Below are 134,913 nucleotides of genomic sequence, written 5' to 3'. Positions count from 1 at the left end.
GATGTTGGGGGGGCACCAGGACCAGCAGCCTCTGCGGGAGGAACAGAGTCTGAGCGGAGGGCCAGGTCAGGCAGTCAGCCCAGAGTCAGGCCCTCTCCGTCAGCTCTCCGGCGGTGGGTGGGGCCTCACCCCGGCACGGGCCAAGGCTCTGGATGGAGATGTCCAAGCCCTGGCGGCAGGCAATGGTCCTCAGCTGGCACTCGTTGCCGTAGGTCACTCCGTCCGACCCACAGACCTGGGCACAGGGCAAGGTTGCTGGGGGGGGGGCCCCTCCCCACCCCACTACCCTCCACATGCCCCAGCCCTCACCTTGGTAGCATTGGCCTCCGGACAGGTGGATGTTGGGCACACGCAGTGTGCGGAGCCAGCCTCCTCCACGCAGGATGCCCCAAACTCACAGCGCATCTCAGCACACGTCTCAGGCACCAAGGAATCTGGGGCACACACGGAAGACCCTGCTGGCTCCGGAGGCCTCACTCCTATGACGGCCCCACCCCTGGCATGGGGAGCCAAGGTCAGCGCCAGGCTTGGCTCTCACCTGTTTCACAGCCTCCGGGGCCCAGGGCGTGGCCTTCTGGACACTGCCCGCACTTGGGCCCGGCCACCCCGGGCTTACATGAGCACAGCCCAGTCATCTGCTCACAGTCGTCCCGCACCGCGCCCCGGGGGTCACAGCTGCAGGCTGGGAGGCAGGGGGAAGAACCTGAGCTCTGCGCCTGGCTTCCCCACGGGCTCCAGGGCCCGGCCCAGTTCCTGCCTGGTGTGGGTCAGGCCAGGGTCTGAGCAGGTGAGACAAGGAGCACAGTGACAAGATGGACAGGTGAGAGTGCTCGGCTGGGGACTGACCATGGCCCCTGTCACTCACGGGTGCAGCCGCTCCGGCCATCAGTGACAATGCCACGGAAGTTCCAGAAGCCAGGCTCACAGCGGTCACACTTGAGGCCCCCGACACCTGGGCGGCAGGAGCACTGACCCGTGGCTGGGTCACAGGTTCCACTGTAGGAGCCGTGTGGGTTGCAATGGCAGGAGCCTGCAAGGCCAGGGCAGGATAGGGTCACTGCAGCCACACGGCCCCACCGGGCTGGGGCTGGGGCTGGGCCTGAGTACTCACTGGGGCAGCCGGCCAGGCCCACACCCCGGGCCGCAGTGATGTTGTCCTGGCAGCAGCCGTAGGGGGTCTGGGTGCAGTGCGGGGGGGCTGCAGGTGGCAGCGGGGCCAAGGTGGGGCCTGCAGGGAGGGGCGACACGCAGTGCCACATGTCCACCTTGGGCCTGGCCACTGCACCACAACCTCCCCTGGCTGTCGGGACCTGGTACCTGGAGCTTGGGTCACAGGTGAGGACCCCACACCACTTACAAAAACACATCTGTTCACGTAGTACTGAAAACATGCAGAACACCCAAAGATCGTGAACACGCTGCCACGTACATACACGAACAACCAGAACCCAGTGTGCTTGGTTAGTATGTTTTTACAAGCTGGCACACACACATACAAAACACACGTAGACACATTTACCCACGTTCCTCCCAAACCGCACACGTCAAACACACCCACAGATACACGTGTGCGTGCACGCATAAGTCCACATACCCACACGAGCACCCGTGCACACATGGAAGTAGAGTAAATGTGGCGTATCTACTGGACCACCACCCGGGTCCCCCCAGAAGAAAGACCGTCCAGAGGGTAGGCCTCGCTAGTGCACGAAGCCCGGTCCGGGGCACCACAGGCTGGTGCGTCGCGCACCCCTGCTGCTTGGAGGCACTCGTACCCACAGGCTGCAACCGCATGGACATGCACCGCACTCCTTGAACCCCACGTGCTCCATGCCCCCCACGGCACACACGAACCCCCGTGAAGAAGAGACGTGCACACATAGGCTGCACACCTGTGCACACAGGCACACAACGGCAGCCATGCACAGGCCCACTCACCACGGCAGGCTCCCTGAGCTGTGACATACAGTTCTCGCCGCGACTCACACCTGGCCTTCTTCAGCTCACACTCGGTGCCATAGGTGACCCCATCCGAGCCACACACCTGGAGGGGCGGTGTCAGTGTGGGTGGCCACAGCCACTTCCTTGCCGCCGGCCCAGAGCCGGGGGGAGGCGGGGGGGGGGGAGGGCGGGGGGCTCACCGGGCTCCGCAGGACGCCATGGCAGCTGAAGTCACAGACGCATGGCCCATCCTCCGAGTCCTCGTCCCAGACACCGTCGCGCTGCCGGCACAGCTCCTGCTCACACTCACCGTCCTCTCCAGAGCCGGAACCCCCAGAGCCGCACTCAGCTGAGGGGAGGGGGCTGGGTCACTTGCGGGGTCCTGTGCGAGGCTGGCGCGCAGCAGCCCAGGCCGGCCGGCCCCAAGCCTACCCTGCTCACAGGGCCCCGCCCGGGCTTCCTGGATGTGTGTCTGCCGCCGGCAGGCTGCCTCCCGGAGGTGACATGCACTGTCGTAGGTGACACCGTCGCTGCCGCACACGGGGCCGGGTGGGGGCTGCTCACACCGGGGACACACACAACGCCCAGCCGAGCACACTGCCCCGAAGGCGCACACCGCGTCTCCGCAGGCCTCTGGAGGGCGGAGCGAGGCAGGGGTCAGGGCAGCCCCAGCCGAGGGAGGCGCAGGACCCCACCTGCCCCGCCCCACAGCCCCACTCACGGCAGTGCCCGGCTGAGACCACGTGCAGGCTGATCTGCTGTGTGCAGGCGTGGACATGCAGCTCACACTCGCTGGCATACGTGTGCCCGTCAGAACCACACACGGGCTGAGCCGAGGCCACGCACTCGGAGGGGCACACGCAGCGCCCACTCTCGGCCTCACACAGAGCTCCAAAGCGGCACTGCCCGCAGCGGTCTGCGGAAGAGGCTCCATCAACACGGCAATCAGGACTCGCCACCCCCTAGCAAGACTCACTTGCCCACCACTGACCACAGGGTCCTCTGCGGGCCACCCGGATCTCCCGTCCAAGGGCGCAGGCCGTGGCCTCCAGCTCGCACGCGCTGCCGTACGTGACACCGTCACTACCACACACAGGATCATAGATGCCCGAACACGCCTGCCGGCACACACACTCCGCTTCCCCGTTCTTCACAGCACATGACGCCCCAAACGGGCACTGCACCCCGAGGCACGGGGACAGGGGCTGGTCTGGGGAGAACAGGGGCACTCAGTGGGCTCTTCCTGCTCCCCCAGGCTCACGCACAAAGCCCCCAGCTCCACGCAGCAGACCCTCTCCCAGGGTGGGGGCAGCGGAGGGAAAGTGGACGGGGAGAAGAGCCGAATGCTCAGGACACAGCAGAGAAAGGGACAGACACACGACGCACGCAGACAGGGACACAGACCCAAACAGCCTCAGCCCCCTGCCTGAGTGCGGGGAGGGGCTGCCCCCACGACACAGGAACTTCCTGGCTGCCCACAGTGGGCTGAGGGAGGGCCAGGCTTCTGCAGCCATCCAGGCCACTGACCACTGGCCACCAGCAGCCCTGGGACACCCGTACGTGTAGGGGGGGCTCTCTCCCCATGGGGGGGAGGAGTCGTGGCCCGTGGTCACACCCAGGGCCACCAAGGGGAGGAGGTGTCTGTCCACTTGCTCTGAGGACTGCAAGGCCAGGCAGCAGCGAGCCACCCCCGCCCCCCGCTGTGCCGGAGGCAGACCTCGGGCCGTGGGCTCCTGGCGGCAGGCGCGGTACCTCATCCTGCCAGCAGGTCAGGCTGGAAGACACAAGAGGCGGAGCAGAGAGGGAAGGAAGGACAGAGGAGAGAATACAGACGCACAGAGAGCGTGGAAGGACAGACCGACTGACGGACACAGAGTGGGGGGCTGGCAGAGCCACTGCACGCCCCATCCTCGTACTGAGCCTGACTGAGACTTTGCCTCTGTGGGGGCCCTGGCGTCCCCAGAGTGGGGGGCCTGGGGGCCTGGAGGGTGACGGGGCAAGATGGCCTCACGCGGGCACCGGGGAGCCTGCACAAGGACCCCCGTCTCTGCCAGGCCCCCCCGGTGCTGCAGGCACCCCCCTAACAGAACCCACTGCCCCAGAGCCTGCGGATGCACAGCAGCCCTGCGGCACCCCCGGGAGCAGTATGAGTCGGGATGGAGATGGTAAGTGATGACAGGCAGCAGGGGCGATGCAGGGCTGGCCCACGGCCAGCACGGGCCCCCCTCCGGTGCTCACCACACGGGCCCTGGTGCTTGGCGGGGATGGCATGCTGCTGCTGACACTCAGCCTGGCGGCGCCAGCAGTCACTGTCATACGTGTGCCCGTCGAGCGCGCACACGGGTCGGTAAGCCCCGTCACAGACGACGCGGTCACAGGAGCAGCGGGCACGGCCTCGGCGGGACAGGCACACGGCACCGAACCTGCACACGTCTGCACACTGGTCTGGGAGGGCGAAGCAAGGAAATCAGACAGCCCGGGGAGCCCCGCCAGCCCCCACCTCGGGGCGTGCAGGGCATCCACGAGCACACGAGGTGGCCGAGTGGGCGCCGGGGAGGAGCGCAGAACAGTGTGGGCACAGGCAGGCCTGGAGCTCACACCGCGTGGCCGGGCTGGGCCTCCCCCAGGAGCCACCCACCTTGAGGCTGGCACCGGCCAGAGCGCACTTTCTGGAGGAGAAGGCCACGGGCAGCGCCCGTGCGGCCCATTATGCAGTCATTGTCATAGGTGACCCCGTCATCCCCACACACGGGTGCGTGCCGAGGGGGACAGCTCTCAGGCCGCAGGAGCATCTCGGGGCGCCGCGTGCGTGGGTTCACGCGGCAAACACGGCTCAGGTCACCACGGGCACCCTGGCAGGGGTCTGGAAGCCGGAGGGCAGAGGTCAGGCCGCGGGGCCAGGCGGGCACGCACACGCAGAGGCCGTGCTATGGGCAGGGGGCAGGGCTTACCACAAGGGCCATCGAACTTCTTGAAGACGTTCTCCTGGCGGGCGCATGCGTGGCGCAGAAGCTGGCACTCGCTGGGGTAGTCCGCCCCGTCGCTGCCGCACACGGGGCCCTCGGGGGGCCCCTGGCAGGTGGCTGGGCACAGGCACGTGGCTGTGTGCCCGTCTGCTGAGCGCACACAGGTGCTGCCGAAGCTGCACGTCACGTTGGAGCAGGGGTCCCGGGACCCTGGGGGGGCAGACTGGGGTCACGAAGCCGTCCCCCCGCCCTCCGGGTGCCCGCCTGTACCCGCACTCACCGCAGGGCCCACGGCTGAGTAGGCGGATGCGGCGCTGCCGGCTACACTGCGCCCGTCGCAGCTCACACTCGCTGCTGTAGGTGGAGGCGTCGGAACCGCACACGGGGGCCACCAGGGCGGGGCAGGCGCTCTTCCTGCACACGCAGGAGGCTCGGCCAGAGCCCTCTGCGCTGGGCTGGCACACGGCGCCGAAGCCACACAGCATTCCTCGGCATGCTGGGGGTGCGCCAGGAGAAGGGAAGGTCAGGGCCTAGCCCGCTCGCCCCCCGGGCCGCGGGTCCCTGTGTCCACACAGCTGCCGAGACCTCGAGAGGCACTCACCGTGTTCGTCCACTAACCCCAGGGACACCTCCACCCGCGCCGCGCACGTCCACACATTCTGTGCTGGGCACTCGCAGGAACATGTGTGTGTCCGCAGAGGCCGCGTCCACACGCACCTGCACATGCCGACAGGGCCTGGCCCCTTCCCCTCTCAAACCCCACCAGCCCCAGCACTTTTCCTCATGGCAGAAGCTTCTCAGCTGTGGAGGGGGTCGTCTCCCAGATGTTGCACCAGCACCAGGGAGTCATGAGCCACCTCAGTGGGAGCCCCCCACACAGAGCAAGAAACCAACCCTCAGGCCAACTCTATCGCAGGGAATCTGCCCCACCTTGCTTAGGGGCCCACCCTCTCCTCAAATCAGAATCCAAGTCCCTCATCCGACCCCCGACCTACCCCCCAGAGCCCTGGCCCTGGCCCCTTCCTGGGAGCTGCTCCAGGGCCCATCACCAGCCCCACCCCCGCCAGATGGGTGGGAGGTCTGTGGATCCAGGTCACATGCTCCACCTCTGGCTCTGGGCCCCCCCCATGTTCCTCTTTTCTTCCCACATCTCTTCTACGTGGGCCCTGACTCTTGGGCTTTTCTCTGCCTGGCCCCCTCGCCTCCTGCACCTCCCCCAGGTCCCTCAGCGGTGGCTTTCCTGATGTGGCCTTCTTGAACGTTCCTGGTCCTCCAGCCCTCCCAGGTCTCCCCAGGTGAAAGCTGATGGGGCATCTCTCTCTGAGGCCCCTCAGGCTCTCACACGCCTCCACCTCCCCACCTCTCCTCCGGGGCCCCCACCTCAGTAAATGCCCTCACCTCCCCACACCTCCTCCGCAGTCCTGCTGCCCCACCTCACACTCAAGAGCGACCTCCTCTGGGCGGCTGAGCACAGGGGCTCCACAGACCCGTCGTTTTCCTCTTCAAACATTTTAGTTTCTAACTCTGCAGTTAAAAACTGCCGTGTGCCCAGCACATCCCAAGGAAGTGGCTGCTCCTGACCCCCACTGGTGAGGGACCACAGTCCTGCGGACTGGAGAAACGCGGAAGGCTCTCAGACATTTAAACCCAGAGCTGTCAGGGATAGCCCCTCCTGAAGAGAGGCAGGCTGACCCCTTAGGACCCCCACCAGGACTGCCCACCCACAGGTGCGTGGGCCCATTACAGGCTGCAGCTGTCTACATCCAATACATGTTTAATTGGGTCTAATTATCATTCATAAGTTATGGTGGAGAGGGCGGGGTGGCTCCCCCCATTGCCTCCCAGCAGGCTCAGGAAGTGCGGTGGGAGGGAGAAAGCACCTCCATTCGGGCGAGGGCAGGGCCACAGCAACGGCCCACCTCAGGCTCCTTCAGGTCTGACTGGCCATCCCCACCCCCACCCCACACAGGTTGAGTGAACAGGGGCCTAAGGCAAGGGTGGGGCCAGTTTGGACACCCCGGCCTGAAGTCCCTGCCACCAAGGCTCCTGCCTTCCTCCTCCCGAGCTCCCCTGTGTCCCTGCTCCTGCAGATCCCAGAGCCAGGCTACCGTCAGCTCTGCGTTCACCTGCCCGGTGACCGTGGGCAAGTTATCGCCCCGTCCTGCTGCAGTACCTCTTTCTGTGAGCGAGGACGGTGGGACCTGCTTCCCAGGGTTACTGTGGGGCTAAATGGGCCAATATCCGCAGAGGCTTGCAGGGTGCCCAGCATGCAGCTCTGGGTGGAGTGTCAGCTGCTCCCGTAAATGACACAGGAACAAGAACTGTCATTACGTTGGCCTCTCTCTGTCCTGGCTCAAACCAAACTCAAAGCCTGTCCACCGTGAGGCCTCTTCGTTCTCTGTCTCCCTCCATCTCCCTCTACTCTCCCCTTAGCACTTTCTTCTCATCTTCCTTGCCCAAGGCTCCTGGGACCCCCAGGCCAAATTCACAGGCACTTGCTGATATCCAGCTGACTCCTCAATTTGGCTTCAACTAGAGCTGCTGACCAAGGTCCCTCCCAGAGTCCTGACCCCATGGCCAAATACTTGGTCTTTCATTACACCTCAGGCTCCTGGGCTCGTGGCAGAGTGTCTGTGCCCTCGGATTCAGGCCACTCTCCTTCTGCTCACCTCTGTCCAGCCAGACCCCTCGGACAAAGACATCTACTCCTGGATGACTAGCATGTTCCTTGCCCACCAAGACCTGCACTCTGCCTCCACAGCCCAGGGTTCTGCTTTGTCCCCCCCAAGACAGTAACTAGGGAAGGACGGTGATGATGACGATGGACAGCTAACCTGTGATAAGCGAGCCTGGAGCACTGGGTCAGGTGTATGGAAGGTGGACTGCAAGGGGAGGGGCTGGGGGCAGGAGACCAGGAGCATCTTGGGGACAGGTTCCTTGGGACTAGCTGTTGGACTGAAGGTGGCTGAGGGCAGAGGAGAGGTCAGGGTGCCTCTGGAGGCCATCAAGCTGAGGCCCCCATGTTGACTCCCAAGTCAGACAGGTGGGTCCAGGTCCAAGCCCTTCCACCTCCTACCACTTTGCGGAGCCTGCACCCCTGTCAGAGTGGCAGTTCCCAAGGGGCAGTCTCCTGGCTCTAAAGTGGGGGAAGATCTTGTGGCTCCCAGGGCAGCTACAGCATTTGGTGACGCGACGTAGGCAAAGCAGAAGCTTGGAGTACATGGTGTTCATCCCCTGTCCAGGCTGAAATGGGTTCCTTGCCCAGAGCCACGCTCAGGCTGTGAGGTCAGGGGAGGGCTGCTCCCGTGCACAGTCTTGTTGCCCGCTTCACAACCGCCTGTCTACATGTGTGCTCTCTGCTCCCCCAGGACTAGAGAATCACCGAGGCTCAAGACGAGTTTCTTGACTGGACATAAAACATGCACAAGTACGCAGGCACGCACAGGCATGCAAGCACATGCCCGGCATGTGCCAGGCACCACTAGTCCCACACCTGTATCAGCCCTTAAGCATTATGTACACTGCCCCTCATAAATGCAGGGAGAGCACCCATATGCCCACAAGCCACGCGCTCTGCCACACTTGCCCAGCTCTGACTCCTATGGGAGGCCTTCTCCGGCCACTCAGCTCCCTGCACAGTCTTGCTCCCCGCGTGCCCAGGGGCCCCCTCACAATGTGCCATGCTGGAGGCAGCGGTGGTTTTTATAGCCACCAGCTGGCGTGGGTATATTTAACTCCCCTCCTGGTCTCAGCTGAGCTGGGGGATGGAATGGATGCCCCAAGCCCTGCCGGTGGCCACAAACACACAGTGTGTATGCCTACGAGGGATGACGACAGCCATGGATCTGTCCCCCAGCGTGCAGTAGGATCAGAATGTGGGTGTGGGGGCCCACACGTGCAGCTGCAGGGAAGACTGGTATGTATGTAAAGCAAAGGAGATGCTCCAGGCTTTTAGGCTTCAGGAGAGGAGGCTGAGGACAGTCTTTAAATCCAGACAGCCTCAGGCCTCTTGCCCACAGCCTGTGGGAGACTCAGTCTGGTCTCCAGCCCCCAGCCCACTATAGGCCCGATCCCATATGTGGATAGCCTTCCATAAGTGACTTCTATGAACTTGGGCAGGTACCCACCCAGCAGGGGGCCTAGGTACTGAGCACAAAGTTGGAAGCTCTCACTGTCCTGGCCCAAGGAGAGAACCCCAAGCTGCCCTTTCCTGTGGCACTAACAGCTTCATCCCCTCCCCCATCACATTAGCTTAATTATAGTGGCCCACAGACCAGAAGGTCCCTCAGGGAAGCCAGGCCCCAGCCCACAAAGTGGGTCACGAAGGCCAACCCCAGGCTGTTCGGTCCAGAGACAGGCTCTCCAATCCCTCCTCAGTCATTGGTCCTTCATGACCCCCCACCCCTCGCACATATTGTCTGACGATCTTACAACTTGCAGGCCCCAGGACTTAGTCCCAATTTTTCGGCCAAGAAGGCCAAGGCCCAGAGAAGTTGGAGCCATGCTTGTGTGCAATGGCCCATGGCCAACACAGGGTCAGGCCCAGGCCCAAGGACCCCACCTGCCCTCTGCTTGTCCACCACTGTGGACATCCCAGGAAGGACCCAGGCTCTGTCATTCAGCCTCCTCTCTGTTCCAGATACCCCTAATATGCCTGGTGTGCACACCCCAAGAATGGCTCCTGACCCCCAAGAGTGCCACTGCCCCTCCAGGCACAGTCTCCCAAGTACAGCCTGTCACCACCTGAGGCCCCCCACTCAACTCACCATCCGGAGGCGTGGGGGGTGCTGGTGTGAAGTGGGTCCCAGGTTTGTCTGGAAAAAAAAACACAACAAATATCTGAGTTAGTCCTCTCTGAGCAGGCCTTTCCATAGTCTGTCCCTTTGCCCAGTCTGGAGGGGCTACCTCTGCCCTCCCACACCTGCCCTCTCTACCAGTGCCCAAGCCCATCCCTTCCTTGGCCCCACTTGGAGCCCTGAGGACTGGCCAAAGCCTGTCGGTAGCCAAAGCAGAGCCCTTGCTTTTCTCTGCCCTTCCAGCTGTATGGTCATGGCCTGACACCTGTCAGGCGGGGCCCTAACAGCAAGGGTGTGGGCAGCCACCTATTCCCTAGATGAGCCCCGCCCCAGGCCCTGCCAAAGCCCCCACTTCCAGTGTAGTCAGCTGCTCCCTTCCTCCCCAGCTCCCAGAGAAAGTTGTCTCTGCAGCTCAGGATGAGGGTCAGCCCCATAGGAGCCCAAGGATAAGCTTTGAGGGGCGGAGGGATCCAGAGAATGGCCCACCCTGTCCCCAGATGCAGGTGGCCCATCCGAGCCACACCTCAGCTGGTAGCTTCTATGTGACCCTGCCTGTCCCCCAGTCCGTGGTGGCTGAGGCAGGGGAACTCAGACAGCAGGAGGGTCACATGAGCCTGGCTGAGGCCCGCAACCACGTACAGTTGTTGAGGAAAAGCAGCACGGCGAATCCCAGCGTGGAAGTGGCCAGCAGGATCAGGCAGACGTTGCAGGGGATCATAAAATATCGCACCAGCAGGGAGACCCCGCGCTGCTGCCGGGGGTCCCTCTCCAGAGGTAGCGGAGGCATGGCCCTGGGTTCCTCAGTCCCCACTCTCAGGGTGTGGGGATTCCTCAAGGGGTGCCCTTGGGCCTCTTCGGGGCAACTCCTCCCATTCTGGGACCCCTGGGGCAGCTGACAGCAGCTATGTTCTCAAAGTTCAGTGCCAGTCACTGCCCGGAGAGCACCAGGACCCCACCGCAGCCCCCGAGGCTCATAACGGGAGGTGTGCAGAATTCTCAGAAGGAAGAGGAGGAGAGACTACGGGCCAGCCAGCGGCCACCCCTCGTGTCCACAACCCGGTAGTCGTAGGTGCCAGTAGCTCTCCGCGGGGCTCCGGAGCCCCCGTTCCCGGCCGCCCGGCTACCCTGGAGGGGCCGGTCCGAGGGGCACTCGCGGCGAGGAGAGGCGCGGCGGGGTGCCGGGCGCGGAGGGTCTCCAGTCCCCAGCAGAGGCGGGAGCGGCAGCGAGCAGGAGGAGCGCGCGCGCGCGTCGGAAGGGAGAGAAGAAAGAGCCGGCCCTCGGAGGGCCGCGCCTCGGCTCCCGCCTCTGGGCGAGCAGCGCCAGCTCGTGTCGCCCTCGCCAGGGCTGAGGCGGTGAGTGAGGGGCGAGGGGCGCCGCGGAAGGAGGGCGGGGAGCAGAGACAAAGGAAGACGCCTCCGGGGACCCCGGTGTCCGCGGGGAGTCGGGGCTCGCGGCGCAGAGGACCGGGCGGAAGAAGACGGTGGCACAAAAGGGAACGCAGGGGCAAACGGGGGCAGCAGCAGGGGTGGGGGCGCTGGGGTGGCGGGCGGGGGGTGAGGTGGGAGCCGGGGCTGGGAAAGGAACAGGGGTCGTGGGGCGGGTGGGCGCGGGGGGAGGGAGGGGAGTGGAGGCAGGTGCTGGGGCGGGGTGGGGGGCTAGGAACGGGGCGGGCGGAGGGAGAAGGGGTGGGGCGGGGTCAGGGGCTGGGCGGGTCCCCTACCGCGCCCACCCGGCGGAGCTGGGCCGGACAGAGTGTGTCCGCGGCCGAGGACGCGGCGGAGGGCCGGAGGGTCATCCTGATTCCCCGCAGCGGGGCTCGGGCCCGTCTGCAGGACTCCATTCTAGGCTGCGGTGTGCGTGTGCTTGTGTGTGCGTGTCACCGTGTGTGCCTCTGCTGGCCCCGCCCTGGCAGTGTGCTTGTGGGGGGAAGGGTCCCCCAGGTACACACACAGGTGGTGAGCGGGCTGGGTCCAACACGGAGGGCGGAGGCGGAGAGACAGGCCCACCCCCACCTAGGAATTGATGGCAACACCTCAAACCACCCGCGTACTTCCCACCTCCCCTTGGGACGGTGAGAAGAACATGCAAATGAGTTCCTTGTAAAGAAGCGTTATGTAAATAGTCGCGGTACCCCCGGCACGGTCCCGCGAGCCTGGAGCGCCCCCAAGAGGCCACCAGGGAGCGTCGGGGCCGTGACGTCACAGCCGGGCCGGCCGGAGCCAGGCCTCTCCACATCCGCCCGCTGAGGACGCCCCTTCCCTATAGCTCCTGCCAGCTTCGGGGTAGGGCGGGGGTCGCGCACCGTCCGCATCATCCACACCGGTCACGTCGCGGTCCCCTCGGTGGCCATCTCTATGACTAACACCTTCACTTCCCTGCACCCCCATCCCTCCACCGCCCACAGACCTTTGGGAGGAACCCCTGAGCGCCTACCGCCACACCCACCACGTCTGGCAGCTTCCAGCCTGGACCTGGTCACAGGCCTTCGAGGCCCTGCAGGGACCTCTGCCTGTCCCTCTTGGAGTCGGCCAGCCCCTTCTGGAGAGACAGGGAGGGAAGCCTGGCGTCCAAGGCACAGGGGATCCCTCTTCTCCTTGGGATCAGGGCCCACGCAGCCCCGTCCCAGGACTGCTGACCCACTCCCGCCCCCGCTGAAAAGAGGTTAATTGCCCCGCTGCCGCCACCCCCAGACACGCTCAGTCATACCCGACACACAATCCCACACTCAGCAGACACACGGCCGTCCGCTCGGACTCCGCGCACTCAGGCCTCCGGACGACTATCTGCGCGCGCGTGGTCAGCAGGTCCCCCTCTCAGCCAAACTGCTATTACCGCCAGAGCCACCCTGGTCGCTCGGAGGTCCCCTCCCAGTCCACCTGGGGAAAGAAGCACTGACCACACCCCCTTCCTGCAGTCCCTCCCTCAGGTCTGTGCGGCGGCTCTGCGCTGGCACAAGCCCCTCCTGGTGCCGACCCTCCACTCATCCACAGTGACGGCACCTCAGGGCACCGACAGACACCTCAGCTCCACTCCCACCAAGCCTCCGGCTGGACTCTCCCTGAGGTCCCTCCACCGTATGCTGTATTCAGCTATGTCACAAACATGGCCCTAGAGCTCCCCCTCCTCTGGTCAGGTAGGTGCCTCCACACTCCCCCCACACCCTTCTGCCCGCCCCCCCCACTTCCTCTGCCAGCCAGCCAGGGTCCAGTTCTAGGAGGCCCATCTCCTTTGACTCCTTTCCATTCTGTGGCCAGGCACAGTAGGGCCACATCCCACTCAGGGCCAGCCCTGTCAGCGTCCCATCACCCACAGCGGAGGTCTTCAAACCTCTTAGAGCCCGGAACCTGAGGTTCTAATGAAACCCAATGAAACTTTGCAGGAAAAACCCATAAACGACGTGGTTCCCTCACCTCACACTGCGATGGACCCAGAGCAGCAGTCCACCCAACCACCGGGACACCCTGGCCCCTGGTCAGCCTCACCTTCTCAGGGGTGCCTCCCATCCTCTACCTCACCTCACTGGACCTTGCCCACACCATACAGATAGTGCCAGCAGCTCCCCAGAGCGCCACCCTGGACTGGGAGCACCCAGGGCAGGGTCTGACATTTTATCTTCTTGGGGCAGGGCTTGGCTCAGAGCCCAGAGACCGAGTGGTGAACCCAGGCGGTTCACACATTTTCCCATTTACTTGTCCCTGCCGTCGCCCAGGATCCACATCCCTTGGCTCAGAGAGGGCCCCATGGACAGTCCCAGGGGTCAAACCCCAGGCAATGCTCACATGCCCACACACATGGGCCCTGTCTGCCACTGCCACAGCGTCACGGGTAGGCTCCGCAGGAGGAGCGGGATAAAGGAACCACCAGGTCCAGGCTGGAAGTGGCCAGACGTGGTGGGTGTGGGAGGGGTATGCTCAGGGACCAGTGGGAGTCTGATCCCTGGGTGGGGTGGGGTGGGGGCTGGCAAAGGATCGTCTCTGTGGGCAAACGGGCTTGCCTTCAGATGCTCCTACGGAAGGGAAGACTGGCCCACCGGCTGACACGGGGGTGGGGCTTAGGGCCTGGCTTGGAGGAGGGGAACCCACAGGCAGCCTGTCCTTCCTGGCCCCAGTCAGCGTCTGAGCCCCCGACAGGGGCTCCAGGCCTTCAGAGAGACAAAGGGCCATTGAGGCCCCAGGCCCAGCAGGGGGAGGGGAACACAGGCTACCAGAGCTATTTTGGGATCTTCAGACTCAAAATCATTCGGCCCTGACCAGCCCATGCAGGCCGCATGCCCTAGGAAGGAACAGAGGATATTCTGAGCCAGAAATTAGCCCCTCTGCTCTCAGGGCTCACACTCAGCAACATGTGACTACACAGACGCACACACGCACATTCGGCGTTCCAGGTGTTCCGACGCAGACACCCAAGTTTGCACTGGCACTGGGTGTTACACAGTCCTTCCTCACTCACTGGCATGAATGCACACTGGGCACCACACACACTCTCACCTTCAGGCCTCATCACACACACGCACTCACCTCACACACCTTGTCCCTCACCCACACAGCACACGTTGGGTTTGCCCCCACGTACACCCATGTGCACACATGAAGGCTCTGGTTGGGTACCTCCAAGTACTTCTTTGGGCCTGAGAAGGAAGGTGGAGAAGATGGGGTATCCAGCCCACCAGCAACCTGATGGCCTCTTTCTGGAGCAGATGACCCCTTCCTCACTCTGGAGGGACCTGGGCCCAGCTACCCAAGAAAGGATGGGGTGGAGGTGGGGTGGCACCACCTTCCCCTCGGCATGGTCACAGTGCACGTGCCCACACACACCTCTAGTGCTGGGGCCTCCCCTGGCCAGAGCCACCTCCACTCTGTCTGTCCCCCCAGTCTCTGGGGATCTTGAGGCGCACACCATGAGGCTAGAAAACGCAGCTGCCCTGGCGTGGGTCAGTCAAGCGTAGGCTACCTAGCTGGCCCAGAGTCACAGGCTGCCCTGGTGGGGGAGGGGAAGAGGACCAGACAGAGCAGCCCCCACCCCCCATCCCCAGGCTCCTGGTGTCTGTTCTCTAGCTGCAGCCATTCCCTCTCTCTGGGCCTCAGCAGACAATGGGCATTTCACAGCGGGATGTTGCTGCTGGCCCAGGGCCAGCCACCGGAAAGGAGGCCACATCAGGCCCAAGCCTCCAGTTCTCACCTCAGGTGAGGCCAGGAGGTAGCCACGTTTGACTGTAGGCTGTGTGCCTGGCCAGCAGGCAAGGCCCATACTTCTGCCTGTTAGTCCACGCTGCAGGGTGGTGGGATTTAATGACCGTTGTGAGGAGCGGCTCAGCAAGGCTGGATGCTTGGATGCCAGGGCCCTGACCACCGGCCTGCACACCTGTCCCTCACTCCTTACCTATCTCACTGGTGCCCAGGGGTCCCTCCAGCCCTGTCTCACTACCCTGTCTGAGCTCCTCCATTGGGCAGGCTAAGTGGGTCCTCAGTCAGATACACTGTCTGCCCACAGGGAGGTTACACAGAGACCTGGGTGATGAGGAGACAGGGGGGCGCAGATCAGTAGAAAGAGCTTCCAGACAGACACAACTACAAAGTCCCAGGGGACCGCAGGAGGCCAGGTGATGCCAGCGTGGTGAGGCCTGAAGGTGACAGGGGTTAGGAGTAAGAGATGAGGAGCCAGGGGATGCAGATCCTCAGGCCTGGGGAGCCCTGGGGGAGGGAGCCCAGTTTAGGGCCTGGACACCTGCCAGGACGCCGGCTGTAGCCACCAGGGGGAGCCATCTGAACAGAGGAGGAGGAGAGTGGGTGCCTGGAGGCAGAAGCCAGGGTGGAGTGGGGCTGATCCATACCCTCTGTCCCTCTTCTCCAGGACAGCCCCAACTCCACCTCATTCTCCATCCGGCCCTGCCCATCTCCAGGAGGAAGAGAGAGCTGGGAGAGCCAGGGAGGCACCGAGGTGCGGGCAGTGCCTGGAGAATCAGGACACGCTGTGTTACTGCTGAGGGCCTGGCTGTGTGGAGCTGGGCCCCTTGGGGAGGCAATGAGGGATGCACACGCTGGCACCGAGGTCTGAATGGGGTGCTCGATGCAGGTGATGATGACTGGGTGAGTGTCGGCAGACAGACGCTCGCTGGGACTTGGAGGGGCGGAGGTTCGGAAAACAAAGGGGCAGAGAGACAGAAACCCAGAGAGGAGATAGCTGCCGACAGAAAACGGGGGGGGGGGGGGGGGGGCAGCCCCGTAGTCTGTAGGGGGAGCTTCTCCCCAGGGGAAGAGCAACAGGACTAGCACAGAGGGTGCTGTCACCAGGTGGGAAGGCAGAGGGTCCCAGGGTGAGGGTCAGCCTGCTCTCTCAGCCAGCGGATGATGGCAACTTTTTCTGGTTTTCCAGCTCATTGTCTGCACCATGGGGAGAGCATCTTTCTCCCACCGCTCAGCCAAGCTCAGGGGGCACCTGCTGTTCCCTGTACCCATCAGACCTTGTGTGGTCTTTTCTGCCCAGAACACCCCTCCCCCTTTGCCTTCACCCCTGAACACATGGTTCACACCTGGCTTCCTTGAGAAGCCCATCCAGGACCCCGGCAGGCCTCTGGGCAGGTGACCCTGCTTCTGGTGAGGATCTGGCGCTGGGCTGTGAATGGATGTGTGGCTGAGGAAGGAGCCACTGGATGAAGCAATGAATGGAACTAGCCTCACCGCCTCCCCCTCCGGGAAGAGAAGTTGGGCACACAAGCTCTCTTCTCCGGCAGGCTGGGGCAGGCCACAGTCTGGGCCAGATGTTTGTGCTTTTATTTCTCCCAGATGTGCACGGGAGCCTCCTATCTACAAAGAGAGGGGCAGGTGCCTCCAGCAGCCACACCAGGCTGCCTGCTTCTCCCAGGGCAGGAGTGGGGTGACTGAGAGGAAGCTACTAAGGAGAGGAGCAGGGAAGGCTCAGACCCACCTCTCCAGAGCTGCCCAGCATGACTCCCTAACTGCCCTGCCACTCCCAGAGCCCTCTGTCAGACTCAGGGTCCCACAGGCACATGCTGGGATCGTGAACCTGAGTGGCCCCTAGGGACTCTGTCCTGTCACCACAGCCCTTTCATCTCAGTGCTGAGAGACCACTGTGGTCACTCCCAGAGGCAGAGCCTGCAGGAGGAGGTGCTCAGCCCTCTGCCAGGCCCAGGGTGGGCAACAGGCAGGAAATGGGATAACCCATAGCGAGCAGAGGCCAGGACCCCGTTGTCAGAGCCCCTGCAGGGCTCCTGTCCCAGGCCAAGCCCAGGGAAACAAGGGTAGCAGAAAGCACAGGCCACCGGCTGGGGCTCTGACCAGAACTGTCATGTGCACAGATCAGTACATCTGAGGTCACAGGCACCCACGCACACATGCGTACAGACATGTGCACACATGTGTGCAGGCCACACAGCCGGAAGCAGCTGGCTGCTTGTGAGGACAGAAAGCGCCCCCTCTCCTGAGCCTCCACTCCATGGGGGGAGGGGAAGGGAGTGGGACTAGGAGGGGCCATCTTCTCCTTCCCAGGTCCAGCTGGAAGCAGCCCCTGGCAGGGGGTCTTCCTCAGAGGAAGTTCTCAGGATCTGCTCTGGGGGGAGAGAGGCCCCTTTGAGGGGAGCTTCTCTCCCCACGGAATGCCCCACCAGAGGCCTAGGTCACCCCCTCTCCAGATCCTAACCACAGCCTAGGGCTTGAACATGACCCCCTCCTAAGCCCCAGTAGAGAACCATGGGGGGCACATTACCCTCCTTGACCGAAGGGTGTCACTATCATTAGGGTAACTGCCACCGGGGTGCTGCGTCGTTTCTCAGCCCCCTTTACCTTATCAGTGAGCACTTCCAGTGGACGCTTTCTGGGACTCGGGGGTGTACAGTACCATGTGGGTTACTGTGGTGATTGCACCTAGAGCCCTAGCCCGGCCCCAGCCAGGCCGCAGGGGCCTGAGTGGGGAGCCTTGATTCCCTGTCCCAGTGGCTAGGGCCAGGAGGGCAGAGAGGAAAGGGGGTCCCTTCTCTACCCTACCCCCCGGTCTCCGAGCAAGGGTAGAACTTGCTGGGCGCGGGGGAGACAGGGTGCAACTGGCCTGGGTCCCACAGACAGAGGCAAAGCGTTGGGGCGGCGGTGGGGGGGGGAAGGAGGCCTGTTTCTGCAGCTGTTTCCCACCCTCCTGTGGTGATGGGCGGCAGGCTTTGATTCTCATGGGGTTGGGGGGGACTAACCCTTCAGGAAGAAAGCAACACAGCCTCGATGGAGGAGGCTGTGCTAGACCCTTGGCCCCGAGGCCTGGGTGCCTGTCTCACTAACTTCCCTGGGACAGCCCCATCCCGTCACCCTTGCCCCCCGCCTGTGAGGACTGGCAGGGCGGGGGCAGCTCGTGTTGAGCAGGTGGTCTCCCATATCATCTGTGCAGCATGGTCCCAGCACCCACAGAGGGGCTGCAAGGGCAGAGCCAGCCCCACCAGGACGTGTTCTGCCCAGCACAGCTGGGGGTGGCCAGCGAAGACAGAGGGAGGACAGGTCCAAAACAACCTTTCTTTCCATTTCCAGTCTGCAGGGGCTGGGGAGCGAGGGGGTGGGTGGGGTCTGGAAAAAGCCGAGAGCTGTTTCTACTAGCTTAGCCCTGCCCAAATGGAAGACATTCCCAGGGAAGTGACAAGAGAGCAAGCCCTTTGGTTTCGGCTAGCAAAGCCCCCCACCCTGGGGCTGCCCCAGCAAATGCACACCAAAATCAAAGCCAAAGCCAGCAGGTGCCCTGGAAGCACCTGCCAGCCAGCCAAGGACTCCCGGGTGGGGACAGGCCAGCACAGTGGGGGGTCATGCCCCACCTGGGCAGACTCCCTCCCCCAGCGAAGGGAAGGAGAGAGAGTGGGGCAGGCAACCTCGAGTCTGGGCCTGCCTTCTCTCAGCCCTCCTGGCTGACCTGCCTGGGGGAGGGGCCCAGGAGGACATTGGGTGGGGTCTGCAAAGGGGTGGGGTGAGAACCCACAGTCTGGAAGAGGGCAGAAGAGGGAACAGGGAGAAGCTACCTACCTCCCACTTTGGCAGGGAGGCATGTGGGGGGAGTAGGGCAGTAGGGCAGGAATGGGGGGAGTACAGAAGCTAAGTGCCAGGCAACAGAGGGAAGAGCCCAGAAACCTCCCTGGACATCTTCCTGCCCCCACACTATGGGGAGCTGGTCCCTGTCTGGGGGTGTCTGCCACCCATAGCCAGCTCCAAGGCCTGTAGGGTCTGAAAGAAGTCAAGCGGCTCAGGACCTCTTGTCTCTCCATCCTGACCTGCAGCACTGCCCCCCTTCAGGTCCTAGACAGCTGGCCTGGCAGGGAGGCAGGGAGGGAACTTGCTAGAATCGGGCCTGCCAGGACCCCCTCCAGGGCTGGGCAGGGCTGGCATGGGCCAGTGCCAGACTCACTCTGACCCCGTCCCTGTGCCAGGCCCCAGTTGAGGGCAGACAACACTTCCTTTCTCTGCTTCTGGCTCCTAGTGCGGAGGGAAGGGCCCCAGGCCTTCAGCCAGGCCCATGTCCCTTCTGGGGGCTCCAGGAGAAGCCCTAGGACCAGTCTTCATGAGGGGAGGGTGGGGAGGGTGGTGGGAGCGTGGGGGCTGAGGGCTGGAGGAAATGCCCGCTCAGCTGCCAGCCTGGGCAGGCTCACAGTGCGTGGGCAGCTGGTACTGGAAGAGGCCAGGCTACTTCCCTGACGAAGCAGGGGGTGGGGGTCTCCTTCTGGCAGAGGCTGCCCCAGAGCAGCAGGCCTCCCTCACCCAAAGGTGGCGCAGAGGGAGGGACACATACCTGTCTCAGTTATGCCAGGAATGTGGTTCCCCAGGAGGAGGAGGGGGAGGGGGAGGAGGGGGAGGAAGAAGCGGGGAGGGGGAGAAGGGGGAGGAAGGAGGGGGGAGGGGGAGGAGGGCCTGAGGACCAGAGGAGGAGGAGGCTTCCTGAGGGCTGGAGGTTGGGGAAGGAAGACCCTGTAGGCCCTCGGGGGAGGGACTGCCTTTGCGGCCCAGCAGCAGGTGTCCCTTCAGGACACTGCAGGGAGCAGTGCCTAGGCAGGGATGAGGAGGGAGCAGACCAGGGGTGTACCCCAGGAGGTAGACCTGGGAGAACATGCCCCCCACCTTGGCTGCTCTGGGCCTTTTAGGAATGGGGGGGCCTGGGGAGGGAAGTGTGCTAGGGACAGGGATTTCCTGCACACAGTGGGACCTGGTGGGCTCCGAGTGACGTGGGCTGCCCAGGCTTCCCTCAGCCCTGTGGGGCTTGGACAACTATGGAGCCCCTGGGAACAGAATGGGGTCAGAGTCAGATGGGGAAGAGTCAGCTTAGCTCAAGCACTGTCCATCTGTTCCCCTCACTAGGGTGAGGCCTTGGCTCCCAGAGAGCCTAGGATGGAGTCCTGGGGTGGGGTCTGAGGTCCTTATCTCCTGCAGAATAGGAGGAAGCCACCCTCCCACCCTCACCCAGCTTGGGAAGGTGGGCACAGAATTATTCCTTCCCCAAGCTTGGTCCGAGCTCCAGGGGGATCTTGTGCCTCAGGTCTCAGGGAGCCTCAAGTGGGAGGCACCCCCCTCACCCTGGGCCTTGGGGATGCCTCAACCCTGTCCTAGAACCCAGCCCTCCCAGCCCACCCCCCATGGCACCCTGGTTTGCTTTCAAAGTAGAGATCTATGTCACCCAGCTCAACACTTCCAGGCACCTCACAGTGGAGCCTGACCTCCTCCCTTCCCTTTGGGGAGGGAAGCACCCTCCCCAAAAGGTGTTTCCCCTCCACCTGGCTCCACCTGCAAGGCCCCAAGCCGGTCATGGCTAATGCCTTTCTCTGCATCCCCTCTCCCCAAGACCACCCTCCCCAGCAGGCCCAGCCCAGGACCGGCCAATGCCTCAGCCCCTCCATTGCTGTACGCTGGCCTGTATGTCTAGCACCACCCTACCTCCCCTTGGAGCTCAGGTCCTAGCCTCGTAGCTGAGTGCTGGCTGCCCAGGGCACACAGTAGGTCAGGTCTCACCCAGTCCTGGCTGGGGGGGCTCTCCCTGGGTACCCTCCTTTCTGGCTGTTCCTGTGCCCAGCCTGGCATATCCAGAGCCAGGGGCTGGCATGGGTAGAACAGGCTTTGGCAAGATGCCAAACCTTGTTCTGTCCAGGGTGGCCCTCCCACCACATGCCCTCTGACCCCACGGAAGGCCACAGTTACTGAGTCACAGACCCTCAGGCTGGACCTGCCCAGCTGTAGAGTTGATAATTCATTCTATCTTATAGGGACAGGGGACTTTCTGTACCCTGACTCCTCTTCTCCAGCTTCTCCTTAGACCCCCCCAACTCATCCCCAAAACTTGGCAGCACCATCCCACAGCCTGCCCCATCGCCATGCCACCCTCCCATCTTTCCCAAGACCTGTCCAGAGCAGGGCCAGGGTCTCAAGTCCTTGCTCGGCGTGAGGGCTAGGCTGGGACCCCTCATCTGAGGCACTGCAGGGAAGGGACCTGCTGGCATCTCTGTGCAGCCCCAGGAACAGATAACAATAGGCTGGGCAGAATGACACAGGGCTCCCCGTTTCAGCTCCTGCCCCTACTCCTGCACAGTCCCTCTCAGACCACCATCCAGGATCCCACAAAAACAAAGCCAGCATCACAGCCCAGGCTAGATAGAAGGTGGGACTTCCCTGCTGGCCAAAAGGAGACAGAGGAACAGAGCTGTCTTCCAGAGGAAGGAAGTCACAGACCCTTCCCACTGCCCTGCGGAGGAAATGTTCTTTCCACTCCCCCCCCAACCACCCCCCTCCAATGCATCCCTTCCCAGGCAGCCATGAGGGGACAGGATGTGGGGGCGAGGGGCAGTTCCTACATTCTCCCTGCCACATTCCCCAGCAAAGGATCTCAGCCCCCAACTGGGACTCTCCTGGGGCAAAGGGGGGGGGGGGCGGCAGGGAAGCCATGGTCATGTGATTCCAGCTCACCTCACAGAGGCTGGGCTGGGGGAGGGGTGCTCTTGGGCCATCCAGAATAGACATGTGCTGTGTGGACAACAGACAACTCAGTTAGGGAATTCCATACCCACCCCACAAAACTCCCCCTTTCCAGAAATGACAGGCCTCTTGGAACACATAAGGGGGCATCCCCTCCTCCAATCCCTATGCCCCACTCTGAGGGGTTTGCTCAACATCTGGGACCCGTCCAGACAGATGTTTGGGCTTCTGCAGGAATATAAACAGCTGGTGTTCATTCACCTGGTCCCTGCCTCGCACTCAGAAAAGGACCCTCCAGGAAGGGGTGTGGAGCCAGCGGGGGGCGGGGTGGGGGGCAAGCAGAAGAGTGGGAAGCCTGTCCCTTTGCAGGACTGGGACTTGCTTGGCTCCAAGACAGCAGGCAGTGGCGTTGTGGGGTGGGGTGGGGGTGGATATAGTGGGAATTCCTGCTAATGTCAGAGAGTGGAGCTGACCTTGAGATGGCCGGACACAACTGGGAGACCAGGGAGATAGGAAGGAGATCAGACCACCACAAGACACACGTGCTCTAGCCTACAGTGACCTCTCCTCTGCTCCCCAGGGCACGATGGAGCTCCTCCAAGCCTGCCCACTCCAGTCACCCTCTTCCCCTGGTGAGTCCCTAAATACCTTCTACACAGTGCTCCACTTCCTCCAGATTCCGCAGGGTGATGCGCATGAGGCTGGAATTGAGCATCAGCTCATTTTTATGGGCCGGCCACAGGTATGGGGGTGCAGGGTTCACAAAGAAGATCCTGGTGTCCCCAGTGGACACCTGGTTGTCACAGATGAGGGGGTCTCCAAAGCCGCCAATCACCACCTTGTTGCCACCGTCAAGCAGGCTCTCTTGGGTCACCATGTCTTTGCCCTTCAAGTACCGCCAGACTCGAACCTGGGGTGGACATGGTGGGGGGGGGGGGGGACAGATGTCAGTGGTCCTCTTTCCACTGGGGAGATGAGGCCAAAGAGTCCAGGGACAGGCACCAGACTGGTCACCTGGGCATTTTCTTCTCTTCCCACCTCAGTTGCTCACGTCGGATGCCCAGAGTAGACTCAAACCCCGGGGCAGAGATGTATGGAGATCTTTGGGTCAGCCCCCCAGAAGGAGGCTGCAGGGAAGCACACACACGTGATTCATGCCACTGCCTGTGTGTGTCACACAGAAGAACATGCAGCCTGTGAACACACACCCGCCCATCCCTGGGGTCTAACTGACCCCAGCCACCTCCATTAATGTCCATCTCAGCTCAGGCTGGATATGGGAAGGGGATCCACCTGGTCTAGGTTCCTGCTTTCCATGTCCCTGTTTTCCCCATCTACCCACCCACTAAGAGCCAGGGGCACCTAACACGGACAATGGAGTTTCAGGGCAATGGGCTCTGAGTTTAGGGCTCTGGGTCAGCTTGGCTCCTTGCAGCCCTGTGGGTGGGCTAAGACACTCCCCCCCGCCACCCCAAGAGGTGAAAGACCCCTCCTTCTGCCAGGCTCCTACAGTGAATGTAGTCAAGGCAGACCTGGAACCACAAAATCAAGTTTGGGCAGCACAGGGCGGCCCCACCCTTCACACTCTCACTCCTGGGGCCCTGAGGGTACCTGCTCTGACAAACCAAGCCCTGAGACACCCACAGCTAGGGTAGGGGGTGGGGGGGCAGGAGGGTTGTGGGAGCTGCAGGCTATCCTGGGATGTCCATGGAGACATATGCCCAGGGGACCTGAGCCCACACACTCTCTGAGAAGAAACCCCTTTCTTCAGGAGCTGCGGGGAGCTGAGACTTCTGGAATGGATGATCAAAGACAATGGTGGCCTCCTCACCTGCCAGGTCCCTGCTGGGAGCCTTGGGACTGCAGCTTCTGTAGGGACCCCCTCCACCTTCCAGTGGCCCAGTTGGGGGGTAAGCCTTGTCCAACCTTATCCCTCCCAACCCCAGACACATAGTAGGCTCTAGAAGGATGATAACCAGCAGGGAGAGGGCTGGGCCGCTTTCATCGCCTCCCCCCACCCCAGCCACACCCAGGAGCAGCGGGGAGGAAGTCGGGAAAATCCTGCAGGGACTTGGCAAAGTGCCCTGGCGTGGTGGAGGGGAGGGGGCTGGGCTGGGGATCCCAGCTGTAGCCTGCACAGGCCAATCTGAAAGAAGCTGCCACCCCTCCCCATCTCCATGGAGAAGGAATGATCCGATTTCTGGTCAGGGAGGTGGTTTTAGGGGCCAGAGGGGGAACGGGCCCAGGTCCCCTGAGTCCTCCCGAGGAACATACTGTGGGAAAAAACAAAACAAAACAAACAAACCACCAAACCTATCCCAGGGGGGCTCCAACAACCAACTGAGGGAGCGGCTGGGCTAGCCCCCTCTCCTGTGGCCAGGGGGATCCAGTTCTCCCAGGAGCGGGATGGGGCACCTGTCCCTGCACCCCTCCACATCTGAGGCTGAGCAACGGTCCCGCCCACTTCTCTGCTCCTGCCTCCCGCACCGAGTCACTGCAGCAGCCGCCCCAGGATCCCTGGGCTTGGGAGATTAGATGTGCACCCCACTCTCTCTCCTGACCACCCCCTCTTGCCCTAGTAAAGGCCTCTGGGAAGGGGTGACAGCACTGACCATAGGCCGAATCCCCACTTTCACTCCAAGCAGAAGGCGTCACCTCCTCTCATCCCCATTCTTTTCTTTAACTACTGGGGAGGGGTGCGGTAGCCATTCAGTTTCCCTGGGGGGCGGTGCACTTGTTTGCAATAAGGTAGCGGGCCTGGGGTGGGGGTGGGGGCAGACATGATCGAGTCTCCCGGGCCTGGGCACCGCGAGGTGGGACTGCAGCGGTACCGCAGGAACTTTCCTTCTGGCACTCGCGAGTTTTCCGGGACTCGGAGCCCCACCCGGGGGCTCGGCGGTCGCCAAGGGAGCGGGAGCGGGAGCTGCAGAGCGTCTGGTGCCCGTTCCCACGGCCTGGGGCGGGGGTCTCAGTGGGGCGGCCAGTTACTCCAAGGGAGGGCCTCCGGGCTAGGCGTCCAGGATGGCGGGGGAAGAGACCCCCCAGCCCAGGCTTTCAGGAGGGTTTTTTTGGGGGGGGAGGGTTTCAGGGTCCCGGCGGGGGCCCACCTTGCACGAGTACGTGTGCTGCACCGGGTCCACGTTGAGAATCTCCTCCACGGTGCCGGTGAGCACCACATTCGCCTCCTCCTCCCGCCGCTCCAGCGCGCGTTCCGGGCACGTCCCGTCGGCGCTGGGCAGGGCGCGCCCGGCCACCACCAGGAGCAGCAGTAGCGGCTGCAGCGGCGCCGAGCCGGACGGCCGCAGGCTGGCCATGGCGCGGGCCGAGGACGGCGGAAGGCGGCCAGAGCAAGCGCGCGGGCCTGGCCGCGCCGGGAACGGGACTAGACAGGACGGGACGCAGCTCCCGGGAGGCGGTGGGAGCGCGGGCGGCGCGGGGGCGGGACGCGGGGCAGCCCCGCCCCCTCCCCGCCTCCCCACCTCCCCCCAACCCAGCTCCCCAGCCTGCGCCGGTCCCCGGCCCGCCCGGCGCCCTGCGACCCGCGCCGGCCGCGAACAAAGCGTCGGGACAGCGGCGCCGGGCGGAGGCCGGGCTGGTGGGAGGGAGGGGGCCGGACTGGGTCGGGCCAAGGTGGGTGGTGGGACTTGCCAGGGCGGAGGGCGGACCGGGGCGGAGGGCGGACCGAGCAGGGGGGTGGGCGGGCCCGGGGGGGTGCTCTCTCTTATGCGGCGCACCCCCACGGGCTCCCCTCCCCCTCCCGCGCGGACGTCTCTCCCCCACCCCACCCCATCCCCCCCCCCCCCCCCGCCCAGGAAATGCGGCTGCAATCGGGTTAATGCATAATCTGGAGGCGACGTGACGGGACTTCCAAGGGGTTCCAGGCTATGCCGTGGCCAGAGCTGCGGGAGCTTCCTGGCCGCGGGAAGGGGCTGCCAAATCCTGGGACCCCGCCGTCCCTCGAGCCCTGCAGGGCTGCGCCCCTCCCCTGGCGGGAAGAACCTGATGGGGAGCTACAACCTCTCTTAGGAAACTGGGGACGGAAACTCGCCCGGGCCCGGGACCCCCAGCCAGTTCAGGCGAGTAGGCGGCCCCTGCAGGCCGCGCCCCCGGCTGGCTAGGACCAATGTGGGCTGGGGACTGTGGTGATTGGTCAGAACGGAGCGCAGGCCCGCCCACCTCCCGTTCCCGGGTCAGCTCTGGCCACACTGCAGAGTGGAGGGCTCCCTCTGCAGTCCAGCTGAGACAGTATCGGGTTCGCGGTGCACGGCCAGCCACGCCCCCTCCTCAGCCCCCAGGTGGGCGCAACTCCAGCCAGCCGGTCTAGGTACCGGGGCGGGGAGGGGGGGCAGAACTGAGATTCAGAGGGTACAAATTAGAGCCTAGCTTAGCTGAAGATTGAGGGGAAGGGAGAGGAGACCCCTTCTGTCCCTCCAGGGCCGGGTCTGCGGCACACCCCCTCACTCCAAGCCAGCCACAGATCTCTGAAGCAATGGAGGGTGAGTGGTAGTAGAGGCCCTTCTGGAGGAGGACCCTACCTCCCCTCCAAGGTGAGGTGCCCTCACTTGCTAATTTGTAGCATGACAAAGTAGTGAGGGTGGGGACCCGGGAAATGAAGCTGGAACCAGGGGAGCACCCCTCCCACACACATACACACAGCTGCCTGTCTACACCTATTGGTCACAAACAAGCCAGACCTAGAAGTCCCTTGGCCTAGATACAGACCCCCACAGACCAGAAATGCGCTTCTGGGTCTCCAGCCAAATTACCCTGAACAGCCTGAAAGCTGAAGTCTGAGTGTCCCCAGAGTCATGGACTTTAGCCCAAAGAAGTGTATGTTCTGTGTCTCCCATCTTCCCCCGCCCCCGCCCCACCCACCACCTGCATCTTGCCTGTGTCCAACACTGACTCCATCTGGCTCCCATGGAGCTCTTGGGAAATTGGTATAGAAAGAAGCATTCTATGTGAAAGCAGTTGTAGATTTTGCCAAATTAGGTGCCCCCATCTGGGACAAGCTCTTCCACATGGACTGGAGGCACCCCTTATTCCTGGAGGACCCTCTCCTGCTGGCCGTGGCCTCTCCATTACGTGAAGCCCTGAAGGCAGGTGTGTCTGTTGGAGAATAGTCTCCATTCAGCAGCTTGCCCCATGGTGATGTGGGGGGGGGCAGCCACCAGGGGCCCTGCCCCCGCCCCTCCCTAGACCAATGCAGACTGGACAGGGCAGGCTGGTGGGTCCTGGAGAGCCAAGAGGCCCCAAGGCCCTAACTGGTGTGGAGGAACCTACCTCACAGCCCGCCCACTCAGGTCCTGGCGCCTCTCCCTCCCCCCACTTCCAGGGGTGCTGGTCCCAGCAGGGACCTGACACACCTTCCCCTCCCTGTACTGTCTGCTGACCCAGATGTGGGGGTTGGGAACCAGTTGTGCAGAGGCTGACTGGGGCTCAGTCTGGATGGAGCTAGGGGTGGGCTCCAGCAGAGGTGCCTCTTTTCTTTCTCTAGAAGTTAATTTCCCAAAGGTGTGGGGACATCTTCAATATGTCCAAGGGGTGGGTGGGAGTGGATCACTATTTTCATCTCACTAGACTTGTCCCCTAACTTGGCAACCCCAGCCTAGCGACCACCCAGTGACCCTGGGTCTCCTTATCCCACTTCCTCCTCTGTCCCTCCCCCAGCCTCATCAGCAGGGATGCAGAAGCGAGGGGTGCTGGGGGAAGGACCAAACGTAAGGTGCCATTTAATTTTGTGCCAACTTTTATTACCTGCACTTGATCAGGGACTCGGGCGGGTGGCCCTCAGTGCTGCCCTCCTGGTCCTGCCCACTCCCCACCCCCGCCCCCCCGCAGGCGTAAATTCATGAACACAGTGCACTGGGGTGTGAGGCCATAGTCCCCCAGCTGCTGCTGGTCGTCCATGGGCTTCCCCTGGAAACTCAGCCAGAACAGGTCAGCCTGCACATGCTCCTGCCGGCACACCTGCTGCTTGAGCTCAGCCACGGTCTGCGTCAGCTGGACCTCGTAGGCGGTGTTGCGACCCTTGTCGTTTCTCACCAGGATGGTCAGGGGCTTGTCACAGCTCTGCACCACCAGCAGGACCGTGCTGCCAGGACACACGCCCTGGCTGTCAAGGGGGACCTCGTCCTTCAGCACTTTGCCAGCAGGGTAGGTAGACAGGCGCTGCCGGAACGCAGGCACGCCGGTTTTCTGGGCTATCTGATGCTTCAGCTCCAGGGCCAGCATGGAGCTCCTCAGGGGTACCAGGAACTCCTCACCCCCCAGCATCTTCACCTTCAGGGTCCCCGCCTGTGGGCATCACACAGACTCAGAACTCGGCATCAGTCCTGGGAATGCTGCTCTTTCCTCCCCACCCTCCAGGAAAGGGACCCCAGGGGTTGGAGGCAAGCAGGGAGCGTTTCCAGAAGAAAGGCCAGCCACCCACAACCATCACCTCACCTCCCCTAACCCACCAAGATGCCCCTCTGTGCCAATGCCAAGGGGATCTCAGGGTTAACACTGGGCAGAACATGCTTTCCAAGATCCAGACCCCAACCTGACATCGGAAGGAGACCTGTCCCTCCCCTCATGCTTAGGGACCTGGGGGAGCTCCGAGCAACTCCACTTGCCCGGCACACAGTGGGTGTTCCACCCCTGGATGACCCCCGCAGTGAAGTAGGAAAATAGACTGGTACAGAGCCCACCTGCCCCCCACCTATCAAACACCCCTCACCATGACTGTGGTCTCTGGCGCCGGATCCTCCACAGGCACAGACGAGTGGGCTGCCTCTCAGCTTCCAGCTCTTCTCCTGCTGGGCCCTTTTATGAACCTGAGCCGAGCACGTCAGGGGGAGTGTCTGGGGAGAGAGCCTCACCAGTGGTTGAATTCAGCTTCAGTTTCAGTTTCCTTTTCCCAATGTGTGCCCCAGTGGGTAGTAGAAACAAAACAGAATGACAAGGATAAGAGCTGGGACTATCCACCCGCCCAGGGACTCAGGACAACACCCTGCCCCAGAAACCCCCTAAATGTCCAGCACTTCAGGTTCTTTACAAGATTCATGGAAGTCATAATAAAATGAACTAACGATTGGAAGCTTTCACTTTCCATTTACCAATTTGCAAAATTAGTAAGCTTGGAAAACATTGCCTCAATTAATTCAGAAATAACAAAATAGTGACAATCCAAACGACCCAGAGATAATCACCTTTGGTTTAAGACGGTATTTATTCAGGTGGTGGTTGTTGTTTTCTTAAATGAAAGAGATGTATCTCTTATTTTCTATTAAAATGAACTCATGCCCACTATCCAGAAAGTGAAAAGACTATTCTCAAAATGGAAGAAAATATTTGCAAATCATATGTCAGATAAGGGTCTAGTGTCCATAACATATAAAGAACCCTTAGAACTCAACCATTAAAAGATAAACAATTCAATTTAAAATTGGGCAAATGGGGACACCTAGATAGCGTGGTCGTTAGGCAGCCAACTTTTGGTTTCAGCTAAGGTTGTGAGATCAAGCCCCATGTTGGGCTCTGCGCTCAGTCTGGGGTCTTCTTGGGTTTCTCTCTCCCTCTCCCCTGTTCTCTCTCTCTCTCAAATAAATAAATCTTTTTTAAAAATTGGGCAAATGTTTGAATAGATATTTCTCCGTAGAAAATACATAAATGGCCAAAACCTCATGAAAAGATGCTCAACATCATTAGTCATTAGGGAAATGTCATTAGGGAAACTTAAATCAAAATCACAATGAGATACCATGTCACACCCATTATTATAGCATGACTATAATTATAATATATTAGTATAATATAATAATAAAATAATTAAAAAAGACAATAACAAGTGTTGAGGATGTACAGAAATTGGAACCCTCATGCTTTGCTGATCAGACGTAATGTGTGTAAAATGGTGCAGCCACTGTGGAAAACAGTGTAGTCACTCCTCAAAAAGTTAAACAGGATTTTCATATGACCCAGCAGTTCCACTCCTAGGTATATACCCAAAAGAATTGAACACAGGTTATCAAACAAATTCTTGTACCCAAATATGCATAACAGCACTACTTACAATAGACAAGAGGGAGAAACTGTAGGAACAACCAGATCCATCAACAGATGGATGCATAAACAAAATATGATACACCCTCACGATGGAATATTATTGAGCCATAGAAAGGAATGAAATACTGATACTTGCTACAACATGAATGAACCTTGAAAACACTATGCTAAGTGAAAGAAGCCAGACACAAAAGGCCACACATATTACATGATTCTATTTATATAAAATATCCACAACAGGCAAATCCACAGAACCCAGTAGTGGTTGCCTGGTGTTGGTGCGGAGAGGGAATGGGGAGTGATTGCTTTATGGATATGAGGTTTCCTTTGAGGGTGATAAAACATTTCAAAACTAGACAGAAGTAATGGTTGCACAATGTTGTAAATATACTAACTGACCCTGAATTATATACTTTAAAATGGTTAAATTTTTGTTATATTGATTTTATCTCAATAAAAATAAAGCCAAAAAAATTTAACTCAACCTACTCTCACCATGTTGTAAACTTCTTCATTCAAAACAGTATAACAGTATATCATAAACATTTTTCCATATTAATAGATACTTCTATGCAAGTTTTTTTTTTTAATGGCTGCATATGTTCCCCATAGCATAGTGAATCCGTTATAGTATAGAGTGGAATTTAGTTAATCAATCCCATATTGTTAAATATTTAGGTTGTTCCCAATTTTTTGCTATTACAAATAGCACATAACAGGCATACATTAGCTAAAAATAAATAAATAAAATTTAAATAAATAAGAAAGTAAATAAATAATTTTTGAAATAAAAAAGTAAAAGGGTGGAAAAATAAATTTTTGAATATGAATCTTGGCCATTTCACTTCCCCACCCCCCAAAACTATTTCGTAGGGCTCCAAAATTGTGAACACACAAAAAACAGAGGGGTTTAAATTTCCTTCTTTTTATTATTTTAAGTGTATATCTTGACTCATTCCTTGTATAAATAATATTGCCATTATAAAAAGAAAACCACAAATGTTTATTGAAATAAAGAATACAGAATGTGAAAACCACCCCCCCAATCTCCCCCAGATGGCCATTATTAAACATGGTATTGCTGTCTTCTGATTTCTTAATACTGACATATGGTACTAGAATTTTCATTTTCTTTTAGTTACTTCATCCCATGCCACCAGTTGTCTTCCTGCTTTTGACAGGAGGAACTAAATGCAAACACATTAAGGAAGCAAGCTGACAGAACCTGTCTCAGTTTCCTGGAACTGTCATAACAAATTACCAAAAACTGGAGACTTGAAACCTTGGCAAGAGGTCTGAAATCCAGGGGGACTAAATGACCAGTATTGTCAGCCTGGTTAAAAATAATCTGATTTTGGGCGCCTGGGTGGCTCAGTTGGTTAAGCGACTGCCTTTGGCTCAGGTCATGATCCTGGAGTCCCAGGATCGAGTCCCACATCGGGCTCCCTGCTCAGCGGGGAGTCTGCTTCTCCCTCTGACCCTCCCCCCTCTCATGTGCTCTCTCTCTCTCTCTCTCATTCTCGCTCTCTCAGATAAATAAATAAAATCTTTAAAAAAAAAAGTTTAAAAAAAATAATCTGATTTTATCTGGCTTGCAGAAGATGGGAATCATCTGAAGTACAAGGATACAAGAAATTTGAAAGTAGACGGATGGAAAGAAACATACCATGTGACTATTAACTCAAATGAAACAAATACGGCCATATTAACAATTCTATCAACATGTCAACAAAGAAATTTTATAGGCAAAATGTTACAGAGACACAAAATGTCATGTAACAATAAAAAGTTGAGTTCACTGGTAAAATAAAATAATTTTAAACTTGTATGCACCTAATAATATGGCCACAAAATATATAAGTTCTAGTCACAAATATTAATATTCTATTTATGAAATGATAACAGCCACTTATAAAGGGACCTTTGGTTAATATTTTATATCATTTACAAACTAACTTAAACTTCCTTAAACCTTTAAAACAGCATCTGTAACATTTAATATACTTGATTTTTATTTTTAAGCCATTCAACCATCTAATAACTGCAACAGCAAAAAACCTTTCCAAGAATGTCCACAGTCCTTACCACTTACACTGCACAGAGGTACTAGTCTCACAGCCCAATTCTTCTATTGGATGCAAATCTATCCCTTTTACCTTTCAACAAGACACAACGGCATCTCTGCTCTCACTCAAATCTGATTCCTTTCCCCCACCTTTCCACCTGGCCAATCACAGCTCCTGAGACCATCATACTGGATGACATCTGAGGTCACCCTGGGCCACTGTGGAATGATGGGGGTGGGCTGCCCCTGCAGACCTCCTGATGGACAGATGTTGGAGGCCACAGGCACACCATGACTTGCTGAGAAAGTAGCACAGAGCTTGTAGGTCACTGTGGCTGACCAGAAAAAGTGTCGTCAGAGACCCTGGAAGGGGGGTGGGCAAATTTCTTAAGGAAGATTTGTTGTTGAAGCGTAATCAGCTGTAAATATCTGCTGGCTGGGCTCATTAAATTGGCAGGCCCCTCCTTTCCATGTTCTCTGAGGGAGAAGTGTCACTCTGTTCTTCCACCCAGCACTAGGAAAGCTGAGCACCCCCGACCTGGGCCACAGTCTCACTGTCCTGGACCCCATCCCTCCTCATGCCAGAACCCCACCACCCACTTGGTGAGCACATCCCTCTTCCAGCCACAGCCCCTTGTAATGGGTGTCTAGGGAATGCAGGACTCAGTGAAGACCAGAAATGCAAATGAGCCTGCTGTCCCCACACTGACCAGCCGGCTTAGAGGGCCATTCAAACAGCCCCGTGTCTGGTTCTCCCCAAAACAGATTCTGGGCTGGGGGGCTTGACCCTCAGGGGAGTCAGGAGGTAGTCTGCAGGTGAGAAAGAAAGATTCCCCTTGCTGCAGGGATGGCTTATAGGGAGGGAGAGAAGTAGAAGGCAGACCTGAGATGTGGAGGGCTATTCTAACCTGGGGGAGGCAGTGAGTTGGAGCTGTGGTATGGGAGGAGCAAGATGGGGGGCACTCATCTTAGTTCAAACCCACAGCATCTGGTGAGGGCAAGAAAGGAGCACAGCTGGACTCTGGCCTGCATGGCCCCTGTGCTAGGGCTGCCAGTGGCTCAAGGGCCAGGCCTGCCCTATAATCCTATGTGGTCACCATGTGTTAGGGACAAGTCTTCTGAGTTCAGGTCCATGTGAGAACAAGGCCTGGAGTCTTCAGTGTGGAGACCCAGGGCCAGTTGTGCTGGAAGAGTATCCCTAACCAGGCTCCCTAAAGTCCCTTGCTACTAAATGGCACTTTCATCCTTTCATTCCAGACCCAGCAGGGAAGCTGCAGACACCTGACACACCCAAGGCTAATGGTGGAGGACACAAAACAGAGAAAACCCGATGGGATGCATCTGCAGGCCCCACTTGCTCTGCCCACCCACTGAGGGGAGAAAAAGAGGTGCGGCGGGGAAGAGAAGGAAAGATGAGCTCCCTCATCCTCCCTTTCTGCAGGGTTCACCCCAGGACAGAAAGCCCTCACAACCCCATGAAGTCCAGAGCCCCTGCCTTGAGCCATACCCCAATCTCCCACCTCACCAGCTTGGGATCTGGGCCTTGGGGCCCAAGTGGGAAGGGGGAGACTCAGGGAAGGTTGGGGGAGAGGCTTCCACTGCCAGATGGAGGGGAAGAAGCCACCAGTCCCCCGTGTTAAGAAAACTATCCTAAACTTGGAAATCAGGCACAGGAGCCTTCCTATCCTTGAAGGTCTCCCTGGAGGTGCCTTTGCTGATATTCTTGAAGTTACAGGTTAATGTGGTGTAGACATCTGTCCTACGAGACATAGAGACTTCTATCCTGGAGAAACATGATCTTGCTGCCCCATGTGATGTCTGCCAGTTTGGTACCTGACCTGTATTCCTTCCTCAAGGCCTCTTAGAACCTGTTGGTGTCCCCATTGGTGAGCTAAAGAAACACTTGACATGTGCTCACTCTGTATTTGTATGGAAGTCATGTTTTGTTTTGTTTTGTTTTTGCCTTGAAAATCATATTTTGACATCAGATATTGGAAGATATGCCTCCATTGCTTGGATGTTGGTGGGATGCTATCACCACTGATTTTGGGAAAAGATGGCATCATTTTCTGGAGGTTGGGGAGATGCCATCTCTGTTATTCATTTGGTCAACATGTCTTTACAGAGTACACGCTATGTGCCAGGTGCTCCTCCTGGACAAACTGGAATTCACATTCTAATGTGGTAGACAGACGTCGCAGGGTATGAGTTGGAACAGAAGGCATGTGTTGCAGAGTGTCTGGCTGGCTCAGTCAGTACAGCGTGCAACTCCCGACCTTGGGGTTGTAGGTTTGAGCCCCATGTTGGGCGTAGAGATTACTTAAAAATAAAATCTAAAAAAAAAAAAAAAAAAAAAAAAAAAAGCATGTGCTGCCAGTATGAAGAAGAAAGAGCAGGAAAGGGGGATGTAAGTCCTGAAGAGTCCCAGGCAGAGACACAGGTCCTGCAAGAGGCCTGAGGCAGGAGTGTGTCTGCTCATGTGGAGGGTAGTGAGGCTGGAGAGTGGACGCGGAGAAGCAGGGTGTGTGGATGGCCACTGAACACACTCTGCTTTCCCGGAGGAGGGGCCTGACCTGATTCGGCTCCGGCCTAACAAGATCATCAGGACGCCTGTGTAAAGTAAAAGACCTCAGGTCCGGAAGGGAGCTGGAGACCAATCAGGAGCTTCTCTGAAAACTCAGGGCAAAGGTGGTGGTGGCATGGAGTCAGTGTCAAGGGGAGCGAGGGGTCAGCAGTAGGTGTTTGGAGATATCAGGGAGTTAGAGCTGCAGGAGGCCCGATGGGCCAAGGTGGAGCATGGACTCCAAGTGTCAAGGGTGGTGGCTGAATGCTGGTCTGAGAATTCCAAGAAAGGTCAGATGTAGAGGAGGCAAGGAGCCTCAGTCAGGCCCAACACCAGGGAGAGACTGCCCCAGTTGTCTGAACAGAAAAGTTAGTGTAAAAACTTGTTCCCTAGGTATCAGAGGACTGAACATCATGGGAGAACATGGGGATACTGCTGAGTCAGTGGTGGTGGGAGGTGAGGCTGGGGCTATGGAGGGTGGAGCCTGACCTCCCCACCTGTGTCCCTGTGGTCAGGACCTCCTGGTGGTGGGAATGGGGGTGTGTGTGCCAGGGCGGGTGTGAAACTGAGAGCAACAGTCAAAACCAAACACCACGGGACACTATCAGGAACTTGGTTATGGACACATTGCACCTGAAATGCCTATTAGACTTAAAATCAGGTAAGGGATATGGCCTGGGGTTCATGAATAAGTCCAGGCTGGGGATACCAACTGGGGCGTCAGGGAATGGGCACAGACAGAAAGGGTGAGGAGTCATGGAGAAATGCACGAGGAGGGTAATTGGGTTGACACGTGTAAGAAGCCAGTGAGGGCTGTGTAGCCACCCTAGTCACTACTAGATCAGCCACAGGACATCCTGGTGACATTGCTGATTGTGGTCTCCATAGTCTTGGGGCAGACTGACAGAGAGTTCAAGAGGGAGGAGAGGGGCTCGGTTGACATGGTAGGTGCTTGTTCCAGGAGCTTTGCCACAGGGAAGCCACGGGAGGTGGAGAGTCAAGTGGGCCCTGAGAAGTTGATGTCGTGCCGTGCTTTTCTAACATGAGCGGTATAATGGGCATGGACTCACAGGGAGAGGAGCTGAGGATGCAGAGAGAGGGGAGGGTGCTAGGTACCTGCCTAGTGCAGGGAGCAGCTGTGCATGCAGAGCACAGGGGCTCAACCAGGGGACAATATGATTTGCAGGCCTCAACTCCACACCAGATGAGAGCAGGACAAAGAACCACCGTGGGCTCGAGGAGAGGGACCAAAAGTGTGCTAGAGTTGCTCAGGAGCACAGTGGGGAGTGGCCGGGAAATGTGAAATGCCTGGGCAGCCTCAGGGCCACCTAAGGCCCATGGTCCAGAGTGTAAAGCAAGGACAATCAGTGGCTCGGCGCATCTCTGGCCACACGCAGCTCCAGGGTGCCAGAGGGTTCACGTGACTGACAGAGAAGCATGACCAGGGCATCTTATTCTTGAATCTGGCTGGCCTTTTTTCAGCTGATGAAATGCGGCAGAAGCTTCACTGTGTCAGTTCTGGAGCCCAGGCCTCAGGAGACCCCGAGTGTCTACTTCACCCTTCTGAAATGTTAGCCAAGCCATATGAGGAAGCTGGTCCAGCTTGTGCAGGACGGGGCTACGTGGCAGAGAGCCAGAAGTCCAGTGACCACAACTCTAGCGTCCATACGTGGTGGCACTTCCAACCTCGAAGCCCAGCTGACCCAGCTGATAGCAGGTGCAGGTGAGTGAGGCCCTGGGGAAGCCAGCAGCACCACCCGGATCCACCAGCTGTGCAAAGGGACCGGCAGGGGGTCGTCAAGCCACGGAGATAGCTGGGATTTAACACAGGATACGGTTTGGCCAAGTGAATATGATGAAGCGAGAGCAGGGTTAGGGAGCAGGCACAATGGCTGGCCAGATAAGTTTCTCCTGATGCAGACGGGGGAAAAGACGCCAGAGGATGACGAAGCACCAACCTCGGTCTTATCCAAGGACTGCTGATCTCAGCAGGGCTGAAGAGGAGTGGAAGACGTGAGCTTCGGGGCTGGGAGGTTGTCAGGGAACGTGAGCCTTGAGGTTAGGCCACGGAGGGGTTGCAGTTGTGAGAAGCACCTTGGCCAAGGGAGTGAGTGGCCAAGTGGAGAGGTGAAAGCACTGCTGCAGGGGAGGGGTCCAGAAGGTTGGAGAATCATCTTTGTGGATTTTGAAATCACCAGGAACCATGGCAGGAGTGGTTGGGGAAAGTGACGGAATCAGGAGTAAAACACATGGGAAATGAGACAAGGCCCCCTGGCGCCGAGACAGCTTCAACAAGGGAAGGTGTGATACCAGGTTGAAAGCTGGGGCTTTTGTGGCAGAGAAGAGACTGGTCTGGAAGTTCCAAAGAGGAAGGACAAGGAAGCTCACTTTTCCCCAGGTGCAGTGGTCTAAGAACAGTGAACAGCAGTACCCACCGGAGCCATCCTATGCAGACAGGGATTGGGAGGAGATTCTGTCATTTCCCAAGTTGGAGAGATATGACTGCCCAAATATGGAGAGGTGTCACCACTCAGATTTTGGAGAGAGATACTAACAACGCCCAGACCGTGGGAAAGATGCTGTCACTCAGCATGTGCTGGGTGGGGAGGGAATGCTCTCCCTGCCCACTACTCAGGTAGCTGAGGGAAGTTGTGTCGGGTCCATAGCCTATAAGGGTGGAAGACACCTTCTTGGCCATGGAGGATGAGGACTGTCCTGGAACCTAAAACCTCAGCATCAGCAAGCTGTGCTCCTGGCCTCTACCTGGGTCCTGGGCATTTGATTACCTCGTCGCTATCTTGCATCCTGGTTTCCATCAGCCCTGGCCTTTGTCATTTGCTGGATTCCAGCAAACACCGATGAAAGACTCAGCCCCCAGCTGCCACTTTGCAGGAGAGAACCTACACCAGTTCTAGCCTGGTCTCTTGACAGCTCTGGTCCCAGCTGCCTGAGTCGATGGGCTGATGCCTCTTGGCAGGAGAGGTGGGAGCAGACTCTAAGAAGGGTGCATGGGGGGACGGGGCAGGTGGTGGTCTATGGTGTCTCTGATGTACTGGAATCCATGTGCCAGAGGAATGTGGGGGCTAGGGTGTAAATGCAGTTGACATCCCCATGTCAGAGGTTGGGGGGTGGGGTGTGCACAAACAGCACTTCACAAGCCCTCAAGGACATGGGTTGCATGTTGTCATGCTGTTTCATTGGCCAGATGTGAGACCTCCACCCCCACAAGGCTAGAGCCCCATGTCTGGCCTAGAAGATACCTCTGTCTTTCCTCACAAACTCCCCCACTGACTTTCCTGCTTTGCTCCCCCCCCCCCCCCGCCATGGCCATCAGTGGACCCTGCTGATGCCCCCTGGACCATCAGCCTTCTGGGGCTTGGCCCACTTGGGTCTGGGTCCAGGAAGACAGACAGGCCTTTGATGGCTCCCAAGAAGCATCTCATCAGATGGAAAGCCATGGTTCAAAGCCACTGAGCATTTGTAAATGCTAAAGAAAATAAGGAAAGGGGCGCCTGGGTGGCTCAGTCGGCTAAGTGTCTGCCTTCGGCTCAGGTCATGATCCCGGGGTCCTGGGATTGAGCCCCACATCGGGCTCCCTGCTCCGCAGAAAGCCTGCTTCTCCCTCCCCCACTCCCCCTGCTTGTGTTCCCTCTCTCGCTGTGTCTCTCTCTGTCAAATAAATAAATAAAATCTTGGGGGGAAAAAAGAGAATAAGGAAAAAGGACAGGGAAGAAGGGGCGGGTGGGAGGAAAAGCCCACTGTCCCTGGGGCCAGGGCTTGGTCCCGCCCAGCTATTGCAGTTACTACTGCTATGTAACAAATGGCATAGTAAAGAGCTGCCCTACTCTGGGAATCCAGAACCGGAACGAGCAGGGGCAGCTGGGAAGATGTGAAATGAGTGGCGACAGCAACTTCAGGTTAGGGTCATTTGGAGGTGTTTCACTAACGTGCGGAGCAGCTGAGACTCCTGGGCCGCTGGCTGCAACGCCCACACAAGGCCTTTCCCCGGGGCCTCTCCTTGTGGCCTGTCCCTGGGGCCAGTTTGTGCTTCCTTACAGAGACAGTTTGAGGGACAAGGGCCCAGAGGGACATGACCATACAGACTGTGGGGGGGTAGCCCTGTGGGAAAGACACAGGGGGCGTGTAGGTGATTACAGTATTGGGAAAGCACACCTTGCTCCGGCCCTGGAGGGCTCCTCGCTGGGACCGAGGCTGGGAAGGCCAAGACACGGGCTGCTGGGGACCCTGGATGGGGAGCATCCTTCCCCTTCCGACAGGCCTCTGAGGATGAGCCTGGGGGGTACTCGAAGTGTGGAGAGCGCCATGGAGCCTATGATGACGCTGAGTACAGCCGTCTCCTCCCTGCCTCAGTCTCCCCTCCGTTCAGTTCTCTACCACCCGCCTCCCTGAGGCAGTAACAACAAGGTAGCTGACATGTACCCAGTTCTCACTACGTGCTGGGTACCTTCAGAATAATCTCATTTATCTTCCCAATATTCCTGCGATAAATAGATGACCCATTTTACAGGTGCGGAAGCAGGTAGAGGAAGGTAAGTCAACTCATCTAACAACTAGTGAGGGAAAGGGTAGCAAGAACGTCGCTCCTCGGGCCTCTCCTTCCAGTCTGAACTGCCTGCCTGACCTCCGCGCAAGGCTGAGGGCCGCCCAGAGCCCAGCCACACCGGCCAGCTCCCAAGAGGAGGAAGAGTCTCCAGTGGCCACTGGGGGCGCTCGCGGGCTTCTGTCCTCTGCAATCTCCGCGACCTCCTGGATAGCGGGACTGGTTCCAGCCGCCCCTGCACTGGACCAATCGGCGCTCCCAGGGCTCTTTGTGCTAGCAGTGGCCCCTCCTCAGACTCCTTCCTGACCCCACCTGCTTTCCAAGGCCCCTCCACTCCCCCGCGCGCTCCTCTAGGCGGGAAAGGGGAAAAATGGTTAGCCTTATCTAGGTGCCTGTGCAGAAGCGATTGTGTGGTGGGGAGGACCTGAGTTGCCCCCTGCCCCGCCCCGGCGCCCGAGGCAGACGGGGGTGGGGGCGGTGCATCGGTGGAGGGCAGGCGGGGACTTCGCTTGACACTAGACTAGAATCAGCCTCAGAAAGGAAAAAAGGCCTCTGGATGGGGGCCAGAGTGGGACCCGGAAATGGGTGTTGGGACAGGGGCCAGCCATGGACACCCACTATGTAGACCCACAGCAGTTGAGCTGACCCATCGAGGCTCGCCATTCGGCTCACTTCATTGCTCGGAAAAGCCCCCCAAGGCTCTCCCAGACCACTCCTGGGGCCAGAAGCCTCCAGGTCCCTGTGCCTCTGCCTGCCCCTTCCCCACCTCCCTCTGCTCCTGTGGCCCCTTTGCCACCCTGGGGATGCCATTCCCTCCCCCTGGGCCTTGCAAAGCTGCTTTCTCCCCCAGAAGGTCCCACCGCAGAGAAGACTTCTGGACACCCCGTCAAAAGAAGGGTTTCCTCTCCTCCAGCAGCCCACCCATTTCTATCATTTATAACGGAGTGATTATTTTTGCTTGCCATCTCCCCCAGCACCTGATTAGAAGCCCCGGGAGGGGCTTCCCCAGCCCCAGCAGCTGGCCAGGCCCACAGTGGGCCTCGGGAAATGTCTATGGGATGGATACCACTCTGCTGCCAGGCCACAGTGGACTGGGGACCCCGAGTACTCAAAAGACTATGGCCCTGTGACATAATTCAAAATGAAAGCAATATCGAACAGGAAAATAATATAGTCCTGTATCTCCCGCTGTGCCACTTCAAAATAAACAGATTTTAACAATGGCTGCTCTTTTTTTGTGAGCCCTACTTTGCTGGTGCTTAGCCTGCTATTGTGTAATCTAGAAGAGTGTGACATCCCCAGCCCCATGACATCACCTCATCTGGCTTGAGTCATCACTGCCCTTCACCCTGAGACGTCACCTCCGATTATCTGGTGGCATTGCAAGCCTGGCCAGTGATACCCTTACATTCTGTTGCGTGACATCTTTCTGCCTGATCCATGACATCGCTCTACCTGTCCTGCAGTGTCACCCTCATCGTTCTATGCCATAATTTAATTGTCCTGTGACGCCACCCTGCCTGCCTCAAGACTTCAGCCAGCTGACCTCTGTCCTGCCCAGAGGCTGGTGTTCCACGTTCACTGTGTAATAGGCCTTGAGTAGGTGTGCAGGTGGTGGGGGTCCTGGGAGGCTGAGCATGCGGCCGGTCAGATGAGGCTGTGCAGAGACCCCTGGCCCCGAGCGGGGACCCGCGATTACTGAGAAAAACCGAAGAGGCACGTGGGCCAAGCCTCGCCCACTCCTCAGGGGCGCCTGACCCAATTCCCCCTTGCGACTTCTCCTTTCAGATTTCCCGCGCCGCCCGCCGCGAACTCTGCGTCCCATCTCCACCCCGAGCCCCGTTGGGTCTGAATGGGAGCCTCGCGCCCGGCCGGGGAGATGCGCTGCCCGGGGCAGTCCAAAGAGGCTCCGTTCCGGCGCAGAGCTCGGGACGCGGCCGCAGAGGAGGGGGCCCGGCGATTTTCCCGCTTCGTCCCGTCGTAGCTAGAGGCGGGCGCGGGCAGGGCGCCTCTGCTTGCCTTTGTCGCGGGCCGGGTTGGTGGGCAGGGAGCCTAGGCGTGACTGACATTTGGCGGCGGCGGCAGCCGGGAGTGGGCTGCCCAGCGCAGGGCCCGGGGCGGGGTGGGGGGGGGAAACGGGCGGGTGGAGCGCAGCCTCTCATTGGCTGGCGAGAGTGTGGGAAAGAATGCCGAGCGGGGTTCACACACCCTGCGGCCGCGCTGCCTTAAATAGCCGAGCGGCTGGCAACTCTTCGCGCGGGCCTGCAGCCTGGGACCCGATTGAGAAGAACAGGGGACGCCACGCGCCCGCCAGCTCCCGGCGGCGCACTCCGCCCGGCTCCGGAGGCGCGGGGGCGCACCATGCCTGCAGACACCCCAGGGAAGCCGAGAGCCTCGCCGCTGGCAGGAGCACCGGCCAGCGCCAGCAGAACCCCGAATAAGCCCCGAAGCGCGGCGGAGCACCGAAAGGTGGGGACCGGGCGGGGCGTGGGTTGGGAGGCGTGGGGTGGGACAGACGGATGCGGGACTCAGCCACAGCCCGACCCACAGTCCTCCAAACCCGTCATGGAGAAGCGGCGCCGAGCGCGCATCAACGAAAGCCTCGCGCAGCTCAAGACCCTCATCCTGGACGCCTTCAGGAAGGATGTAAGTCGGGGTCGGGAGGTGAGGTCGAGGGGTGGAGGTGCGGAACTCGGAAGTCTTGGCGCGCTATTGGGTTGCAAGCCTCCCACACCCGCCCTACCCCCAGAGTTCCCGCCATTCGAAGCTGGAAAAAGCAGACATCCTGGAGATGACCGTCAGGCACCTGCAGAGTCTGCGGCGTGTGCAGGTGACAGGTGAGGCGCGGGCAGCAGCGGCGTGGGGGTGGGGTGGGGTGACCGGGAGGCGCACAAGACCACCGCGGTGGGAACCGACCGCCTGTCCCCTGCCGCACCCGCAGCCGCGCTCAGCGCTGACCCCGCCGTCCTGGGCAAGTACCGCGCCGGCTTCAATGAGTGTCTAGCGGAGGTGAATCGCTTCTTGGCCGGCTGCGAGGGCGTCCCGGCCGACGTGCGTTCTCGCCTGCTTGGCCACCTGGCCGCCTGCCTGGGCCAGCTGGGGCCCTCGCGCCGCCCGGCTCCATCGTCCCCCGCTGCGGAGGCCCGGGCGCCCGAAGTCTACGCCGGTTGCCCGCCGCTCCTGGCATTCGACCACCCCTTACCCCTGCTGCGCCCTGGGTCTGCCTTCGCGCTGCGGCTCCCTCCAGGCCTGACTGGGGCGCCCCCCAACGCCCCTAGGGCGGGACTGCAGAACCGGGGCGCGCCCTGGAGGCCGTGGCTGCGGTGAGGCCTCGACCCTCAGACTGTAACAGAGGCTGCACCCCGTTCTAGGGCCGTGGCCTTTGCTGAGTGTACCAGAGAATATTTGTTTCCAGAGGCCACGTCGAGAGAGTTTTGATATTTTTTTGTCTTTGTGAAGACTCTAGTCTGGCGTTTCTTTCAGCCCTTAGTTCTGGGGTGGGGGGTGGGGGAGTCTGCTGGTTGCTTTGTGCTGGACTTCTGGGGTAGGACTGCGGGTGGCCCTTCCCCACGCTCTGTACTCCGTGCCGGCCGTTCCTCTAGCCCAGGGCTTGGTCGGTGTACCTGCATCTGTGCAGGAGCCAGCCACCCTCCTGGAAGTGTGGGCGATGTGAGAAGCCACTCAGGAAAGTGACAGTCATCACATTTTCCACAATGTATCCCAATGTTGGAAACCAGTCCGGCGGCATCACTGGGCAAGGATTTTTGTTTGTGTTTAAAGGTACCTTATCCCTCTCCTGTGGACCTTGGAAGGTGAAGACATTGTCACACTCTTGTCCTGGGCCACTGGGCATGGCGAGAGGTGATTGTGCCCTGCGGTTTCAGTTCTGGCTTGGTCCACTTCCTACTTTATTCTCATGGTTCAACACAAAGCTGCCTGGGCTGAGCCTGCCCCAGGCCAGTGTCTGGTCAGGAGACGAGTGCCAGCAGGAGAGGGTGACTGAGTCCTGAGGACAGGGAACTGGGGCAAGACTGGCCAAGAGCACTTAGTGCCAAGGTTTGGGCGGGGGGTAACTCTCCTACCAGAGTCCAGTCCTGCTGTGTGCCCTGGAGGGGAGGTCTCCCCCCTGGTGGGGAAAGACTGGAGGGTGGTCCTGCCCATGCCTCTGTTCTGAGCACCTGCTGTGTGGCAGCCCTACAGTCCTGGGCAGTAATGCTGAGCAGCATTGGACATCAGCCCTGGAGTCACCATCCTGCGGTGTCCCAGGTCTCCCTGAGCTACTGCTGGGCACTGGGCTCCAGTTGCAATGAGGGGGTGATCTGAGTCATACAAGCTGAGACTGGAGTGTCTCATCCTGAGCCCATCTGAGGCTGAGCCAAGACTCATTTCCCAACTGCAGCTGAGTTCATCAGATGGTTGTCAGCCACCTGCCTGGCCAGGGCCCATCAAGGAGAAAGAGGGTGAGTCACTGCTAGAGGTTAGCCTGCTTCTCCTCCAGTGGCTTCCATGGCTGTGTCACAAGCAGGATTCACCTGGGCTCTCCTGCACTCAGCCACGCTTACCCAGCAGGGACCTCCAGATCCCCACCAAGCAAGTCACCTCTTGCCCTCTGGTTTCTTTGCCCATCTCCCCAAGACTGAAGGGCCTGGGTCAGTGGTCCTAGATGGTGGCAGCCACATGGGCCAGGTACTCTATCCTTGGACATAGACACACTCTGTGATCCTGGCCCTGGGGGAGCCCAGGGGAGCTCTGAAGGAAGGTTTTCTTTCTTCAGAGCTGTGGCATCAGCAGGACTGTGGGGGAGGAATAATTGATCACTCCTGGGAAGCCCTCTTGGGCAGGAGACTAGCACAAGGTCTACTGCTGAAGCTAGAAGTTCAGCTTGGTTGGGAAAGGGGAGCTGCTCAGGGCTTCAGGGCAGAAGCTGGGAGAAGGGGTGGTGCTTTGGGATGTGAGGCCTGGGGGATGGGTAGGGGGGTGGTTAGGGTCTGCACAAAGCTGGAGCCCACACATCTGCAGGAAAAAGAGGGACCTTCCTACTTGTGTGGCTAAAGGAGAAAGGGCCGCCTGGGGAAAGCACCTGGAACTTGGGCCATGATGCTCTCCCTCCTCCCATGAGAGGGCAGTGATAGCTAGACCAGATCTCTGGGCTCCCCTTCCCTCTCTGCCCTACTTCCTGTCCTTTCCACCCCCAACTCCCATGCCACATTTACTTCTTATTTCCGGTAATCTCAACACTGTTGCCAGAGGGAGCTTTGGAGTGAGGACCCATCAAGGACCTCTCAGGCCCTGTGGGGGACCACACACAGTTCCAAAGACAGGCAAGCTCCTCCTGCTCTCTGTCCCTTTGAACTCAACCTCCCTGCTGAAATTCTTTCCCCACTTTCCCACTGGAGGCAGCCACCCCGGGCTCCGTGGGCTCCAGAGGCTAAGGCCATGCTGTCACTCACTTTGTCCCCAGCACCTGCTCGGAACAGTTGGATTCATACTGACCTGAATAACTGAACGAAAGACGGAGTCAGGAGGTTTGGGAAGGGTTTTTGAAGTATAGTTGATATACAGCGTTATATTAATTTCAGGTGCACAACACACTGATTCGACAATTGCATACCTTTGTGCTCACCATAAGAGTAGTCGCCATCTGTCAGGGTACAGAATTATTGTGGGATTATTGACCATATTCCCTATTCTGTGCTTTTCATCTTTGTGACTTATTTATTATATACGTGGAAGTTTGTACCCCCTAATCCCCTTTGCCTCTTTCACCCATCCCCCATCCACCTTTCCTCTGAGAACCACCAGTTTGTTCTCTGTATTTAGGAGTTATTTTTTTTTTAAGGTTTTATTTTTAAGTAATCTCTACACCCAGGATGGGACTCGAACTCACAACCCCGAGATCAAGCGTTGCATGCTCCACCAACTAAGTCAGCCAGGCGCCCCAAGAGTATTTTTTGTTTGTTTGCTTATCTTGTTTTATAGTTCCACGTGCAAGGGAAACATATGGTATTTATTTTTTTCTGTCTGGGTTATTTCACTTAGCATAATACCTTCTAGGTCTATCCATGTTGTCATAAATGGCAAGATTCTATTGTTTTTTGTGGCTGAGAGGGGTGTCATTTTTTTTTTAAGATTTTATTTTATTTGAGAGAGAGCTCGCACGTGTGTGTGTGTGTGTGTGTGTGTGTGAGAGAGAGAGAGAGAGAGAGAGAGAGAGCGAGAGAGAGAGAGAGAGAGAGAGCGAGGCGGGCCAGAGGGACAAGCAGACTCCTGACTCAGGGCTCGCGGGGTGGGGGTCGGGGCTCCATCCCAGGACGCCGAGATCATGAACTGAGCTAAAGTCAGATGCTTAACCGCTCAACCACCTGAGCCACCACAGGCGCCCCTGGCTGAGAAGGGTGTCGTTCTCACTTAGATTAGGGAGGTCTGAGGAAGCACAGCTCAGGCTGAAGCTGGCCTCCTACCCAGGCTGCCCCTTTTCAGCAGCTGAGGGCACCTGGGTCTTAAGAACAGCATCCTCCGTGTCTGGGTGGCTCAGATGGCTAATAGTCTTGGGTTCAGCGCTGGTCATGATCCCAGAGTCCCGGTATCGAGTCCCTCAACCCGCTCCCTGCTCAGTGAGGAACCTGCTTCTTTCCCTCCCTCTTCTGTTCCCTCTGCTTGTGCTCTCTTGCTCTGTCAAATAAATAAAATCTTAAAACAAGCAAACAAACAGCATCTTTGTCTCCAGCTGTGGAAGGAACACCACCTCCCCCTACACCCAGTCCAGTGGACCCCTCAAGTGCTTTCCTACAGACCTCAGTGGGGAGAGTTCTGGCCTAAACGTGGAGTAACTCCCTCACACCAGGGGTTCTCCTTCCTACCCTCCCCACTCTTCCACCCCTTTCCTGCTCCTCCCCTCTCCTTCACTACCCCAAGATGGGCTCCTGGTTACTTCCCTGTCCCTGATCTCCTAGCCACCCACCCAGCTATTTTTATCTTGGCTTTTGTCTTGCAGACACTTCCTGCTGAATAATAGATGAAGCACCTTCTCCTGTCAAGGCTATGTGGTGGGGGTGGGGGAGGGATCGGGACCTCCTCCTGGGGAGGAGGCTAGAAGGCCTCCTGGTCATTTACCCTCCCCCGGGAGGTGGAGTGTCATTCAGTATCTGGGGTCTCCTTCCAGCCCAGTTCCTGGCAAAGACCAAGAGCCAATAAATGTTTGCTAAATTCATGTGCATGGTCAGCAGAACTGCCTGCTTCTGTGGGTGTGGGATCCCTGTGTGTCTGTGTCCCATCTGCTTGTGGGGCCAGGGCTTAGGGACTGAACAATGACAGTAAATCATGGGTGTTAGAAATTTGGAGAAAGAATCCATCCCTATGGTGACAGAAGTCGGCCCATGAAACTGCGGTCAATTGGAAATTCAGAGTGGGGGGAGGGCTGGGCTGTTTGGAGCCCTGGTTTGTGAGAGGTGAGGCCTTAGCTCCCCAACCAAAGCTCCAGTGGCACCTGATGATCTCCAGGCCTCCGCAACCTCCTCCCGTCACCTGGCAAGCCTTCCAGAGCAGGAAGCCGAACCTAAAGGGTCCCACAGCTGTGCCTCGTTGCTCTGTCTCTGCTCCCTAGAGCCCTGGGGACTATTTCCATCCTGGGACGTGCCATGGTCAAGGAGACAGGCCCTGGGGTCGACAGCTTCTTAGAAGGCCACCAGTGACCCCCTTCTGGTTTGCAGCTTTGTAAATGTGCTGAGGTTGGCTCTCATGACCGATTGGGCCCTGTGGAAGTGATGTGATGTCTCTTTAGTGTTGGTTTGCAAGTACGGCTTGCTGTGTCTCTGTCTCTCTGTCACATCATTCACTCTGGGAGAGGCCAGCTGTCTTTACTATGGAGAGGCCAACAGAGTGTGGACCTGAGGGAGAGTGAGTTTAGAAGTAGATTCTCCAACTCCTTGAGGCTTCAGATGAGATCCCAGCCCCTGTCAACATCTTGACAGCAACTTCAGGAGAGATCCTGAGCCAGAACCACCCAGGTGAGCAGCTCCTGGATTTCTATCTCTGAGAAACTGTGAGATAAGCAACGGTTTGTCATTTTAAGCTGCTAAACTTTAGGTTAATTTGTTAGGCAGCAATAAATAATAAGTTGTAAAATAACAACAACAATATAAGTTGTAAAACTTAAATAACGATAGCAATAAACAACTAATACACCCATGGGTCACCGGTTGCCCCCACCTGCCTTCCTGACAGTGGAATTGTGGAAGAGGTTAGGTGGGGGTGAGGACTGGACTCTTGGTGAGAGTAACCCCAGAAATAGTCCCTGCACCTATTGTCATAAGCAGAGAGTGGATTGGCCTGACTTTGACCTGGAAGCAGTTTCCTAGCAAGCCCCAACTGGATGGGTGCAGGGACAGGCCCAGGGCCCTGCCATGGTGCTGACGAGCCACAGTCCAGGTCCACCCCTGAGGGATCCAGCAGAGCTGGGGGTCATTTCTGTGGCAGTAACTGATAGGACACCCCGGATCAGGGCACGGGGTTGGGGAGTCACAGGCTCCAGGTTTCCAACGAGGACAGGTGTGAGATGCTTCCTGCTGAGAGCCATAGTACCACCACTGCGGGTGGGCCTGGCCTCAGCTGGCCCTGGCACTGTGAAACTCCTGGGCCACACTGCCCTGCTCCTGGGTGGGGTGCATCAACTCTTTCTGCAGCCTGGTAACCATGGTTACCAAAAAGTACCTGTCTGCTGCTGCCTCAAATGTGTCTCCTCCTGGTGTCCCACCTGACCCTGACACCCACCTGGTAGCTTTGGGCTTACCTCCTGGGCCTCCTCTGTGAGTGAGGAGTCCCAATGCCTGTGTGGGGGAGAAAGGAGCTCAGCAAAGAGTAGAAGGTCAGTGTCGGAAGGCTGAAGCCCCGTGCTCGGCCCTCATCAACCCCTGACCCTACTGTAAGGGAGGTGCACACACCTGAACCAGCAGGAACATCCCACCCCCTGCCCTCTCATCCTTACCCACATAGTGGGCCGGGAGAGGGGAACCTTTCTGCAGCTGCTTGTCCCAACCAGACAGAGGCTGGTGGAAAAGAGGGCTTCTCCAGCTCTACACCTCCCCTCACTTTGGGTGCCCCCAGCACCCCTTGCCCTGTTGAACACAGTGAGGGAGAGGTCAGCAGCCCCTGGGGGTAGGGAGGCGGCACTGTCCACCCCCAGCTCTCACTCTCCCCTCCCAGCTTACGAGCTGACCACTGCTTTTGTCAAATACACCCAGAGGCCTGGGGGCTGACTGGGCTCCTGACCCTCCCCTCTCATTGTTCCTGCGGTGCCATGGACCTCAGCTCCCCTAGCAGCCCAGGGTCAGGAAGGTGTTCTGTAAGCTCCAGCTGAGCTTCTTTCTCCACATTCAGAGCTGGTCTCTGAATGAAATGCTGGGTAGAACCGGCCATCATCCGGTGGTGTGAACAAGCAATTTCCTCCTCTCCTGTTCAGCTTTAGGAAAAGAGAAAAAGCTCCGTGAATGTGTCTCTAGGGATTTGGTTTGCAAAATTAAGAGGTATGAGTCACCACCCAGAATCTGAACTGACCAGTCTGCCCACTTAGAGCTGGCAATCTTTGGTCAGACTTTTCCTGAGCAGAGACCAGGTGCTCTAGACGGATCGACTCTCCCTCCCATTCATATGTGGAAACCTACCCCCCAAGGTGATGGCATTAGGAAATGGGGCCTTTTGGAGGTGATTAGGTCACATGGGTAGTGCCCTCAGTAATGGGATGGGATTGATGTCTTTATAAAAGGGACACGGGCATGTGAACTTGCACTCACTCTCTACCAGGTAACAAGACTGAGAGGGTGGCGATCCACAAGCTGGAAGAGGGCCCTCACCAAAATCAGACCCTGCTGGCACCCTGATCTCGGACTTCCTCCAGAACTGTGAGAAATGTGTTTCTGTTGTTGATAAGCCACCCAGTCTATGGTATTTTGTTATAGTAACCCCAAAGGACTAAACTACCAGAGCTTACTGTTACCAAGTAGATTGGTGGCAGGAGGCTGTTGTTGACTTTCCAGAAGTCACAGGGGCAAATACCTGCCCCTCTGGAGGGCAGAAACTAAGCTTCAGGTGTCTAGGCTGATCCTCCCGTGTGTATGTGGCTGATCCCTGGCACTAGGGTACACAGGGGACCCTCCCCAGTTGGACATATGGGGACCCTCCCTGGTGTACAGGCACAGAGGGCTGGGAGGGTGGAGCCTGAGGACCAGTGGGCTTCCTCAAATGAACCCCCCCCCCCACCGTGAGCCTCATTCTCAGCCTCAAATTTGACCTCTTGCCCAAATGCAGCGAGGCAGCGTCTTCCTGGGTGGGGAGACCTACACGCCCAGCATGAAGCCCAGAATCCTGGGCCACCCCAGCCTGGAACTTGGGAGGGTTGTGTGGAGTGAATGAGATGGTGCTGGAATGTTCCAGTCCCCAAGAAGTGCTTAGAGCTGGCAGCTGTAACTACAGGGCCTGTGGCTGCAACTGTGAGTGCACGTGTGACCAGGCTGTGGGTTTCTTGGCTGCCATCCACTGGAGTCTGGGTGCACGGTCCCCTCAGGCTTGCGATGTGGCATCAGGGGAAGTTTGGAGAAGGGAACGGGGAGTGAAGCAGTTACCAGCTATTCCCAGAGCAGCACCTGCCTCTGGGCTTCCAGGAATTGTGCCACTTAGAAATCAGCTCCACCTGGGCAGATAATTGAGGAGGACAAATATGCAGAGCCAGAGACACACAATCCCATGGTCAGAGATAGAGACTGAGTTGGACACAGATCGAGAACCTCCTCAGGGGCAGCCAGGGCCTTTCCCAAAAAGACATACAGACTCAGACCTTCTCTCCCATGTCTCTGAACTTCCTTCAGTTTGCTCTGTGTTTGGGAAGGCCGCAGACATACATCCTACATCCACAATCTCAATCTCTGTGTAGGGCTCCTGTGTTGGGCACCCCCTCAAGGTCTTGTCAGCACAGGAGTGGTTCAGGGAAGGCTTCATGCACAGACTGGGATTGAATTTTATTTCTGCTGTCACTTAGTTGTGTGACCTTGGACAAATCACAAAATCTCAAACGTAAAATAGGATTAGGAATACTACTTATCTCTGGTGCTGTGTGGTTGAAGGAATTAAATAAAATAAATAACCTGCATAGAGAAAATTTCTTCCACCACAGATGGAGTGGCAGGGACCAGATTTATCCTCCTGCTTAAAACAACTAAAAAACTGGACAAAATATATGAAATAGCAGGCTTGAAAGACAGTGGCCCCTGAGAAGTGGGAAAGAAATGAAGTGAACCCTGTATTGCCCTAGCTGACTGCCAGAAGATGGTGTCCAGGCCTCGACTGCAGGGAGGGGGAAGCCAGGCAGGTTAGCAGACTTCCATGGGCAGTGGTGGAGAACCAGCGCAGCTAGGGTCAGCAAGAAAAGAGGTGCCAGAGAAAGAACTATGGAGAGTTGCAGAGGGTCTCCCTCAAGGCTGATTAGAACATGCTGGGAGAAACTCCTCGAGGCTAGGAAAAGAACCACCAGCAAAAATTAGAAAAATCCTTTGAGTTCACACAGGGTCACCTCTAGCCACATTGAAAAAGCCCATAATTCATAGGGCACATGGTAGAGTATTCAGAAGGACCTGTCCCAGTAGTAAGGGATAATTAGCCTTGCAGTAAGTACTGTTCTGGTGTTGCCTAACAAAGCTTATGAACAAGACCCCAAAGGATCAAACTGTCTCCAAGTAACTCAACTGTGCCCCAGAACAAAGCCCAAGAATATTTATAGGAACAGAGAAATATCCAGCACCCAACATATTAAAATTCATGATGTCTGGCAGCCAGTAAAAAATTACCAGGAATACAAAGAAGCAGGGAAAATATGACTCATAATAGGAGAAAAATCAATCAATTGGAAGGAACCCTAGAAGTGTCACAAATAATAGAATTAGTAGACAAGGACATTAAAACGGTTGTGATAGTCACACTTCATGTGTTCAAGAAGCTAAAATACTGCAACCATAACAATAAAAACTATTCAAATTGAAACAGATTTAAAAACTGGAAAAGAAGGAAAGACAAAAGAGCATTAGTTAGCTGTGGGACAACTTGAAGTGGCCTAGTATACATGTAATTGGAGTCCCAGAAGGCTCAGGTCATGATCCCAGGGGAGCCTGCTTCTCCTTCTCCCTCTGCCTGCCACTCCCCCTGCCTATGCTCTCTCTCTGTCAAATAAATAAAAAACATCTTAAAAAAAAAAACTTTGAAGAAAACTACATCAAGGAACCACAGAATCAAATTGCTACAATACAGGGATAAAACAATGGTGTCTGTTCTTGCCACTTCTGTCCAGCAGTGTAGGGAGTTCTAGTTAGGCCAATTAGGTAAGGGAATGAAATAAAAGTCACTGAGATTGGAAAGGAAGAAGTAAAACTGTCTATGTTCAAATGACATGACCTTATATATAAAGAATCCCAAGAAATCCACTAAAAAAACTATTAAAACTAATAAATGGATTAAGCAAGGATTCAGGGTACAAGATTGATATTTAAAAAATCAATAAATGAAAAGATATCCCATGTTCATGGATCAGAAGATTAAATATCGTTAAGATGTTAATACTTCCCAAATTGATCTTTAGGTTCAATGCAATCTCTATTGGAATTCCAGCTAAGATTTTTGCAGAAACTGACAAGCTGCCTCTAAAATTCTTATGGAGGGGTGCCTGGGTGGCTCAGTTGGTTAAGCGACTGCCTTTGACTCTGGTCATGACCCCAGGGTCCTGGGATCAAGACCCACATCAGGCTTCCTGCTCCACGGGGAGCCTGCTTCTCCCTCTCCCTCTGCTGCTCCCCCTGCTTGTGCTCTCTCTCTATATATCAAATAAATAAATAAAATCTTTAAAAAATTTCATATGGAAATCCAAGCAACTCAGAATATCCAAAACAGTCTTGAAAAAGAAGAGCAAAGCTGGAGGACTCAAACTTCCTGATTTCAAAACTCCTTGCAAAGCTATAGTAATCAAGACAGTGTGGTACTAGTATGAGGTTGAGGTTAGACATAGTGACTGGTGGAATAGAATTGAGAGTTCAAAAATAGGCCCTCATATTTACAGTCAATTGATTTTCAACAAGAATGCCAGGACAGTCCAATGGGGGAAAGAATAGGCATTTCAACAAATGTTGGGACATCTGATTATCCACATCTTTCCTCACACCATCCACAAAAATTAACTCAAGATAGATGCTACACATAAATGGAAGAGCTAAAATGTTTGGGGCTCCTGGGTGGCTCAGTCGGTTAAGCGTCTGCCTTTGGCTCAGGTCATGATCCCAGCGTCCTGGGATGGAGCCCCATGTCGGGCTCCCTGCTCAGTGGGGGGGGGTCTGCTTCTCCCTCTCCTTCTGCCTCTCGTCCTTGTTTTTGCTCTCTCTCTCTCTCAAATAAATAAATAAAATTTAAAAAAAAGGATAAGCTAAAACTTTTATAAATTTTTGGAAGAAAATGATCTTGGGTGATGAAGGCAAAGCTTTTTCAGATATGATACTAAAAGCATAAGTGACAAAAGAAAAAAAGTAAATTGAACTTCATAAAAATTTTAAAAATGCCTCAAAGTACATTATCAAAAAAATGTGAAAGACATAGGAGAAAAACATTGCATAACATATGTATAATATATAAATATATTTGATAGGTGTTTTATCTATATCTATGTATATATTTAAAGTATATAAATAACTCTCAACTTGATAACCCAACTAAAAAAAAATGGGTGAAAAATCAGAACAGACATTTCTCCAAAGATATATAAATGGCCAATAAGCACCTGAAAAGAAACTCAACATCATTAGTCATCATGGAAATTTAAATCAAAACCAAAATGAGGGTGCCTGGGTGGCTCAGTTGGTTGAGCAACTGCCTTCGGCTCAGGTCATGATCCTGGAGTCCCAGGATCGAGTCTCACATCGGGCTCCCTGCTCAGCGGGGAGTCTGCTTCTCCCTCTGACCCTCTCCCCTCTCGTGCTCTCTATCTCATTCTCTCTCAAATAAATAAATAAAATCTTAAAAAAAAACAAAAAAACAAAATGAGATACCACTTCATACCCACTAGAATAGCTACAATTAAAAACACAGAGGGGCACCTGGCTGGCTCAGTTCGTGGAGCATGTGACTCTTGATCTCTCAGGGTCATGAGTTTGAACCCCAGATTGGATGTAGCGATGACCTAAAAAATAATAATAAAATTAAATTAAAATTAAAAAAAGTACAGATAGTAAGAGGTGTTAGTGAACTTGTGGGGAAATTAGAACACTTTTACATTGTTGATAAGAATGTAAAATGGTGCAGCCATTTTAGAAAACTGTCTGGAAGTCCCTCAATTGATCCAGTAATTCCACTCCTATTTCCACACCCAAGAGAAATTAAAACATGTCCACACAAAAATTCGTGCACAAATGTTCTTGCAACAGTATTCATAATAGCCAAGAAGTGGAAATAACCCAATGTCCATCAACTAATAAATAGTTAAATAAAATGAGCTACATCCATACAATGAAAGAAGTCAGTCACAAAAAGCCATGTATTGTGTGATCCTATTTACATGAAATGTCAATAGGCAATTTTTTTTCAAGTATAATTTTTAATTATTTTTTAAGGGAGGAGGGGGCCCACAAAGGCAAAAGTACCCCGGGCCCAGGAACACCATAATAGAGCCCTGTTTGTTCCCTTCTGTTGGGGAGCCCGAGGCAAGGCCTGGACACAGGCTAGAATCCAGAAGGGGCACTCTGTCAGGTTGATCTGCAGCTCTGATCATCTGATGCATCTCAAGGCTTGAGAGTCACACAATCAGTCTACAATCAAGTCCCACAATAGGCAAATTGATAGAAAGTAGATTAGTGGTTGCTGGGGGCTGGGGTGGATGTTGAGGGGAATGGGGGTTAACAGCTGTGAGCACAGGGTTCCCTTGTGGGATGATGAAAATGTTCTAAACTGGATTATGGTGATGATTACACATCCCAGTGGCTATACAAAAAAAAAAAAAAACCCACATTTAATTTAAATAAGTGAATTGTATGTTGTGTGAATTATATATCAATAAAGCTGTTAACCCCTTCCCTGCAAAAACAGCATCAAAGAGAAAGTTTTAAGAGCTGATAGAGAAAAAAAAGGCATGTTATATAGAGAGAAACAAAAATAAAATTATAGCAGATTTCTTGTTAGCAACAAAGCATGCAGGGCACCTGGGTGGCTCAGTCGGTTGAGCGTCTGCCTTCAGCTGAAGTCCTGCCTCCCTTTCCCTCTGCCCCTCCCTCCCTCATGCTCTCTCTCTCTCAAATAAATAAAATCTTTAAAAAAAGAAACAAGGTATGCAAGGAAACAGTGGAACAACATCTTTAAAATACTAAAAGTCAAAACTATTAACCTAGAATTCTATAAATAGACTCAACCACACTTGTATGGTCAGTTAATTTTCAACAAAGTTGAAAAGACAATTTAGTGGAGAAAGAGGGCTTTTCAACAAATAGTATGGGAACAACAGGACATCGACGTGCAATTAAAATAACTTGCATCTCTACCTCACACCATATACACAAAATAACTCAAAATGGATTATAGACCTAAATGCAAAATCTAAAACTATAAACCTTTTTGGAGAAAAGTTAGAAAATCTTTGTGAACTTTGGTTAGGCAGTTTTCTTAGCTGCAACACCAAAAAAAAAAAAAAAAAAAAAAAAAAACCCTCCATGAAAGAAAAATGGATAAATTGGAATTCATCAAAATTAAGAGCCTCTGCTCTTTCAAGAGACATTGTTACGGAAACAAAAATATGAACCATAGACTAGGAGAAAATATTTTCAAATCACATATCTGATAAAGAACCTATATGCAGAACATATAAAGAACTTTGTAGACTCAACAATAAGAAAACAAGTAACCCAATTAAGGAAGATGGGCAGGAGATTTGATCAGTCATTTCATAGATGAAGATCTATGGATGGCAAATAAGCACATGAACAGATGCTCAACATCATTTGTCATTAAGGGAATTAAACTTAAATTCACAGTGAGACACACTGTATATCTATTGGAATAATTAAAGTTAAAAAGACCAAGCATACCAAGTGTGGACAAGGATGTGGAGCAACTGGAACCTTCAAACATTTCTGATGGGAATGCAAAATTGTACCTACATTAAAAAACAGTTTGGCAGTTTCTTAAAAGTTAAACATATACCTATCATATAACCTAGCCATTCCACCCTAAGTATTTACCCAAGAAAAATGAAAGCACATGTCCATGCAAAGTCTTAAACACAAATGTTCACAGCAGCTTTATATATAATCGCCCCAAACTAGATATAACCCAAATGTTCATTGGCAGGTGAATGGATTAACAAAGTGTGGTATATCGAACAATGAAATACTCTGTATTAATATATTAAAAAAGAGGGGTGCCTGGGTGTCTCAGTTGGTTGAGCCTCTGCCTCCTGGTTTCAGCTCAGGTCATGATCTCAGTGAGATCAAGCCCTGCATCAGGCTCTGTGCTGGGCGTGAGCCTGCGTAGGATTCTCTCTCCCCCTCTCCGCACTTGTGCTCTCTCTCTCTCAAATAAATAAATAAAATCCTTATTTTAAAAAAGCACTATTGGTATATACAATATAATGGGTGAATCTCAAATTATGCCGAGTCACAGAACTCAGACATACTGTACTCTTTTGCACCGTACAAATGAGTACTTACTTTATAACCCTATTTACGTGAAGTTCTAGACAATGTCACCTAACTATAGCGAACAAATGCAGACTGATGGTTAGCTTGAGGGTAGGGGAAGGAGGCATCACGCAGGGCACAGGAACCTTTAGGGGTGATGGGCGTGTTCACTCTCTGGATTGTGGTGATGGCTTCCTGGGCATCACGAATGTCAAAACTTAGAAAATTTCACACTCAAATATGTGCAGTTTATTGTATGTAAATTATACCTCAATAAAATTATTTTTTTTAAGTTAAAATCCCATAATCTGTGTAAAACATACTGCTTGGCATATAATAGGTACTCATTAAAAGTTGGCTCTTACTTTCTTATTTTTGAGGGCTTACTGTCACCAGGCCAAGGGCTCAAAGGGGACTACATGGCTTCAGGAAAGGGGGCCCAGCAACCCCTGATGATCCATCCTCCCAGACCAGGGCAAGGAGGGCAGGAAGGGCTGCGCTCTGTCCGCTTCCAGTGGAGTCCTGATGCCCTCAGGTGGCCCCCAGCGGTACAGCAGGCTGCCTTCTCTCCTTGCGCACCTCTTCCTGCTTGTGCCCCTGTTCCCCACTCCGTGGGATGTGTGTCTGACTGCCCATCTGTCCATCTGTTCCCTGGCCCAGGTCTCCCCCATGATGTAACATCTCTGTGGAGCATGTCCTGATGCTGTAGAGCTCGGCCTGGTTTCCTCATCTTACAGCAGACTTCCCTCCACTGCCCCCTACAAGGGGGTCCTCCGTGATTGGGTGGGAGAGGAGGAAATGAGGGCCTCAGGGTGGAGCTCAGTCCTCGCATGTCCTCAGGGAAGACCCTTCCCTCCATCACCCTAGTCTACCTGCTCCCTCCCCACAGCCTCAGAGCTGGCCTCCCTGCCTCCCTGCAAGCTCTGTATTCTCTTCTCCCAGCGCAGCCTGGGCAACTGTTGAAAAGCTCTTGCCCCAAACCCTCCGAACTTCTCACCTTGCAGGGCTCCAACCCCACGTGGGACTGTGCTGCTGTGTCTCAGTAGACAGACCCACCACGCGTGCCCCCGAGCCTTGACGTGGCACTGGGCCAACTAGGTGTCCACATGGAAACAAAAAGTATGACGGAACCCCCATCACCCACCATCCACGAAAATCAACACCGGTGGGTTGCAGATCCAATATGAAAGGTAAAACCACAAAGCTTTAAACAAATGTGCAAGGATATCTTTACAAAACCTTTATGACTTTGGGGCAGGCAAAGAGTTCTTTAAAAGAACAGAAAAGGTGAGGGGCGCCGGGATGGTGTAGTTGGTTGAGCCTCTGACTCTTGATTTCGGTTCAGGTCATGATCTCAGGGTGGTGAGATGGAGCCCCGCATCAGGCTCCGCGCTCAGCACATAGTCTGCTTGAGATTCTCTCCCTCTGCCTCTCCCGACTCGCACGTGCTCTCTCACTCACTCAAGTAAATAAATCAATCTTTAAAAATAAATGAAATAAATCTTTTTTAAAAAGAACAGAAAAGATGATAATGTAAAGGAAGTTGTTGATAACCTGGACTATATTAAAATTTTTTAAATTTCTGTTTATCGGGGCACTTGGGTGGCTCAGATGGTTAAGCGTCTGCCTTCAGCTCGGGTCATGAGCCCAGGGTCCTGGGATGGAGCCCCATGTCGGGCTCCTTGCTCAGCAGGGAGTCTGCTTCTCCCTCTCCCTCTGCTGCTCCTCCTGCTTGTGCTCTCTTGCTCTGTCAAATGAATAAATAAAATCTTTAATAATAAAAATAAAATAAAATTCGTTTATCAAAAGGCACTGTGAAGAGAGTGACAAGACAAAACTGAGGGAGAAGATACTAATCGCACAGACATCAATAAATAATTCTTATCCAGAATGCACAAGCCCTATAAATCAATAAGGAAAAGGCACATAAAAGTGGCAGAAGCATCAAGAAGACACACACCTTCACAGAAAAAGAAATGCCAGTGGCCAACTCCAAAGGAAACGTGAATTAAAACCGCAGTGTGACACCACTGTGGAGCCTCCAGAACTCGAGGTGACAATGACCGTCGATGAGGATGTGCGGACGACCCGAGTGTGTCCTGCTGTCAGAGCGAGTGCACGGCCGCTCAGGAAAACTGCTGAACAAGCACACCCACTGACCTCTCCAAAACCAAGGACACGGGTTTTCCAAAAGAAATGTTCTGGCATGTTCACAGCATCATTATTTATAATGGCTGCAAAGTGGAACAACCCAGATTTCCATCCACAGAAAAATGATGCAGGGATGTGTACGTTCACACGTGGGACCACTCTTGGTGGTGATGCTGACCAGCACAGCCCCTGAGGTGTCCGACTCCAAAGCATGCTGAGGCTCAAAGGAGGCCGACTATGAGATCATAGAAAATACACATATTGGTTTCTGCCCTGTTCCTGGCACAGAGCTATTGAAACCCTTGTAAATTCCTAAGTGATAAGAGTACCAGGACCATCTTTTGTTCTAATGAGGCAACTCCGGGGAGGCTTTTGGTTGGGGATGGTCATCAGGAAGACCAGCCATGATTAGAAGCTTGCAATTTTCAACCCCAGCCCCCTATCTTCCAGAGAGGAGAGAGGGGCTGGAAGTGGAGTTAATGGTCCATCATGCTTATGTGAGGAAGCCTCCATAAAATCCCAGTAGTGTGGGGTTCAGAGAGCTTCCGGGTTGGTGAACACGTGGAGGTGCAGGGAGAGTGTCACCCTGGACAGGGTATGGAAGCTCCATGCCCTTCCCACATAACTCACCCTATCCATCTCCCTTATCTGGCTGTTCATCTGTACCCTTTATCACACCCTCTTACAATAAACTGGTAAACGTAAGTAAGCGTTTCCCTGACCTCTGTGAGCCACTCTGGTAAATCAATCGAATCCAAGATGGAGGGGTCATGGGAAACTCTGGTTTGTAGCCAAGTTGGACAGAAGTTGCCAGTACCCTGAGGACCTGCTGCTTGTGACTGGCATCTGAAGGGGGGCAGTCCTGTGGGACTGAGCACTCACCTGTGTCTCCAGGTAAAGGGTGTCAGACTTGAGTGAAACTGTAGGACACCCAGCTGGTGTCAGAGACACAGAAGTGAACGTTTGGTGTGGGCAGTACCGGAGACTCACGGGAGACCACAATAAGGGGACTAGAACAGAAAGTTTCTTAGGGTCCAGTTCCACTTGTATAAAGCTCACTACAGGCCAGGCTGGCTTGTGCACGGTGGCCAGGGGGCAGACACCCGCAGGCGGGGTCCTTTGCGGGTGGGGTCCAGCAGCAGCTACATGCTGCGCTCCCCATTTGTGCCCTTCCTGCATGTGTGATATGCTGGCTCGTTTACCGGGAATCAAAGCGCCCCAGCCTCTCTCATCCTTTGTGAAGCTGCTTCCACCATCATCACCCTCACAGCCTTGGCCCTTGCTGTCTCCCACCCTCTCAGGCCCTCCAAGGCCCTGTTCTCAGAAAAGAGTCTCCGGCCCATCCAGGGCACCCCTTCTCGCCACAATATTCCCTTCTTACATTATGTTGCTGTCAGAAATGATCTCATTGACCTGTTTGTTTAGATGTTTGGGACCACGCTTGGTGGTGATGCTGACCAGCACAGCCCCTGAGGGGTCGACTCCTTCTTCATGTCCCCTAGCCTGGAAGCCACAGGCGTGGGTGTCACAGGGACCTGCATGGGGATGGGCAATGTCAGCCTGGAGAGGGCTGAGAGTAGGGGCTTTGGGACCCAGCTCTGCCATTTGCCAGCTGTGTGGTCGTGTGCAAGTCATTCACCCTCTCCGTGCCCCACCAAGCTCAACTGTGAAAAAAAGAGTCCTCTTTGTGCCCCCTCTCAGGATGGACAAGTTTTAGGAAAAGTGCTCACGAGGGCCTGGAATGGGAGGTGTTATTCTGGAGGCCCATTTCTGAGGCCCTGTCAACCCTGCCTGCCTACTCTTGGTGACTGGTTCAGCTGGGGGTGGCAGCGCCAGGCTCCCTTTCTTGGAGGATCAGACTTTGTGCTGCCACCTGCCTCTTGGGCCCGTCTACAGGAGCCTAGGTCAGGAGAGGTGCTGGTGGGGTGTAACCCATTTTCCACCCCTGGACCCTCCCAACCCTCTCTAGAGGCCCAAGGCCCATACTCCTTGGGGTTCCTGCCACCAAGAGCCCTCAGTGACCCCACTTGTCCCTTGAGCCCCACTGGCAGGTTCAGCCGTGCTGCCGGGGAAGGGGCCAGTGAGCATTCTGAGGCCAGAGGAGAGAGGTACAAGCCTTGCTCCCCTATTCCACCCCTGGTCAGCAGCAGCCCACCTCCAAAGGACCTCTAGGAACGTTCTGGAATGGTGATTTCCCACTTAACACTCTGCAACGCTTTATATTCCACACAGGTAACGAGGTAAAGCCCTAAGACCCGGAAGGGCATCGGTTGATGGGGGGTGGAAGGTAGAGTTGCTGGCACAGGGCCTGAGGTTTTGCAGCGGGTGGGGCCACTTTAAGAGGGAAGATCAGCCTGGGCCAGGAGATGAAGTGCACAGTGGCCTTCAGCCTGGGAAAAGGAGGCCCGTGCAGGACTGATCGCAGGTCAGCATTCTCTGGCCAGCATCTGACCTGATCAGGATGGCGTCCCTCACAGAGCTGGAGGCTCCCCAAATGCCATCTATTTGTGTCCTGGACCCTGACCACTGGCAGGAGACATGTGACCACAGGGACGGGGTATTTTTGGCAGTGGGGGTGGGGCCTGCATGGTGAGCCCAGCACCATGCTGCTCTGGGACAGGCAGCTCGGACGCCCAGCTCCATTGCCCTGGCTGGCCACAGGGTCCCAGGTACGACACTGTTAGTCCCCCATTCCCACCCTAAGGAGTCCCAAAGTCAGACAGAGGGACCTCCCCAAGGGCCAGTGAGGAGGGCAAATTTCAGGGGTCCGGAAGGCACAGTGCTCTGGTCTCAAGGCATCTTCATCTCAGCACTGGCCTGGCCAGAGTGACCTCCCACCTCCCTGGGTGTAGTGGTAGCTGACCAAAGGCCAAAGAGCTCTTCCCATAGGAGGCCAAGACACTAGGGGCTCTCAAGCAGTTAGGGTCACCTCTGTTCACTGAGACGAGGCAGAAGCAGGGAGCTCTGCCAGCCGGGCAGGCCTGGGTGAGGGGCAGAGACCTTGAGGATGGCCCTAGTGGTCCACCGGGAGTTAGGAGGCTCATTTCTGTTCTGTGACTTCCTGCCTAGGCAGGGGGCAGAGCCAGGCACTCCCTGCTGACCCCTGAGAGGGCTCTAGCCAGCACTAGTGTGACCTTGATGATCTCAGTGGAAGCCCAGAAGCCTGTCCCAGCCAAGGCTGGTGGAAGGTCATCAGCAAAGGTTGGTCACCTGCTGGACACTGTGGCCTCTCCATGACCTGCTGCCACCTGAGGCGTGCTGGGATAGACCAGGGCTGACCATCGCCCAGGTGAGCTGACTCCCAGTGAGTGACCCTTGAAATGGGCTTTGCTGTATAAAGTTTACCCTGGTGCCTGCAATTCTGGAGGAAGGTTGGAGAAGGCGGAGCTGGGGACCCAGTGGAACAGAAAAGGCTCAAAGAGGTGAAGAAAACCGCTTCTGGGGACAAAATTTTAAACAGGAGGAACCCCTATTTTTTAGTGTACGTCATTAATCTAAGCCATATTTGATTCTAGGAATGTAACAATGTATCATTACAAGTTTATTATTATTTGTAACAATGTATCATTATAAGATTCTAGGAATGTAACAATGTATCATTACAAGTTTATTATCATTACAAGTTTATTACAGTTTGGAAATAGGATAAGTGGGAGTTACAGGTTTTCTAACTTGGAGGAAGGGTCGGTTCTGACAGCCACTCAGCTTCCTTCAGGTTTCCCCGTTTCCTTTCTTTCAGGAAGCAGATGGAGTGCTGGCCCCCGAGCCAAGGAGGTGGGGGGCACCCCAGCGGTTGTATGCTGGCTGGCGCCCGGGACCTGGGTCCACGAAGACCCCGCCTGGCCTCAAGCTCTGCTGCTCAAGTCCTCTGCTGATCTGAAATGGAAAACTTCCAGTACAGCATCCAGCTGAGTGACCAGGACTGGGCTGAGTTTTCGGCTGCAACGGAGGAGTGTGGCCTCCTGCAGGCCAGCCTGGCCTCGGGGGATGAGCTCCTGTCCAGTGACATTGACCAAGGGGACAGCAGTGGCAGCGGTCCTCCTGGGCCTCCACCCCTTCCTGAGGGGCAGCCAGCTTCCAGGGGGAGGGGCTGGCTTGGCTTCAAGGAGGAGGACAAGGCAGCCACCCGGTCGCTGGTCAGCAGGTCTTGGTGTGGGCCTGTCTTGGCCCTGGGGGCCGATCAGCAGACGCCTAGCACGTCTGCACGGTCAGAAGCTTTGCTGTCCCTTAGATCTGACGCTGCCCCCCTAGGCCAGAGCTTGCCCCTTCTAGGGCCAGTGTCTTCCAGAGACAAGATGCAGAGGCTCCTGCAGGGGCCAGCCCCCCAGGGCCCTGCCCCTAGTCTGCCTGCTGAGCCTCCGCAGAGCTCTGAGTCTCCTGGCTGCAGCATAGCTCCGCAGAGCCCCCCTGGAAGCCCTGGAGCCCCGCCACGCAGCCCTAGACAAAAGAAGAGGCGTGCTGCTGGAGCCAAGGGGGGTGGGTGCTTGAGTACCCCAGGCTCTGCTCCCACCCAGCAGGGTTCCCTGCTGCTTGCTGAGGTCAGGCCCAAGGAGGGCCTTGGCCTGGCTGGGTCCAGGGGGAAGGGTCTCTCAGCTGGGACAGCAGAGCAGACAGCAGGAACCGGGCAGGATGCACTGTGTCCAGAGTCTGCAGGAGCCCCTGCGCAGGTAACCAGGCAAGGAATAGATCCGGATCTGTCTACACCTGTCCCTGCGACCAAGGAAGGTACAAACCTACTCAGCATGACCCCCGGAGCTGAGCTACACACTGTGTCCACACCTGCCCAGGAGACTCATCCAGATATCTCAATGGCTAAGTCAGATGCGGCTCTGTCTACACCTGCCTCCAAGTCTAAACTGGACACAGACCTGCCTATGCTAGGCCCAGTGGTTAAGCAGGAGGTGGATTTATCTACACTTGTTCTGCCTCACCTTGTTTCCAAGGCCCAATCTGACGTGGGTGTGTCTACACCTGCTCCCATTCCCCAGGCAGGGCCTGACATGGTGAAGGTGGAGGTTGCCCCAACGGCCAAGCCATGTTTGAGCCCTATTGTGTCTCCAGGAGGACACCGAGAGAAGCCCAGAGAGGAGCCTTCAGCAGGTGCCGCTGGCCATCACTCAGGGGAGCCCCCACTAGGCCCCGTCCAAGCACCCAGGAAGAAGAAAGTGCGATTTTCCATGGCTGTGCCCAGCCCTGAGGAGCCAGGTTCAGGAGAGACCTCAGGCCCACCTTCACCAGCCACAGCCCGGCCCTCATCCCCCAGGACAGCAGTGGGGGGCCGAGGGGGGCCTGGAGGCTGGGACGCCATGGCAGTTGGGCCCCGGTCTCCCCGGCCTCGGATCCTCAAACACCTGCCTCTCCCTTCCCCCTCTGCTTCAGTGGGGCCCAGGTCCAGGAGCAGCTTTGCAGTGACCCTCCCAGAGGCCTATGAGTTCTTTTTTTGTGACACTATTGAGGAGGAAGATGAAGATGCTGAGGAGGGGGCAGAAGCTGACCAGGCCCTGGCCGAAGTACAGTGGCCAGACATGTGTGAATTCTTCTTCCAGGACCGTCAAGCCCAGAGGTCTGGGCACTGGGGGGGCCACTCTGTGGCCCAACCCCCACAGGCTGAGCCAGTGCCAACCCTTCCACCTGGAGACCCTGTGCCCATCTCCATCCCTGAGGCCTATGAACACTTCCTCGGGGAGGACTCGTCGGGGGGCGTGCTGGAGCTGGCTGCCCTTCTCCAGCTACAGGCCACGGAGCCCCCCGGCTTGGTCCCCTGGGACATGGGGCCTGGCACCCCACCAGAGCCTACCCCAGACACAGCGGAGCAGTGCAGTCTGGCAGTCAGGCAAGCAGGTGCGTGTCGCGTGGGCCCCATGGCTGTCCAGGTCCTGGGAACATACTGTCCAGGGAGTTCAGCCAGGAGGGCTGCTGGGGCGGGGCAGGCTAGGACCCCAAGCCATGAGCCAGTGGGGGGTGGTGCTTAGGGATGACCTGGGAAGGATGGACTAGCTCCTGGCCGTCGCGGGATATAGTCCAGGTGGGGCAGACTAGGCTAGACACCACAGCCACTCAGGGATTTGTCTGCACTGACCATCATTCTGTATCCAGGCCCAGATGACAGCAGTGACTTGCCGCCCCCCCCGCGCCCCCCTCCCCCCGCCGCCTCTAGCATGGTAGACACTGGGACAGCTCCCACTCGGGCCTTGCTGCCTGCCAGGTCAGGCACGCAACAGACTTCATCTCACATTCTCCTTGGAAGATATTTTACAAACCAGGAAATGGTACCCCAGAGGCAACCCGCTCAAGTCAGCTTGACTCAACTATGCCACACAGTACCCTGGGTCTTGGGACAGAGGTGTCATCGGGAAGATGTGACTCACAGCATATCTGGGACAGATGAGTCTGAGTGGAGCTGCCAGAGCACAGAGCATGCTTCTCTCTCCTAGGGGAGCCCCGAGACCCTCTCACCTCATTTACCTTCAGCCAGAATGACATGTGCCTGGTGTTTGTGGCCTTTGCCACCTGGGCTGTGAGAACATTAGACCTGCATACCCCAGATGCCTGGAAAACAGGTTTGGGGGCCCTGGGGGAGGAGTGGGCTGGTACCCAGGAGGACCAGTAGTGTCCAGTCTCACCTGCTGGGCCAGCAGGGATGAGGGGTGCATGGGGAAGCACAGATTTCTCCCGTGACCTTGCCCCTCTCATTGCTGACCCACTCCGCGCCCTGCTGGCCTCCTCTTGCCCTTTGAGGGCCAGGCCATGTGGGTAGAAGGTGGTGACCAGGCCAGAATGGAGCCGGCACTCAGGAGGCTTTGTGTTTCTCTTGCAGTCTTGTTGGCCAACATTGGTACCTTGTCTGCCATCCACTACTTCCGCCAGCAGATGGGGCAGGGACGCCCCAGCCGCAGCCGCAGCCGCAGCCGCAGCCGCAGCCGCAGCCGCAGCCCCAGACGCAACGCCAGCTCTTAGAACCCGGGCTTGGTCCAGGAAGACACAGGACAAAGAAACGGCCACAGGTGCTGAGGACGAGGTGCTGCCCTCAGGTCTTGCCCTTTGACCCCCGTGTTCTGTGGAGTCTAGGGAGGAGCCAGTGTCCCTGGATTCCACCCAGAGGTCCGACCACTGACTAAGGCCAAGACTGTGCTTCCCACCTGGGAGGAGGGGGGTCTGGAAGGTGGCTAGGTAGGTGCTGAGCAAGGAGCTGGCTAGTAAGGCGGCCAGATCAGCTAAGAAAAACACAGGGTGCCAGTGAAACTTGAATTTCAGACATGCAGTATTTGAGATGTACTTATACCGAATTCTGTGTGGCTTATCTGAAATCAAATTTAACTGGGCGTCCTATATTTTATTGGGTTATCTAGTTACGGGAGAGAGGCAGGATAAGGGTCTGGAACCTAGAAGGTGTCAGGGCAGCAGGAAATCTGGGCAGGGGGCAAGAGTGAGGAGACTAGATGGCCTCCAGGCTGGAGGGGGTGTCCCAGGAACTCTCCGCCTTGTTGACAAGTGGGCTGGGCTAGTGAAAGCCTCTGAGGCCTCTGTGACCCTTAAGCCCCAAGGGCCTATGGCGAAGACCTGCTTGGCTCCTGCCTAAGACAGTGAGCAGGTACCTGTAGGGGCGTGTAGGAGGGTGGCTCCAGCAGCCCCTGCAGGGTGGGGGTCTGTAGGGCAGAAGCCGGAGCCCCTCCTCTGGGGAACCCTGGACGAGGTGCAGAGGTGGAATATGGTGGTGTCACATAAAGGGATTGGACATTTGGGATTGTCCCAAGGCTTTGAGGAGCCAGAGACGGGGCAGGAAGGTGGGTGGCAGAGCAGTGGAGGTCACCAGGCTGGGTGCCAGGTGGGCATGGGCACAGGGCCCCCAGGATGGGGGACTCCTGACTGCTGAGTGGAAAATGCATGGACACACAGCACAAATAAAGTCTTCTCTTTCTTTCTTGTTTAGTCTCGTAGTTTCTCCTGACCAGCCGCAGCCTACTGACATTCACCCAGAATACCCTTCTCTCTCTGCTCATGACGTCTCTCAGACTTCGCTGACCTCCCTGCCCTCTTGCTCTCTGACCCTCACTAACCTGACCTTCTTCCCACCTGCGCCGTTCTCCCACCGCCAGGTAAAGCCTGCATCGAGTGGCCTCCCTCACTCCTTCCCTGGAGGAAAGGGTGAAATTTGGTCCCTCTACGAGGCCTGCTCTGATCTGTGGTGCAGCCATGTCGTCAGGCCATCTTCAGTATGATGCTCTCCTCCCGGCCCCTCCAGAGCCCAGGGAAACTCAGAGTCCTGGAGAACCCTTCACCCTGCTGGGATCAGACACTGACTCAGCACTGGATGGGGTTCAGGTATCGGATGCCGGTCGGCCTGTGGCCCTACATAGAAAGACCAAGGCTCTGCTGCAAACCTCCACTCCAGGGTCCATGCTGGCGGGGGGTCCTGAGAACCGGTCACCCAGAGGCCATCAGATCCACTGGATGAGCCCCCCCCCAGCCTCAGGTCCTCCTCGGGGCCGCCGCTTGTGGGAGGGAGATGAAGATTTGTCCCAGATGTTACCAGAGCTCTTGGGGGGATGGCCACCTGGTGAGGAGACAAAGACGCCTGTGCCTTCAGGAAGCAATACCCAGAGCTCCCCTCAGAAAGAGGCAAGGGCCCTCACTCACCTGAGGGGGGTGGCAGGGGGTCGGTTGAGACTTTCCTCGCTGGGGAGACCTGGGGACCCCAACCACAAGTCTGAGACCTGAGCCCTGGGGGAGGAGGCTTGGAGACCAGCCCACGAAGCTGCCAGACCCTATAGCCCTACCTTTTCCTCCTGGCTGTGGATCTTCCCTTCTGGCCTCTACCTGCCCCCACCCCCTCCCAGCACTGCTTCCTGTCTTTGGTCTCAGCTCGCCCTGTCTTCCTGTTTCCATCTCTCCTGCTCCCCCAGGGTCCCAGAGCCCCCACACTATTTCCACCCCTCCACAGAACCCCTTACCCGGCAGGGGTGGGGGCTGCTACTCACATGCGGAGGGGAGTCTGGGGGTGGTGGCCCCCGGCCCTTGATGGAGCCTCGGTGCCGCTGAGAGGCTCTGGGCTGCAGGGCTCCCTTCCTGGAGAGCAAGTGGGGACTGGAGAGTCCAGAGCTGGGGTCAGCGGCAGGCACAGACACAGGGACCGAGGGGAATGGGCTCGAGGATTCAGGTCCAAGTGAGCTCTGCATTGCGCTGAGGAACTGCCAGGAAAGGGGTGGGGACCTGAGGCCCTGGACCAGAACCTCCAGGGAGCGGAGGGATGCCTGCCCCCAGAACCCCCTGGCCACTCCTCATGACCTGAGCAGACCCCAGGCTGTGGACACATCTAGCCCTTTCTGTCACCCACAGGGAACTGACCTCATCCAGGTCCTGGACGTCTGTGATCTTGTGGTAGGAGATAGCAGGTGGTGTGTAGGGATCAGCATAGAGTGGGGAGTGTGGGGTCTTCGGAGGGTGGTCTGGGGCCTCAGGGTCGTCCTCTAGTGTCTGTCTGCTCAGCTGCAGGCAAGAGGCAGAAGAGACAGGTCTCCTGGAGCTAGAGGGGGCCCGAGTCCTCCCTTCTCTGTGCAAGAAGGCCTCTAGGTGGCTCCAGGACCACCTGGGCCTGAGAGATGGAGGCCAGGGAGGTGCAGGGTGGGAGGGAGAACTGGGGCAGTGTGCTGGGCCCACCTTGGTCAGGTCCAAGTACAACGAGGTGGCCAGGCTGGGCCCCTCACCCCGGGCCTTACTCCTGGGTGACCGGCTGATGCTGCTCCATCTCAGTTCTGCCCTCTGCCTGCTGATGCTGGTGCAGCCAGGGTGGGCCTGGTCCTGTGGGGACCAAAGACCTTTCAGAAGGTTCCCAAGGGCCCTCACCCACTCGGTCCTCTGAGGCTGCGCCCAGTTCCCTCCAGGTCCTGCCTGGGATGGGGTGCCATGGGGACCCAGGCAGGCTGCCCTCATGACCTCCTGCCCTTTTCTTCTGTTTGCCCCATCGCGAGCCCCTGATACTCACAGATACAGCCTGGGCAGGGCAGCGGGTGGTGGATGGCACCGAGGACTCAGGGACAGAGGGGCTGGTGTGGGTGGAGGGGGGTGCTGGGCACCCCGAGTCCCGGCTAGTTTGTCCATCTGAGGAGAGTGAGCCTCGGCGACCGCCCATGACCTGGACAGCAGGGGGCCGGGAGCGAGAGGAGGTGAGACAGAGAGCAGGGCCCCTCCCCGTAACCACCCCTGCCCTAGACCCACCCTTCTGCCCAGAACGTGAGATGTGGGGGCAGTATCTCGCCCTGTTGGCCCCTCACCTGTGCGGACACGCGTGGCCCTGCGAAACTCTCAGGGCCAGCCAGAGGGGCGGCTCTGTCCCTGGGCAAGATCGTCTGCAGACACAGGAGCCAGTGGCTGTAGTCCTCATAGGTGGCACACAGCACGCGGATAGTGTTGATGAGGCGGCCTAGCACACAGACACCGTGAGGGGGGCCTGGCAAGCAGAAAGGTCCCTGCAAGGCCCCACTGAAGAGCTGGGGCACCCACCAGGCTCATGCCCTCCCTCCCAAGCCAGGCCTCTGCCCACCTTCGATCAGGAAAGAACGGATCTGCTTCTCCTTCTCCTCCAGGTTGATGCAGATAGCGCTGAGTGGGAGCTCCCCCTGTGGGCGCAGTGATGGAAGATGGGGCCTGAGTCTGGGGGCAAAACCCTGTGCCTCTGCCTGGGCCCATACTTCTGCCTCACCCTCCAGAGTTGGGCTGGGCCTTCAGATGGCAGGCAGAGGGCAAGACAGGGGGCAAGACAGGGCTGAGGCTGACATCCATGAGGGGGGCCGGCGCTCCCTGTCGGTCCTGAGGGATCTCTTTACCCCTGGGCTCTTGGGTGGGGCCTTCATCAGCCAATGGCAGGCACAGACGGATACCTCTGGGGACCGGTCCACTGGGTCACCTACTAAGACTGGGGGTAGGTTGGCAAGGAATTATGGGGAACACCCCTGCGTTTTTCTCAGTGACTGAGGGCCACGATCACCCCCAGAGTAGAAAGTTACTGTGCTGCACACAACAGACACACTCCAGCCCCAGAGGACCCTCCTACACACACACACACACACACACACACACACACACACACACACACACACACACACACACACACACACACACACGCCCCTCAGGCACCAGGAAAATGTCCACTCAGAGGTACAGGCCCAGCACAACAGTGTCTCCCAGGAGTGGTTCTGCCCCCATGCCACCTGCCCCAGGTGATGGTCCTGCTGATGGTGGAGGACCCTCTAGGATGATAAGGGATATTTATGCAGGGACCCCTCCTTGGCCACATCACAGCTGAGACCAGACTGACCAGGGCAGCCGGCCGGGTGGGTGGGGCCAGCACACTGTCTCAACAGGCCCCGAAATACAGGTTCCTCCTGCGCCGCTGCCCTCTCCCACCCCCACACACAGGGCGTTTCCCGGGCGGGTCCACAGTGCGGAGGGACCCACCTTAAAGCAAAGCCCCTCTGCTTCTTCGGAGAAGATAGCCAGGGATGTTGGGTACAGGACCAGGAGCCGGTCCCATTGCTCCTGTGAGGGGGTCAAAAGGCAGAGTGGGGGCTCCACCAGTGTGTGTGAGGGCCTGGCCCCCACTTGCCTCCTGAACCCCTCCCTCATCTCCTCACCCCTTGTGCCACCACCTCCTCACCCCTCCCCCATCTCGGCGCCTTCCCTCATCTCTTCCCACTTACCGTGTGCCTCCACATCCTCACCCCCGTGCCCCTATGTTCTCACCGCCCCCCACGTCCTCACCCCTCCATCTCCTCCCACCCACCCTGTGCCCCCATGTCCTCACTCCCATGGCCCCATCTCCTCTCACCCCTGGGTACCGCCTCCCCCCGCCCCCATGCACCTGTGAGGGCAGATGCTGCAGCTTGACCCTCGAGGCACAGACGGCGCTGCCCACCATTTGATGCCCTGATGCCTTCCGTAGCCGGGTCAGCCTGCGCTGCAGAGTCCAGGGCAGCTCGTCCTCAGGGGGGCCCTGGCGAAGGGGGGTCAGGGGCAGCGGAGGGTGTTGGCACAGAGGGGACAGGAAGGGGGTGTGGGGGTTCCCAGGACTGACCTGCGGGGGCGCTGAGTGGCAGTGCTGCAGCCCTCCCACGAGGGCTATCTGCTTTTCCAGGTGGTACAGCCAGAGGCCCAGCTCAGCCTGGCTGGGGCAGAGCACATGAAGGGGAGCAGGCAGCGGGCCTGGGGGTAGAGGGGTGGAGTGGGCTGGGCCTGCAGCCCACAGGAAAGGTCCCACTCAAGGGTTCCATGGGCACCCCAGGGCCTGGGACAGGAGGACCCTGTGGCACCATCTGGGACCATCGGCCACTAACAGGGCCTCATTCACAGCTCTGGAGGTCTCCTGGCCGCTGTCCTGCACCCCAGCTTGGCAAGTGCTCATCTGCCCACTGGAGGAAAAGCCAGGATCCCTCAGTGCACTCAGGGTCCCTCCAGGGTTCTGAAGCTCAGCCTGAGGCCAAGGCCACTGAGCAGCCCCAGCTGAGGCCCCTCCTGGGGGCCAGGTCCACTCATGCCCCCCACACACCTGTGATCTGGAAGGCATGCTCTCTGGACCCCTCAAGCGGGCAGACACTCAGCTCCATCAGTGGTAACAGCCCCTGCCAGAGCACACGGGGGAAGGGGAGGGCTGGGGGACCCCTAGTGAGGCATGGGTACCTACCTCCCAAGAGGCTGCTCTCTCCCTCTGCCCCTAGACTCCTCCCTTTGCCCATTTCCCGTCACCTGGAAGGTGAGTCCTTTGGAACCATGGGCCTGGAAGTAGAGGTAGGAGGGGAACAGCTCCAGATAGCAGTTGCTGATGTCCTGGGGGAGAGCAGGGCGGCTGATCTGAGGGGCTGGGGACCAGGCCCCAGGCTGGTACCCAAGCACCCCCGCCAACGCGGCCCAGCCTGGCCCCACCTGGCTATGCTGGAATCGTAGCTGGACCTTGGCATAGTGTACAACCTTGCCCAGATTCCTCACGGGCACCCTCCGCCGCCCCTTCTTGAACACACTCAGGAACGGCTGCTCTAGGTTTTCTCGCTGGCTCTCCAGGCCCCGGATGTCCTGTGGGGAGCAGAGCTTGGGGGGGTGGCGCTGACCCGGGGCCAGCTGCCCCACCCATACACACACCCACAGTTACATAATACAAAGGTTAGGAACATGCACACACCATCACTCATAGGTACAGAACCCCAATACGCACTCACAGCCTCTTAATATGGAAATGGTGGCAGAATACACATGTCATAACATGACATGGTCTAGTGTAGAGGTGGCGAAGGCTGAACTCAATGGACATTCGACCCGTATTTTTGATATTTCCTAACCCGTGCGCCTGTGTTTTGATTATTCAGCCTCCCAAGACTTGTTGGTCAGAGGGGTTTTTGGGTGTCTGAGGCAGATGATGCTCAAAGCTCTCTCACGCCTCTAGTGCTGGCTACGTGTTTAATACCTGGCTTCACAGGGTGGGGGGGGGGTGTTTCCATGTTAATAGTCCCACTATGGCCCATTTCAAGCTACCAGCACGTCCGTTGATGGGGAGCCGGAAAGAGATGCATCACATCAGCCCTTGAGAGCCTGTGCCGACGGCGTCAGCACACTGCAGCAGGCCCCTAACCTCAGCCACAGAGAAGGCCAAGGTCTTGGCAATGGCCCGAAGGGTCCTCTTTGCCCATATCAGGCACAGGCTGCCTTGGGGCCTTTATACTTGTTATTCCCTCTGCCCACACCACTCAGTCCCATTCTCGTCGCACCATCAGCACGGGGCTCGGATGTCACCTTCTCCGTGAGGTCCTGTCTGGATAACCTAACACTGTAGCCTCACCTGACCCCTCTGCACACCTTTCTTCCTTCCTTTTTCTCCACACTAGCCACTTCTGGCTTACTGTATCTTTTACACACTTATCACCTGGCTCTGTCATGGAGGTGGGGCACCAAGAGAACAGGGTCTTTGTCTGTTTTGCCCACTGCTGCATCCCCAGAATTAGGCCAGGCCTGAGATGTGCTGGGGCTTCGATGCCTGTGTGCTGAGGGGAGGGAGTGTTGGGGCCCACAAACACTTAGTCAATCTTGCCACACAGAGAACCCTCTCTAACTGGGGGCTCGATCATCAGATTGGATGTCAGATAGGGATGGGTACTGACCTGACACCCTGGCTAGAAGGGCTGAGGTCTAGGGGCTCAGGGGTGAGTTGGGGAGGGGCCATGCTCCATTTGGGTGCTGGCAGGGGCTGCCTTGAGGGCTGCTGAGCCCTGGCCAAGCTAAGCTGCCCCTTGGGCAAGCCCAGGAATGTGAGGCTTCCCTGCCTCTGGGTGGGGCCTCCTGTACCCACACCCAGTGTGGGGAACAACTCAGGGATGGGACCCATGAAAAATAGGCCATGAACAGGAAGGGCCATGTAGCTGTCCCTGTGGCCCAGGCTCAGCCTTAGGGCCTAGGGAGGAGTCAGCTCAGAGCCTTGGCAGGGCTGGCTCATTTGTAGGTGCCGAACCCACCACAGGGCAGGGCCTAAGAAGTGGCTCCTCCCCTGGCGCCCCCTCCCCTCCCAGGTTCAACAGGCCTGCTCCCCTCTCCTGCTACTATGTCTTGGCAGGTGAGGACCACCGGGGCCACCACATCTCATGCAATTCCACCAGGGTCACATGATGTGTCCTGGGCTTGGACAGAGTTGAGGTCTGAGATGCAGTCACATGGAGGGACTCTATCCCAGCCCAGCCAGACCCTGGGCAGAAGTGCCCTGTCCACCTCTCTGAGGCAGCATGGTTTCTCAAACCAGCACTTGCCTGCAGGGAGCCCTGGGACCTCAGAGGGCAGGAAAGGGGACAGGCCTGGGCTTCCCAGCCTGATGGGAACTGGTTGGAAAGGTGGGCTCTGGAAGCCCCCACCAGTTGCTAGGCCTCAAAGGAACAGTGTGAGAAGGGTGCAGGGTGGGACCCCCGACCCAGAGTGACAAATGTTCCTCCTTCTCTGGCCTGGGGTAAGATATTGGGGTGTCATTTCCCTCACATTCTGGGGCTTTTGCAGATAGCAGAGCCTCCCACCATACCCAATGCTATCCAGGTTAGGGAAGAGGGCTGGGTGTGTCTCCCCTCTCAGCTAACCCTTAGCCCCTCAGGAGCTGGGCAGGGTGAGAGGGGGTGGTATTTAGCTCAGAGGTAGCCTAGCATGTGGGAGCCATGTCCTTGCTGTGTGGCCTTGGTAGGGGGGAAATCACAGCAGGCTGCTGTGGAATGAGGCAGTGGTGGATGCCAAGACATCCCCCGGGAGAAACTGAGGCCTGGGCTGGCTCACTGTTCACCTGAAGCCCCTTACTCACTCAGAGTGATGGCAGCCACAGCAACACAGCTCTATGTGCTTGGTCCACCTCGAATGTGCCTGGGCATGCTGTCCCGCACCCAAGTCCAGGGCGGGGGTGGGCACACACCCCAGGTATGGCTCTGAGTGGATAGCCTGGCCATGGTGCCCCCTCTGGTGTAGCAGAGACTCCTGGAGGCCCCGCCTGCGGCCCGCCCCTGCCGGTGCTCCCTCACCCCACTGACTCAGTGTCTCGCAGTTTCACTCTCCGCTCAGACTTTCGGCCAGATGAGCTCCCCAGGGCGGGGCAGTGTCTACTTCCTCACTTCGTGCTGGATCTGACTCCCACCCAGGCTGACAGGGGAAGACCCTGAGTTGAGTGAAGATAGGACAGGTACACACAGTCACACAGAGACCACCGCCACCGCGCCCCTGTGAGCTGGGACACGCCCACCCGCCTGCTCACCGTCCCAGGGATGTAGTAGAAGATCTTGTCAGCAGTGGCGTCCAGGTCAGGACCGGCCTCGGAGCCAAACAGGCCAGCCAGCTTCCTTGCGCCATCCTCTCTGGGGACAAGGGAAGGGGGGCTCACAGCCTGGCCCCTGAGGCAGACTGAGGGACACCCCTGTGACCTAGGGACAAAGGCTGGGCTCCCCACCCCCTCACCTATTTCCCTTCAGCGAAGGCTTTCTGGAGAAGGACGCCCGGAGCCTCCTAGGGGCCTGAGGGACGCAGTGGCTGTTCCCCATGGGCGGCGGTGGCGGCAGGCCCAAGTTGAACAGGTCGACAGGTCTGGGTCCCTCTGTACTGAGCCTCCTGTCCCGCCTCCCAGGCGGAGCTCTGGGAAGTCTTGCCCTATGCCTGAGGGCCGGACGAGGGTGGAGCCTTTCCGGGAGGGACCCGGCCCTCACCTGGGCCGAAGCGTTTCAGTTCTCTGACCTGGGTCCCCCACACATTCAGGCCAGGCTGGAGTTGCTGTGGGGTGGGGGTGGGGGGTGGGGAGGAGTCTTCTCCCCTGGGCCAGCCAAGAAAACCCATCTCAGCCTCCAATCTGTATGGGAGGAGCCTCAAAGCCCTGGTTTGTGAGTACTTGGCCGGCCCGCACTCGGGCTGGGGTTGCCTGGGGTCGCCTGTGGCTGGAGCTCTGTGAGCCTAGGGCTCCCCCCTCCCAATACCACCACTCCCCATGGAGAGCATACATCCTGTTTCCACCTAAATGCCACGGTCTCAGTCACCACTGACTGCAAGGGGGTATGTGCTCGCTCTCAGCTGCTAAAACAGGAGTTTATAACTTTGGGGAAGGGGAAGCCAGGACCCTCCCCCAACCTCTCCTGCTTCAACCCAAACCTCACCCCAGGCCAAGGTCCAAGAAGGAAGCCACAAACCTCCTGGATGCACCCAGGACCATCATGGTGAGGTAGGGGTAGTACTGTGCACTCCCCTCTCTCCAGAGCCTGGGATGAGATGGGACCACGAGGGCCTCTCAGGACCAGGCTGACAGCGAACCACACTCCTGGTTGGGTGCTCATCCACGACATCACATCCCTGACCCACCTGGACGTGATGCTGCTGCCTCAAAGGCCCCAGATGCCAAAGCAGAGCCTCAGCCCAGCTGCACACCTGTCCCCAGGCCCTCCTGGTCACCCCAGATAAGACCCCAAAGGGTGGAGATGTACACTCAGCCTCAAGCCCACAGAGCCCAAGAAACATGTTTATTGTTCAAGTTGGCTCATATTGCTATCTGGGGTCTGTGGCACGCTTGTGCTCAGCTCAGTGCAGGATCGAGAAGAGACACCATGCCCAGGAGAAGGAAGCTTGCTTCATGTCCTTCTTGGGAGCGTGCCTGGCTGGGCAAGGTAGGGGTGGTGTGCAAAGCCCAGGCTGGAAGGGTCTGCACCTGCTCAGAAAACCCTCACCCCACTAACCCTGGCCTGCTGCTCTGTACCTGCCCCCTCGGTCCCTCCAGGTCTACAGAGTCTGAGTTCGTCTCTGACCCATGCGCAATGCAAGTGTCCACCCCCATCGCTCCTTGGTGCCCCCAGTGGAGCAGGAGGACACCTGGGAAGGCAGCTTGGTCCCAGAGACACAGGACACTTCAAGGGGAAACGTGTAAACTAGTTAGTGCTGCGCTGCTCACCGATCAATAAATAATAAACAAACAAACCAGTAAGTAAATAAATGGCACACACATAAACAGACACTGAGAAATGAACACAGAAACGGACGGCCTCGACGCAGAGACAAGGACAGACAGGGAGGACTTTCCTGGTGGGGGCCGAGCACCCCGCCCCCGACACGTGAGGCGCTGGGGCCGCCCTGTGGGGCTTAAGGCATGTAGGAGGCCGCGGGGCCGGGCCTCTGTGCAGTCCGCGCCGCGGGTCAGAGGCTGGTGGACGACACGGACAGCGTGGGCGAAGAGGGAGGCGGGAAGTTGAGCAGCTCGAGCACTGCCACGCCCACGCTGCTGCGCCGCGTGAACATGCAGGACGCGGCCACCCACTTGTTGGTCCTCGGGTTGTACTTCTCGATGGAGTTGAGGCTGGAGCTGCCATCGTTGCCCCCCACGGCATACAGCCAGCCGTCCATGGCCACCAAGTCATGCGTACTCCTGGGGGTGGGGTGGGGTGGGGTGGGGGGTGGGGAGGGGGGCGGTGAGCCGTGGGGGCGGGACTCCAAGAGCCTCCGGGGGCGGGGCCACGGGAGGAGCCTCCGGGGGCGGGGCCACGGGAAGAGTCTCCGGGGGCGGGGCCACGGGAGGAGCCTCCGGGGGCGGGGCCCTGGGGCGGGGCGGGGCCCTGAGGCTGGTTGGTGTGTATACTGATGGGAGGCGTGGACACACCACGCCGGCTGGAGGCCTTAAGACAGATCTGTGTCTCTGGTGGGTGATGGTGACATGGGGACACTCCAGGCCTGTGGGGGAGGGGCCGGCGCACCTTCGGATGTTCATGGGTGCCACACTTTCCCAGGCACCGGCCTTAGGGCTGTATCTCTCCACAGAGTTGAGGCAGCTGGTGCCATCATTGCCGCCGGCCACGTAGAGGGCCCCCTCCAGCACCGCCACCCCTGCTGAGCTTCGTCGGCTCAACATGGAGGCCACGGGGGTCCATGCGTTTACCTGCGGTTGAGGGGACCAGCTGGGGGCAGACCCATCACCATTCTCCCTCCTTCTCCACAGTGCAAGAACCCTACTCCAGGATAGGGTGTCTGTGGGATGGGGTGGGACCTAGAAGGCTGATCGTCTGGGTGATGTGGGTGACCAGAGCAAAGACCTCAAGTAGCCCTTAGAGGGGAAGTTCGTGTGACTGGGGTGTGTTCCATACCTGGGGCTCATACTTCTCCACAGTGGCCAGGTGTGATGAACTGTCGTAACCACCCACAGCAAACAGGTTCCCATCTGCAGACAGTCAACGCGCCCGTGGTGTGCCTGCTATGTGTGGGGTCTCCAGGGTGGGGGCAGGTAGGGGTGGGGGTGGGGTGGACACTACTTAGAGCAGGCCCTGTTACCCACCGAGCATGGCCACACGCACGTATCGCCTCCGGGTGCTCATGGCGGCGATGGATGTCCATGTTCCCGTCAGAGGGTCATAACGCTCAGCACTGTGGACACCAGGCCTGCCGCTGACCTTGAGCAGTGGCAGAAAGGCTGCCCTGGTCCCATGACTTGCCCTCCCCCATGGAATGATTAAAATCCCATCCTGGGCAGTCACAGAGACTGACCCCAGAATCCCACTGGAGCAAGTAGCAGGCCCTCTGGGTGGGGACATGGGACCCTAGCTGGTGGCCTGCATGATCCTGGGCAAGTGTCCATGTGGTGCCCAGCCCCTGGCTGGTGGGAAGAACTTGAGAGGGAAAGAAGGGCGGCTGGGCTGGTGCAGATGAAGAGGCCCAAGGTGCCCTGGTGACTTGAGTCAGGTTGGATCCCTCTTTGCTCCCTTCAGGCATGGTCTCTGCAGTCCTGATGCAGCCACACCTGCCGGCGAACCAACCCCGAGAGGCCACCCGGCCCTGACCCCGGCCACTACCTGTTGAGGCAGGAGGCCCCATCGTAGCCACCAGCTGCATACAGGAGCCCGTGCAGGGCAGCCACACCCAGGCAGCTGCGCCTCGTGCCCATGGACACCTCAGGCTGCCAGGTGTTGGTCACAGGGTCGTACGACTCTACGGTGGCCAGGTCTGAAGTCCCATCGTAACTAGGGGAGGGGTCCGCTGCCGGTCAGGACTGGCCCAGTGGGCACATGCTAAGCCCCTGACCCAAAACCAGCCTCCACACTTACCCACCCACAGCATACAGCCGGTTCCCAACTGCGGCCACGCCCACCCGGGCCCGGCGCGTGGACATGGAGGCCACCACGTGCCAGCGGTCAGTGCGTGTGTCATATGCTTCACAGTCCCCGTGGATGGCAAACAGGCTCCCGCCACCTAGGAAAGGGGAGGTGACGGGGCAGGACAAGGGACCCAGGGAGGCAATGGCTGGGGGTCTCTAGCGCAGCTCAAGGTCAAGAGTATGGAGGCTCCAAGGTGGGTGGGGATGGGGATTGCTGAGTGGGTCATACCACGTGGGGTCCTCCACAGGTGGACAGAGGAGCAGGTGTGGGGTGGGCACAGGATGTGACCAGCATAGTGTGAGATAGGCTTGTGCTGGGCTCACAGATAGAAAGCACAGGTCAGGGATGGGAGGGGAGAAGGTGGGTATGTGGGGGAGGGGCCCAGACATGAGGAGACATGACAGGTGAACATACCCACAGCGAAGAGCACAGGGCCAGCGCCCTCACAGCGCCGAGGCCGTGTACGGCTGGTGCCCAGAACACCCCTCTGCTCAGGCAGCAGGTGGAATTTGAGGGCCTCAATAAGCAGGTCCTTGCAGTCAGGATGATGCCTCACCAGGCTCTCAGCATCCACGTGGCCCAGCAGGAAGTCCCGGCTCAGCAGGGGCAGGCGAACACACTTCATCAGCTGGGGTGGAGGGGTGCCACAGTCAGGTGGCAGGCCCCAGTGAAGAGATCCCCCTCAGACACGCTGGACCCTTCTTGAAACATGTGTCTGCATCACTCCTGTGAGGGGGTTTCTGGACACGGCAGAGCCCAAGTGCACCCAGGCCCTCAGCCACTGTGTAACCCCTCCTAAGCACAGTGGGCCCCCTAGGCACCGGCCTCACCCTTGGGACGTGCTGCCTCCGAGCATCCACGTCATGTTTGACCCAGCTCAGGACGGCACGGTAGACATCCTCCTCTGAAGGCACGTTCAGGCTGTCGCTAGAGACCAGTTCCAGCACCTGGGGGTGGGGACCCTCAGACCTGAGATCTAGGGAGGATCTTGGGGGCCCATGGAGCCCTGAAGGTGCCCAGGAGGAAGAGTCCAATGGGGAGCCCAGTGTTCCTATGAGAAGGGGTCAAGCAGGGTCAGGAACCACAGATTTGGTTCCTGGGGGCCTAGGCCCAGAACAATCCTAAGAGTATAGAACCAGGGCCTGGAGATTGTAGGCAGGGATGTGGTCAGGACAGGATGGGATCAGAAGTCAAAAGTTGAAGGTTTGGGTGGGTCAGAAAAAGGGGGTGAGGTGGGGAGAGGGCAGGGGATGGGTAGTGAGGCAGGAATGTGGGTCAGAGGCTGGAAATAAGGGTTGGGGGCCAAAGGGCCAGGTCTTAAGAGCCAAGATGAAGGGAACCAGGAGTCCAAGGGCTGGGACTGGGTCAGGGTCAAGGCCATGCCCCGCTGGCATGTTACCTGCTTTAGTGGCAACAGCATGAACTCCTCGGTCTTGGCCACGTCCACAAAGTGCTGCAGCACATACCTGTGTGCTGCCTTGAGCAGGTCACTGCAAGAGTGCGTGTCGGCAAAGCCCCGGATGCCCAGACAGTTGGAGGGGTCGAGCTGACTCAGCAGGAACTTGCAGCAGGCGTCACGGACGCCATTCAGCTGCAGGAGGCTGGCAGCTGGGAGCAGAGTCTGTGGGGTGAGATGAGACAGAGAGAGCCAGGGGAGCAGGGACAGGGAAACGGGAACACGAGGAGCTGAGGGAGAGGCACAAGGAAACCCCGGGAGCTGAGGCCCAGGGGCCCAGTAGAGGCGTGCGATGTGAGATGAGGCAGCCTCACCTGCACGTTGCCTTCGCCCACCACGATCTCAGCCGTGTACGCAAACTGCACCAGCTGGTCCAGGGCCTGAGGGTCAATGTCATGCAGTGTCACGTGCGTCTGGCGGCTCTCACTCATCTCATCTGTGGAGACAGCAGGTCAGGCCGGTCCCTGCCCCGGGAGATCTGCGGAGCCCCCCGAGTGCCCAGACTGGATGTGGCGGTACTTGCTTGTGAACATGGCGTGGAAGTAGGGGCTGCAGGAGGCCAGCACCACCTTGTGTGCTCGGATCTCCTTGGCCGCCACGTGCAGGACGATGTCACACAGGAGGCCACGCTGCCGCATGCGGCTCATGGCCACGAAGGCGTCGTGGTAGTGCCGTTTGGAGTTGTGGGACACAGTGTGGCCCTCACGGCTCAGCAGCTGCATTGCACCCTCCATTGGGGCCGTGGGCCGGGCCTGCCGAGGACGTGCGCGCTCTGCCTCCGGGCTGCAGATGGGCAGTGCCAGGTCAGGTGCACTCTGCAGGGAGCTGCTCACCCACCCCTGAAACCGCAGGCAGGGCCAGGGCACCTAGGAGGCCACCCTTCTCCCTGACAGGCCATACCTGGCTTCCATCAAGGACCAACGCCCCCTCCCCCCCAACTCTTCTCTCTCACATACAGGGAGCCTCCTTGAAGTGCGGCAAAACTGCCCCACACTCGCTCCTAGCATGAGGTCCAGTTCACACACCTGATGCCATAGTTGAACCTACACAGCTTCCTTTGCCAGGACCCCTCCTGGCACCATACTCCCCTCTGCCCCGGGGTCCCCAGAGAATAGGGATTTCTCTGCCTGTAACTCTCATAAGAACCAGGTTCCCTTTGCCCTCGTTGGGACCAGGAGCTCCTCTGTCACTGGCCACCCTTCCCATTCCCCATCAGAGTCCAGTGTCCTCAGCACGGGCTGGGCACTTCATGTGCATGAAGTGCAAGTGGCTAATACCTCATGACAGCTCTGAAGAAGACCCCTATGCCCACCAGCAGGTCTAACCTCACTTGACCCTCGGGAGCGGCTCCACCCCCACCCCTTGCCCCTCATCCTGCAGACAAGTCGCCTAAGTCTGAGCGGCGCAGCCGGAATTCAAGGGCGGCGGGAGAGGACAGAGCCTCCAGGAAGCAGCCACCTCTGGACGCCCTGTCCCACGTCGCTGTGTGCGCGATAAACAGAGGGGGAGTTGTACCCTCCACCGGCGGACCGAGCCTGCCGGGCGCCGAGGCCGCCTCCTCCGGACAGCCAGCCAGGGTCGGCTCACGCCCCTCCTTGTCTCCTTCCCGGACCCCCTCAGCCTCCGGTCCGGCTTACGGTCCCCAGCCCCTCGGCCCACTTACGCCGGTGGCTGCGGCGGCGGTGGCGGCGGCGGCGCCTCCGGCCCGGGCCCCGGGCTGCCGTGCTCCGGGCTTTGCGTCCTGCCTGCCGGGCGCTCGCTGCGCGGCTGCATGGGCTCGGCTGCCGGACCCGCCGCGACCCGCGGAGAACGCACAGGCGAACGGACGTACTGACTGCTGGAGGACTGCTAGGCGGTGGCGGCCGGCTCAGCGTCCCTCGCTCCCGCCGCCCGCCCGCAGTCGCTGTTTCTCGGCGCCGCCCGCCCCGCCTCCCGCGCTCCCCGCGTCTTCGGGGGCTGAACACAACCCTCCAATATTCCCAGTCAGTGTCCGGGCGCCCCGCCCGCTTTCTCCTCCAGGAAGCTCCCGCCCCCCCGCCGCCTACCTCGGAGAAACCTCCCGGGCCATCCATCCCCGCCAATTCGTTTGAGAAGCCCCGCCCCCGTAAGCACCCTGGGCCCGCAGCTGCGAAGGCCCCGCTGCCCCTGGGGCCTGAGGCGGCCTGGTACCACATCCTGCCTTGCCCTCTTTGTGACCCCAGACAGACCCCTTTGCCCGGCTGGCTTTTGCAGGGTTCCCTCCATGAATCCCTACACGTACCAGGCCTTGAACTGGGCGCTAGCTGCCGGGGGGTGGGGGGGTGGGTGGTGGTGGTGGTAGGGTGGGATGGGATGGGGTGGGGGCGCAGGGCCTGGGGGACCTGCCAGGAGCCACGCCTGCTCCCAAGGAGGCTGTGGGATCTGGAGTCCCAGGCCCACAAACCCTTGCCCTTGGAGCCGGGGGCGGGGTTGGGGGGGGGCAGATGGGAGGGCATAATCTGGTTTTCCCACCTCCTTTCTTCCAGCCACTGGGCCTTTGTACCTGCCCTTCCCACAGCCGGGGCAAAGGAAAAGCGGCCGTTCCTGCCCGGCCCCATATTGTGGATTTAGGCATATTCCCAGCAGAGGACTTGGTGGACCGAAGTATCAGGTGCAGTACTTTCGGGAAGATTTGGCCAAAAGGGCTTCAATAACAGCTCTGGGATCTGTCCACTGCCCCCCACCCCTTGCTGTGGACTGTCCAGTGAAGTAGAAGTGACTCTCATCGTTCTGATCCTCATTTGATCCAGTCGAGACCGTCCTGGCCATCAGAGTATCATTTTTTTTTTTTTTGGCAAATTGCCCTCGCTATGGCATTGCCTATTCTACTAGACTGCTTTTCCTGCTAGACTGTTGGCTCTTTATTATTGATTTGTAAGAGCTCTTTGCATAGAAGTCCTGTGTGTCAAATGTTTTCACCTGGATGCATTTTGTCGTGCATTGACATCCCCACCAGCACGTGCTTATGGAGCTCTGGGGAGGCTGTGGGCAGGGCCGGGAGAGGATGCCCCAGGTCCCGTGCCTCGCCTTCCCTCAGATAGGTGCCGTTATTACTGCCTCGTACCGGGAAGGACACAGATTTGTGAGCAGCAGGTCAGGGTTCCACCCTATGCAGTCCTGCCCGATTTTCGAGATCTACAGCCCGACACTCGGCGATGTGTGCGGGAACCGTGACTGAACCAGGCCTGCGCCGTTAGCCTGCATCCGGCCTGCCACCCTGGGAGCCCGGAGCACAGAGGATGTGAATGCGCCCTCCCGCCTGGATGCCACCAGAGCCACCGTTAGAGAAACTTAAAGCCACCAGTGGGGCGCGGCGGGGCGGGCCCGAGGGCGGGGCCGGCCCGGAGGAAGTGCGGCTGACGGACGGCCTTCTGGGGCCGGAAGTGGGGCGCACGCTGCTGTCTGGCAATAATGGCGGCGGCGCGGGGAGGCAAGCGGTGAGTTGAGGGTCTGAGGACCGATTCGGCCTTCCGGTGGGTGCTTCTACCCAAGGGGCTCTCCTTGTGCATCTCCGTGTTCCTGGTGCAGCAGGGCAGGGGCATGCCGGGCCGGCGGGGAGCCCTGACTGCGACGTCGTGACCCGCAGGCGCCTGGCAGAACTGACAGTGGACGAGTTCTGGGCTTCGGGCTTTGATTCGGAGTCGGAGTCGGAGTCCGAAGGAGCCGCAGCAGCCGAGACGCGGGCGGGGTTTGGAGCCGACCGGAGACTGGATGGGCTGGGGGGGAGCCCCTCGTCCAGGTGAGAGGAGCGTCTCCCTTGGGACGTCTGTAAAGCCAGACCCTGTCCACTGCCCTGGCCCCACCCCATCAGCTGGATGGTGACCACTCCTGGGGCCTCAGGACTGAACCCCAGGGACCTCCGACCCTTCCCGCAGACCCTTCGGCTTATTCAGTCTTTCTTCCAGTGTTTGCTGAGGCCTTGCTCTATGACGAGCCTTTTTTTATTTACTCGTATTTTTTAAAAGATTCTTTAGAGGAGAGGGGGAGAAACCGCGCGCGGGGGGCCCGGGGGGGCAGGGGCAGGGGCAGAGGGAGGGGAGAAAGAATCTCAAGTAGCCTCCCCGCTGAGTGCGGAGCCCTCTACCCGAGATCACGAGCTGAGCCGACCCGCAAGCGTCAGGCGCCCCCGGCAAACCTTGTTTTAGGTGGTGGGCATACGTTGGTGCGTCATGAAAGGGCCCTTTTCCGGTCTAGAAGAGCTCATGCAGAGGCTGAATCAGACGTGCGGTCGGTTAGGAGAGAGAAGCGTGGCAAACAGTAAAGACAAACACAAAGGGTTAGTTAAGTAGGGAGCATACTGGGGGGTTCCTGTTGCTGCCTGGTGGAGAAGGGCCTTTGCGGAGGTGGTAGTTGAACGGAGGCCTGAGGGAGGAAGTCGTGCAGACGGGGAAGAATACTGTGGTGTTTCAGGTCAGGAGCCGCAGAGCTCCTGAAGTGGGGGCGGGTCTCACACAGGTGAGTGTCTAAGGAGGAGCGAGGGGGAGAGTAGTAGGAGGTGAACCTGGAGAGGTGATGGTGGAGTCAGACCTTGCAGGCCATTTATAAGACATCCCAGTACAATGGGAAGCTGTCTCAGGGTTTTGAGCTGTGAAAGGGTGTCACGTGGCATTACCGCAAAGGGCCCCTGGGGTTGCTGTGTTGAGAATAGCTTGGAGTTGGTGGGTACGGAGACAGGGAGAGACCACTGGTGGTAATTGGGAGAACTGAGGGATGGTGCTGGTTTAAGAGGAGGCATGAGGGGCTTTGAAGGGGTTTTGCCGATGAGACCTCATGGCACTTTGCATGCTGGGCGTAAGAGGTAGAGAGGCTGTCTTTCACTTGAGTACCTGGAAAGATAGGGTTACCGACACCTGAGATGGAGCAGTGTGCCAGCAGAGCAAGTTTGGGAGAACCACAAGTTCAGTGTTGTACGTGTCGGGTTTGAAATGCAGGTGTTGAAGCGTGTGTAGAGAGGCTGTTGGATATGTGAGTCTGGAGTTTAGGGGAGGGGGGATCTGCTGAAAACTTAACACTGGAAATCCCCCTGCCTTGGTTGTTGGTAGCTGTTGCGGAGGTTGCAGACCAAGCCCTGTAGCTTCTCTGTGGAGGCTGGCAAGCTTACAGTGTGGAGGACAGGAAGCCTCATCCCATTTCCCCGACCCCTGTGGGCTGTGCCTATCCATTGTACTTGATGCCCCCACCTTCTCAGCCGGCATAAAGGTCGAGCATCTGAGCATAAGGACCAGCTCTCTCGGCTGAAGGACAAAGATCCCGAGTTCTACAAGTTCCTACAGGAGAATGACCAGAGCCTGCTGAACTTTAGTGATTCAGACAGCACTGAGGATGAAGAGGAGCAGCTCCACTCTCTGCCAGATACGCTGGAAGTGAGGGCCTAGGCAGAATTGGTGGGGGCAGGGCCACACTTATGGCCTCTACATCCTGCTGCAGCCTGGCCCTCTGTCTGGTGCAGGAAGCAAGTGTGGAGGGGGAAGATGCAGATGGGGATGGGGTCCCCAGAGGACTGAAGGGGAAGAGAAGAGATTCTACTCCTGTGACCCTTGTGATGGTTGAGAGATGGAAGCAGGCAGCAAAGGTGAGGAGTGGCATAGGGTGGGCAATTGGACACCCCCACCGCCCCCACCCTGCTTTCGGAGTCTGCGCTGGCCTCATTTCAGTTGCTTGGGTCTGTGCAGTTGGGAGGAGCCCTTCTCTGAGCACTGGCACTGGAGTCCTCTTTAGCACCAGAGAATCTCACTTAATTCTTTCTTTATGCTGAGAGGCTCCAGGATTGCATTCTGTCCTTCAGTCAGAGAGTCTAGGGGCTCTCCTGCTCTCTTCCCCTCAATTTCTGTCTCAGGCTCCCTGCTGCCTGAAATCCACTGTGGGCAAGACATAGTCTCTGTGCCTTTGCCAGTCAGTGGAGCCAGAGCCCTTCTTCCCAGGGTTTTGCATTGGTTTCTGCAGGAAAAAGAAAGGACAGGGGGAGAATTCTAGATACCACCTGTCACAGGTCACCATCCAGATCTGGGACCCTCAGCCTCTCCCCTATGGCCCTGAGCCAGGCTCCCTGCCCTTCCAGGAACATTCTGGACTCCTTTTTTTGTTCCCTGAATGTGGCTCCATAACACTGCTTCCACATCTCAGAATGTGGGCGAGGGGCGCCATTCTCTCATAGAGCAGGTTTCTGGAGCTCTGGTTGCCTCATGCTCTGTCTGACACAGCTGATTTCTCCCCCAACATTTTGGGTCCTCTTAACCCCTTTAGCATCACCTTACTCCGAAGCTGTTCCACGAAGTTGTGCAGGCATTCCGAGCTGCTGTGGTCACCACCCAAGGAGACCAAGAAGGTGCCGAAGCCAGCAAATTCCAGGTCACGGACAGTGCTGGTGAGCTGGGGTGAGAGGACATGGGATACAGCCTCTCTCCTCCATCTTCGGCCCTGTGAATGGAATCTGTGGTCCCTCTATTGCAGTGTTCAACGCCCTGGTTACCTTCTGCATTCGAGATCTCTTTGGCTGTCTCCAGAAGTTGCTGTTTGGAAAAGTCCCAAAGGACAGTAGCAGGTGAAAGGGAAGAGGGGAGGTAGGGAGGCGTAGTCGGGCCCCTGCGCTGGGGAAGCCAGAGGCCTTGTGATCTAGGGGTCCTCTCTAGACTCAGCCAGGATAGAGGGATGTTGAAGATAGAGCCAGGCCCTTTGCAGGGTTCCCGGGAGAGGCTGGGCACTCAGGGCCAGTCGGGTGGCTTTGTCCTTCTTTCTTTCTCTTTTCTTTATGAGAAGGTACACCCTCTACCCAGAATTTTTTAGGGGGCCCAGAGTGTGTGCTTGGCTTTGCACCACTAGTTTTCTAGGTCAGGATTCTCTCTTTTTTGTTCTCTTTTTCTCTCTTTAAATGAGTATCTTGTCCACTCCTTTGCTGTTTGCTCTGGGAGGTGTGTGTGCCCATAGGTAGGTGCCTCTTCAAAGCTAGTTTGAGAACCTTAAGCTCCACATTAGAGGTACATTGAGTGGAGGAGGCTGTGAAGAGTCTTCAGAGGGGAGAGAAGAGCGGCAGACCTTTGGTAGAAGGGGAGGGACGTTTGCCTGGGAGGGTCATGCAGCCACATGACCAGGAGGTAGTAAGAGCCTGAAGGGTCAGACTACCCCCAGACACCTTGCAGAGGAAGAAAGAAGACTCTAGGGAAGGGTCCTGCCGTCACTACCTGAAAGGGAGGTATGGGGCAGTGGCGGACCTGGACACAGGAGTTATCTGGGTCTGGTGGAAGTTGCCAGGGCTGGACTCGTGATCGGGAGGGGGCAGCCTTGTGGAGGTGGCTCTGTCTGAAGGGGGCAGGGAAGCTGACAGACAGGTGAGGGTGGTGCTGGCATTGGTCAGGCATGGACTGTTGCATGAAGGGGGCCGCTGCACTGAGAGAGCAGTCACCATGAAGGGTGGTGGGTTTTGGCGGAAAGCGTGCAGTGTGGGGGTTCACTCAGACGGGTGTGGGTTTGGTCTCTCTGCAGGGCGCTGCAGCCGTCCAGCAGCCCGCTGTGGGGGAAGCTCCGGCTGGACATCAAGGTTTACCTGAGCTCAGTTATACAGGTGCAGTTCCGGCGGGGAGAGGGCCTGCCGTGTTCCATGGGGCCTGGCCACATCTCGTGGTCCGGTCCTTCCTTGTTGCCCACATGTGCGTGGCCCCTCACAGCACACTCCTGCTTCCCCAGCTGGTGGCCTGCGTAGCGGAGGCAACGGTAACAGCAGCTGTGCTCCAGCATGTCAGCAGTTCCGTGTCGTACTACCTGACCTTCCCCAAGCAGTGCCGCGCACTGCTCAAGGTGCGCGGCCCCTCGCTCTATCGGTGGGATGGGGGGTGCGTGCCACTACCCCTCAGACATGCCCCACTCCTAGCCAGAGTGCAGGCGGCACCTGCGCCCGTCCCCACCCTGCCCTTGCTTGGGTTCTGTCTCCGTCAGCTCTCTGCTCTTGGGGCTGCAAGACCAGTCACGTGAGGTGGCAGCTTCCTGAGGTTTCTGACGAGAAATGAAGACGTACTTTTGTTGTTTTCTAATGTGCGTTTCTGGATATGGGCATCGTGTGTTTTTGTGGTACTGCCTTCACAGGGTTAGTTTTATGTTTTGTTACTCCCTAAATGAGTTCTGAGTGCTTCTCTCCTGAGGTGCTTTGGGAAAGGCTGTCTCCCAGCAGTGACTGCAGGGGCCTCTGGGTGGGCTTGGGGAGGCTGGGGCAGGCAGTGACATCTTGCCTTCCGCAGAGGATGGTGGTCCTGTGGAGCACAGGTGAAGAGACATTGCGTGTACTGGCCTTCCTGGTCCTTGTCAAGGTCTGCCGGCACAAGAAGGACGTCTTCCTGAGTCCTGTCCTCAAGGTAGTCCTCAGGCCCAGGGCTCCTGCCTCTAGTGCTCCCGAGTCTGTCCATCAGGGTCTGGGCTGAAAGTCTTGGCCTGAGGGCTGGAGAGCTGCCCTTGTGGTTGGTACCCTTTGTTGGCACTGTGGCTCTGGGCTGACCCACGCTGTCATCACAGTTCCCTCCCTGAGAAGTTGGGGACCGTGACAGGGATGGGAGCTCTTGGCCCCCTGGGGCTCCACATGGACTACTCTGCACAGCTCTTTCCCTCAGTGGATGAGGACATCAGGTGTGGAGAGGGATGGGGTCCGGCTGCAAGCTTGGGGTGGCCTTTCCCACACGGAGTCCCACACGGAGTGTTTCTAGAGAAACACCTGCAAAGGCCTGGCACATAGCTGGGGCTTTTCTGCCTCCCTCCTTCCCAGTCCCTCCGTGGTGTTCTTGCCTTTTCCTGCAGTTATTCATGCTGCAGCTTCCTTGGCACCCCACCGTACCTACAGGACCCCTCCTCTTGGCACTGCAAACTTTGTATGGGATTGGTGGGTGTATACATGTGGAGGCAGAACGGTAGCAGGGGCCCAAGGAGCAGGTGCCATGTGGAGAGAGGGGTCTGCAGCAGACATGGCCAGACTGGTTCCCGCCGAGGCAGCAGCTATAAAGGAGAGGCCCAGGTGTCTGGTGGCGGCTTAGAGCTGGGTGGTAGGTACCCAGGGCCCTGGGAGCTCAGGTGGCTCTGACTGGGGTCTTTCTGGCAGCAAATGTACATCACGTACGTGAGGAACTGCAAGTTCACCTCTCCCAGCACCCTGCCCTTCATCAGCTTCATGCAGCGGACCCTGACCGAACTGCTTGCCCTGGACACTGGCATCACCTACCAGCACGCCTTCCTCTACATCCGCCAGCTCGCCATCCACCTGCGCAATGCCATGACCACATGCAAGAAGGTGTGTGGTTGTGCTTGTGGGGTGGGGGGGGGTGTGTGGCCCCAGCCTGACGCGGCTGAGGGCCTGGGGCCTCCTGGAAGCCTCATTCTCTTGGGAGAGACAGCCTAGCATCTTGGTGAGATCAGGGTCCTTGCTGGTGGGGGCTTTGGGAATAGGTGGCCGGTGGAGGGGGGAGGTTGGGTAGGTGGGCACAGTGCCGCTGCTGGCTGGGATCCTGTGCACATGGTGGGTGAGGAAGAGCTGGGCCGTTCCAGGAGCCCTGCACTGACCTGGAGATGGACTTCGCTCTGCCCAGGAGACATACCAGTCGGTGTACAACTGGCAGTTCGTGCATTGCCTGTACCTGTGGTGCCGCGCGCTCAGCACGGTCTGCCCCAGTGAAGCCCTCCAGCCCTTGATCTACCCCCTCTCCCAGGTGGTAATCGGCTGCATCAAGTGAGTTGGGTGGGCAGGGTCGCCCCGAGGGCCGAGGGAGGTCAGGGTCAGGGCTACAAGGGAGGCATCCTCAGGGGCCAGGGAGGCCATCCTGCTTCTTCAGGAGGGTCTGGACGATCCCTGGACCCTGGGGTCTGTTACTTGGCAGCGCCTGAGGAGGGACTGGGGGTGGTGCAGTCTGTGGTCCACCGTCCCAGACTCGTGTGTTCTGGGTGATGCTGGGTAGAAGGGGCTATGTGCAGTTGGAAGGAATTGATTCTTGGACAGAGCAGGGCTGCGCGATAGGCCACAGGTCAGTTGTGACTCCTGAGCTTTGGTCTGTTGGGGTGGAGGAGCTGCATGTGGCGGGCGCCTGCCATTGTTGGCCAGGAGGGGTCGCCCCTGAGCTCCTGAAGGGGGAGCCTTGAAAGCTCAGAGCAGGGAAGAAAGGAAGTCTTGAGTGAGCCATGTCCCTTTGCCACCCTCCTGCATTAAAATGAAATTAAGTCAAAAGTCGTTTGGGGTGTTTCCTTACCCTGACAATTGAGTGAGGAGACAGGTCCTTAAGACCAGGATTTCAGTCGGGGCCTTTGTTCTGCCGTGTTCTGTCTGGAGGAATCAGAAGGGGCAGGTGTGGCTAAACTGACCCTGACAGAAATGAGGTTAGAACCCCACGGGTGGGAATGGGTCATGGGCAGCCAGGCCAGGCGGGTGGTTTGTGGGGTCTCTGAGGCTCAGGCCTCTGCTCACCCTTGCCTTCTCACGCTCCCAGGCTGGTCCCCACTGCCCGCTTCTACCCCCTGCGCATGCACTGCGTGCGTGCTCTGACGCTGCTCTCGGAGAGTACTGGCACCTTCATCCCAGTGCTGCCCTTCCTGCTGGAGGTGAGAGGGTACCCGCCACCGGGGTGGGGTGGTCCATTGCCTCTGTGCTGTCCTCGGAGGCCCTTCTTGCCGTATGCGGACCGTGTGTTCTGAGATAATGTACTTCCCAAGTGCTGGTTTTCTCATTTGTAGAGCAGGTTCTGGGAGGGCACCGCTCTGTGCAGTGCCTTGCCAGCTGCCCAAGCTGGTGGTGTGTGTTGGTGGGCTAGAGTGGCAGTGAGGACACGGGCAGCTGCCCTGCAGGGCTGGCCTGAGGGAGCTGGTTTTAGGACACACTTGGGTCTGTCTGGTCTATTACAAGGACCAGGAGAGCTGGGCCAGAAGTCTAGGTCTGATTCCAAAGCTGCATTTCTTTTCCTGCACACTCCTATGTGCATTTGTGTGTATGTGCACACGTGCATGCCTGCACATGCGTGTAGCTTAGGTAGGGAAAGGTGGTTCGACTAAAGCCCAGAAACCCAGTAGGGGTTAGGCTCCAGCCCACCATATACTTAGGACTTCACATCTCCCTATCAGAGAGGGCTTAGTACCACCCACCGCTGGAGGGGCTGGATGAGTGTCTCAGTGTGGCGTGTGCTGTGTGTCATAGGGCTGTGCTCTGTATCTCTGACCAAGTAGGAGAGAGAAGGGAGCCCCTGGAGGGTTCCTATTCTGATTTCTTTTAATTTAGCACAGCTCTCATACTGACTGACCCCTGCTTCAGCTCTGCTTGGCATGTCCCTTCATGCCCAGGGGTGCAGGTCTCTCCTTCCCAGAAAAAACAAGTCAGGTGGCAGTTTCTGCCCTGCCCTTCCTGGGTGGGTGGGAAGGGGTTTTGAGAGCAGCGATTCCCCCCCCCCCCCCCGGCGCCCCAGGCTGAGCCGGGTTTGAGAAAGGGCAGTGTTCCCTTAGGAAAACAGTTTGTTATTACCATAGTCATGGGTGATTTTCATCTGGAGTTGTGTTGAGCTCAGCTGGGAACCATCATCCCCAGCTCTGATATCTTTGGTGTCGGCCACCCGTCTCCTTCAGAACAACATCGTGGATCACCTCTGTGCAGGGGTGGTGAGGAGGGGCTTGGCTCCCACTCTGCTGCCCCACGGCACCCCGCAGCCTTCAGCCTTCGGACCTAGGAGTGGGCTTCTCCAAGAGGCGGAGGCCGATGTGCATAGCCTGTGGTCTCTGTGGAGGATGAGGGAGTGGTTGCTTCCCAGGCCCTTGTCTGAGATCCTCCCAGGGATGCAGGCCTGGGGTTGGCACCAGGCCTCGGGGGTGCAGTCACGGGTGAGAACGTTGCAGTGACAGCGGCTGTGTAAAGGAAGGGCCTTTCTTTGGTTTTCGGAGAGAGGCGGTAGCATGTGTGTGCTCTTGGTTCTACTCCTATCGGCCAGATCCAGTCTGGGGTAAAGTGACTCCCTTGGAGGCCAGAGTTCTGCAAGGCAGGGGATCTGTGGGCCACGGGACTGGCCCTGCATGTGGCTGCTTGTCCCTGGTTCCAAAATGGGTCTCTAGGGACCCCGGGTATGGGTAGAGTGTGTGGTCCAGTGAGGCATGAGGCACAGCAGGCCGGGCTGATGTGGTCTTGGGACAGATTTTCCAGCAGGTCGACTTCAATAAGAGGCCGGGGCGCATGAGCTCCAAGCCCATCAACTTCACCGTGATCCTGAAGCTGTCCAAAGTCAACCTGCAGGAGAAGGCGTACCGGGTGAGGTTGGCCTCAGGCCTCCTGTGGAGGGGTTTGGGGAAATGCCTTGGGTGGGGGTCACAGCCGGATGTCATAGGGCACTGAGGTCAGTGTGTAGGGTGACAGGAGTCAGATGAGCGTGGATGGGAGGGGGCTCGCTGTCCTCCAGAGTTTGTACGGACCTTCATGGGTCTTTTGGGGTGGGGGGGGAGCAGTGTTCCTTGGCCTCAGCTACACTGAGTGTGAGTGTGGCTTTTGGGGAGGCTGTGGAGTCACATCCTCCGATTTCCACCCTGGAAAGTGAAAGGACACATTGGACTGCTCTGGAAAAGCGCTGAGCTCCCATCTTCCCATCCCTGACATTCTCCTTTCTTCCCTGCTGCCTCAGGATGGCCTGGTGGAGCAGCTGTATGACCTCATCCTGGAATACCTGCACAGCCAGGCCCACAGCATTGCGTTCCCTGAACTGGCGCTGCCCGCCATCCTGCAGGTGTGTACCCACTGTCTAGGTCCCCCTTCCCTTCGCAGATCCCTCGACGGCCTGCCATATAGCAGACGAAGCTGTCTTAATGGGCTCAGCTCCCCATTTATATAGTGACTAGAGGGAGGCATCCTTGTCACAGCCACACAGGGCCAGTAGCAGAACCTTAACCTCTGTCAGAGGTCTGTTTGCTTTCAGCCCAGATGTTTCCCATCTCAAGGAGGCAGGTGCCTCTCACGGGAAGGGCGAGGTGGCACTGCCTGTCCCTGTCTGGCCCTGGTGGGCAGAAGCAGCCCAGCACAGTTGTAGGCCTGCTTGGTGAGTAGGGGTGGGGCTGCTCGGACCAGAACTGCACTGGCTCAGAGGCCCATCCAGGGACAGGTGTGGCTGTGTATGCAGGGCTTTATTTCTGGACTCCAGGTCCCAGGGATCATAGTCTGGAACAGGGCTTAGCAAACTGTTCTGGTAGAGTCAAAGGGTAAGTACTCTAGACTTTACAGTCATGTGGTTTCTCACAGCTGCTCAGGTCTTCGAGCCGATGTACAAAAAACCCACAGAAAGGCATACGTGACTGAGTGTGGACATGTACCAATACAGCTTTATTTACAGAGACAGGCGGAGAGTGGGATTTGACCTGGAGGGTAGATCCATGCTGCCCCACTGTGGCCTCCGTGCCTCTGCCTGGCCTATGGGATGGGCCATCTGCTCTCCAGCCCCCATAGGCCCTGGCAACAGCGGTCATGCAGCGCCCCCTTCCCCACAGTCCGCTGTGTGTGCTTGGGCCCCACTCCCCAGCTGTGTGCACTAGGGCTCCCCAAGGCCAGACATGTGCACTTGGGCTGTGAGACACATGAACCCATGTTCCCTGCTCCCCCACCGCCTCCCTGTGGTCATGTGTGACCCAGACAGATTGTGGGGTGCAGAGCAGGCCTGTGTCTGGACCCTGACTGAGCCCCCCTTCCTTCTGCAGCTGAAGTCGTTCCTCCGGGAGTGCAAGGTGGCCACCTACTGCCGGCAGCTGCACCAGCTGCTGGAGAAGGTGCAGGAGAACGCAGGATACATCTGCAGCCGCCGCCAGGGGGCCTCCTTCGGTGTGGCCGATCAGCACGCGGTGGTCAGTTGGGAGCTCGCGAGGGTGGGTGGCACTGCCTGAGGGTACTAGTCAGTGCAGGACTGGGCTTTGGAGGTTTGCTCAGGATGGGACGTGATTCTGAACCTCTCCCCACAGGATGCCTGGGAGAAGCACACCCGAGAGGAAGGGACCCCTCTCACCAAGTACTACAGCCAGTGGCGGAAGCTGAGGGAGCGAGAGATCCAGCTGGAGATCAGTGGCAAAGAGCGGGTATGTCTGCAGGGGACGTTTGCTGGGGGGCGGGTTGGCGGGGGGGATATGGGCAGGCGTGACCACCTGGTTTGTTCTGAGACAAGGATCTAGCTCCTTGGCTGTGACTTCTAAGACCAGAGTGGGGAAGGGGGCTTGTGGGAGGGGACTGTCCCAGAGGCAATGTCAGCAGGATGGCTGGGGCCTGTTCGCAGCTGCAGCCTGTCCTGTGGCCGCTCTGAAGGGGCAGACATCATGCAGAACTGGGTAATCAGGGGGCTTCTCTCATGACCCTCAGGAGGAGTCCCTGGAGGCCAGACTGGCTGGGGATTTTGGGGGAGCGAGTGGCTAGACTGACCTTGGACACCAGGAGGATAGGCAGGGAGGCACAGGAGGGGCTGTGCCTCTGAGTCTGGGCCTGGCCAGTGGGTGTGGGATGGTGTGACTTCAGGGGACATGCTGAGTGGCATGTCTGTATCTGGGTCCTTGCGCTGATACCATCATGGGTCTGCTGTTGTTCTGGGATTGATGGTTGAAGGTTTGGAGACAGAGAGGTGAGGGGCTGCAGCTGGGCCTCCAGCCAGTGGGCGTGACTGTAGCCTTGACGGCACTTGGTGGCCAGTGTGTGGCTGGGGCCTCCTCACCTGCCTGGCAGGGCGGCTGTCGAGGAGTCCTATCCAGTGATGCTCACCAAGAGTTGGCCAGAAAAAGTGGCCAAGCAGAGTCTTTGCATGGAAAACTGGTTGGGAGGCGACACTTGGAGGGGAACGGAGGAGCGAATGGGTTTGGATAAAGGGACACTGGGTTTGGGTAGAGCCTGCCTTTGGGAATGCGAGGGAGAGGGAGACAGTAACTGCGGTCAGGGTCCTTGCTGCGTGACGCATGGTGTGACCTAGCTGCGGCTGTGGGCTAAGCCTTGAGGTGGAGGGCGGGGCCCAGGGCTGAGACAGGGCAGGTTGGGGACCAGGCTTGGGGGGGCTCTCAGAGCCACCTGACCACCCTCACCTCCTACTCTGATTCCGGGTCCTTCCAGCTGGAAGATTTGAACTTGCCACAGATAAAGCGGCGGAAGGTAGGAGACAAGAATGAAGACAGGGTGGAATTTAAGGATCTCTTTCACTGGGACAGTGAAGAAGACAGTAGCATGGACTTCTCAGAGAGAGGTAGGGGCCTGAGCTCCCTGCGGGGAAGGGGAAGGTGGACCTGGAGGGCTTCCTTAGACAGCTCATGGAACCAGAAGGGGGTGCCAGCTCCCACCTTACCGCTCGTTTGCTGGGGCCCTTCTCCCACACTCTGCTTGCTCTGAGGTGAGGGCCTCCTGGAATTGGAACACGTGTCCCCAGACCTTGTTCCCTCACCCCCCCACTCTTTGCTGGGCACTTGGGAGCCCTCTCCACCTGCCCCAAGGGGGCCTGAGGGAAAGGTGGGGGGGTGTGGGGTTGTGAACCTGGCCCACCTTCCTGCACTAGCTTCCCCCAGTGTGCGTTTGCTGGCGGGCCCACTCCCATGGACTCTTCTCCTTGGTCCCCAGGGATGCCTGGGTCCCCAAGAGCTTGGCAGAGGGTGGAGGAGGCAGAGGAGGAGGAGGGCAGCTGTAGCAGCCAGGAAGAGGTCGGCAGTTCAAAAGGTAAGTGGTTCCTGGTGGGGAGGGGTAGTGCTGTGGCCCTTTGAGCCTATCTGTCCAGGAGCCCAAGGCTGCCATGGGCGTAGGCAGGCAGGGCCATCGGGTGGGAGGCTGTGGCTCTAAGCTGGGCCCACACCCCTCCTTGGGGATGCCGGGCCAGCTGCTGTGTTCCTGCTGGTCCAGTAATAGCGGTACCAATAAATTAATTAGGGCTGTGATTAATTAGCGATAGGAATTCAAGGCTGGCTTCTTCCTGATAAAGCAGAATTTATGTTGCCTTGGTCTCTCCCTGCAGATGGAGGCCCAGACACAGAGGCGGGCCTGGACCTTCAGGAGCTGCGGCAGCTGGCCCAGGGACCAGAGGATGAGTTGCAGGATCTGCAGCTCTCTGAGGAGGACTGGGGGCTGCCAGCCTGGGGACCTGTGGGGACTGCTGTGCAGTGCTCCCACCTCACCAGGCAGCCGGGCTTGCAGCTTCTTGGCTGGCCCTGAGCCTGTGGGGGAAGGGCAGTCGATGGTGGATGGGGCTTTATTTTTACAACACGAGAGACCAGAAAGTACCGAGCCCTGTGCAGATCCCTGGAGTGGTGGCTGTGGGGATGGAAACCAGCACCGTGGGGGCTGTCTACTGCTGCGCCCCACAGTGTTGGGTTAGCTACATCAAGCCTGTGAGAGAAGCTGGTCTGGAGTGGGACTCTGCCCCGACCTCTTTCGCCCGACGGCAGGATGTGGAAAGCCTCTCAAGGAGCAGTCCCAGTCCCAGACAGGGCTAGCAGGCACGGCCGTGGCCAGTGTGGCATGACGTGCCTCCTCTGTCATTCTGTGGCTTGTCTGCAGGTTCTCAGGATGCAGGGTCCCCGTGCCTGGGTTCAGGTTTGGGTCCCCAGGCTGTGTGCACCTGTCTGTACTGCCACCCCCAGAAAGTTCTGAAAACGCTTTTCCTCTTACGTCACATTTTCCTTTTAAAAATTCTTTGCGTTTTTGCATCCAAATCCAAAACGCAAGTAAGCTGTGGGGTGGGTCAGCACCGTCAGCTGCTGGCACTGGAGGACGTAGGGGTCAGGGTGGCGCACCCACCAGTTCAGCACGGAGGCTGGGGGGGTTCTGCAGGGCCTGGGAGCAGAGCCACAGTTCCATTCTCTTGCTTGGGCGAGGCTCGGCCAGCATGGGGGTGCCCCCCCCCATAGGGGGAGGGGGCCGTGGTTGGGGACAGGGGCTGCTCCCCAGAGGTGAGCTCCCGCTCTGGGGCCCGCAGCGTTGGTGGCTGCAGCGGCAGAGCCACAGGGAAGCTGGCCATGTAGAAGACTCGGCCTAGGCGCTTGGCCACCTGTGGAGAGATGGGCCCGGCTGGGGGGCTGCTGCACCGTCGGCTTACAGCCACAAAGAGCCTCAGTGCTGACCTGCCGTCATCCGGGGACTCCTGCCCCCAGCTGGCACTCACCTGGGCCCGGATCTTGAGAGCAGGCCCTAGCTTCAGCCCCATGGTGGTCAGGAGGTGCTCCTCGGTCAGCAGGGGCAAGGTCTCCCCATCGATCCCCTGTTCTCTGAATACCTGGGGGGGGGCGGGGCGGATGTCAGGGCCTGAGTGCTGGGACCAGTGCCTGCCCACCCTGCTGGGTCCCTCCAGCCCCCCAAGGGCTGAGTGCCTGGGGCTGCCTCCTGGCTTTCGAGAGAGCAGGGCTCAGAGAAGCTGTTGGTATAGTTTGCTGGAAAAACTTGGAAACGAAAGGAAGATCTTTGTGTCGAGCATATGCCTATGTTGGAGGCAGAAGCGCTGACATGGCCAAGGGCCCTGGGGACGGGGTGGGGGTGGGCATGCAACAGCACCCTTCTCCCTCCCCACACACTGTTAGTGAGGAGGGGAGGTTTGGGGTGGGAAGAGGCACTGGGGAATGAACTCAGAACCATCTCAGGAAGGTGTGTGACCACCCCGCCCCCTCACCGGTGCATATTCTCCGCAGCCGGACAGGCCCCCCACAAAGCTGCAGACATCGTCCACTGTCCACTTGCTGAGGTCCTCGGGGGCTGTGGCCGCCTCCCCATCCATGAAGAGCCCCCCCATGGTGCCTGGGTTAGGGGGGTGGGGTTACTAGGACTATGGCCAGCGCTTTCCTATTCTCCCACCCATGTCTGTTGAACTGGCCCCAATTGTTCAGAGAAGATGGATTGATGACTAAAAGGGATTTTTTTTTCTCCCCATGGACCCCCTCCCTAAGACCCAGGGTGGTGGTGGGGACTGGGTTTCCTTCCACCCCATGGAGGGCTCTAAAGCATGGAGGGGGGATGCCCACCTGTGTGAAAGTAGGGGCTGACGGCGTAGGGTAAGCCCAGGGGCAGTGGAGGGGGCAGCATGGACCCTGAGACAAGCCCCTTCCCCTCAGGGCTGGCCCCTCCAGTTGGGGCTTGGCCCAAGTTGGGGCCCTGGCCCCCAGCAGCCACCATCTCAGGGTCCTCGCCTTCTGAATCCTTGGGGGGTTCATCCTCAGAGCCATCTTGTGCCCAGAACCCAGCCCCTGTGGTCTCCTTGGACTCACTGGAGTGGGCTGAGGCAGGGCTGGGGCCCCCCTTCCGAAGGGCTCGGCGGACAGGCTCCCGGGGAGGGGTGGGGGGGCCGGGGCCGGGGCCTGGGGGTCCCTGGGGGGGCAGGGCCAGCAGCGGCGCGGAGCTGTGTCTCAGCACCAGCATGGCCCCGCGCCGCTGCAACTCTTCGGCGCCCTCCGACGGGCGCAGGGCGGCTTCGGGCGCCAGCAGCTGAGGCCGGTGCGCGCTCTCCAGCTCCTTCTGACGCAGCAGCTCTGCAGACATCTCCAGCCTGGACCGGGAAAAGCAGACGGTAGGGTGGGTCATGTAGCTCGACAGTGCCACCTGGTCCTCACCGGTCGCCATCGCACTTACCGGGCCAGGTTCTGCTTCCGCAGGAGCTCCTGCTGCCTGGCCAGCATCTCCGCCTGGGCAGGGGGCAGGAACCCGTAACCTGGTGGGAAGGGGACAGACCACGAGGCCAGGTGGCCGAGTGGTCTAGGGCCACCCAAGCCCACCTGGTCTGTCCTTGGCTTCGACGGGGCCGGGATGGGTAGTCGGGGCACACTCGGGGACACGGGGTCCGTCACCGGCAAACCCATTTGCGCCCACACCGACGGCCTCGCGGCGTGCTCACTCACAGCCCCTTAGGACACAAAGAGCTCGCACACCCCGCCCACTCCTCACCTGGGGTCTGGCAAAGAGCCGAGGGCACCCCCAAAAAGGGGGGCCTGAGGTGAGGGCCCAGGGCGATGTGCGGGGCATTCTGGGGTGACAGCAAGGGGGGCGGCTGCGACAGCTCCCTGTGAACGACAGGGCCGTTAGCAGTCCGCGCCGCAGGCCCCGGCCTAGTCCCCGCGCGCCCCCTCCTTTCCCGTAACTACCCCGCGCCCCCACCCTCACCCCCTTCCCTCCGGCCGCCGCCTCTACTAATTGCCGGCCCCGCGGGCGGTCGATGCGGCTGCTCGTTACGACTCCGGGTCGTGCGCCGCCCCCGCCCCCGGCTGGCGGCGCCAATTAATCTCGGCGGCGGCGCGGAGGCGCTGACCCGGCGGGCGGCGGCGACTGCAGCGGTAATTACCGCACGGGGCGCGCCCGGCCCCCGCCTCCCCGCCTGCGGTGGACCCTGTGCGGCTGGGGGATGGGGGGCGCAATTAGCTGCAATCCTGGAGGCGGGGGAGGCAGCTGCAAATAGCGCTCGGGGGAGGAGGGCGGGAGGCGCGGCGTTGTTGGGGGCGGGGGGACGTACCCTGGCGCCCGGCCCCTTACAGCCCGCCTAGCTCGCTCACCCCTTGGCTTCTGCCGGTGGACCAGTGGGGCGCGGGCGTAGCGGGGGCAGGGTGCTGGTGGGGGGTGGGGGGTGGGGTGTGTGTGTGTGTGTGTCAGGGTTTCCAGACCTCGCACTGCTCCCCTCTTCTGCCTTCTGCCCCCCTCCACACCCCCCTCGCCACAGACTCCCCCAATCTGCCTCCAGCCCCTCACCTACCTGTTGGGGGAGCAAAGCCCTCAGCTGTCTCTGGGGCACCTGGATTCAGCGAGTCCCACAGTCGCTCAACAGAAACGGCAGTCACCCTTAACACCCTGCCCAGAGGGGTGGTCACCCCCACACATTCTACTCCAGGAGTGTTCTGGGCCTCTGACCAGCTCAGCGGGTGTCAGGACCTTTCTGCAGACCATGAACCTAGGGCCAGCACAATGCCTGGCACACTCTGTACCGACACGGCAGCGTGTGGCTGCGAAGGGGGCAAAGAGTGTGCACACTGAAGGCAGGTGGCAAGGTAAGGAGATGCAGGCTGTGGACGGGACCTGCAGAAACCAGGTACTAGGTTTCTGATAGGCCCACCCCAGCTTTGTATCCAAGAAATGAGCATAGAGAAGATGGGGGCCTCTCTGATGTGGGCACCCCAGTACCTCTCTGAGAAGGATGGGGTGCCAGCTGGCATGGTGCCCTCTCGGTGCTGAGCCAGGCCCTGCTTTCGACGCTGACCTGCCGTGGATGAAGGCAGGTGGACTTCCAGGCCACTGGGGCTCCTCACAGCTGCTGCCGCCACCTCCTGCCGGACCCTCAGGAGATCTGGGAGTTGGGGGGGGGGTTGGTCAGTAGTGACCAGAGGCCAGGCTACCCCAGGTCTCTCACTACCCCAACCCTGCTGAGTGAAGGACACCAAGGAGACCAGAAGCCAATGAGAGCACATCCTTACAGTGACCTTGCTGGTTGGTCATGGGGACAGAAAAATGAACAGAAGGCCACAGGACAGGGGAGACTCAAATCATTACAGTGCAGCTAGCTTTATATGGTGTTAGGAATGGGGGTTGGGAGGCACCCACCTGTATTGGGAGAGGGGCCGGTAAGCATTTGAAAGGGTATGGGGATTTCAGTAACTCAAACGCAGTGGGGAGGGAGGGAAAGGCTCTGAAGGCAGGGGATTCTGTGGTGCAAATGTTGATGTTGAAAGGAGTTCAGAGGTTCTGGAGAGCAGGGCTGCAGATGGGGTTATGCAAAGACCCAAGAGTGAGGGCGCAGGCCTGCTCCTGGAGGAGTGGGAATGGGTTTCCAACCCTGTACTGACAATGCCCAGGTGACCCCCTTCTAGGGAACACGCAGTGCACGCTCAAGGCGCCTATCACTCTGCTCCCCATCCGAGTCCCCATCCTGCCTGGGGCCGGGCCTCTGGGTCCCCCACCCCCGCAGCCCCCCATTTGTGTAGGCTCCGCCGCCACCGCCTCCTGTTTATAAATTAATTACCCGAAAAGCGGAGGTGGGCCCTGCCCGGGCCGGGTGCCAGCCCGCAGAGCCCAGCCGGCGCGGCCGCCTGCATCGATCCCAGCGGGGCCCCTCGCCCCCGCGCCCGCCCGGCGGCCTCGGTTATTTACAGTCGGCTCCGTGGCGGGGGCGGCGGCGCAGGGCCATGATTGACAGCCCGGCTCCCGGCGCTGCTCCCCGGTGGCCGGCGCCCCCTCCCTGGCGCAGGCCAGCGGAGCAGGCCCCAGGCAGGGCAGGGAAAGCAATTAAAAAGGAAGATTTTTAAATTATTAACATTTGGTGAATTATTCAGGCTCTCGGTGCCTGACTGCCCTGGGGGACAGTGCCTTGTGTAAGGAGAAGAAATCCTGCCCCCTTTCCCAGCACTCCTCACGCACCTCCAGCCTGAAAAGCCAAGCTAGGGGCAGCACCGCATGCTGGGGTCTGCCAGGCTAGGGTGCAGCTGGTCAGGGTGCCAGATGGTGGGTCGGTGAGGTGTGTCCGTGAGAGGCAGGAAGGACAGATGGACAGAGCACAGGGTGGGGAGCTGGGTGGGGCAGGGACTGTGCCTCCAGCGGGGGCTTCTGAGCACCCCTGAGGTAGGTCCTGGTGGCCACATCCTAACTGCTACCCACCCTCCCTTCTGGATGTTCTGGCCCGACCGCTCCCCTCCTCTTGGCCCTCCAACGTAGAGCTGACTCCAGGTGAGGTGTCGGCACAGTCCCACACACCACCCTGATGGCAGCTTACAGGACTACAGATCAGCGGACAATGAGACGCTGCGTGTACTGGAGAGGGGTGGGTGGGCCTGGCTCGGTCCCCACCTTCCACTCTCACTGGGGCTCACCCCAGACTGTTTCCTCATCTGTGAAATGACAGTGATTGCAGGTCACAAGTGAGGGGTGGCCCTGCTGGAGAGTCTGTGGGAGATGGGGGGGTGGACTGTCGAGATATGCCTGTGGGGGAACCCCGGATCTACCCAAACAAGTGGGTGCCTGGGCAGAGGGGGGAGGAGAGTCACCCCTCAGTGCCCCCCACAAGGGGCTACAGATCCGCATCCAAACCCAGTCTTGGCCAAAGATCCAGAGCCTCTTTCCAGGGTGGGCAGAGGTCTCCAGGGACAGCAAGAGCCCAGCACACACGGGTAGACACTTGGTAAGGGATGGTGCCATAGGGTGGGGGCACATACCGTGGCTGGGGAGGCCCAGGTGGTAGAGACGCTGGGGGTCCTCAAAGGTGCTGGCCTCACTCAGGGCAGACACAAGCCGGCGGTAGTGATCCTCAGGGGCCATGCTGGGCCCTAGTTCTGGCAGCAACAGAGTCTCTGTGTTGGGGTGAGCATAAAGTAAGGGGATTCTCCTTCAGATGCTGCCACAGGAGAGGCAGGACCTCCCCTCTTAGAACCTGCTGCTGGGCTGGTTCTGCCCTGCATGGGGTCTGAGTGATCCCCCTCCCTCCTCTGTGGCTTGTCCCTCCACCTCCAAGTTGAGCTCCCACCTTGGGGTGACTTGCTTCGTGCCTTTTTCTCCAATGGGCAGTCACTGCTGATGTGGGGGGAGCGGCCTAGCCTCTTGCCCAACAGGTCACCTGTTGGGGGAGGGTAAAGTGAGCCTCATCATGCATCTCCGGGCTTGGAGGGGATGGAGGCTGGGAGGGCCAGGGGCAGAGAGGGACCCAGCCCAGGCTTCCATCCTAGCCAGGCCCTGCTCAGCCCAGAACCTAATCCATCATTGCTCAGGTGCCCTTGGGTCCTGACCAAGTCAAAGCCTTTTCCAGTCTAGGGTCCCAGGCCTTCAGCCAGAGGATATCTTGCCAGGGTTTGGATAGGTCAAGGGACAGTTCTGATCCTGGACTTTGGGGTATGTGTGTAGGTCATGGGAGATTTGTGGTAGCAGTCTCAGGTGGCAACTCAGGACTCCACAGGCACCCTGCTGCCCCTATCCAGCCAGACTGGTCTGCTGTGAAATTAACGGGCCCTCCTGATCATTCTGCTGAAGAGAAACTGAAGGCTTTGGTTTAGCCTGGAAGTTACCTTCCCTCCCAGGGGTGAGGACCCTAGGCTCTATCCACTCAGGGAAATCGCTAGGCAGCAGGCCCCCAAGGACACCTTGAAGCCCTCAAGGTCAGGCACACCTGCCACATCCACTCCTGGGGACCTCCACCTAGGCCACACTCCTCACTGCCCTTAGAAGGCCTGAGCCAGCACCCCGGCCTTGCCTGTCACACAACTGCCCACCTGCCCTCTGGGCTCTGAGCTCTTGAGGGCTCCCCTGAACAGTTTCGTCTGCTGTACACAGCCTGGCCATAGTGTGTGTGTGTGTGTGTGTGTGTGTGTGTGTGTGTGTGTGTGTGTGTGCGTGTGCGTGTGTGTGTGTGCGCGCGCGCGCACGCGCGCGTGTGTGTGTAAGGGGGGCACAGCCCCACCCCTCTCTGAAGACCTCTCTCGGGTCCTACATCCAAATTATACTCATCTGTCTCCCCAAATCAGCCCCTCTCCACCCCAGCCCCTGATCCTTCCTTCCTGAGCTCAAGGCCTGGGATGGGATGTCTGATGAACAGCTCAGCAGATGTCCTGTTCTCCCGGGCCCACCACAGTGCTGGCCTCCAGGCCAGAGCCCATGTTCTGGCCCCCTCTCCACCCTGAGGAGGCTGCCTGGGTGGGTGGGGTGAGGGCTACCCCCTCTGTGAACCAGGCCTGCCATGACACCTCAGCAAGGCAGGCTTCCCAGAAGCCTAATTCCCAGAGCCTAATTCCTTTCTCTTATTCCCTTAATCTGTCATTTTTATCAGGCCGGGGAAGTGCAGCAGCAGCAAGAGGCCGATCAATCTCCACTTTACAGCTGACAGAATGGTGCTAATAAGTTATTGATCTCAGCCACCTCGCTGCCACCTCGGCAGCCCAACCCTAGGCCTTGCCCCGGGAGGGACGAGGTCCTTACTGCTTGGCTGAAGGGTCCCTACCTCAGTGACCTGGCAGGACAGAGAGGGGCACAACCAGCATGAGGGCTCCTTGAGGAAGCCAAAGCTGGTTCCCAACACCTTTGGGGCATCAGGGCCCAGCTGGTAGGAGAGCCACGACATCCAGCTGTGCCAGCCCTGGAGGTGGATTTGGGCTGGGTCCACACCTGCTGCCCATGCCCCATGCTGCACACACCCCTTTTAGGTTTAGGAAATAACCCAGCACTCCCACTTCCCTGAGTCCCATTCCCATTTTCCACAGTGGAAACTCCCCCTCCCCTTCTTACGGGGGGGGGGGGGGTGCTTCTGGAGGTAGAAGGAGGGCCCACAGTGAGACCCAGCCCACTGGCGGCAGTAAGGTGTTGCCATGGCGATCTGGGCGTTCACTAGTCCCTGATAAGGGCCCTGTTCACTCATAGACACATACACACGGCCCTAAGACACCGGCATGGACCCAGGTTGGGTCCCTCACAGTCCTCCATGGCCCTTCCTGTCCAGGATCCATTCCTGTGGGAATAGGACTGACCCGTGGCTCCTGGGGAAGCAAGAGAAGGTGATGGCAGGCAAATGTCCCCACCCAAGGGCCGACAGGAGCAAGTGGAAGCCAATGGGGGACAACAGCCCCAAGGAGAGAGCAAACTCCCACAAAACCTGGACATAGTGCACACACGTGACAGTTCATGCAGAGTACCTGTGACCCCTGGCGTGCCTGCACGCCCGCCCTGCACCTCAGCATAAAGTGAGAGTGAGCACACAGGTGTGTGGCATGGTGACACCCAGACGCAGAGTGTGAGCTGGGTGCCTGGGCCGTGCCAAGGCCCGAAGCACACAACCCTAGTAGGGAGCGGGGCGCACATGCCTGCTTTCACACATGCACACTCGTGCCCGTGTACTGTGAGGTCTCCATGTGTGCGGGCAGCAGGGGGAGGGCCTGCTGGCTCAGAATATCTCAATCACTGTGGGTCTCCTGTGGCTCCGCCCGATCGATGGAGCAATTAGATTTTATCAGCTGCCTGCTCAGCAGCCTCCAACAAGGCTCCAGAAGCAGCCCCCTCACACCCACCCCACAAAGGCCTTCCCAGGCACAGGCACGCCTGGGGGCACTAGTGGAGATGACCATCTCCCGGCCAGCTTTTCTGAGAGCTGTAGCCACTGCTGGAAACTTCCCTGCCCTGGGTCCATTGGACTGCAAGGGGCCCCTGCCAGGTCGTTTGACCTCTCTTCTTTCAGTCAAAGCTCAGTCATGCCCCATTCTCTGCAGCAAAGCCTCATGGCCAAGTCCCCTCTGGCCTGTTCCTCGGGGGGAGGGCCTGGGTCCCCCAGCGGCCCCCTCCTCCTGAGCTCCTGCTACCTCCAGGAGCTGTTGCTCTGAGATGACCTCAGGAGCTACTGGGCCAGCACTCTCCTGCCCCACCCCCGCAGAGGTCCAGGCTCCAGCCCCCCATCTCTTAGGCAATGGACCCCTTTCCTCCAGGAGCCTGTGCTCCATGGGGTTGATGGGCACTCTCATGCATGCAGAACGTGTCCCTGCCCTCAAGTGAGCCATTCAGGATGTGCATTTCTGAGCCTGCGTGAGGCCTGCCCGTCCCTGACTGTCCTCCTTGCTTCTGCTCCTATGGGAAGGGGGTGGCAGTGGCCTTGACCGCTCCAAGCCCACCCCAGAAGCAGCCATGGTGGAGCCGCTGCCTCTGCCTCCCGTCTCCCTGGCTGGCCGGGATTAACACAATTACCATCACATGGAGCCCCAGGGGACAGCCAGCCTTGCCACCTCCCGCCTCCGCTGGCCTCCCTGGCTGCCAGCCAAGGCTGCTGGAGGTGGCGGCATCCAGAGCTGCTGAGCAGAGACGCCGGCGGCGGGGCGGGGGGGGGGGGGGGGGGGGGGGGGAGGGGCGGTGGTGGTGGCAGGGCAGGCTGTCCTCAGGCTGAGCTGCAGTGGCCCTGGCAGCCGTGTTCTCTCCCCCCAGCTCCTCACCTGAGGCTCCCAGGCCTATCTCCACACCACCTCTCTGGAATTCACAGCGGCTCTGATGCTCTGGCATAACGAGGTGGCGGCTTCGATGGACACTGGATATGAGGGTGGGCAGGTCACTGTCCTGGCTGCAGCAAGCAAGACAATGAAGGTGAGACCCCCAAAGGCTGTGTGCCCAGCCCTGGGCACAGCAAGTACCCGACTAAGCTCGAGTGTGGGCATGCGTAGTGCCAGACAGCAAGTGTGCCATGCCTCCTGCCCACCTCTGTGTGTGGTCTGTGACAGCACATATGCAGGCATCCCCATAGCAGGGCCCAGGGGAAACATCTAGTGGGTGTGACCTACCTAGGTCTCACCCAGGACCACTAGGACCTGCCAGGCTTCTGCCTGGCATGGGGCCTTACACTCAGGCCCCACCGCAGCTCCCAGGGAGGGTGTGTGCAGGGCACGGGAACCCAGCTCAGTCTTGCCATGCTCTCCCCATAGTGACCAGAGCAATCGCCTGACAAGGGGGTGTCTGCTCATGAGGAACAGTGACCAGAGAGGACTCACACTGTCGCACATGCATCTAGCGCTTACTCCTATGTTAGCTGCTTCATTAAGAAAATCGCATGCACTCTTTCAGCTAAAGCTTGCAACCACGCACAGACTCTCAATTTCTTCAAATAAGGAAACCAAGGTTCAGACCGAAGTCCTGTAGCTTGAGATGTGTGCACACACAGGCACACATGTACGCTCTCAAAAGGACTGGGAAGAACACGCATCTACACACGCACACAGGCGCGCAGACACACAACATGAATGGGGGTCTGGTCCCCCCCCCCACCGTGTGCTCATGACACTCTGCTCTCCCCAGGCCCCCAGCTAAGAACCTCAGCCGCCAGGCATGTGTGGGCCTGGAAAAAACATGTCTTTAACTCTTTTGTTCCCTTATTTCTCTTTCTGCTAATGCAGCTCAACCCTACACCAGAGTGCCAGAGAAAGGGTGGAGTGAGAAAATGTCAGTGTGACCGTGTGTGAACGGCCCCCCAGCTGCTCCTGGTGTTCTTAGCATAGAGAAGAGTCACCTGCCACCTTACAGATGCCGCCTGGAGCAGCAGGAAGTCAAGACAGAAGAGAGGAGCCGGGAGGGCCCTGGGCACCCCACCCTCCCCAATACCCTTGCTCCCTGGCCCACCTGTAATAGAGCAGCCTCCCAGCTGGGCCGCTGCAAGGGGGCCTCCACGGAGTGACCTGGGAACCGACCCTAAACCTCATTAAATAGCCCCCAGCCCCCCTGGCCTGGGCGGCTGGAGCAGGCTAATCCAGGCTGGCCCCTAAGCAGATCAGTTTCAGCCCCAAAGACTCCAGGGCTGGGATCTAGAGCCTTCTGGGAGACCCAGATGCGGGTTCTCTCCCCACCCCCACCCCCTCTCCCAGGAGGAGAGAAGGTGCCCCCCCATGCAAAGAGGAGGGGAGGTGGGGTGGGAGTAAGTACTTTATGGGATTAATTGGCAGCCATTCTCATCCCTCTATCATCCTCATCAATGCGAGGGTGTCGAGGAGAGAAGTGCTGTCCTCAGCACTAGGGAGGGGATGGGGGGGTGGCTAGAGGCTGCCTCTGAGTTCTCCCCTGAGGGGATCCAATTCTGGTGTCCCCAGGACTCCTACAGGAAGTGGATCACCCCGGAAACTGAGTAGGTGAGGAAAGGCCTCATCAGTTTGTTCCCCATGAACCCTTAGACCAGCACCCACACAGGGACCTGGGACTATACCCCCCGGCTCACCACCACCACCATGGCCATCAGCTCTTTCACTCAGCGGTCAGTCATTCAGGCACTCAGGTTGTGCTGTGGCACCACGGAGCTGAGGCCTGGTGGGAATCAGGTCACCACTGCCCACCACACCCTTGCTCTGCTCTCTGCCTGGGGGGTTCACCCCACAGGCCCCAAGACAGCCTGGCCTGGCTCTGGAAAACATGTTCTGGTCACTCACTGAACAAATTATGCCAGGTTTTACATAAAAAACTACAAAGAAACACCAGGCTGAAAACGCATAAACTCTGCATTTGGCATCCCAAGTATGAGGTTCTCACAGCCCTGAAAACAGGGTCTGCACCGTGCTGTGCATGAGGGACCAAGCCCACGAGGGTTCTTGGGAGGCTCTCTGTAGCACCATGGGGTGGGGCTGTGTATCAGGAGGTGAGGAGGAGAGCTTGAGTGACAGAAGGGGCTGCAGGGAGGAGGGTGTGTGCTCGGAGGTTGAGGGAGAAGGGTCTGGCCCCTCCGACCCCAACTCTCCCTGAGGGGCACCCTGGGCTCCTCCGAGCTCCCTCAGCCGACTCTCATACTGTCCAGTGTTTGCCCATATCCTGGCCAGCTCAGGGGCCCCAGGAGGGCAGGGACCACATCTCCAGCCAGCTGCCTGGGGTGCATGGGTGCTGAAGCAGGAGCTCCAAGCAGGCAAGTGGGCCAATGGATGGAACTCATGGACAGATGGAGGGACAGACAGGTGAAGGCCAATGGATGGAGGAAGAGGGACAAACAGAAAGTGAGAGATGCTGACAGATGGACAGACAGGCACTACTGAATGGATGGACACAGCGACAGAAAGGGTGGGAATAACAGAGATAAATGGCTAAAGAACAGACAGGGGACTAGAGATGCAGGAGGGACAGGGCCCAAAGGATCCAGAAAGAGACAAGCCAGGCTGTCTGCCTGCTGCAGCCTCCTGGCCCTGATGCCGAGGCGCCGCATCAGCAGGTGGGGGGCAGATAGGCTGTAAGTCCTCTTGGCTATGCTACACCCCTGCCCCCAAACGGCAGTCTCCTCTCTGGTAAAATCCAGAAAGTCATCCCAGACACCCCTAGGGCCGGTGTAGGACCGAAGGAGCCCACATGCACTTGGACTTGGCCCCTTACTGGGGTCTCCCTCCGTCTGGACACCTGGGACCTTCTCTCACTTTACAAGGCCAGGGGTGGGCGAGGCAAGGGCTACCGGAGGCAGGAGGAGTCATTCCAGGAGGAACCTCCCTTGGGTTCGCTATAAGCTTCACTGACAAATGCGTCCTGTAGCTTCCCAAGCAAAAGGCTCATAAAATGTCATCAATGTTCATAACGGCTCATAAAAATGATCAGTTGAGCAGGCAACTTCAAAATGAGGTAGAAATAAGTTTAAAGATGTTTTCACTGTAATTCGGCTCTAGGACCCAGATATTTTCAGAGATGTAAATAATAACACATATGGCACAGAGCCAGGCTGGGAGTGGGGAAGACAAGCTCCCCCCTTGGGGGGCTGGCCCCTCAGCTTTGGCTGAGGAAGCGGGGCTGTGCTGGAAGCCCTGTGGTAAGACGTGACCCCACTGACCGGAAGCCACAGCCTGGGCTCCATGCACAGCCTGAGCATCCTTTGCTCATCTGGAATCTAGAACTTGGGTCTCCCCAGGGCCCTCCCAACTTCCTCATCAGGTCCCCTCATTTTTATCTCCTTGCTATGTCTTGGGTCCGCCACCCCCCTGCCTTCCATCATGCGTCCACAGCCTGAACCACTGCAGACTGGAGCAAACCTCCAACCTCCAACCTCCAAACCTTCTGGCCTCCAGAAGGACCCCATCAAAACACACACTCTGTCACCCCTCTGCTCAAGAACTTCGGGTGGCTCCTCACTGCCTGGAGCACCGTGTCCTACAGGCTCAGCACCCAGAGTCCTTTAGCATTCAGTTGGACCAGACCTGCCAGCCCCCCACACCCCCACACCCCCTTCCCTTGTTCTTGCAGACATCCTCTTTCCCTAGTGAACGCCTCTGCACCCTGAGACCCCACGCACACATCACCATTCTCATCTGCAGGTGGGTCTTCGGGAGGGTGGGAGGGAGAGGTCGTGGCCTCATCTTTGGGCAGATCGACTCAAATGGCCAGTCCCATGTGGGAGGGTTAGGCTGCCCAGAACCCACACCTGTGCTGCTGTCAGGACCTGGGCACAAACTGACCGACAGACAGACCACAGAAGAGGGAGGGGAGGAAAGGAGGGAGGCTGGAAAGATTTAGAAGCAGACCCGGGGGAAATGGAGCAACAGGGCTCCATCCTGCCCACGCACGGTGTGTGGGGATAAGCCCGGACCCTACCTGCAGGACGTCTCTCGGAAGGAGATGTTCACGTCCCAGTGGGTGTGGACTCTGCAAGGAAAGAAGCGGAGGGTCAAAGTGGCCTCCAAGATCTGGTACCTGAACAGCAGGGTGTGTGTATGGCATAGCCCTCATCTGCCCCAGAGCGCTGGCCCCAAGGGAACTGGGTTGGCTCAGATTTGTCTCCAGTGCTATCTGGTACCAGCTCAACCAGCCAGTGGCTGCCACCAGGATAGAACCGTGGGGCAGGAGCCAAGTCCTGGTCTCACCAGACAAAGGAATCGGGAAGGACAGAATTGAGGCTGCCACACCTCTCCTTCTTATTGCAGTGAACCCAGAAGAGCTGCCACATTGTGCTAGGGTGGGGGAGCTACAGCCTCTTCTGCCCAACAGCCGTGCAACTGAACCAAACTCCTAGTTGCTAGAGCTGCTCCAGCCAGGCTGGAACAGGTCAGGGAGCAAGCCCCGTGGCCACTACCGGCACCAATGGTCCAGTGTCAGCCCAGGTGGGTGCAGCTTCCTGGGTCCCAGCTGCTACCAGTCTGCCTCCTGAAAGCGACCACTGCACATTGTAGGTAGGAGGGATGCCAAAACGAGAGGTCAGGTGAGGAAAGAGCTCTGCCCTGCGCCTGTCCCCTCACTCACAGCAGTGTTCCCAGAAAGACCCTCCGGCTGAGGGATGGCGGTTGGAAGACTGTGTGGGTGTGTCACCTTAGCAAGCGTGGGTATGAGGGCTGGGAAGGGGGGTGTTGGGGCTTGGGAGGGTTATTTTAGGGTAGGAGAAGTTGGAACACGTTGAAAGACTAGGTGGGAAGAGAAAAGGCCTAGAAACTCTGGGGTGAGTAACATGTGCTGGATGGACAGACACAAATGGACAGACGACAGACAGATGGAGGTGTGAGGAGGTGAGTGGACAGTGGAAGGTGTCTCTGCCAGGAGATGAGATGGTGGGAAGCCAGGAAGAGTGGCCCCAGGCCTGGAAGGGACAGTGGGTAGCCAGGAAAGCTGCCGCCCGCCCAGGAGAATGAGCATGAGAGTTTCAGGGCTGCTCCCGGGGAGGCGGCTGCTCAGCTCCTTTCTCTCTGCCTGGCTGTTGTGGTATCAGGCCCTCCCTTCCTGGGTCTCCCTGACTGCCCTCCTCCCAGAGCCCCTGGCCCTTCCTAGAGCCCCCTTCCTTCCCCACACGGAACCTCGTCGACCCCCTCCCTCCAAGTGGGGGCAGGGTAGGCTCTCATTACGGTCTTGTGGCGTCAGCAGTTCAGGCTGTTTCAGCTTCGGCAGATACCAAGACATGACAAGCTAAACCTGGGCCCTGTTCCCAGGGCAGACGGCCCTCACCCTGGCCTGGCCTTCAGCTACCTGGAGACACCAGTCTTGATGTCCCGACCAGAGCCCGTGTGCCTCCCCTGACCGTGGTCCCCAGGAAAAGTACCTTCTCTTCATGATACGGACATGTGGGGTGTCCTCCTGTTTCAAGCCTGGTCGCCGCCCACAGGCTGGGCCACTCCCATCACTGTCACCATCACTGGGCGAGAAGCTGGGGGTCAGCTCCTTCTTTAGGACCCGTGCAGTGGGGAGGGCAACTGTCCTCTTGTCAGCCAGCCGCCCCCGGTTCTGGGCAGGGAGGGAAGAGAGGAAGGTTAGGCCGAGCCAGGACCCTCAGGCTCCTGGGAGGTGTGCACTCCAGGCCCAACCCTCCGGCAGCGTGCAGGTGATGGAAGCCCTCAGAGCAGCTGCTAAGATCAAATAGGCACCATCACTGGCCCCGCTACAGGGCTTCTAGCCCGCAGGACAGGCCCGAGGGTCCACATGGGTCCCAGTGGCTGGAGGTGAAGACAAGAGCAGAAATATGAGGCCTGGGTCTGCCACCCTGGAGGGGGGTGGAGTGAAGGGCTGTAGGCCCTGGCCAGGCTCCTGGTGACACTGCCTTGTCCAGACCCCGCACTCCAGCCTGAGTGTGGGGATGCCCACCTAGAGGCAGACCCCAGCTTTCCCAGCCCCAGGGAGCCCCGAGGGGCCATGTGTGCACAACACAGCATGTCTTCTGCCCCGTGTTCAACGTTCAGTTACCTCTGTGCTTGTGTCTGAGGGACCATCCCACATAGCTCCTGCGTGAACCCCCAACCAACGCCAAGTCCTGTCTTCCCTTCTGCTAGTGCCATGCAGGGTCCAGTTCCGGGTGGTTTGGAGCCTGCGTCTGGGGCCTGATCCTGCTAACCCCCTTGCAAACTGCAGGCCGGGGGTTCACAGACCACTTGCTGGGGAGCCCTTACCAACCTAGACCCTTTGTCCCATGGGCCCCGAGTGGGTCAGAAACAGAGGTTCTCTTTCTTCCACAACACCTCCTTCTCCCCTCCCTACACCCATGTTGTGAGTATGTGGAGCTCATGTGTGTGCTGTGTGCTGGGAGATCAGAGCAGGAAGGCATGTCCTGTGCACAGACATGGAGGGTACTCCACGCTGAGCTTGTTCGTGCTCAGAGCACATGCACACACCATACAAGGTCACTATACACCACGGCTCCCTACAGTGTCCTTAGGTCCTGCTGCCCCAGTGAAAGAAGAAAAGTTACAGATTATTTTCGGGTGGGCAGGAAACTTATTCTTATTTAATAAAGGGTTGCTGTTTCAGGGAGGTGGCAGGGACCTTGGGATTATCTAATTCTTTCTCATCTCTCCAGTCACCTGGGGACCCTCGGACACCCTCTTTCCTGTTGCAAGGACAATGCCATCATACCCACAAGCTTGAGGAAAGTGTGGAGGAGGGTCTCGCCTCACCCTGGACCCGTGTCATCCTGGACCTAAAGGACTGCTATGCAGCCACCATCGTCCTGCCCTCCAGAATAAGGGTCCTTCCCTTCAGACCCAGCCTACCCCAGCTCCAGATTTGGGCAGTGGCCCCAAAAGGGCCAGGGAGCCCTAGTCTTCTCCCCTCACTGGGTCTGGGGACCAAAAGTACCCCCCTCTCCAGGTCCCCCCCTGCGAGCCACAGTCTCCCCCATACTTGTCCTTATGAATCCACTTGGGACACCCTCTATATTCCTCTCTGCAACATACTCAGTGAGATACACCAGACAGCACTGGGGCCGAGTGGGGTGGGGTGGGGCGATGGAGTCTGAGAGTAGGCCTGAGAGATGAAATGGCCTGCTTTGTGGCCCCTTCTGCGACCCTGGCCTTGGCCCTGTGCTCTAACAGCAATAGCAGAGAGTGGGTGAGGCTGCAGGTGTGATGGCCTGTCTGGTCCCTGTGCCCCTCTGTGCCAGCTAGCGGGCTCCAAGGGGAGTGTTTTCAACAACCCCTGGCCTGTCTGAAGTGTGCACTGCTGGGAAGTCCCACTCAGGTCTGCCCTTCTCTAGCCTGTGGCCCAAGCACCAGGACCTCCTCTCCTGTCTTTCTGTTTTAATTAAACTATTCTCTTAAGAAGAAAAGGAAGTGCATTTCCCTCTGCTTCTCATCTGTAGGACGAGGAGAGGAAAATGAGAGCAGTAAGACTGCCACTTGGGATGAGGCCAGACGAGCTATGCTGGCCTGCGGTGGCTCTTGGAGGTGCTCCTGTGGGAGGGGAGCTGAGGACGAGGGACCGGGATGGGCAGCCCTGACCCCGACCAAGGACAGGGAGCATACTTTCCTCCTATGCACACGCAAGACCTCAGCCACTCACCCCTGCTCAGCAGCACACAGATTTTAAAACTCTGTGACAAACCTCTGCTGCTAGTCAGCCATTGGCTCCTCAGAACGCAAGGATGGGTACAGGAAAGCCATCTTGCATGGCTGCATGATCCCTGCACCACCCTTGCATACCCACATTGTGCCCCTGGGGTATCTGTGACTGCGAGGTGTGTACGTACCTTCGGGCCTGGCTGTGGGGGATGGAGGAAGACAATCTCTATGTCGCAAAAGTGGGGGGTGGAAAGACAAGGGGGTCTGTGTGGCTCCTTCCTAAGGGAAGGGTACGGGCCTGGGCCTGGGAGGGACCAGGTTCATGAGAGGCAGGCCCAGGCCTGAGCATCCCTCATGCAGGGCAGGGACCCGGGAGCCCCAGACAGGTAGGCAGTCCAAGGCTGTGGCCTCATCCCTGCCAGACCTCCCCACCCCTCCCCAATCCAAGCAATGTCCTGGGGAAACTGATACTGGGCTCACGCCATCTGTACCCCACACTCCTGTGAGAGACCTCTGGAAGGGTGGGTTAAGATAGGCTGGGCCCCTCCAGCCCGAACAGAAACCCCAGGCTAGCCTTGAGGGTGCCCAGAAGACTCTTCTGTACTAGCGGCTGAAAAGGTGCGTTAAGTGGAGCAGGAGCTCAGCTTCTTGCCCCAGGCAGGTACCGTAGCAGCGGGTCAGAGGTGGGCTGCCTGTGCACACACACTCTGATGACGAGCCCATGGCAGACAGGTGTGTGGGGTAGGTACACAGGAGAGGCATGGCTGTATCCCCGTTCCCCTGTCCAACTTGTGTGTCTGATCTGGTGTCTGTATTCACAGGTGTGTCTGTGGCTTCCCAGCCTGCCCAGGTTACCCGCCTCCAGGGTCCACGAGGAAACCAAAACATCCCTTCCTCCTTCCTACTTCCAGTCCAAAGTAAAGAAGCTGAAGGCGGTGTCTTGGGTCCTCTCTCACCCCTTCCTGTGTGAGGGTGTTGACGATGCCAGGGATAGCAGCACAATCCCAACCACCACCAGGAGCCAGGGCCCTAATTGGCTCTCCCCTAGCAGCTCAAAATTGGTTCCTCTCAAGATGCAATTTCTTCTTCAGATCAGTCCTCCAACTATTGCTGCCTGGAGGACATATCATGTGGAAGACAGTGCTTCAGAGGCAGGCCCAGCACCCCAATCTCTGCTGCTCCCCTAGGCCAAAGAGGGGGTCAATATACGTCTACACTGGGTTGGGGGCCCTACATCAGCCTCCAACTCCAGTTCTTGACACCAAAGGCCCACACTGCTCAGATTCTGCCCCCAACTGGGTTGTATCCTGAGACTCTCCTGGACATTGAGGGCCTTGCCCAGCAGGGTTGTAGCTCTCGGCATACCAGAGACACATGTTACTCACATCCAAGCTGTGACCACCCCAGGATGTACATCCAGGCCAGACAACAGTGTCACATCCCAGAACAAGTGTTACCTTAGGACCAGCCCCTCTCCCAAGCCAGGCCAGCTGACACAGTGACACCCCCACCCCCACCCAAGACCTGTGACAGGGCAGGGTCCCCAGGCCACAGGTGGATGGCACTGTCCAGGGAGGAGACCTTTACAGCCCAGGCTGTCCCCAAGACCTGAGAAGCAGCAGCTCCACGGCTCCCAAGGAGAGGCTCCCAGATAGACAATGGTCAGGTCCTGCATCCAAAGAGGAGAGGGCTGCCCCAGGATTCCCACCCAAAGCAAAGTCTCCCCTATTTGCCCCGGGGGGCTCACTCCTGCACCCCGGCAGGGTTGAGGTTAGGACTCTGGATCCCAGAAAACAAGCACAGCTCCACAGGGGAGAAGGAAGACCCAAAGCCCCAACTTTTCTCCCACATCTCACCACCGGGGAGGATATTCGACAGCCCGGACAGTCGCAGATCGGAGGGTGCACCTGCAGAATCCCCTTGGACATAAGCGTCTTCAGACTTTTTCCTGTGAGGAGAGCCGAGGCAGGACCGGTGAGAGAGCAGGGACGGGGCACAGGTAGAGCCGGCACACGCGGGCGCGCTTTCGGGGCGCAGTAAGCTGCAAGGCCGGTTCCCCCTCCTGGCACGTGTATGAACATCCAACTTCCGAACCCGCTACCTGGCCCTGCCGTCCACCACACCCTCGCGGACGCCGCGGAGATCTGCAGAGCTCAGAAACTCAAGATCCCGGCAAGGGCCCTCCCCTGACCAAGGGCGGCCTCCTCCCCGCCCCCTGCGTCCCTCCTCCCGCTCTCTACCCTCTCTCCAAGCCGGTCTGGGGAAACTGGGAACAGGGTTCACGAAGGTCGAGCCTGCGCGCGGGTGAGCGGCGCCGCCGGGACCGGGGCTGTGCCTGAGCCCGCAGCGGGAAGAGGCCGACCACAGCGGAGCCGCGAGCCCCAAAGCCCAGCGCGACTGGGTCCCTAACTTTCTAAAGATTCCTCCACCCCCGCCCCTGTCGCTCACTGCGCTTCCCCCGCTTGCCTGTTCGGGCGCCCTCACAACGCGCCCTCGGAGCCAGACTCCTGAATGCTCCAAGCAGGCTGCTCCCAGCCCCGCCGCAGTTCCAGCTCCGCGCGCGCCCCCGCCCCGACGCGCGCCCCCGCGGCCCCCACCTGCCTACGACACCCCTACACCTTCTTTCCTTCCAGCAACTCGCACTCGCACCCCGGCCGCCCGTGTGCCCCTCTACTCCCGCTAGAACCTGGTGCCTCCCCGACCCGGGAGGGAAGTTGTGTCCCGCCCAGCCGGCCTTCCGCAGTCTCCCGAGTTCCCCTAAACTTCCCCTGGGCCATATGGCCCAGGAATCCCGCAAAGACCTTCCGAGTGGCAGGAGGGGCCAGCTCGTGTGCAGCCGGGAGCCCAGAGCACCGCGGCTGAAGCTGGGGTGACGGTGGAGGCCGAGAGCGCTCTGCTCGGGTCCACCAAGGCGACCGTGCTGGGGGCGGTGCGGGGTGGGGGGGGGGAGTGTCCCTGCGGCAGCCCCAGAGTCGCAGCGCCCTCTCTGGGCGGAGATGGAGTCTCCCAGGTGGCAGAATGAGGGGGTCCGGACCCAGGGGTCCTCGGGGAGCAGAGGGGAGGGACCGTAGCGGCCTGCGCCCCCACCGCGGCCGCACCTTTGTGGCGGATGCTGCGCTTCCAGTCCTTGGCCGTCTCTCGGCCGCTGACGAACTGGAACTCGTTGGGTGTGAGCCACTCCCCGCGGTGGCGGATGGACGGACCCTTGCTGCCTTGGCAGAGTTTGCGCACGTAGAGCAGCGCGCGGTTGGCGCCGCACTCCACCTCGATGCACGGCTCGCCGTTGTCCAGCAGCGGCTGGAAATCCGGTGCTGCGGCCGCAGTGGCTGAGAAGCGCTCGAGGGCCAGAGGGTCCCGGGGCAGGTGGAGGTGCGGGGCGGCCTCGTGCAGGCTCAGGTAGGCGCGCGGGGAGCCGAGTGGTGGAGCCAACAGCGCCTCGTAGCCGGCAGTCGCGGCGGGTAGAGAGGCGGCCGGGGGCAGGGCGGCCGCAGCTGGCAGTGGTGTCAGGTAGCCTGGGAGCGGCGGCAGTGGTAGTGCGGCCAGGGTCGGATGGAAGGTGGCCAGAGCCAGGGCCAGGTCTTCGCGGCCTGGGAGCTCCTTCTTGACCGCTGGCATGACGGGCCGGTGGCCTTGTAGCCTGGCTCTCCGCCGCCGGCGCAACTTGTTCGGGCCTGGGCTGGAGTTGGGTCTCGAGGGCTGGGGGCCCAGGAGGCTCCCGGCCGCGCGCCCGCCCTACCCGCTACTGCGCCCCGGCACCTGCAGCCGCGCCGCCCGCCGGGCCACCACGGACCGCTTCTCGGTCGGCTGCCGGGGCCTTGGCTGCCCGAGACATGGTGCTGCGGGAGCTGCTATCGATCCCTTATCGACCTGCCGAGCGCCGCAGCCCCGGGGCCCCAGGGCTCCACAGGGCCCTGGGCCACCTGCGCCCGCGCCCCCTGGGGCGGCCCCGCTCGCTGGTCCGCCAGCAGGGCCCAGCCGGGCAGTGGAGTCCAGAAGTCTCCGGCCCTGCGCCCCGCCCCGCCCGGGGGTCCCAGGCCCCAGCCCCGCCTCGCCGCCCCGCCGCCCCGCCGCCCCGGCCGCGCACCCGCGTACACTGGCGCGCGCCCGCCCGGCAGGGACTTGGGAGACTCCCGCCGCCGCCGCCTCCGCCGCCGCCGCCGCCGCCGCCACAACTTGGCCCATTTAAACGGCCCCGGCTCGGCGGGCGGGCGGGCGCGGGCTCCAGCAGGGGGTGCGTGACGGCCGACTGGGCTCCCACGGCTGGCGGCGGGGGCGGTGGGACGGGGCTGCACCCCTGCCCCATTTCCGAGCGCGCGAGGGTGTGGGAAGGAGCGTATGCTAGCGAGAAACTGCGCGCACGGACCGCTCCATTGTTGAGGGAGTCATTGGGCGCAGCTGGGAGTCCCCGACTACACGTGGGGAGGGGGCGGGCCCAGGACCGAGAGTGGGCTCCTGGCGCAGGAGGGGTCTGTGATTAGGAGCGGCCCGCTGGCCTGGCGGTCCTGGGTAGGAGCGTTTTCACAGCGGCCGGGGGCGGTGGGCGTCAGTGTCGGGCGTGGGTGGTCTCCTCTGCATCTGCAGGGTGTGAGGCTGTGGGTTTGTGGTGTGTGGCCTCTGCAAATGCGTTCGGGAGGTTTCGTGTTCTGTGAACACAACAACGACGACGATTCTGTCAATTATTGCCGCCTTATTACTCTGCACTTTACACGCCTTAGTTCACTTGATCATCTCAATATGAGTTTTTCTCATTATTCTCATCTTACAGATGAGGAGGGTGAGACCCAGAGAGGTGAAGTAACTCTCCTGATGTCATACAGCTGTTTTAAATCCAGGCTCTCGGACTCCAGGACAAACAATATCTGAGCCCTGCCGTGGGGCAGGAAGGTGGGCTAGACGCAGTCTGGTTGAGGGATGGAGGATGTGGGGAGGAAGAGGGGCCGATGAGCGCAAGATTGCACACTTGAGCACATTTCTGTTCCCTAGTAGGAGCCAGTCTGGGGAAGAGGAACCTCTCTACATCCATGTCCACTTTGGTGCCTTGAGGAAGCAGGTCAGCCTTGGCCCAGTCCAGGCATGAGGGTGGCTTGTCCCTTGGTGTTCAACCCCCATCTCCCTGCAGGCCAGCATGCCAGCCTTGCAGTAGAAGCATTAGGAAGAGAAACAGAAACCTACTAAGAGCTGATGAGACAAGTTTGTCTTTCTCTGATGTGTTATTCTGAACAAGCTAGAAAGTAGCCTCAGATCCCATCCCAGCGCCTAGACCCCCACTGAGATGCATTTGGCAGGGCATTCGTGTGGGCATCTCTCTGACCAGGCTCTGGGGGGTTGAGCTGGACCACAGGCGTGCTTGCATGAGCACCCTGTGCAAGGGAGTGAGGGAAGTGAGGGAGCACACCACCCTCACCCACCTCCTCCCAGGCACCTGCACCAGCTGGGCATGAGCCTGGCCATTGGCTACTGCTCTGCTTTCTCTTGCTGATGCACACTGCCAAGATCATCCGCAGCTAAGGCACCGGCCAGCCCCAGGACTGACTTGGGGAGCAAGGTCTGGGCTGAGACCAGGAACATGTCTGGGAACCTATGCACCCAAACCTCTGTATCTCCCTTCTGCTCTACTCTGTACGTCTGCCTGCTGGGATTTAAGGGGCCAGGTGTGAATGTGGGTGTGAAAGTGAGTGATCCTATATAGTGTACCACCCTCAGCCCAGTTGCCCTACGTGCAGACTGGACACCTGCACATGCCTGACCCTAGGTGCACACTCACCTTTTGTGGTCCGTGTCTTGCTCTCAGGTGTGCTGCCTCCATGTCTAACGGATGCAGGAGGCTGTTCCTGCCCAAGAGCCAAGGCCCATGGAGGAGCCATTACGCTAATCTGTGGTCATGGCACAGTGTGGAGAGGTTATCAGGGCTCAGCGTGAGGCCAACTGTCTGGCTACAGCCCTGACACTGCTTTCAAAAGATGGTCCCCTCCACTCAGTTCTTCTCATGTTTGCCTGCACCTATTCACTGACCCTTAGGCCTCCTAACCCCTGACCTTTAAAGTGAGGTTTCAGGAGGGAAGGCTAGTGAAGTTTATCTCTAGATCTGAGAAGGTACCATGTAGCCTGTGGAGGGGGCCTCCCTTCCCTTCTGCAGGACCACCCCTGACCCACCCCTGACTCCTTTCATCCTGAACAGGCCCACAGTGGTCAAGGAGGGGCAAAGAAGGCCCCAACTCTGGCTTTCAGAAGTGGGACCCAGCTGGCAAGGTAAGGGGGCTAAACTAACCTAGCTCACCCAGCCTAACCTCCTTGTTACTATCTGGTTCCACCTCTCTCTGGAGGATCAAGGGGGCTTCCTAAAATGACCATGACTGGGTTCAAAACTCCTTCTCCTCCAAGGGCCACTCCCTGACTTTCAGGAGACCCCCTTCCAGGGCTTTGGCTGATCAGTTCACCCCTACGCCCACCCCTACCTGTTTCCCCCTCTTCATGGGAAATAGACCTCTCTGCCCACAGGATCAGAGTCACTTTCCCACAGGGATCAGGCATCCTTACTCCTGGGCATTATACCCCCGCCACAAGGATCTGCTCACTTTCTCTCTCCTGTCCACCTGTGTCCTGGTTTGGCACCTGGTAGCTCGTGCGCTCCTCTGAGCTTCTGACTGGAGACAGAGGTCAGAAGGGACAGAATTTTGGCTCTAGAATCTCCCCTCGCCTGGAGTTCAGGCCTGGCGGTACCTTCCTTGGGGAAAGTAGGTGGGAGCGGCGGCCAAAGCCCCTCCTCCGGCCCTCAGAGGCCCCGCCCCTTTATCCCTCACGGCCACGGCGGCGCGCCATCGCTGCTCGCGGTCCCCCCGCTGGGGGCCCTCTGCCGCTGGGCCGAGGCCGGAGCCCCCGCCGCGGCCGCTGCCGCTGCCGCCGCCGCCGCCGCCAGGGAGGGGGAGGGGGTCATAAATAACCCGCGGGGCGGCGCGGCCCAGGCGGTGCAGACGGTGACCCGCGACGTCCCCGGGGAGCTCGCGGGGGCGGCCCGCAGACCCTGCTGCCCCCAGCCCGGGCTCGACCAGCCTTGACCGCCTCTTCTGGAGCTGTCCGACCTAGTCCACCACTGGCGCTCCTGCCAGAAGCCTTCCTCCCGTCCTGGAGTGCCTGCCTACCCTCATCTCCAGACTGTGCCCCTTAGAGCCCCTTTTCATCCATTCCTTCACCGATCAATCATTTATTGAGCACCAGCTGTGGAACCCCAGGGAGAGGGAACCAGAGGTGAGGCTGGGAGATGCAGAGGAAAGCAGTATGTCTCTGAGATCACAGGTGCATCCTTGGGCCTGCTCCCTCAGCCTTAGTCTTCCTGAGCTCATCCAGGGTGACTGTCAGGGTGGGAGAGCAGGCCCAGACATGCCAGGCACAGGAAGGCACGCAGGGACAGACCACACAGGTCTGAGCACACTGACACATCTGTGAGGAGGCACATCCATGTCCTCAGGCAAGCACCCAAAGCCAGCAACAGATACATACAACAGGGCGCATTCTCAAAAGCACACGCACGGCAGCTGGGAGAGCTGCACGCACAGGACGGGGGGGTGGGTGTGCACAGGTGCTGACATCCTGACCACAAACAGGCACAGACAGTACATGTGCTCACTTACACCACAGCCAAGAGGAAAGACACCAGGACCTGTGCAAACACATCCGTGGGCACACAGGCCTGCAGCGTGAGCTCCAGGTGGACATAGCTGTCACATCTAAGACAGCATGGCTGTGGCAAGGGTCTGGTTTAGGAAGGGTTAACCTGTGAGGTCAAAGGTCAGTGGTGAATCAGCTGGGGCTCCCTCAGACTCCCTGCAAGAGTGGCCAGAGCTTCCGGGAGGAATGTGTCTGTTTCCAGCTGCAGGTCAGACACAGGAGGGGCTTGCCCCTGCTAGGACATGCCTTACCTTTGGCCAGCCATGAGCTGGCTGCAGGCCATGCCATCTGTCTCAGGAGTAGAGATGTTTCTGAGGCCAGTCTGTTCACTGACCTTAACATATGCTATTTAAAGGAGAAAGAGATAGGACCTAGGGCCAACCTTACGTTCTCCCGTGGGTGTGCAGACTTGGGGCACACACAGGGCACACGCTGCCAGAGCCCTGGTTACATGACATTCACCTGCTGTGTTACACAGAGGTTGACACACACATATACTTTCTCAGACACAAACACAATGACACAAATGAGCTCAACACACAGGGTGCACTGGGTGCACTGATGTCGTACAGAGGAAGTTGTTGGTCTGGCAACATGGGTTGGAGTCTGGCTACCGCTGGTTATGCTTGCTTGGCCCCTCTTGAGGAGGAACGAAGACACCCACTTGCTGACATCACTGGGGACAGAGAGCAGCCTGCCGGGGGCTGTGGACCCTTTTTGGCCTGGGTTATGCTGAGGTAGGCTGACACAGGTGGTAAGGACGGCAGACTCTGCAGGGGCCTGAGATTTGGGTCCTCCTGGCCAGCCACTGAATGACCCAGGCTTCTCTGCCCTTCTTTGGACCTTAGTTTCTCCATCTGAAAAATGAGATAGGAGCTCAAAATCTATGGGTTCCCTTTGGCCCAGAGGAGAGCAGTCAGGGTAAGATGATGTGGCTACATGTGCCCTGGTCAGCACGGTGAGGCAGGCCTGGCACACCCTAGATGCTTTCTCCATAAATGGGCCCAGGGTGCAGGACCTGGGGGGTCCACTCCAAGGTAGGGCCAAGTAAAGGGCAGGAACAGAGTCTTCCAGGGCCCCTAGGGACAAGAGAATCTATCCCAGCGAATGGGCATGAGGGCTGGTTTCCCCCCTTTCTCTCCCTGTGGACATTGCCGGCCTACTGCCTGGACATGGCTTGAGGCGGAAACGGGGTTGGGAGGACACCCGGACGCAGCTGGTGCCCTGCTGGGTGGATGTGGGTGCCAAAGCCCCATGTGGTCCTCATCCCTCGTGGCACAAGCCTCTGCAGCACCAGTCACCCCCTCTTTCAGATGTCAGGTCAGGGAGATGACCAGAGTGGAGTAGCAGAGCTAGGCTGCAGCATGCAGACTCAGCTCCAGTCCCATGACACCCCTGTGTCCCAGGAATGTGCCAGCAGGGGCTGAGTGCGAGCGACGAGGAGACGCTTACCTGAGAGTGTAGGGTTTCCTATGTGCTCTTGTGTGTCCATACCGTGTGCTTATACGTGAATGTGCTTCCCTCCTCCTGTGACCACAGTCTTGCTGTCCACGTCAGCTCATAGTCAGCATAAATCCCACATGGAGTCCTTAGGGACCCACGCCCCTCGCTGTGGGGGTATAGGTCCTGGAGGGTCAGTCCCAACTCGGCTGGTCACATGTCTACTCTTTGCATGGTCACCTGTCTTGGCCTGGGCAGACCTGTGAGCACAGTCCTGACAGAGACATTGGGAAGTGCTATCCTCAGAGTCATAGGCAGTGGTCAGGCTCCCGTGGGGGGGAGTGGGTGTGGATGTGGGAGGGGCCTTGGAGTTGAGCATGATGAGCATGATGGGGCAGAATGGGCTCAGGTGGGCTCTCTGCCGGGACTGCCAGCTGGAAGTTGAAGGAGAAGAGAGGACATTCAGATGGGGACCCTCAGCACAGACGGCCTGGAGGCGGAGGGAAGCTGGAGGTGGGGGCCAGCTGGAGGTGGGCTACGAGGGCGGGCGGCTGCGGCTGCTGTCTCCAGGCCCAGCTCTGAAAGACCCCCCGGCTGCACGGGGGGCCCGGGGCCTCAGAGGCATGACAGGGTGGTTCATGACTGGTGAGGGGCAAAGCCAGAACTCCTGCTGGGTCAGCCCATCTTCCATCCAAGAACTTGGCCCTCAGCAAACCTGTCAGCTTCCGCTTGATACCGTGTTTTGGCCTCAACACACGGGGATTTCTCTTAGTGCTTGTAGCTGACGCCTTGCTACGTATTAGATGAGCTTCACTCATGGGCACATGCCCTGAGACCATCCCCTCAGGTCAGCCTCACCTCTCAACCCTGCCTCACCCACGCCTCAAACGTAGGCTGGGTTGAGGGGCAGATGGGTGGGGGGGTGGACTGATGGTGGGTGACCACGCCTCAAACGTAGGCTGGGTTGAGGGGTAGATGGGTGGGGGGGTGGACTGACGGTGGGTGACCACGCCTCAAACGTAGGCTGGGTTGAGGGGCAGATGGGTGGGGGGGTGGACTGACGGTGGGTGACTGGGTAAGTGGGTGGGTTCTACACTAGGCACTCTTCCCTTTCATAAGTACTTCTGTGGTTTCCTTTACAGACTATGAACCTGAATCTCTAGCGTCAGTCCAGACACTCAGGAGTCTGTAGCCCGCCCTATGCATCCACCCCACAGCCTCCTGAGTCCTTTTCCTACCACCGTGCTGTCATCGCCATCTAGCTCACAGTCCCTCAGAGAGCAGGCACCACACTCCTCCCCATTAGCCAATCAGCAAGCCTCATATGTGCTCCCTTCTAGATCCCTTTCCTCCAAATACCTAATCTGGCCACTCTCGCCTGTGGTATTTCTGTGATACTCTCAGACTCTGCCCCCACTCATCCAGTGCCTGAAGGGCACATCTGGCCAACTTGCTCTCCAGGGGCTCCTTTGGGAACAGTCCAGGACCCTTGGCCTCCAGGCCTTGCCTCTGCCCCTGGGCTCAACTTCCTGTTTCCCTGTCTTCTTCAGTGTCTGAGCATGGCTGCGTTGTTGCCTTTGCCCAGGACTGCCACTCCCTAATATCACTATTCCATGGCCCCATTACCACTTGTGTAGCAACTTCTGCATTTGGGAGTCCTTTCCTCCATTGAAAATTTTTAAATTATATTTTATAACTCTATTGATATAAAGACAAATATAATCCATGGTAGATACATTATTCAATATTCATTATTATTATATTATTTTTTTTCCTTCTGGTTTTAAGGGAAATTAAAAGTAAAATGTTTTTGTGGTCTCTAAAAGCACCAGGGATCCAGGTTCTATGCTCTCTGTGCATGGTGGTAATGTTGGCCCTGCTGCCACCTACTTATCTTCAAGACTTAACAGCAGCAACCCCTCCTCCAAGAAGCCTCCCTGGATTACCTTCCCTTCCTGTCAGGGTGCCCTGTACCCCAGAACACCAGCACATACCCTGGACCCACAGGTTTCTTACTGTGTTGCTGAGGCCCTTGGGCAGACGAAGGTGCTCAGAAGGGCCAGGTGGAGCCCCCCTGGGGATGCTGATTTGGGTGACTTCACTGAGAAGTGATTCTGGCAGGCTGGTACAGAAGCTGGGCTGGAAGTGGCAGTGGCAGAGGGAGGTGGTGTTGACAGAGACTGGGATTTTGAAGACCTGACCTCTAGGGAGGGGCAGGCAAGGCCAGCAGACATCACTCCCAGTTCTGGGTGAGTGGCAGGAGCCCAGGCCCAGAGTGGCCCTAGCTGCCAAGACCTCCCCATGTCTGCCTGTAGGGACTCTCCCTGTGTCTACACCTGCAAGTAAAGCTGGACCACGCCATCACATCTCTGGAGCCGGAGGTTTGACTTCCCTCTTTCTGGGCCCCCCTGCTCCAGCCATTTGGCCCCCAGGGTTTCCAGGCAGGTCCAGCTGCCCCCCCCATCCCCCAGCTCTACTCTGGCTCTGGCCAGGTTCTCAAAGGTCTACTAGGGAGGGAGGGGCACAGACATACACATGCCTGGGTGCACACCGAGCCTCTGTCTTGACCCTCGAGTGCCCAGCCTGGGGATTGAGTAGTGGCCACTCAGATTGGTGATGTGGGGATGGGGGTCTAAGGGAATTTACAGCCCAGGTCCAGGGGATGCCTAGGTTCCTGGTGCCTGCCCATGATGACAGGAAGCGCTCAGATCCCTGGGCACCATCAGGCTGCTCTGAACAGAGCGGGAGGGTTCCAGAGCAGAGGACTCACCCCCCTCCCCCAATCCCAGTGCCTGCGGTACTGAGGCCAAGACTAATAAAACACCCACCTCACAGGAGACAGCTTTATCTTGTTGATCGGAAGTCTGCCAGCCCAATTTATGATGGAACATAAGCTCTCCAAATCTGAATTTATGCGCTGTAGTATAACGAGAGGTCAATGGGATTAAAAGTGGGCTTGTGAGAGGGCCATAGGCAGCTCAGTCCTCAGCGCTGCCACAGGAACCTCATGGCCTGAGTCCCTGCACCCAAGGGAGGACAGCCCAGCCCCAGCAGCAGGACAGGAAAAGGGAGGGCAGGGGAGAGGTCAGCCTGAGAAGGGGAAAGAGGATGGGAGGCAGGCAGGAGAAGCGGACAGAGTGGGGCATGGAGCCTGGGACTGCTGCTGGCCTGGACCATCCGTGTGACAAAGCAGGTACTGGGGAAGAAGGGTAAAGACAGGTAGGGATCAGAGGTTTTCATGCAGGGACAGGGGAGCTTTCTCTCACCACCAAGCCCTGGGCTAGCCCCTGGCCCTGAGAACAGGTAGGAGATGGCCCTGAGGCAGGCGGAAGGACAGAGTTCCGACCCTGGCCCCGGGGCCCAGCTCAGTCAGACCCACCTCCCTGGACCCCTCCTCGACACCCTCTGTCTTCAGCACCCCGTGGAGCCCTGGGTGAGGGTGAGAGAGGGGTATGCTCTGTTTAGGTGGGGGCCTGAGCACCCGTCTAGCATGAGACTGGCTTTCTGAGCTCAGGCTAGACCCTGGCTTCAGAATTTATACAAATAAACGAAATGAAAAGTGCTGGCAGCCCTGATCTGATTACAGAGTCATTCATTCTTTGGTCGTTAATAATTTGTGCAATAAAGGATTGCGGCCGCTCAGTGTGAGGAGGAGGCTGTGGCCCAGCCTTCCCTTGGCGCCGGGGCCGCGGGAGCTGGAAACATAAATTATTAGTTTCTTATCGCTCAGCCTGCCATCGCTCATGCTGCCAGGAGCCTGGCAGGAGCCAGCGGCAGTCCTACCGCCGGCCTTGGCCTGACTCTCAGCTGCTGTTTGTTTGGAGACTCTGGGTGAGGCCCCTCATCGCCCCTCCCCCAGCCCCTCACTGGCGGGACCCTGGACCTTCAGGGTCTGCTTAGGGGCTGCCGCTGGCACTGAGGCCTATTCTGGAGCTAGGGGAGCTTTGGGGTTTTAGTTCTCGTGCTCTGAGCCTCAGGCCCTCCCTCTCTGTAAGTGAAGCCAAACTACTGGAGGTTGGTCAAGCAACCGCACACTCCTGGCCCATGGTACTTGCTCAAAAAGGGCAGTGGTCATTAAGAGCAACACCACAGAGGTCCACAAACCACTCTCCACCTTGGCCCACCCCCCGGTCAGGGGAAAAGAAAGGTCTGTTATCTGGGTGTGTGTCAGCTCCTCTGGGTATGAACTCAGAGCAAGCGCCTGTCCTGCAGGTGTGCACACCTGCAGGCATGGCATTCACTCCCTGGCTCATTTTGTTTCCCTGGGTCCAGCACTGGGCTTTCGGTCTGGCGGGCAGGCACAGAGCAAATTGTCTAGACAAGGGTGCTGATGGAGGAGCCCGGTGCCCAAGCTGCAGCAGGGTGGGGCCTGTTGGGGTGGCTGGGAGTGTGTGCTGTGCCCCTGGGCTGTGCATCCGTATCCCCAGGTGGAGCTGCTGAGGTGTGCCGTGGTGGGGGCTGAATGCAAAGCCTGCAGAGGAGTGTTCCAGCCCAAGCAGTGATTAAGGCAATTATGGTAATTACAGAAATGAGCACCCTCAGGCAGGGCTCCCAGCCTGTCCACTGTGGTTCCCTGTCTCTACCCACAACCTGGGGAGGCTGAGGCAAGGTTGGAAAATTGGGGTGGGGGGCTCCAGACTCCAGATATCCTGGATGGAGGATGTGGAAGGACTCAGGGTGTGGGCACTGACGTTTGCCTCTTCCCAGCTAATGTGCCTCCTGTCTTGGCTTGCTTCCTGGGGAACTGGTGTTACACCCCTAAGCCTACCTCAAACCCACCAGGTTGGTGTGACCTGGTGGTTGGAGGTGTGCTGCACAGTCCCTGAGACTGAATGCCCAGGGCCCTGAACCTACCACTTCTTGGCTGCCTGGCCTTGGGAAGACCTTTAACCTCTCTGAGTTTCAATTTGTAAAATGGGAAGGAGAATTAAACAAAACAATTAATATGTATGGAGCACCTGCTGTATGCGAGGCATTCCCAATTCTGCAGGGTGGGAGGGAGGTGGCTCATCCCAGCTGGGCAGCCGCCTGCAGGGTCTGGGTCGGAGCCCAGGTCCCCCTGGCAGAGATCCTACTCTGTCTGCATCCAAGCAGAGTCCACCCCTTCCCAGAACTGACCTCCTCTTAGCAGCCCCCGAAGGAACCCACTTAACACGTTCAGCCTGTCCTCTTGAACACACAGAGACAGTTGTAGTGGGCCCTTTCATGCCCTGTGCTCTCACCCTGCCATCCCTGTCATTTCTGGGTCAGCGTCAAGTGACTGATTTTCTTTCTCATGGGTTGCATTTTCCTGCTTCCTTGCATGCCTGGTGATTTTTAATCAGGTGACTAGGATTGTGAACTTTGATGGGTGCTGACTATTTTCAAAAATATTCTTGTACTTTGCTCTGGACATCAGGAAGTCATTTGGGAGAAGTTTGGTCCCTTCAGGTCTTGCTCTTAAGCTTTGCTGGGAGAACCAGAGCAGTGTTTGGTCTAGGGCTAATTTTGTCCCATTTTGCTGTGGCCAGATCCAACTGGTACTCCGCCCCAGTGAGGTGAGGTCTTCCGGGCTGACCGCTGGACCAAGCACTCTCCACAGCCCTGTGTGAGCTCTGGGCAGGGCTCGCTGGGACCCTCTCTGCGGTTTTCCCGGCCTCAAGCACATTCCTCATGCTCTGCAGATCTCTAGGACTCTTTCCTCTCCCGTGCTCCCTCCTGCAGACTCTAGCTGCCTGGGCTTTCTAGGACTCGCAGCTCCATCTCTGCCCTTGGGGGACCCCTGGAACTGCTGCGTCCGCTCCCTGCACCACCGCTGGAAATGCTCTCAGGAAGCGAGCTGGGGCCTCTCAGGGACTCCCCCTCCTTCAGCACCCGATGTCCAGTGTTTTGAGGGCCATGTTTTCTGGATTTTGTCTGGTGTTTGAGTTGTTTCTGGCAGGAGGGTAAGTCTGGCTGCTCTGTCTTGTCCAAGCATCTGTCCCATGAGTGGGCCTACAGTGTTTTCCATACCTGGTGCATGTAAGAGGCTCTCAGTGAATGTTTTCCGAGCATGCCTGGACTGCTTACGTGACCCAGCTCCATGGCCTATACAACCTGTAGCACGACAGACCCTTGGCCACATCACTTGCTGGCCTTCCACGGCCTGGTAAAGGCCGGGTCATCCTGAACTTCAGCCCAGGGAGGGTGCATCAGAGGGGATATTCTGTGGTCAGGGGCCTGGGAGCCACAGCCCCCTGAAGCACTCCCAGCCTGGTATCCACTGGCCACTTCTACCTCCAGGACCTTTCGGTCAACCCCTGCTGCCTTGGGTGACTAGAAGCCTTGCTGGGGGCCAAGGGGGACAGAGAAAGAGGAAATGAGCCACAGCACATGAACTGCGAAGGTGCACCTGTGCCTGGAGCAGGAAGAGCTGGGAGTGGGGGCTAAGTCCACTGTGGGGAGAGCCTGATGGGCTGTGGATGAGGGGTCCATCCCTCAGCTGGGAGGGCTTCATCACCGGTGCCCTAGGGTGCTGCCACTAGGGGAGGAAACTCAATCTTGGAAGTCCCTGAGAGTGGAGAGAAGCTTTAAAGATGCCGGCTTTGTTTCATTCCCTGAAAGTGGACACTCTGTAGACTGTATGAGCAGCAGCTTTGGTCATAAACACACACACGTGCCACACAAGGGCGTGCATTCGCTAATGCGTGTGTACACACGACACAGGCAGGAGTGGACGTTGTCCGAAACAGAGGTGGGTTCAGGTCTTGGCCTGTCATTGCCCAGGGACTCCACAGACAGGGCGTTTCTGACACAGGGAGCTCGGACGGGCTGAACTCAGCAGGGCTGGCCCTCTGGCCAAAAGCAGCCTGGGGCATGGTCCCTGGAGGAGGTAGACATCTGGCCTGAAGGCAAACAGGGGTCTTGGCTTCGAGCTCTGAAGATAGATGGGCGGACAGCATCAGGAATGGGATATTCCGGAGCAGGGTGGAGGGACAGAATAGAAGGGAGTGAGGGCACCATCCACCTGAGTCTTGGTCTTGACACGGGCTCTGTTTCTTCTGTTTGGGGGACATGTTGGACCCAAAGCTCCAATGAGCCAGACAGTCTTTGAGTGGCAGGGAAACCTCTTTCTCAGAGAGAGAACCTGGTGTCAGCTCAAAATGCCACCCACGGGGCGGGGGGGCTGGGTGGCTCAGTCGGTTGGGCATCTGCCTTCAGCTCAGGTCATGGTCCCAGGGTCCTGGGATCGAGCCCTGCATCGGGCTCCCTGCTCGGCCGGGAGCCTGCTTCTTCCTCTCCCACTCCCCCTGCTTGTGCTTTCTCTCTCTCTGTCAAATAAATAAATCTTAAAAAAAAAAAATGCCACCTACCTTCAGCACAGCCAGCATCAAGGTAGAACATCTGGGAACCCTACATCAGAGGCTTATATGGGGGGAGGATGCTGCCCCCAGCCACCCGTGGGGGAGCTTAGAGGCCAGTGTTACTCCTGGGAGGTGACATCTGTTCCCAGGAGGCACTATTTTCAAAGGCAGTGACTATGGGAAGCTCCGTGCCCAAATAGCACAGACCCCACAGACTCTCTGCCCGGGCATTTTCCTTCCAAGGCTTGAGCTCTCCGTCTGATGAGACCCCTCCTTCTTGTGCCACTCCTGCTCCCCTTTAGAGTCTTAGGCCTCCCCTGAGCGTGGCCTTGTAGGCAGCCCTCACGAGATTCCCGCTGGTTCTCCAGTGGCCTCTCCCATACTGTCCAGAATGCTCAACCTGTCATTTCTCGACCATTAACTTCCTGGTTCCACTGTCTGCAAGGTGAACACACAGTTATTATTTCTCCCTGGTTCGTTCAGTCAGCTCTAAGTATGCCTCTGTGCCAGGCACAGTGTCGCACCCCCCAGGGACTAAAGTGAATGGTTCACACGGCCCTTTCTTCCGGGTGTGGGAATCGGGAAAGGAAGCAGGCTGGACTACCCACATTCCAGAACAGCACTTTGACACCCGTCCCCTCTGTCCAATTCCACTCACCCTTCTATGCCAATTTCAAACGCTGCTTCCTCTTTGAAGCTTCCTGGATCTCTCTGGTCCGAATGAGTCGCTTGTCCCTTGAATTTCTGAGCACACTTCCCTGCACTTCCAGAACTCTGACTGTGACTTGCACAGGAATCTGCTATTCCTACCTGAACTGTGAGCCCCAGAGGGGTCTCCTCTCTACTCCGGGGCCAGTCAGCCCTCAGGAGGCCTTGGAAATAAGGGTCACAATGACTCAGCCTTTCACAAGCGGGATCTCAGGAGCCCTCAGAGCAACCTGTGTGGTAGGTGCTCTTTCCACGTCCTTCACAGACCAGGTGGCAGGTGGCGGAGTCACTTTGGGGTCTGGTCCTCTGGACCTCTGTGCTTTAGCAAAGGAATCCACAGCTGCTCTGGGCCAAGACCTGCCCCTGAGCTCATTATTTGGTTGATTAATTAATCCTTTGGTGATCAGCTAAGGAGGTCTCATGGATTCCTGGGCTGAAAGCAGAAGAAAGCAGGGGATCCAGAAGGATCCAGAGGAGCCATTGGCTATCATTCTGCTGCCTGGGGCTGGTGCTGAGAGTTCCCTGGCCTCTGGATACCTCAAGGTCCAGAGGCTCCAGTTAGTATGGGCAAGGGTTCATCTGACTTCTCAAGCTGCCGGAGGCTGCTTTGTTGTGCTCACCTGCAGCTACATGGTCACTGGTCATCCTACCTCTACGCTCATGGGCTGCCTGCTTCCTTCTTTCAGCACCAGCCAAAGCTCATAGACACTCAGCCCCTCCTCCTGTCTGCCCTAGCACCCCATTCCGTGGCTCACCACAGTTTTCTGATCCCTCCAGCCCCTTCCTCTGGGGATATAACCTCTTCTCTCTACAGCCTTGCCTGGACTCTGAATCCCAGCTGCTTCAAGGCTCAGCCCCCACTCCCCACCCCACCATCATCACTCTGCAGGGCAGACGGGCTGGCTCAGCACACACAAACACAGAATCACACACACATGTCTTTTTTTTTTTTTTACCAAGAGTACACATTAGGGTACACAGATCTACTAACTTGGCCAGGGTATGTGCTAACACAGAGACTATGCCCCTGGGTTTCCCTCACCCAAGCCCAGAAACCCTGAATGGGGCACCCCCACCCCCACTCTGTGTGGTCGCTTCTAGACTGATTTCATTTATCACCGGCTGAGGATGAGTAGTTTTATCGTGAAACACAGTTCAGGGTGATAGATGAGGGAGCAGGGCAGGTGATCGCCTCACTGCCTCCCTCCCCTTGGAGAGGGAGGCTGGAAGGAGATTCTTGCCCTTTTGCAGAGGGAGAGTAGCCTTGGGAAGAGGAGGGAGGAGCCAAGATCGGGGGGGGGGGGGGGGGGGGGGCTGGCAGGGCCAAGGTGGGAGTGGGGTTAGGGAGGCAGAGGATGAAGACTCCGTCCAGGTCTCCGTGGCGAGGAGAAGGGGGCGAGGCCCACGCAAAGAAGTGGACATGTCCTTCCCCCAAATCTTGCTCAGGGCTGAGGCCCACAAGGTCCTATTGGGGGTGCAGGTATGTGGCTCCAGTGTCCAGACAGAGAAAGTGGAGAAAACTTTTCTCTGAAAACCTCCATAATCTTTTCCTCAGCTTGGTCTTGACCTTGTCTTCTATTTGCAGTGAAATTCTCTGAATTGATGTCCTTTTCAACAGTGTCTATCTCACTAGCATTAGCATACCTACACTTTTCAAAATAACAACCAAGACTATCAACAATTGTCACATACATTTAGAGCCTATAGTTTTGGATTTTCTGGAGCCTCTTCCAGCTCCAATTAGGATTCTAGCTTGAATGGCTGCCAACGGTGGTTAGGGTGAGAGTGGTCTCTGGCCATGGTGGGGTGGCTGAGGGCTCCCCAGGAGGGGGCTGGCAGGCACAGGGTGCCCAGGGAAGAAGTCCACCCCTATTTGTATAGTATGAGAAGTTCCTGGGGTCTGGGAGGGGGAATGAAAGCATCAGACCCAGCTTTTTCCTAGATGTGATCAGTCAAAGGATCAGCTCCTACCCCCAGCTTCGTGGGACCTGGCAGATTGCCCCATGGCTAGACATCAGGACAAACAGATTCAGCCCTACAGGAGTCTGCGGGGAGGAGCATGAATGTTGGCTGGCTGGGGGGCGTCCTTCCTAGGGGCACGCGTTGGAGCACGCTGACAATCTCTCGCTGTCACCGCGGTTGACAAGCCCCAAGAAAGACAGTCTCCGCCACCCCCCCACATCGGGGCCGGGAGATTTCGGGGGAGGGTGGGGGGCTGGCGCAGGAGCAGAGCTGTCCCCAGGCAGCCGGGCAGCGCGTCCCTGGAGGCCGCCGGCGGCGCAGCGGAGGCGCCAGGCGCGTCCGGGAAGTCTGGGCGGCCGTCCGCCCGCAGCTGCCCCCGGGTCCTGCGGCCGAGCCAATCGCGACGACTCGCCGGCGGCGGCAGCTCCCCCTTCCAAACCCCAACCCGGCGCGCCGGTAGCTTAACCCTTCCCTTTCTGTCCCCCTCCAGGTCGGGCTGCGGGCCAGGGGACTGGCTGCTCGGATCCCAGGTGATTCAGCCTGGGTGCTTGGCGCGGAGCCGGGGTTGGGGGCGGGCCCGAGTCTGGCCTCCGGAGCTTGGAGTGTCCCTGGGGACTGGTTATACTGCCGGGACAGAGATCCTAGTGGTCAGCCTCAGCAAGCTGCTGGTACAGGACCAGCCCAGGTGGGTCCTCTGGCCCTGTCTGTGGTCAGTGCCATCTCCCCGGTCACTAAGGAGACCACCCGTTATTCCTTGGTCCCACACACCGCCCTGCTCCATCCCCCTAGGTTCTCTGCACCCATATCCGCTTCCTGTCCTTCCTGCCAACATCACAGGGTAGCAGGGATGACATACCAATAACGATGACTGTTTCTTACTGGTATTATTAGTGTGGTAGGCACCGTGCTGTTCCTTCAAATCATGAAGCCAACAATCACTGTGTTGCCCAGGTTGTGGATGAGAAAACGGAGGTCCAGAGAGGCTAAGGACTTGGCCAAAGTCACGGTGGAGAAAGCTGAACGGGATCCTGTCTCTTGCTCAGGACTAATGTCCCCTTCACCCTCCCTCCTGCTCCTTCCTTCCTTCCCGCCATCCCATTTCTGTTGTGTGGATCTACCACAATTTGTTTATCCATTCACCAGTTGATGGATATTTGGGTTGTCTCAATTTTTTGTCCATCGAGAAGAGTGAACATACATGTATATGTATTTGAGTACCAGTTTTCAGTTCTTTGGGGGGGTATATGCCTAGGAGTGGAATTGCTGGATCCTATGGCAATTCCGTGTTTAACTTTTTGAGGAACCACCAAATTGTTTTCCTCAATGGCTGCACCATTTTACATTCTCATTAGCACTTGTTATTTTTCTTTTCTTTTTTTATTATCTCTCTTCTTGTGGATGTGGAGTGGTACCTGGTTTATTTATGTATTTGTTTTCTCAGCTAAAAAGTGGTTTCAGGTGGCAGCGGTTTACCAGTAGGGTGGGAGAGGGTCAGGCTGCCTGGTGATGGGGTGAGAACTGTACATATTGCCTCTGATGGTTCTAAAAACCCTTCTGGGAGGCACTATTATCTCTATGACAAAATAGCCTCACAGAGAGTGGGTGACTTGCTCAGGGACATTCAACTTCTTACTGGGGGAAATTTTGCTGATTCCAAAGCCTCCTTTCCCTCTATTCCCTGCTGTCCCTATAAGTCTTAGGAATTAGGCTGGTCTCCAGATGGGCTCAAATGGCCAAACCTGCACGCCGTGGCAACAAAATTCCAACCCAGAAGTGGGGGATCTGGTTAGATGTCAGAACCAAATTTCTATAGGCAGATACTTTCTGAAATGTGAGCCCCTTTCTGCGAATTTGGGGTCTAGAATAAGACCAGAATTTCGGGAATCTGTCCATGGCTATGATGCCCCCGCCCCAAGCTTCCTTTTTGCTCACCTTCATTTCCACATGTTTATTTTTTTGGAACTCTTCAACAGTGTGCAGGAAATCCAGGGAAAGTTGGAACGGCATTTCAAGGAGGAGCAGCGCCTCCTCGTGGCGGCGCTGTGTTCCTTCGCGGAGGACCCACAGAGGGTCCACCCTGGGAAGTCAGGACCACGGATGGGGACCCGCGCCCTCTCAGGGACAGTAGGCAAGCGCCCGTGGTATCTAGGGACAGGACACGATGCGAGGGGGGTGGGAGCGGACAGCTCCTCAATCATCCAGGTACCGGAGGAGGAAAGGCACATACGAGCAGGCACATGGGCCCAGCATCCCCAAGCCCCAGGGGCCCTGGTTTCTTGGGTGATGGGGAAAGGGGTATCAGGTGGCCCTGGAGCCTCACCTAACTCTGTGGAGCAGGGGCTTCTTTGGACCTCACAGGTTTGAGGGTGGGAAGGAGCCTCCACACTCATATTTTCAAGGCTCTGGCTCTAGAGGAGTAGTGACCTAGTGTAGGCCCTACCACCCTTCTGCTGCTCTTCCTGGCTGCCCAGAAGAGCCTGCTGACACAGCAGATGAAGCTCTGATGGGTAGAAGGCCTTGTTTCAATCACAAAACCGTAGACCAGGATCTGGGGCCACTGGGACTTGCACCATCCTGTGTGGCTGGCACAGTGCTCATCCATGAGCCCTGGTGGCTTTGCATGGTCCAGTTATTCTCACTGCTTGGGAGAACATTGCACTGACAGAGGGAACTTGGGCTGCAGTGGTTTAGTCCAGAGCCACATCTGTCTCGCTGAGAGACCCCTCATTTGGGCTAAATTCCAGGTTCCCCTAGCCCAGATCCAAGCTCTTTCTTGGGCTTGGTCACAGGTGACGCTGTCTGTGGCTTGCTGGTGCCCCCTCTAGTGTTGGTTCTTTCCTCACCAGCAGAGGAAAGGGCTTGTGATATCCCTCTCCTGGGATCTGTCTCTCGCTTGGACTCTCTCCCATGTCCCCATGCACAAGCCTCATAGTCAACCTTGTCTTGGCATTTAGAACATTTTAGAAATGTTTTTCTTTCTTTCTTTTTTTAAGATTTTATTTTTATTTATGAGGGAGAGAGAGAGAGAGGGAAAGAGAAAGAGATCAGGGGAAGGAGCAGAAGGAGGGGGAGAGGCAGACTCCAGGCTGAGCTGGGAGCCTGATGTGGGGCTTGATCTTACAACCCTGAGATCATGACCTGAGCTGAAACTAAGAGTTGGACGCTTAACTGACTGAGCCACCCAGGTGTCCCTAGAAATGTTTTTCTAGCTAAAGATCCAACCTTTATGAATTATCCTCCACAATAGTATCGATTTACATAAATTAACATAAAATCACTTAGGGCCTAGTGAGGAGGCTGAGCTAGGGCCCAAAGAGCACCAGCCTCTGGACTCCTTTCCAATGACAGGCCCTGGGGGTCTCTGATGAGGGTCTTGAAGATGAGTTGATGAACTGCATTTGGGAGT

The 134,913-nt window shown here is 58.1% G+C and overlaps 8 protein-coding genes across 37 annotated transcripts in view; 3 read left to right on the top strand and 5 right to left on the bottom strand.

Annotated features, from left to right (window-relative positions):
- The window catches only part of AGRN (agrin), a 33,317-nt gene extending 8,153 nt beyond the window's left edge, over positions 1–25,164 (bottom strand). For 3 of the 14 annotated variants that reach the window (XM_027622854.2, XM_027622871.2, XM_027622826.2), the window contains exons 1-18: positions 24,748–25,163; positions 22,289–22,550; positions 9,674–9,721; positions 5,188–5,403; positions 4,893–5,117; positions 4,580–4,804; positions 4,180–4,386; positions 2,933–3,151; positions 2,663–2,857; positions 2,374–2,574; positions 2,142–2,290; positions 1,939–2,044; positions 1,112–1,228; positions 866–1,030; positions 539–682; positions 310–434; positions 130–235; positions 1–49 (exon numbers count right to left, since the gene is read on the bottom strand). The exon at positions 1–49 is cut by the window's left edge and continues 299 nt beyond it. In XM_027622854.2, the coding sequence (XP_027478655.1) occupies positions 1–49; positions 130–235; positions 310–434; positions 539–682; positions 866–1,030; positions 1,112–1,228; positions 1,939–2,044; positions 2,142–2,290; positions 2,374–2,574; positions 2,663–2,857; positions 2,933–3,151; positions 4,180–4,386; positions 4,580–4,804; positions 4,893–5,117; positions 5,188–5,403; positions 9,674–9,721; positions 22,289–22,550; positions 24,748–24,954 (2,966 nt within the window). In that variant the 5' untranslated portion in view covers positions 24,955–25,163. Of the gene's footprint in view, positions 50–129; positions 236–309; positions 435–538; positions 683–865; positions 1,031–1,111; positions 1,229–1,938; positions 2,045–2,141; positions 2,291–2,373; positions 2,575–2,662; positions 2,858–2,932; positions 3,152–4,179; positions 4,387–4,579; positions 4,805–4,892; positions 5,118–5,187; positions 5,404–9,673; positions 9,722–10,342; positions 10,623–21,631; positions 21,651–22,288; positions 22,551–24,747 lie in introns of those variants that run through there. The other 11 variants (XM_027622844.2, XM_027622862.1, XM_027622895.1 and 8 more) reach the window with 8 other exon arrangements.
- Positions 25,165–27,371: 2,207 nt separating this feature from the next.
- On the bottom strand, positions 27,372–28,501 carry ISG15 (ISG15 ubiquitin like modifier). The gene is made up of 2 exons (XM_027622945.1): positions 28,362–28,501; positions 27,372–27,937 (listed from the first exon to the last, which is right to left on the bottom strand). The coding sequence occupies exons 1-2, from the start codon at positions 28,362–28,364 to the stop codon at positions 27,431–27,433; spliced, it is 510 nt and encodes a 169-aa protein (XP_027478746.1). The 5' UTR covers positions 28,365–28,501; the 3' UTR covers positions 27,372–27,430.
- Positions 28,502–41,127: 12,626 nt separating this feature from the next.
- HES4 (hes family bHLH transcription factor 4) lies at positions 41,128–58,919 on the top strand. Of its 4 annotated transcripts, XM_027605932.2 has the most exons (8): positions 41,128–41,347; positions 41,429–41,524; positions 41,628–41,715; positions 41,820–43,338; positions 45,873–46,884; positions 48,677–48,774; positions 56,571–56,756; positions 57,376–58,919. In XM_027605932.2, the coding sequence occupies exons 1-4, from the start codon at positions 41,240–41,242 to the stop codon at positions 42,203–42,205; spliced, it is 678 nt and encodes a 225-aa protein (XP_027461733.1). In that variant the 5' UTR covers positions 41,128–41,239; the 3' UTR covers positions 42,206–43,338; positions 45,873–46,884; positions 48,677–48,774; positions 56,571–56,756; positions 57,376–58,919. The 4 variants fall into 4 exon arrangements, with proteins under 4 accessions (XP_027461733.1, XP_027461711.1, XP_027461725.1 ...); XM_027605910.2 differs by having other exon boundaries at positions 41,128–41,524; XM_027605924.2 differs by lacking the exons at positions 45,873–46,884; positions 56,571–56,756; positions 57,376–58,919 and having other exon boundaries at positions 41,128–41,524; positions 48,677–51,646.
- Positions 58,920–61,301: 2,382 nt separating this feature from the next.
- Positions 61,302–73,807, bottom strand: PLEKHN1 (pleckstrin homology domain containing N1). Of its 5 annotated transcripts, none has more exons than XR_003522125.2 (17): positions 73,675–73,807; positions 73,475–73,574; positions 70,633–70,779; positions 70,456–70,536; positions 70,259–70,331; positions 69,788–69,915; positions 69,575–69,706; positions 69,172–69,252; positions 68,258–68,333; positions 67,989–68,137; positions 67,700–67,849; positions 67,375–67,515; positions 67,063–67,203; positions 66,696–66,905; positions 66,355–66,403; positions 66,099–66,271; positions 61,302–61,593 (listed from the first exon to the last, which is right to left on the bottom strand). XR_003522125.2 is itself a non-coding variant. In XM_027605867.2 (16 exons), exons 1-16 carry the CDS (start codon positions 73,755–73,757, stop codon positions 61,563–61,565), a joined length of 1,896 nt encoding a protein of 631 aa, XP_027461668.2. In that variant the 5' UTR covers positions 73,758–73,807; the 3' UTR covers positions 61,465–61,562. The 5 variants fall into 5 exon arrangements, 3 of the variants coding, with proteins under 3 accessions (XP_027461668.2, XP_027461665.2, XP_027461677.2); XR_003522126.2 differs by lacking the exon at positions 61,302–61,593 and adding an exon at positions 62,319–62,427; XM_027605867.2 differs by lacking the exon at positions 66,355–66,403 and having other exon boundaries at positions 61,465–61,593.
- Positions 61,561–64,711, top strand: PERM1 (PPARGC1 and ESRR induced regulator, muscle 1). The gene is made up of 3 exons (XM_035727137.1): positions 61,561–63,558; positions 64,152–64,277; positions 64,535–64,711. Exons 1-3 carry the CDS (start codon positions 61,599–61,601, stop codon positions 64,672–64,674), a joined length of 2,226 nt encoding a protein of 741 aa, XP_035583030.1. The 5' UTR covers positions 61,561–61,598; the 3' UTR covers positions 64,675–64,711.
- Positions 73,808–75,303: 1,496 nt separating the features above from the next.
- KLHL17 (kelch like family member 17) lies at positions 75,304–80,685 on the bottom strand. Of its 2 annotated transcripts, XM_027605887.1 has the most exons (12): positions 80,453–80,685; positions 79,313–79,572; positions 79,104–79,225; positions 78,733–78,954; positions 78,164–78,280; positions 77,748–77,961; positions 77,283–77,427; positions 77,031–77,198; positions 76,517–76,605; positions 76,329–76,402; positions 75,942–76,123; positions 75,304–75,616 (listed from the first exon to the last, which is right to left on the bottom strand). In XM_027605887.1, the coding sequence occupies exons 1-12, from the start codon at positions 80,560–80,562 to the stop codon at positions 75,388–75,390; spliced, it is 1,932 nt and encodes a 643-aa protein (XP_027461688.1). In that variant the 5' UTR covers positions 80,563–80,685; the 3' UTR covers positions 75,304–75,387. The 2 variants fall into 2 exon arrangements, with proteins under 2 accessions (XP_027461688.1, XP_027461697.1); XM_027605896.2 differs by lacking the exon at positions 77,031–77,198 and having other exon boundaries at positions 75,352–75,616.
- A 1,338-nt stretch (positions 80,686–82,023) lies between these two features.
- Positions 82,024–95,019, top strand: NOC2L (NOC2 like nucleolar associated transcriptional repressor). Its single transcript, XM_027619807.2, has 19 exons — positions 82,024–82,244; positions 82,394–82,546; positions 83,996–84,170; positions 84,257–84,379; positions 85,051–85,171; positions 85,258–85,348; positions 86,287–86,365; positions 86,488–86,598; positions 87,036–87,149; positions 87,884–88,072; positions 88,368–88,507; positions 89,259–89,370; positions 90,941–91,054; positions 91,422–91,523; positions 92,485–92,628; positions 92,743–92,856; positions 93,869–93,998; positions 94,367–94,462; positions 94,755–95,019. Exons 1-19 carry the CDS (start codon positions 82,219–82,221, stop codon positions 94,949–94,951), a joined length of 2,331 nt encoding a protein of 776 aa, XP_027475608.1. The 5' UTR covers positions 82,024–82,218; the 3' UTR covers positions 94,952–95,019.
- A 143-nt stretch (positions 95,020–95,162) lies between these two features.
- On the bottom strand, positions 95,163–116,415 carry SAMD11 (sterile alpha motif domain containing 11). Of its 9 annotated transcripts, none has more exons than XM_027619752.2 (15): positions 115,509–116,415; positions 114,267–114,358; positions 110,184–110,365; positions 108,752–108,802; positions 104,653–104,777; positions 103,108–103,215; positions 101,220–101,309; positions 100,912–101,046; positions 98,891–99,053; positions 97,667–97,782; positions 97,355–97,433; positions 96,751–97,271; positions 96,402–96,526; positions 95,901–96,011; positions 95,163–95,786 (listed from the first exon to the last, which is right to left on the bottom strand). In XM_027619752.2, exons 1-15 carry the CDS (start codon positions 116,023–116,025, stop codon positions 95,541–95,543), a joined length of 2,661 nt encoding a protein of 886 aa, XP_027475553.1. In that variant the 5' UTR covers positions 116,026–116,415; the 3' UTR covers positions 95,163–95,540. The 9 variants fall into 9 exon arrangements, with proteins under 9 accessions (XP_027475553.1, XP_027475584.1, XP_027475578.1 ...); XM_027619783.2 differs by having other exon boundaries at positions 96,994–97,271; XM_027619777.2 differs by having other exon boundaries at positions 96,994–97,271; positions 97,355–97,407.
- Positions 116,416–134,913: the final 18,498 nt, after the last annotated feature.

The sequence above is a fragment of the Zalophus californianus genome, chromosome 4, assembly GCF_009762305.2.
Source record: "Zalophus californianus isolate mZalCal1 chromosome 4, mZalCal1.pri.v2, whole genome shotgun sequence".
NCBI classification, from domain to species: Eukaryota; Metazoa; Chordata; class Mammalia; order Carnivora; family Otariidae; genus Zalophus; species Zalophus californianus.
The sequence above is the reverse complement of the archived record's forward strand: the minus strand, read 5'-3'. Positions and strand labels throughout refer to the sequence as shown.

Bases quoted from the DNA above. Each gene is read 5' to 3' on its own strand.
- PLEKHN1 (XM_027605864.2), bottom strand. From the start codon at position 73,757: ATGGGGAACAGCCACTGCGTCCCTCAGGCCCCTAGGAGGCTCCGGGCG. The intron at 70,780-73,474 runs GTGAGCAGGCGG...TGCTCCCCACAG, and splicing joins TCTACTACATCCCTGGGACG to GACATCCGGGGCCTGGAGAG. The intron at 67,850-67,988 runs GTGAGGGGCCAA...CCTGCTGTCCAG, and splicing joins GGCCACGCGTGTCCGCACAG to GTCATGGGCGGTCGCCGAGG.
- KLHL17 (XM_027605887.1), bottom strand. From the start codon at position 80,562: ATGCAGCCGCGCAGCGAGCGCCCGGCAGGCAGGACGCAAAGCCCGGAG. The intron at 76,606-77,030 runs GTAGTGGCCGGG...TGGTGTCCACAG, and splicing joins GGGGCCTCCTGCCTCAACAG to TGCTGAGCGTTATGACCCTC. The intron at 76,403-76,516 runs GTGGGTAACAGG...GACTGTCTGCAG, and splicing joins CGTGCGTGTGGCCATGCTCG to ATGGGAACCTGTTTGCTGTG.
- NOC2L (XM_027619807.2), top strand. From the start codon at position 82,219: ATGGCGGCGGCGCGGGGAGGCAAGCG. The intron at 84,171-84,256 runs GTGAGGGCCTAG...TGTCTGGTGCAG, and splicing joins CTCTGCCAGATACGCTGGAA to GAAGCAAGTGTGGAGGGGGA. The intron at 94,463-94,754 runs GTAAGTGGTTCC...CTCTCCCTGCAG, and splicing joins AGAGGTCGGCAGTTCAAAAG to ATGGAGGCCCAGACACAGAG.
- PERM1 (XM_035727137.1), top strand. From the start codon at position 61,599: ATGGAAAACTTCCAGTACAGCATCCAGCTGAGTGACCAGGACTGGGCT. The intron at 63,559-64,151 runs GTGCGTGTCGCG...TCTCTCTCCTAG, and splicing joins TCTGGCAGTCAGGCAAGCAG to GGGAGCCCCGAGACCCTCTC. The intron at 64,278-64,534 runs GTTTGGGGGCCC...TTTCTCTTGCAG, and splicing joins CCCAGATGCCTGGAAAACAG to TCTTGTTGGCCAACATTGGT.
- HES4 (XM_027605910.2), top strand. From the start codon at position 41,240: ATGCCTGCAGACACCCCAGGGAAGCCGAGAGCCTCGCCGCTGGCAGGA. The intron at 41,525-41,627 runs GTAAGTCGGGGT...CCCTACCCCCAG, and splicing joins TGGACGCCTTCAGGAAGGAT to AGTTCCCGCCATTCGAAGCT. The intron at 41,716-41,819 runs GTGAGGCGCGGG...CCGCACCCGCAG, and splicing joins GCGGCGTGTGCAGGTGACAG to CCGCGCTCAGCGCTGACCCC.
- SAMD11 (XM_027619727.2), bottom strand. From the start codon at position 116,025: ATGCCAGCGGTCAAGAAGGAGCTCCCAGGCCGCGAAGACCTGGCCCTG. The intron at 114,359-115,508 runs GTGCGGCCGCGG...CTCTCCTCACAG, and splicing joins GCGCAGCATCCGCCACAAAG to GAAAAAGTCTGAAGACGCTT. The intron at 101,047-101,219 runs GTGGGAGCTCAA...ACCCCAACACAG, and splicing joins ACGAAGCAAGTCACCCCAAG to AGACTCTGTTGCTGCCAGAA.